General features: G+C 35.0%; 8 protein-coding genes across 11 annotated transcripts; 4 read left to right on the forward strand and 4 right to left on the reverse strand.

Moving 5' to 3' along the window:
• The first annotated feature begins 2,624 nt into the window (after positions 1-2,624).
• Positions 2,625-5,325, forward strand: LOC117338109. The gene is made up of 4 exons (XM_033899309.1): positions 2,625-2,858; positions 3,568-3,705; positions 4,217-4,379; positions 5,194-5,325. The coding sequence occupies exons 1-3, from the start codon at positions 2,726-2,728 to the stop codon at positions 4,375-4,377; spliced, it is 432 nt and encodes a 143-aa protein (XP_033755200.1). The 5' UTR covers positions 2,625-2,725; the 3' UTR covers positions 4,378-4,379; positions 5,194-5,325.
• Positions 5,326-9,698: 4,373 nt separating this feature from the next.
• On the forward strand, positions 9,699-13,566 carry LOC117338108. Its single transcript, XM_033899307.1, has 4 exons — positions 9,699-9,948; positions 10,526-10,663; positions 11,190-11,361; positions 12,672-13,566. Exons 1-3 carry the CDS (start codon positions 9,816-9,818, stop codon positions 11,357-11,359), a joined length of 441 nt encoding a protein of 146 aa, XP_033755198.1. The 5' UTR covers positions 9,699-9,815; the 3' UTR covers positions 11,360-11,361; positions 12,672-13,566.
• A 3,434-nt stretch (positions 13,567-17,000) lies between these two features.
• LOC117338111 lies at positions 17,001-20,219 on the reverse strand. Its single transcript, XM_033899311.1, has 4 exons — positions 20,123-20,219; positions 19,262-19,399; positions 18,554-18,725; positions 17,001-17,132 (listed from the first exon to the last, which is right to left on the reverse strand). The coding sequence occupies exons 1-3, from the start codon at positions 20,160-20,162 to the stop codon at positions 18,556-18,558; spliced, it is 348 nt and encodes a 115-aa protein (XP_033755202.1). The 5' UTR covers positions 20,163-20,219; the 3' UTR covers positions 17,001-17,132; positions 18,554-18,555.
• A 1,391-nt stretch (positions 20,220-21,610) lies between these two features.
• LOC117338107 lies at positions 21,611-24,835 on the forward strand. The gene is made up of 4 exons (XM_033899306.1): positions 21,611-21,787; positions 22,489-22,626; positions 23,099-23,270; positions 24,709-24,835. The coding sequence occupies exons 1-3, from the start codon at positions 21,655-21,657 to the stop codon at positions 23,266-23,268; spliced, it is 441 nt and encodes a 146-aa protein (XP_033755197.1). The 5' UTR covers positions 21,611-21,654; the 3' UTR covers positions 23,269-23,270; positions 24,709-24,835.
• A 182-nt stretch (positions 24,836-25,017) lies between these two features.
• Positions 25,018-38,563, reverse strand: LOC117338103 (RNA pseudouridylate synthase domain-containing protein 2-like). Of its 2 annotated transcripts, none has more exons than XM_033899302.1 (11): positions 38,085-38,563; positions 36,293-36,416; positions 35,182-35,309; positions 33,987-34,087; positions 32,973-33,139; positions 31,863-32,004; positions 28,168-28,304; positions 27,693-27,746; positions 27,279-27,370; positions 26,165-26,713; positions 25,018-25,422 (listed from the first exon to the last, which is right to left on the reverse strand). In XM_033899302.1, the coding sequence occupies exons 1-11, from the start codon at positions 38,403-38,405 to the stop codon at positions 25,354-25,356; spliced, it is 1,884 nt and encodes a 627-aa protein (XP_033755193.1). In that variant the 5' UTR covers positions 38,406-38,563; the 3' UTR covers positions 25,018-25,353. The 2 variants fall into 2 exon arrangements, with proteins under 2 accessions (XP_033755193.1, XP_033755194.1); XM_033899303.1 differs by having other exon boundaries at positions 38,078-38,563.
• Positions 38,564-38,578: 15 nt separating this feature from the next.
• LOC117338104 (cleft lip and palate transmembrane protein 1-like protein) lies at positions 38,579-50,552 on the forward strand. Its single transcript, XM_033899304.1, has 18 exons — positions 38,579-38,689; positions 38,954-39,215; positions 39,531-39,631; positions 40,656-40,839; positions 41,207-41,331; positions 41,888-41,960; positions 42,448-42,565; positions 43,214-43,308; positions 43,840-43,924; positions 44,692-44,795; positions 45,486-45,551; positions 46,738-46,788; positions 47,274-47,356; positions 47,756-47,790; positions 48,408-48,463; positions 49,000-49,044; positions 49,408-49,523; positions 49,836-50,552. The coding sequence occupies exons 2-18, from the start codon at positions 39,057-39,059 to the stop codon at positions 49,912-49,914; spliced, it is 1,575 nt and encodes a 524-aa protein (XP_033755195.1). The 5' UTR covers positions 38,579-38,689; positions 38,954-39,056; the 3' UTR covers positions 49,915-50,552.
• A 1,199-nt stretch (positions 50,553-51,751) lies between these two features.
• Positions 51,752-79,273, reverse strand: LOC117338112. 2 transcript variants are annotated; one of them, XR_004534962.1, is made up of 23 exons: positions 79,179-79,273; positions 71,834-71,945; positions 69,493-69,624; positions 67,758-67,871; positions 67,329-67,445; positions 66,773-66,889; positions 65,855-66,142; positions 64,755-64,973; positions 64,082-64,225; positions 63,606-63,722; positions 62,907-63,047; positions 62,231-62,350; positions 61,365-61,481; positions 60,955-61,083; positions 60,532-60,651; positions 59,476-59,610; positions 58,991-59,119; positions 57,722-57,844; positions 56,720-56,857; positions 55,751-55,879; positions 55,022-55,156; positions 53,255-54,235; positions 51,752-53,065 (listed from the first exon to the last, which is right to left on the reverse strand). XR_004534962.1 is itself a non-coding variant. In XM_033899312.1 (22 exons), the coding sequence occupies exons 2-22, from the start codon at positions 71,913-71,915 to the stop codon at positions 54,096-54,098; spliced, it is 2,886 nt and encodes a 961-aa protein (XP_033755203.1). In that variant the 5' UTR covers positions 71,916-71,945; positions 79,179-79,273; the 3' UTR covers positions 51,752-54,095. The 2 variants fall into 2 exon arrangements, 1 of the variants encoding a protein (XP_033755203.1); XM_033899312.1 differs by having other exon boundaries at positions 51,752-54,235.
• A 4,677-nt stretch (positions 79,274-83,950) lies between these two features.
• Positions 83,951-135,599, reverse strand: LOC117337596 (short transient receptor potential channel 3-like). 2 transcript variants are annotated; one of them, XM_033898643.1, is made up of 17 exons: positions 135,317-135,599; positions 119,606-119,718; positions 113,800-113,958; positions 112,173-112,664; positions 111,747-111,923; positions 110,876-111,040; positions 110,204-110,459; positions 100,539-100,678; positions 99,044-99,143; positions 98,554-98,705; positions 97,896-98,059; positions 96,534-96,732; positions 95,609-95,851; positions 91,936-91,959; positions 90,255-90,410; positions 89,643-89,709; positions 83,951-88,228 (listed from the first exon to the last, which is right to left on the reverse strand). In XM_033898643.1, the coding sequence occupies exons 2-17, from the start codon at positions 119,687-119,689 to the stop codon at positions 87,747-87,749; spliced, it is 3,060 nt and encodes a 1,019-aa protein (XP_033754534.1). In that variant the 5' UTR covers positions 119,690-119,718; positions 135,317-135,599; the 3' UTR covers positions 83,951-87,746. The 2 variants fall into 2 exon arrangements, with proteins under 2 accessions (XP_033754534.1, XP_033754535.1); XM_033898644.1 differs by lacking the exon at positions 91,936-91,959.
• Between the last annotated feature and the right edge of the window lie 8,580 nt (positions 135,600-144,179).

Here is a 144,179-nt window from a genome sequence, read left to right on the forward strand (position 1 = left end):
GTGATAAACTTTTGGCGAACCAGATTTCTGTATGTACACACACTGGGGTAGGTCAAAATGCAACTATATATGTACTAACAATTTCTCCTTGTTGTCAAGCCCCAGACTTCTCCGTTTTTTTCAGGCAATGATGTTGATCTGTAGTCGTGAGATCGAAGGAATGACCATCACAACACCGGCAATTCAGACAGGTACAGACCTTAATGATATTTATTTGATCGAGAGAGAATAGCACTGTATTTCATGGTCGTTACGAAAATAAACAGCACGAGATTGACGGATTTATCTTATTCTTCAATACAAATGTAATTGCCTAGACGTAAGAAATGTTATCCATTGACATTCAACGAGTGTGTTTACTTTACTTTAACACAACATCCCCAGAGCATTGAAGAGTATGTATAGAAATTCAAAAGGTACAATTGTTAAACGTAGAAATTGATGCAATTGTTTAGATTTTCGTACCATTCGAAATAACAAGATTTTAAGTATAAAATCCATGGAGATTAAACTAAAATTCTTTAAATGTAACCGTTCGAGCAGAGAAGTCCTATAGCTATTTGTGTCATTGTTTGCGGAACTCTCACACAATGCTTCTTAAGTCTCTGTATGACATCTATTGTCGGCCCCGGTGTGTTATAGCTTGAGGGCTAAACACCCTAGAAAGTTTATATCGTCGTTTGGCTTGATGAATTTGAAGATGCTACATCACCTGTGCCCAATTTTAAAATAGGATATGTTGGCTGAGTTGGAAGACACCCAGCGGTTTCACACTGCTTCTATAATGGCGCCCATTGTATAGAAATATACCGAATTATCACCAACAATGGAAACGGATTCTAATATAAGCCAGTAAGTATTTGATCGTCGCTTCGTCAGCTGAAAGGCCGTAAGGCCGGAATAGCGGACGTAAAACCCATAAATAAATAAATAAATGATCGTCGCTTATTACGTAAAAGATATAGAGGCGGCGTGCGGTAGAATATATTCGAGATAAGTTATTTATCCACTTTAAATTTGAAAAATAGAATTAGAAGCAGAAACTTTTTGAAGATGGTGATAGTGTTAAGTATGTAAACTTTATTTATTTTACAACTCAGAACAAGAAATATCTTTAAAAAAGATAAACGGCATATTTTAAATGCTGGTGTTTGAAAAAAGAATATTATACGGCTATGCCGAATAACGAACTAATGCGTTTTAGCACGGATAACAAAATGTTATCAGTTTGAATCATTTTTGGTGATAATTAGACTGCATTTGACTCAGGAATATAATTTTATTAATGTGTCATTGAAACAGATACATTCACTTATTAAGCTTGCATTCAATTTTAACTTTGTTTCGTTTTTAACTGCATGTCTGCATTTTGCATTTAGCGCTACATTGACCAATCACATACTTCATCGTGACCAGTAACGCCACCTGTCGCGTCATATCCGGGGCCAAAAGAATAGTATACGGCTATGCCGAAAAAAACATACTAACTTATATTAATCACACTTGTTGGCCCGGATGGAAGCGTGCAAGGGAGGAAACCGGATTACATGGAGAATCCACGTGGCCAAGCAGGTGACACCCATATCTTTCACGTCAACGATAAATCTACTGCTGCGTGCACGTTAATGTACACATGGTATACGGGGTACGGTATGGTCAGGAAAAAACAAACGGATTTGTTGAATTGACCATCCCGTGTTCTAGCTTCCCGAGAAACACAAACAGCCAAGGGAAGGGGGTTTCAAGCCACGCACCTAGGATTCACTACAGGAAGATAGTAGTACGCAGTAGTAACCTATGGGCGCAAAAGACCCTCCCCTATCCGGCCCCTCTTAAAACCGCTGAATAAATTTTCACGTCATCCAAAACCGCGCGCAAGTATTTACCACCACCCCATCAACAAAACCGCAGGGAAATATTTACCACCACACCATCAACAAAACCGCGGGAAATATTTACCACCACCCTATCAACAAAACCGCGGGAAAGTATTTACCACCACCCCATCAACAAAACCGCGGGAAATATTTACCACTACCCCATCAACAAAACCGCGGGAAATATTTACCACTACCCCATCAACAAAATCGCGGGAAATATTTACCACCACCCCACCACCATCCAAAAACGAGGAAGCCTTTCGTGGTATGAACTCTCTTCCATTTGAAACCCCTCGGACGACTTTGGTTGGTCAATTTTCAATTCTGACATCACGCAATGAACACACTAAGTAAACAATAATGTTTCTAAACGAGCTCATCTCCACGAATAATCCTGATTTTATACATATGTTGTCATTACGATGTCATGTGCATTACTAAATTATAAATTTATAATCCCCACCCCCAATACAATTTGTTAAAATGACGAAAAAAAACTGACATAAGTTTTAAATGGAAGTTAGTCTGGAGAAAAAGATAAGAACGGTAACAGAATAATATTTGTACATTGGCTTGGTCAACTAAAGTAAATAAAAGTTGTTAAAATAACAAAAGAAAACAAAAACTGAAAATAGTTTTAAATGGAAGCTAGTCTGCAGAAAAGGATATCAAAAGTATATAAAGAAAGGGAACAGAATAATATTTGTACACTTGTTTGGTCAACTTGTGAATTATTTTGAAACTGATTCGAGGTATAACACTCGATAAGGTAATAGCGGTCACGCAATTGTCTTAACGTGACAATCAGCCACGATCAAAGACAGCGTCCATGATTAACTATCGTGATGATATTGAGTAATTTCGGTCAGCAGACTGGTATATATACGACCATAGGTCAGTCGTACTGTACACCAGATCTTACAGACCTCGGACAGACAATGAACTCCACCTTCGCTTTAGTTCTTGTAGGCCTCTTGGGTAAGTTTAAATTATTTCGAATTATCATTTAATTAATGATTATTGTTTAGCTCTGCTGTACCTAACTCTCAGCTTCTACTAAAGGTGCTAATATATTGTGCATAATCATGTGTGATTGCAGGTGGTAGACTGCTTGACATATCCTAATTGATTTCACCTGCCATTCATTTAAAATTCAGTATTAAAACAAAACATTTTGGCTTTAATCTATCTAACGATCAGATTCTACTGAGAGATGTTAATATCTGGTGTCTTTTTGGCAATTCTTACAGCTCGGAACTTTCAAGATACCAATATAATGTTTAATATATCACTTTGTTGCTCAATCCTTGGTCAAAGTATATTGCCAACAAAGGCTACGGAAGATGCCAAAGAATTGATAATTCATTCGTCTTCTTACTTGATACAATACGGATTCTTGAACCTAAAAAGCGTTGTCTTAACATATGTAGTCAGAATTCTACCATGTACATTATCTTAAGCGTCATTGTCTTAAATATTTAAAGTAGATATTTTGTTTTTTGCTTTGTTTTACTGAGATCCAGCATGACAAACTCATTGAAAAGACCTTTCCTAAATATTCGACTTGAAATCGCATGTCTTGAATCGTGTCTTAAACTCTTAGGGCCTAAAGATTTTAATGGATTCAATAAATGCTTTGTAATTATGAAGATATTTCTTAAATCGCCTTATTTGCACCTGTTTCTAGCGGCTGTTGTGTACGGCGAGATTTGCAAGAGCAAGAATGATTGCGCAGACACTACTTGTCATAGCGGTATGATCGAATGTGTTGCGATCTCTGGTAACCACTTGTGCACGTGCATTCACGGCGATATGGACAATATTAGTAAGTATATACTGTATTCTGCAAAATAAGTAAAAGTCACAAAACAGTTGTACACGGTTTAAAAATAAGAAACACTAAGCAAATACATTTATACTTTCAAAACATTCATTTAATTTCCATTTCTGCTTCGTATAACGTTTAAGTACGAATAAGTCCTAAGTTGAAAAAAAATACTATCACGAATACATTAAGAGTTTCCATTCTGTTATCATATTCCTTGGAATATACACAGCACAGATGCTACAACCTCATATTATACCATAGATTGTATATATTCCTTTTAAATATCAACAAAATTGTTAATATTTTATATCCTTTGTTGCATAACATGTCATAAATCGATATTCTGTTACCACGATTGGCTGTGAAATTAATAAGGTTAGAAATGGTGGACTCCTCATTAGGCATCTTTCTTGACCAATGATTTTCTGTTTATATCCTGTGTACTTTGACAATAACCAGGGTAGAGGAATGCTTGTTTATCTTAAAATGTTTCCATTATTTCCTGCAGATTGTACTGCCAGGGCTGACTGTCAGATGGACTCTGTTTCCATGGACTGTGATAACAGTCTAAGACACTGTTACGACGAGACCTGTCGCTGTGAGGGCCATGGACACCAACACACACACCCACCTCATCCAACCCACCCTCCCCATGGCGGAGCTCATTAGAGGTAAAAGGTCCCAGATATCTTTATCGCTCTTCTTCTAAACGCTTTCCATTCCGGAACATCTTATCTTATTCTCCTTGGACATTGTCAAAGGTTTCATGCAAATCTATATTTTCTAACTGTATCGATCTTGAGATAGAATTGTCTTAAAGTGGATATTTTCTATGTTTTTGAAAAGAGTAACTAACAAAGTTTACAAACTCGTAATCAAAAATGTATTTAATTCCCGGCATTGTCAGAGTCTGTGGCACGCCTTCTTTATGCCATTTTTGTTGAATGAACCTTTTGTCATGTCTACAGACTGATGGTTATATTTCTCCACTAATATTATAGTTACATAATAACATATTATTGTCAACCGCTAACTTATTTGCATAACAAAAATTTAACTGTTCCTCTGCTGGTCTTTAACTGGTTGTCAGTTGACCATCAACTGATGAGTAATCAATTCGGATCTGTATATATATAATATTGGTATTGGACACTGTATCCATCCCTAGACCTCTCTTAAAAAGTAACCATTTAAACATGCTAGCTTGTTTTTGCATTGGAAATCAAAACATGATTTTGCATGGTACGGTTTCTATATAATTTTTAAAAGCTTATATGTTAAAAGTGCCGATAAAATTCGGGCACAGAAAAGTTAATTCAATGTATGTATCCGATCAATTTGCACGGCATTGATTGATTTAGAGAATTAGATGAACCATCTGTTTCACAGAGTTAACTTTGATTAACTGTCGTACTATCATTTCACCAGACAGAATGTAACAATCGTTGTTGTATACAAGCACTGATTTGTTTTCTATAATTTCAGGACAAATACTCGCCTGGTGATTCTTTGAATTGTTACCTGTCAATCCAGCACAATTCTGAAGCTATAGCCGAATTATTTCCCCTGTTACACTGTTATGAATTGAAATTAAAATGTATTTATTTATAAACTGTTGATCTACTTGTTGCTTAACATGAATCCAATAATCATCCGACACCGACTGACAGTACTAGTACTAAATGTACTGATTTGTAAGATCCCCGTACAGGAGGTTGAGACATGTGATGACTGGTTTATAAAAGGTCCTTAACCACGTATAACTTATATATAAACAACCTCAATTTCTCTTCTAGTTTGTTTTAGTATAATCGACGAAAATAGTTGGGACAATGAATCAGTGAGGGGTCAGAATTAGTAGGACAATTCATGGATCAGTGAAGAGGGTGACTCCGAATGATCAGTAATTGATGCCTTGATGAACCAGATTTTAATATATAATAACACGTTGTTAAAAATAGTCGCACTTTCGGTTGATTGATTGCCAGTGAAGACATGCGAGATAGTCATTAACGACGGTTTTGTTTTGTTTTGTTTTGTTTTTGTTTAACGTCCTATTAACAGCCAGGGTCATTTAAGGACGTGCCAGGTTTGGAGGTGGAGGAAAGCCGGAGTACCCGATCTGTGAAGAAAAGATCACCAGGGTGACTCCGAATGATCAGTAATTGATGCCTTGATGAACCGGATTTTAATATATAATTAACACGTTGTTAAAAATAGTAGCACTTTTGGTTGATTGATCGCCAGTGAAGACATGAGAGAGAGTCATTAACGACGGAGGTTGTAACTTGAACAAAACGGATTTAACATTGAGATCTCAGGAAATGTTATCTACAGATATAATTCAACATACAGTATGCATGCTGCTTAAATGTCCTTAGGATAGGGTTTGAAAAGAAAAGTGATCGAAATGACGTGTGTCCTTAAGTGTAATGTACATACAGTGTTATAAAATCACATATACAGATAATAATAAAATAATAATAATAATAATACATTCCATTCGCGGCCAACCATCTGCCTCTGTTCATACCAAAATGAGCATGTATATGATTTATAGTTTTATTTGCAGCAATCTGTTCCTGAATTTCCTAGTTATGAAATAATTGTGTGTAAAGTCGGGTTCTAAAAGCATTTAATTCTGGTGCTGTATATATAATGTTTGCGAGGTGGTCTCTAATTCGTTGACTATGAGGCAGCTAGTTCTTTTTATCAACGTTGACGTGCCACTTTTCTACGTTAAGCATGTAATTCACTGACAAAGTGAAACGAAGGGAGATAACTACATGTATGTTAGATCAGAATGGTGTACGAGTACGAAGCTATATATTCCATCATCAAAATACCGAAAATAGTTTAGACTTTTGTGTTTCCCAATTAATTGTATCCTGTAGGTAGATCTCTGCTTTGTATACATTGAAGCAGAAAATAATCAAATTAAGATAATATTATCTAAGGAAAGCCACCATATCAGGTTTAGTCACGTGTCGTCTTTCCGCGTTCGTCATGCTCGAGAGCGCACATCACCAAATACAAGCAAAATACTTCATATTTCCTCAATTGTTTGCGCAAAAGGAGGGGAATAACATCATCCACATGGAACCTCTCATACGGCCGCATGGGAATCATTCAGGCATTTATGATAGACTTCAAGTTTCACTTAACACAAAAAAGAAACATGGAATAAACAATAGATAATACATAACGTCTTTATGTTATAAATGTGAATTTTTACATCATTTATTGACATTCCCAGAATGTATACCATTTTAATTGGTATACGTGTATACGTTTTGACATGTCGTTCACGACTTGATCATTTGTTGTCGGTACTCACATGATCTGTCTTCGAAAAGGCCCAGTTAATAAAATGAGTGAAATGTAGAGAAGTGCTGTCATTTGTTTCACAATTTACGAGTGCGGTGAGGAATATTTAGTAACTACGTAAACGTCCGAGTATCCCATAAGAATTTCCATGTTGGATTCGGACCCTAACATTTTGTCCGATTTCAAATGGAGTTGCTTCCCTTGTGCATTGTCGAGATACTGTGTTTTGAAGGATATTTCACTTTCAAGAGTTCCCTTTACTTTTAGAGCTAGTTTTGGTTTCAATAACTTCTCGGTCGTTGGTAACTTGGTTCTTGTTCTGCGACCAATGAGTCATTGCGCAGGTAACCTAAGTTAGCGTCAAGTCTCGCTGTGCATTGCTGAAAACCAATATTGCAAGGTATAGATTACGTCCATTTTATTATTGTTTTCATTGCCTTCTCGGCCATTGGATTTTAGAAACATGGGACTGGAGGGTCTGTGTTCGATATCAAACTCTTTTATGATTTTTCGAAATTCGTGACAAAGTGTGGACCTTTGTTAATCATAGTGGATCTGGTATTCCACGGCTTGCAGACTGTTATTTGCAGTTGATTTATGGAGTCTCACTCCCGGTATCCATTAACATGGACACTTCAAAGAATTCTACCAACACTAAATAATGATCACCATCTTGCTAACACAAATCACCACCTACTATAAACCATTGCCTTGATGGAACCTCATGTGGTATTAGTTGTTCTTACGACTGGCTGATCTTGTTTGTACAATTGACACTTAATCAAAGACCTCTTACATCTGGCTATTTGTCTGCAATGTTCTACTCCCAAATGAGATTCCTGATTTTTTTCCTAACACAACTCACCTCAATACAAATGAAGTAGCACGCCTTTCATATGTTAGATCGTACCACATCATACACTATAAGCTTGTCCCGAAAATTGCATTAAGCTAATGCTGATGACAGAACATCACACCTGTCGTTTGGCCTTGCATAGAGAATAAATTGTTAGAGAAACTCTCAATGTCGGGGCTTGTTTTGTTTCCTGCTTGACTGCTGACACATCAAAAAATACGTACAATGTAGTCATCCTCCATGTTTGTCGTGTCTCGACATTCAGGCAAGTACATTAGTACTTAAAGCATCGGCGACATGGAACTCTTTTTCAAGTACTAAGTGTATATCAAAATCATAGGCTTGTATCGTCAGTAGCAGTTGTAGTCCGCTAAGTATAGTGGTTTCTTCACTATAAGGTTTGCGATCGGATTGAAACTAGACTTTCTTTCGGTAGTTGTACTGATATTAGATGTTTGTTGCTAGTAGTGAATACTACCACAAGCATCTTCTCAATATGTACATAAGTTTTTTGTGCAATGTATTGTACCGTGCCCATGAACCTAATCAATGCTGTACTCTTGTTTAGATATTTCCTTAATTACTTTCACTTTCACGGCACACGGTTTTAAACCCTGCGTGCTGAATGTATGGTCAATGAAGTTAACTGTTATCTGACTCCTTGAGGTTAACACGTTAGCATTTCTAGTTCTATCGAAGATTTAACGTAGTGTAGTACCGTGTTAATTGCCAGTCTCGCCCGCTATGAGAAAATCATCCGTGATGGTTCGACATCCTAAAGGTCCTTGAAAATGTCTGTTATAGCCCTCCAAAAACCTAAATTACAAATAAGTACGCCGAAAACGTATAACGTCCAAGCGGGTGTTAAATGTGCATAAATTGCAGCTTAGCTAATCCAGCTACATCTGCAAGAACCTTGACACTGCGTTAATTTTTGAAAAAAGTATTTGCCTCCATCTACTTTGATATTTGAGGTTGATACAGATGCGGAGTTTTATTGTTCGCCACCACCGTAGAGTTAATGACCGGTATCACTGTTAGGTCGATTTCAATGTGATGTTTATAGAATTTAGGATCCCTTCATTTCATTCGTTTAGAATATATTGCCTTGTGCTGTTTCTGATTAGACTACACCAACTCTCTTTACCACTCTCTATCAGTTTTAACTTTTGTCTTGATGCAAATCCGATAACAGGCAACGACATGACAATCTAGCATGCTACCACTAACCTACCAACAGTTTACATTCTCCTGACTGCAAGGACGTAAAAAAATGTTGACATTTTCCATTTTTTATTTTCGTTTGCACCCGTGGCTCTGTCAGATTTTATACTGTGCCCCATTGTCTATCTTAAATTTAATTGCTTTGATTTTCAGCTTCACAAACCATTCGTCATCCTTTCCTGGAGTGGTCGCTCCCACTTTGTCTGTATGACCAGTTCCGATAAAGAATGACTCGTAATATCCAATCTATGTATGTGTCAATCAGCTGTACGTTTCCCCTTTTTGGTTTAACCTTTAGGAGGGTTGCATCACTAATTACCTTGACCTCGTCCTACCGGCTTGTTTTGTTCAGTTCTATAATTTATACCTCTATCATCTCAATTTAAACTTTATTTCAGAATTGCGGAATAAGTTAAATGAATTTTTTTTCTTTGTCAATAAAAGTTAAAATAAACAAAAAAAAAACAAAAAACAAACAAACCCTGAAAATAGTTTTAAATGGAAGCTCGTCTGCAGAAAAGGATATCAAAGGTATATAAAGAAAGGGAACAGAATAATATTTGTACATTGGTATGGTCAACTTGTGAATTATTTTGAAACTAATTTGAGGTATAACACTCGATAATGTAATTCGTCACGTGATTGTCTTAACGTGACAATCGGCCACGATCAAAGACAGCGTCCATGGTAGACTATCGTGATGATATTGAGTAATTTCGGTCAGCAGACAGGTATATATGCGACCATAGATCAGTCGTACTGTACACCAGATCTTACAGACCTCGGACAGACAATGAACTCCACCTTCGCTTTGGTTTTTGTAGGCCTCTTGGGTAAGTGTAAAATTATTTCAAATCATTATTTAATTAATGATTATTATTTTTTAGCTCTGCTGTGCCTAACCCTCAACTTCTACTGAAGGGTGTTAATATCTTGTGTTTACTATGTCCTGCTTGAAACATTCTAATTCATTTCACCTGCGTCCATTTAAAACTCAGTATGGAAACAAAACATTTTGGCTCTAATCCATCTTAACGATCCAATTCTACCGAGAGATGTTAATATTATGTTTTTTCTTTGGACAATTACTACAGCTCGAAACTTTCAAGAAACCAACATAATGCTTAATATAACACTTTGTTGCTTAATCCTTGCTTAAAGTATATTCCAATCAACCAGTGACAATAGTGACTTCTTGATCCTAAAAAGATTGTCTTAACAAATAAAATCAGAAGTCTACCATGTAAACCATTTTATACGTCATTGTCTTAAATATATAAAATGAATATATATATATTTTTGTTTTTATGAAATTTACGACGAGATCAGGCATGGCAAACTCAAATGCTCAAATGTATGCCATTATGAAGGTACAATTACTAAAATCGCCTAATTTTCACCTGTTTCAAGCGGCTGTTGTGTACAGCGAGATTTGCAAGAGCAAGACTGATTGTGCAGACACTACTTGTCAAAGCGGTATGATCGAATGTGTCGCGATCTCTGGTAACCACTTGTGCACGTGCATTCACGGCGATATGGACAAAATTAGTAAGTATACGTATAAGTTTGTACTCAGCAAAAGAAATAAAACGGTTAACAAAGAAAAAATACATGTTAAGCGTCATAACATTAATTTAATTTCCATTTCTGCTTCGTATAATGTTTAAGCACAAATAAGTCATCAGTTTGAAAAAATACTATCACGAATACATTCAAAGTTTCCTTTCTGTTATTATCATCCTTGAAATATACACAGCTACAAGTGCTACAACCTCAGATTATACCATAGCTTGTATATATTTCTGTATGTTCTCTTTGATATCTTGAACAATATCAACACAATTGTTAATGTTTTGTATCTTTTGTAACAGAACATGTCATATATGGATATTCCATGACCACTATTGGCTGTATTATATATACCGTTCATATTGTTAGACTTCTCCTTATTTTTAAGATATTTTTCATGATCAAAGTGATTTTTTTTAATGTTTATATCCTGTACACTTTGATTATAGCCATTCAGTGTAGGGGAATGCTTGCTGATCTTGAAATGTTTCTATTATTTCTGCAGATTGTACTGCCAGGGCTGATTGTCAGATGGACTCTGTTTCCATGGACTGTGATCAAAGTCTAAGACACTGTTACGACGAGACCTGTCGCTGTGAGGGCCATGGACACAACCATGGAATGTTTACCCATCCACCTCATCCTACCCATCCTCCCCATGGCGGAGCTCATTAGAGGTAAAAAGTCTCAGATATCTTTATCGCTCTTCTCAACTCTCAACGCTTTCCATTCCGGAACCTCTCATCTTATTCTCCGTGGACATTGTCAAAGGTCCAATGTAAATCTATATTTTCTTATTGTAATATTTTTTGGTATATTGCTTTAGTTTTATCGATATTGAGATAGAATTGCAGTTTCGTCTTAAAGTGGATATTATCTCCATCTTTTAAAGTAGTAGCTAACAAAGTTTACTAGCTCTGGATACTTTTCCTGGCAATGAGGCGTTTGTCTTAATAAATAAACAGCTATATAGACAATATGGGAAATCCTGTACACATGCATAGTTTAGCTTTTTTTCGCACTGAAGACATTCCTCTAACATAGAACTGCGCTAATAATACTCACTTTCTTTATATTGCTTTCTACAAGCATGTGGCGGGTGCATTCATTATCGCGTTAATCTTTTCATTTTCGACTAAGCGCGAAAATGTGTGTGCACCAACAAATTTTGGTTTACAATATACATGTATATAAGAGACAATTATCTTGGATGATCAACATATACGTGCTTCCCTTACTCTATGTTAAAACCCGTCAGAAATACCGTTTGAGCAGATGAAGTTTGCCGTTAAGGAACAGGTTTTTGCATATACCTTGATACGCCAATCACATTGTATGTAATCATAGATTAGCGATTATTTTCTAATAAAATGATTTAATTTTTAAACAAACAATAATGTAAATATGAAAAATAATGTCATGTTCATCTTTGGTAATCAAACATTTATTCAATTCCTGGCATTGTCAGATCCTTTGGAACACCTTTATCAATCTTGTTTGACCCTGTGTCATGGCTAACGATTGATGACTATATTGTTGCCACGCGCTAACTTATTTGCATGGCAAAACTTTGACCGTTCCATAGCTGATCTTCGCCTGGTTATCAGTTGACCGTCAACTGAGTAATCAAGTTGAATCTGTAAAGATAATGTTGTTATGGGAACTGGTATCTATCACTGTACCTGTCTTAAAAGTAACCATTTCAACATGATCGCTTGTTTTTACAAAACTAAAACATGAGTGGCCTTAGTACGGTTTCGACATACTTTTTAAAAGCTTACATGTAAATACATGTACATAAGATTTGGGCACAAAATGTCAATTCAAATTAGGTATCCAGTCAGTTTGCACGGCATTGATTAATTTAGAGAATTAGACGAACCATTTGTTTCACAAAGTTAACATTTGATAGACTGCCATACTATTATTTTACCTTACAGAATATTATAATCGTTGATGTATATTGATTTCTTTTCTATAATTTCAGGACAAATACTCGCTTGATGATCCTTTGACTTGTTACCTGCCTATTAAGCGCAGTTCGGTACCAATTGCCACATTATTTTCCCTGTTACACTGTTATGAATTGAAATTAAAATGTATTCATTCATAAATTGTCGTTTATCTACCTTTATACTTAACATGAGTCATATAATCCTCCCACACCGAAAAGCAGTACTAGTTCTAATTGTACTGATTTGAAAGCCTCCTCTACAAGGTGAGACAGGTGATGGCTTATTCATAAAAGGCCCTTAACCATGGATAATAACTTAAGTTCTCTTTTGAGTTGGCAAGATATCAACAACCACAATTTCTCTTCTATTATTTTAGTGTTATCGTCGAAAATAGTTGGATTAATGAATCAGTGAGGGGTCAGAATTAGTAGGACAATTCATTGACCAGTGAAGAAAAGATCACCAGGGCGACACCAACTAATCAGTAATTAATGGTTTGATGAACTAGTTTGTTTTTAGAATAATCGGCGAAAATAGTTGGAACAATGAAGAATGAATCAGTGAATAAAGTTTAAAATGGTGATAGAGCTGTTAATCATAGAACTGAACAAAACAAACTGGTAGAACGAGGTCAAGGTCAACAGAGGTATATCCCTCCTAAAGGTTATGTCAAAAAGGGAAAAAGTACATGTGATTGACACATACATAGATTGAATATTAAAAGTGGTCATACAGACATGGTGGACGCGAGCAGTTCAGGAAAGAATGACGAATGGTTAGTGAAACTGAAAATCAAAGTAGTTAGATTTAAGATAGACAATGGGGCATAGTATACAATCTTGCATAGCCACAGATGCAAATGAAAATGGAAAATGTCAAAAAAGGAAATACAAGATGTTGGTAGGTTAGTGGTACAGCGTAAATATAGGAATAAATACGACATACTAGATTGCCATTTGCAGTTGCCTGTTATCGGACTTGCATCAAGTCGAGTTAAATCTGATAAAGAGCGGTTAAGAGAGTTGATGTACTAATCAGAAACAACACCAGACACTTATAGATAATTATATTCTAAACGAATAAAAAATATTTAATTCCAGAAGCATCACATTAAAATCGACCAAACAGTGAAACCGGTCTTTATCAATGGTGGAGGAAAATCGAACAATAAACTCCAGATCAATATCAACCTCAAATATCAAAGTTACTGGTGGTAAATACCTTTTCAGACTTTGACGCAGAGTAAGGGCTCTAGCTGATTTAGCTAGATGAGCTAAGCAGCAAATTGTGCACATTAAACACCTTTTGACAGTCTCTCAGCGTACCATTTCGTATTTTAAGTTTTTTCGAGGGCTATAACAGACATTTTAAAAGACCCTTTGAGGATGTCGAAACCATCGTGTATGATACTCTCATATGGGGCGCACCTGGAGAGCAAACGTACTAGGCTACGTCAAATCTTCTATAGAACTGAAAAAGCTAACGGAAACCTTAACGAGTTCGGTAACAGTTAACATTATTGGCAATACACTCAGCACTCAGGGTTTGAACCCGGATGACGAGAAAGTGAAAGTCATTCAAGAAATATCTGCATTAACCAGAGTACAAGTCAGCATTGAATAGACTCTTGGGTAGGGTACAATAGATTGTACAAAACATTATGCAGATACTGAATAGAAGATGGTGGTAATATTCGGAACTAGCATTAGTAAAACTACAATCCGATCGCAAACCTTATAGTGAGGAAACCACTATACTTAGCACCTAGCCGACTAAAAATGCTGCTGACGATACAAGCTTATGATTTTGATATACACTAAGTGCCAGGAATAAAGAACTTCGTGTAGCCGATGCTTTAAGTACTAATGTTCTTGCCTGAAACACGACAAACCTGGAAGAGGACTACATTGTACGTAAGTTTTGGTGTGTCAGAAAGTCCAGCAGTAAACAAAACTACCGCTGACATTGAGCGTTTCGCTAATAAATGGTTCTCTTTAGATTGCCAACCGAGAGGTGTGATGTTCTGCCATCAGCATTAGATTCATAGTATTTTCGGGACAAGCTTATTGTATGATGTAGTAGGATTTAAAACTTGAAAGGCCTGTTACTCCATTCGCATTAAGATGTTTTTGCTTAGGAAAAAAAACATGAATTTCATCTAGGAGTAAAAGAAGTGCAGACAAATGGTAGATGCAAGATATCTTTAATTTAGTGTTCATTGTGCAAAAAGGATGAGCCAGCCGTAAGAGCAACTAACACGGCATGAGCTCGAGGTTCCAACAAGACAATGTTGTACAGTAGGTGGTGATTTGTGTTAGCAAGATGGTGATCATTACTTAGTGTTGGTAGAATTATTTAAAGTGTCTATGTTTATGGATAACAGGAGGAAGACTCCAAAAATCAACTGCAAATCAGTCTGGACGTTATATACATGGGATACAAGATCTATGATTGCAAACGGTCCTCAGTTTGTCACTAATTTTGGAAATTTATAAAGGAGTTTGTGATCGAACACAGACTATTCAGTGAGTCCTATTGTTCCAAAACCCAAAGGCCGAGACAGCAGTGAAAAAAATATTAAATGGACGTAATGCATAACTGTCAATATTGATCCTCAGCAATGCACCGTTAGACTTGGAGCTAGCTAAGATTACCTGTGCAATGAATCATGGGTCGCAGAACAAGAACCCAGTTACCAACAATTGAAACCAAACCTAGCTCTACAAGTAAAACAAGTAAAGGGAAATCTTGACAGTAAAAGGCCGTCGAAAAACAATATCTCGACAATACGCAAGGGAAACAACTCCATTTGAAATCTGACAAAATGATAGGGTCCGAATCCAACTTGGAAATTCTCACTTGGTACCCGGACGCGTACGTAGTTTCTAAGGATTCCTCATCGTGCTCATACATTGTGAAATCAAATGACAGCACTTCTCTACATTATATATACATGTAAGCCTATTCAGAGACAAATTACGTGGGTATACAGTATATCGTGGACGACATGTCAAAACATATATACCAATTAAAATGGTAAACATTCTGGGAATTATATGAATTATGTGAACATTCACATGTATAACATAAAAGCGTTATGTAATATCTATTGTTTATTCCATATTTCTTTTCGTGTTAAGTGAAAGTTCAAGTCTATCATAAATGCCTGAATGATCCCCATGCGGTCGTTTGCGAGGTTCCATAATAATGAATGATGTTGTTCTCTTCCTTTAGCGGAAACAATTTTAAAAATGTATTTATTTGGTTATGTGTGCCCTCGAGCACGACGAACCCGGCAAGACGACAATTGACTATACATGATATGAGGACTTTCCTTAGATAACATTATCTTAATGAAATTATTTTCTGCTTCAATGTATACAAAGCATAGATCTACCTACAGGATATAATTCACTGAGAAACACAAAAGTCTCAACTATTTCTGTATTTTGTTGATAGAATATATAGCTTCCTGCTCGTATATCATTCTGATCTAAGAGCTACTTCCCTTCCTGTCACTCTGTAAGTTCATTACATGCTTAACTTGACACGCCAACGTTGATAAAAATAATTGTGTCTCAAAGTCAATGAATTATAGACCACCTCACAAAAATGATATATTCAGCACCAGCAGTATATGCTATTAGAACACGATTTAACACACAGTCAATTTATAACAAGGAAGATCAAGAACTACATGAACAGAGGCACATTGTGGTCCGCGATGGAAATGTATTACATTTTGTGTTATGTATTATCATTTAACCATTATTCGTATACGTGATGGTATAACACTATACATTACACTGTAGGACACACAGGTCATTTCGATCACAATTCTTTTCAAAGTATATCTTTTAGACTTTTTTTTGACATTTAACAGCATGCATACTGTATGTTAAATTAGATCTGTAGATAACATTTCCTTATATCTCAATGTTAAATTAAGTTAATTTCAGTTCTCTTCTGTTACAACCTCCATGATCAAAGTATATCTCGCATATCTTCACTGGTGATCAATCAGTCAAAAACTTAACTGTTTTGAACAATGTGTCGTTATATATTAAAATTCAGTTCTTCAAACCATTAAATACAGATTAGTTGGAGTCATCTTGATGATCTTTTCTTCACTGATTAATGAATGGTCCTACTAATTCCGACCCCTCACTGATTCATTGTTACAACTATTTTGCCTATTATACTAAAAAAGTAGAGAAATTGAGTTTGTTGATACATTGCCGCCTCAAAACAGTACCCAAATTAGTATCCATGGTTAAGTGCCTCTTATAAACCAGCCATCACCCTTCTCACCTTCCTGTAGAGGGGGCTTTCAAATCAGTACAATAAGAACTAGTACTGCCTTTCAGTGTCGGAGGATTATATTTTAATTTCAATTCATAACAGTGTAACAGGGAAAATAATTCGGCTTTAGCTTCAGAATTACGCTTGATAGGCAGGTAACACGTCAAAGGATCAACGGTTGAGTATCTGTCCTGAAATTATAGAAAATAAATTAATACTTGTATATATCAACTATTGTCATATTCTGGGAGGTGAACGGATAGTACGACAGTTTATCAAAAGTTTGGTTTGTGAAACAAATGGTTTACCTTATTCTCTTCATTAATCAAAGCCGTGCAAACTGAGCGGATATCTAAATTGTATTGACCTTTTTGTGCCCTAATTTTATCGTTACTTTAAACATATCAGCTTTTTGTGTATGTAGAAACCGTACAAAGTACACTCATGTTTTAGTTTCCAATGCAAAAAAAAAAAAAACAAAAAACAACAAAACAAAAAACAAGCTAGAATGTTTCAATGGTTACTTTCTAAGAGAGGTATAGTGATAGATACAATGTCCCATAAAAAAATTATCTATACAGATTAAACTTGTTTACTCAGCTGACGGCCAACTGACAACCAGCCGAGGAACAGCTAATAATTGCCATAAAATAAGTTAATGCTTGACAACAATAACCTGTTATTATGTAAATATAATATTAGTGGAGAAATATAACCATCAGATGGCAAAATGAAGGCGTGCCACAGAATCTGACAATGCCAGGAATTAAATGATTTGTTGACTACCAAGATGAAATCGACATAATTTTACATAGTTGCATTATTGATGACTTAACAATTGAATTATCTTATTAGAAATTAAACACTAATCTTATTGATAACATACAATCCTATAGACGTCTCATGTTTTCAAAATAGAATCAAAAGAGCACTTTGACAAATTCTATGCATAAAGCTCCTTAAAGTTCCTTAACTGTACACTTCATCTGCTCAAACGATATTTCTGACGCATTTTGACAGAGAGTAAAGGAAGTTACGTATATTTTGATCTTCCAAGATATAATTTGTTTCATATATATGAATACTGTAAATCTACATTTCTTGGTGCACACAAATTTTCGCGCTGAGTCATCAATGAAAAGATTAGTGCGTTAAGGATTCAATCCACAACATGCTTGTCGTGGAAAGTAATATAAAGCAAGTAAGTATTATTTGCCCTATACTAGGTAAGAAGAATATTTTCAGCGGAAGACGCTAAAATAAGGTTACCGCTAAAATATGGACGCGTACAGGATTTCAACGCCTTATTCCCATATTGTCTATACAGTCGTGTAATTCGTTAAGACAAACGCCTCATTACCAGGAAAAGTATCCTTGAGAAATTGATACAGTTGGTTTAACTTTGTTAGCTACTCTTCAAAAAACATAGAAAATAACCACTTTAAAACGAAACTGCAAAAACTAGAAAACTAAGGCCAAAATGCCAAAAATACAATAACAAAATATAGATTTGCATGAGACATTTGACAATGTCCAAGGAGAATAAGATGAGAGGTTCCGGAATGAAAAGCGTTGAGAAGAAGAGCGATAAAGATATCAGAGACTGTTTTACCTCTAATGAGCTCCGCCATGGGGAGGATGGGTAGGATGAGGTGGATGGGTAAACATTCCATGGTTGTGTCCATGGCCCTCACAGCGACAGGTCTCGTCGTAACAGTGTCTTAGACTGTTATCACAGTCCATGGAAACAGAGTCCATCTGACAATCAGCTCTGGCAGTACAATCTGCAATAATAATGGAAACATTTCAAGATCAGCAAGCATTCCCCTACACTGAATGGCTATAATCAAAGTGTACAGGATATAAACATTTAAAAAAAAATCATTTGGTCATGAAAATTGCCTTAATGATTAGGAGAAGTACAGCAATATTAACGGTACTTATTATACAGCCAATCGTGGTCATGGAATATCGATATATGACATGTTATGTCACAAAAGATACAAAACATTAATAATTTTGTTGATATCTGTCAAAGTATCAAAAAGAACATATAGAAATATTTATAAGCTATCGCATAATCTGAGGCTGCAACACTTGTGCTGCGTATATTCCAAGGATGATAATTACAGAAAGGAAACTCTTAATGTATTCGTGATAGTCATTTTTTGCACCTTTTGATTATTTAAACGTGATACGAATATGAAGCAGAAATTCGGAATTAAATGAATGTTTAAAAGTTTACATATATCTGTTTGTTAGCTTTTTTGACATTAACATAAAAAGGAGACTTACTGAGATACATACAAAGTATACTTACTAATTTTGTCCATATCGCCGTGAATGCACGTGCACAAGTGGTTACCAGAGATCGCGACACATTCGATCATACCGCTTTGACAAGTAGTGTCTGCACAATCAGTCTTGCTCTTGCAAATCTCGCCGTACACAACAGCCGCTAGAAACAGGTGAAAATAGTAATTAGTAATGCCGTCATAATGACAAACAATAACCAATTCCTCTACTTTTGGCCCTAAGAGTTTAAGATATGTTAATAGTAATGCGATTTCAAGTCAAATGTTAAGGACAATTCCTTACAATGAATCATTTGAGTTTGCCATGCTGGATCTCGTCGCAAATCTTGGTAAAACAAAACAAAAAATAGTTCAAATATTTAAGACAATGACGAGTACAATAATGTACATGCTAGAAGTCTAACTATATATGTTAAGACACCGATTTTATGTTGAAGAAGTCGAATGAATAACGTAATTCTTCCGTAGTCTTGGTTGATTGGCAATATCTATACTTTGGGCAACGATTAAGCACCAAAGTGATATATTAAACATTATGTCGGTTTCCCGCTGTAGGAATTGCCCAATAGACACACGAGGTATGAACATCTCACAGTAGAAGTTGATCGTTAGATGGATTAAAACCAAAATGTTTTGTTTCAATACTGAGTTTTAAATGAACGGCATGTGAAATGAATTAGAATGTGTCAAGCTGGTTATGGTAATCGTCGGTGACTAAAGTCTACCAGCTGTGTCTACCAACTGCAATCCCAGAAAGGTGTATCCAAGATATCAGCACTCTTCAGTAGAAGTTGAGAGTTAGGTACAGTAAAGCGAAAAATAATAATAATTAATTAAATGATAATTGGAAACAATTTTACACTTACCCAAGAGGCCTACAAAAACTAAAGCGAAGGTGGAGTTCATTGTCTGTCCGAGGTCTGTAAGATCTGGTGTATAGTACGACTGACCTATGGTCGTATATATACCAGTCTGCTGACCTGAAGTTACTCAATATCATCACGATAGTCTACCATGGACGCTGTCTTTGATCGTGGCTGATTGTCACGTTAAGAAAATCACGTGACGTATAACCTTATCGAGTGTTATACTTCAAATCTGCAAATGTTTTATACAATTTATTGTACCCTGCCCAAGAGCCTAATCAATGCTGTCTTGTACTCGTACTTGTACTGAGTGCTGAGTGAATTGCCAATGTAGATAACTGTTATCGAACTCGTTGAGATTTACGTTAGCTTCTTTTCAGTTCTATAGAAGATTTAACGTAGATTAGTACAGGTTTGCTCTTATGAGAGTATCATATGTCTTTTAAAATATCTGTTATAGTCCTTCAAAAAACCTGAAATAAGAAATGGTACGCTGAGAAACTTATAACATCCAAACGGTCGTTAAATGTTCACAAATTGCTGCTTACTTCATCTAGCTGAATCTGTCAGAGCCCCGAGTCTGTGTCAATTTCTGAAAAGGTATCTAAAACCAATAACTTTGATATTTGGGGTTGATACAGATCTGGAGTTGAGTTTATTGTTAAACCAGTTTTACTGTTAGGTCGATCCAACGTGAAGTTTATAGAATTAACTATCTCGTTATTTCATTCGTTTAGAATATAAGTGTGTTGCGTTGTTTCTGATTAGACTACAGCAACTCTCTTTACCGCTGTTTACTAGATTTAACTCTTGACTTGATGCAAGTCCGATATCAGGCAACGACAAATGACAATCTAGTATATCGTACTTATTGCTGTATTCACTAACCTTTCAACAGTTTGTATTGACTTTGGTGACATTTTCCATTATTTATTTTCATTTGCACCTGTGGCTATGTAAGATCTCATACCTTGCCCCACTGTCTATCTTCAATCTAACTACTTTGATTATTGGGTTCACAAACCATTTGTAATCCTTTCCTGAAGTGCTCGCGTCCACTTTGTCTATATGACCAGTTCCGATAAAGAATTACTTTTAATATTCAAACTATGTATGTGTCGATCAACCGTACTCTTTACCTTTTTGGCTTAGCATTTAGGAGGGTTGTACCTTTGTTGACCTTGACCTCGTCCTACCAGTTTGTTTTGTTCAGTTCTATGATTTATACATCTATCATCAATTTAAACTTTATTTTAGAATTGCAGAATAAGTTAATAGTATTTTTTTCATTCTGTGAATAAAAATTGTGATAATAATAAAAAAAAAAAAAAAACTGAAAATAGTTTGAAATGGAAGCTCGTCTGCATAAAAAGGATATCAAAAGTATAGAAAGAAAGGGGACAGTTAAATATTTGTAAATTGGTATGGTCAACAATACAGGTAAAACACTCGATAAGGTAATACGTCACGTAAATTTACTTAACGTGACCATTAGCCACGATCAAAGACAGCGTCCATGGTAGACTATCGTGATGATATTGAGTAATTTCGGTCAGCAGACTGGTATATATACGACCATAGGTCAGTCGTACTGTACACCAGATCTTACAGACCTCGGACAGACAATGAATTCCACCTTCGCTTTAGTTCTTGTAGGCCTCTTGGGTAAGTTTAAATTATTTCCAATTATCATTTAATTTCTGATTATTATTTTCAGCTCTGCTGTACCTAACTCTCAACTTCTACTGAAGTGTGCTATTATATTGTTTTTACTATGTCCTGCTTGAATATTCAACTCATTTCAACTGTCGTACATTTAAAACAAGAAAACATTTTGGCTCTAATCCATCTTAACGATCCAATTCTACTGAGAGATGTTAATATCTTGTTTGTCTTTTGGACAATTACTACAGCTCTGAAGTTTCAAGAAACTAACATATTGTTTAATATAACACTTTGTTGCTTAGTCATTGCTCAAAGAATATTGCCAATCAGTCAAGACTACGGAAGATGTCAAAGAATCACAATATTGATTCGACTTCTTAATTACTTGATACAATACAGACTTCTTGAACCTAATAACGTTGTCATTAGCTTATACAGTCAGAATTCTATCATGTAAATTATTTCATTCGTCATTGTCTTAAATATTTGGACTATTTTTTTTTTTTTTTATCGAGATTTGCGACGAGATCCAGCATGACAAACTCAAATGATTCATTGTAAAGAATTGTTCCTAGCATTTGACTTGAAATCGCATTACTATTAACATATCTTAAACTCTTAGGGCCAAAAGTAGAGGAATTGATTATTGTTTGTCATTATGACGGCATTACTAAAATCGCCTTATTTTCACCTATTTCTAGCGGCTGTTGTGTACGGCGAGATTTGCAAGAGCAAGACTGATTGTGCAGACACTACTTGTCAAAGCGGTATGATCGAATGTGTCGCGATCTCTGGTAACCACTTGTGCACGTGCATTCACGGCGATATGGACAAAATTAGTAAGTATACGTATAAGTTTGTACTCTACAAAAGAAGTAAAACGGTTTAAAAAGAAAAAAATACATGTTTAGCGTCATAACATTCATTTAATTTTCATAGCACGAATACATTAAGAGTTTCCTTTCTGTTATTATCATCCTTGAAATATACACAGCACACGTGCTACAACCTCAGATTATACAATAGCTTGTATATATTTCTATATGTTCTGTCTGATATCTTGAAAAATATCAACAAAATTGTTAATGTTTTGTATCTTTTGTAACAGAACATGTCATATATGGATATTCCATGACCACTATTGGCTGTATTATATCTACCGTTCATATTGTTAGACTTCTCCTTATTTTTAAGATATTTTTCATGATCAAATGATTTTTTAAAGTGTTTATATCCTGTACACTTTGATTATAGCCATTTAATATAGGGGAATGCTTGCTGATCTTGAAATGTTTCCAATATTTCCTGCAGATTGTACTGCCAGAGCTGACTGTCAGATGGACTCTGTTTCCATGGACTGTGATAAAAGTCTTAGACACTGTTATGACGAGACATGTCGCTGTGAGGGTCATGGACACAACCATGGAATGTTTACCCATCCACCTCATCCAACCCACCCTCCCCATGGCGGAGCGCATTAGAGGTAAAAAGTCCCAGATATCTTTATCACTCTTCTTCTCAACGCTTTCAATTCCGGAACCTCTCATCTTATTCTCCATGGACATTGTCAAAGGTCCAATGTAAATCTATATATTCTTATTGTATTTTTGGTATTTTGCTCTAGTTTTATATATCTTGAGATAGAATTGCTGTTTCGTCTTAAAGTGGATATTATCTATGTCTTTTAAAAGAGTAGCTAACAAAGTTTACCACTGTTGCAATTTCTCAATGATACTTTTCCTGACAATGAGGCGCTTGTCTTAACGAATTACACGACTGCATAGACAGTATGGGAAGAAGGCGTTGAAATCCTGTACACGTGCATAGTTTAGCGGTATCTTTCTTAAGCGTTTTTTCACACTGAAGACATTCCTCTAACCCAGGATTGGGCCTAATAATACTCACTGTCTTTATATTACTTTCCACGACAAGCATGTGGCGGGTGTATTCATTATCGCGTTAATCTTTTTTTATTTTCGACTAAGCGCGAAAATTTGTGTCTACCAACAAATGTAGGTTTACAGTATTCATGTATATGACACAAATTTTATCTTGGAGGATCAAGATAAACGTTACTTTCCTTGCTCTCTGTCAGAACGCGTCAGAAATACAGTTTGAGCAGATGAAGTTTACCGTTAAGGAACCGGTTTGTGCATAGACCTTGTCAATGCATTCTTTTAATACTATTTTGAAAACGTGAGACACCTATCACATTGTTTGTAATCATAATTATATTAGCGTTTAATTTCTAATGAAATAATTTAATTTCTAAATGATCGATAATGTAGATATGAAAAACAATGTCGTGTTCGTCATTGGTAATCAACTGTTTTTTTCAATTCCTTGCGTTGTCAGATTCTGTGACACACATTTATAAATCTTTGTTGGACCCTGTGTCATGTTAACAGATTGATGGTTATATTTCTCCACTAATATCATGGTTACAACAATTACATAATAACGTTATTATTGTCGAACGCTACCTTATTTGTATGGCAAAAATTTAATATTCCTCAGCTGGTCTTCAGCTGGTTGTCAGTTGACCGTCAACTGAGTAATCAAGTCGATTCAGTATTGGACACTGTATTCATCACTTTATCTCTCTTAAAAAGTAACCATTTAAACATGCTTGCATGTTTTTACATTGGAAATCAAAACATGATTGTGCTAAGTACGGTTTCTACATACTTTTTAAAAAGCTTATGTGATAAAAGTGCCGATAACATCAGGGCACAAACAAGCCAATTCAATGTATATATCCGATCAGTTTGCACGGCATTTATTAATTTACAAAAATTAGACGAATCATTTGTTTCACAAAGTTAACTTTTGATATACAGTCATACTATCATCTCACCTGACAGAATATTATAATCGTTGATGTATTATAACGAGTACTTCTTTGTTTTTTATAATTTCAGGACAAATACTTGCCTGTTGATCCGCTGAATTTTTATCCGCCAATCCAATGCAATTTTGAAGCTATAGCCAAATTATTTTCCCTGTTATGAATTGAAATTAAAATGTATTTATTTATAACTTTTTATCTTTTTTTCATTTAACACGAGTTCTATAATTCTCCGACACCGAATGGTAGTACCAGTACTAGTTGTATTTGTTTGTAAATATAAGTCCCCAATACAGGAAATTGAAAAAAGTGATGGCTGAATTATAAAAGGCCCTCAACCACGTATAATAACTTTGAGATGACAATACATTAACATACTAAATTATAAATATTATTTTATTATCTCATATATTATACAGAACTATCGAAAATACTTTGAACACAGAATCAGAGAACGGTCGAAATTAGTAAGACAATTCGTGGATTAGTGATGAGAAATAAATTCATAATGTGACCAAGATTCAAAATCAATTCATGTTTATTAAATTGCACCTGTCACTTGTTATCTTAAAACATGTAATTTTTTCTGGGAAACTCTGCCACCAATAAACATGTCCACGTGTTCATCCGAATTCCTCTTCCAGACGAGGTAGCAGTGGATCAAATCAATTTCCTGTATCAAACTAATTTAAATAGTAGCTAGGTCATTATTTTTCCTTCATACTGTTTCTGTCCAATCTTCCCTTGCCCAGTCAGGCAATGGTGTCTCATACTCCCACTTTGGCCCCTGTAACCAGAAGTAAAACACAAAAGTTTTATTAATATACATAACAAATGTAGATCAATATTACTTCATAGATTATGGAGGAAATGTTCAACAGAAACCACATAAGTTGTAGGGGTGAGATTCTCAAAAACCTGACTTTCCAGAAAATTTGTATTAATCAGTTGGATATACAATGTAAATAGTGAAAAAAATAATTATGTAAAATCTATCAAAATCATAAGCATCTGGGTAGCACATGACATACCTGTAGAATATAATTAGCCAGATGAATTACTGTAATTAAGGAAATGAATAAGTCTTTAAACATATGGAACAAAATGCACTCAACAAATTACAGGACATAATGGCTACTTCAGCAATTGCTATGATTGTTCATCAATAATGATTATATTATGACACTGCCCCTCTCCCCCAATACTGACAAACACCAAGCTTTGGTCATGTGACCATATGACCACTATTGAGATGCCACAGATAGTCACAGATTTTGCTCTTTCAAGAATTTCTCAACAGACTCCAGAAAATGTGAAATATTTCAATATATATAACTCATCTACGATATTAGTGATTATCATTGACATAAAATTTAATTCACATTTTCAAAAAAAAAAAAAAAAAGTTTGAAAGTCTTAAAAACTTGATATTTTCTAACAAATTAAAACTATAATGATTGAAATAATTAAAAGGTGTTTAAAATAATTATTAAACAATGTTAGTTAATGTGTCCCATATAGGTAGTCACCTTGTATTTAAGAGCGTGAAGGTACATGATCATATCAGCTGGCTCTGGATCTCTGAAACTCTTCTTACAGTAGAAGCATTTTTCATCAGGTACCCATTTCTGTGGGTCAAATTTTGGTTTTTCAGCTGTCACTACAGGAGAAGCCTGTCCACACTTGTCAGAGCTCAATCCTTCGGTTGGTGTATCATTATCAAAGTCACTGTTAACAAGTTTACATCGTTTAGCTTTAGGTTCTTCCTCAGGTAAGTATGTCCTAGTAAGTACAGATGAATTTGAAGCTTCTTCCTCACACAGATTTTCATCAGAAGTTTTTCCCTCACACTGATTGGAACTTGAAGCCTCACTTTGATTTAACCTACAATCACTTTCCTGAGAAGAATTAGATTGATAAGCTTTATTGTGAAAATGAGAAGAATCTGCCTCTCCTTGATGTTTGACATTTGTGTGATCAGCCTGTGCTTTCATCTCCTCCAGTCTTTTCTTAAATAATAGGTTATCTCCTTCAACCCATAAACCAGTGTTGTGATTTTCTCTAAAAGATTTCACAATCTGTAATATGGAAAAACAACATTTTTTTAACTATTCAAGTATTAAATTAAGTATCTACATGTATGTCTAAAACAAATTAATTGTGCAATACATGACAGTTTAATGAATTACTCTAGATCTCCTCTACCGAATGTTTTACGTTGATGTAGGTCAACCTACATTCTATATACGACAACCATAACCCATGTATGAAATTCAAGTGAAATTTTGGCGTGTTTAATTTTGGCTCATTCACCCCAGGCGGCAAATAAACCAAAATATAACCACATCCAAAATATCCCAAAGTATGGTATAGTGTAGGAGATAGAGCTCAAACAAGATCAAGTATGGGAGGTTAGGACAGACAGAAGGATGGACGGACAAAATGCAAAACTTCAGTCCTCCACCTATCCCCTCCCCTGTCCCGTTTTTGTTGGGGGACTAATTAAACCATTTCTAAGAAAAGATAAGTGTTTCAGGCATTCTAGACAAAGCATATTCCATATTTGTGGCCAATTAAAGTATTATTGCCAGCAATATATTCAGAAATTTTATAGCTTCAAACTGAACATTCATAAACTTTTACCTCTGTCAAAGATTTTTCCAGAATGCCACCTTTACCGTTGTTTGGACCAAAGCAGCCTTCGTTATACATGGGGTCATTTTTTATTGGAAAGCCTTCAATCAAAGAACAACATATTAATAATTTACATCCTATCTCTATCAAGCATGGCTCAATTAGAGATGAAGTGACAATCTCTCACAGTATATACATTTCAGTTGAAGTTAATGTCTGGGAACAATTAGAAAGTCTTTAATAGAAAGTCTAGAAACAATAGAAAGTCTAGGAACAATAGAAAGTCTGTGAACAATAGAAAGTCTGGAAACAATAGAAAGTCTGGGAACAATAAAAGTCTGGGAATAATAAAAAGTCTGGGAACAATAGATGGATATACAGTACCTACTAATGATATACAAAATCTGTGTATTGGTTACCTACCAAGGTACTGCAGGTGAAGTCGGATCTGGTGAGTTCTGCCGGACTGTGGCAAGCCTTAAATAAATACATTCATGCAAAATGAGGAAAATAATAAATGTTACCATGCAACAACAGATACACTATACCTCCTTCTACTTAATAAACCAAACATTTATGGAATTATATCACTGATTTAATTTATTTGACAGGTAATGTCATCAGTACAAGCATTGTCTTGCTCGTTCAAAACAGATAAATATTTTTGAAGTATGTACTTTGTCAAAAAAAAAGGAACAAAGGGATGGAACATCAGATACAGCTGAAAAAGGACTATTTTAGAATTGATGATTCTGAAAAAAATGAAGAAGGGACTTTATTATGAGGGCAGAGGCTTGTGGATAAGGGCTTTATTATGAGGGCAGAGGCTTGTAGATAGGGGCTTATTTGAGGACAGGGCTTATTTGTGGGTAAATATCTTAATAAGCCAAAAACTTACACCTGATCAAACTGGACGTTCCATTGTAGCTGATGAATTCAAACACAGTTTTGCTGGCCTTACCGCCTGGTACCACACCATACAAACTGTCTTTGGAAGACAGGACACCTAATGGTTGATCGCACTCTATGACACCTCTGAAAACAAAGATATGGTATTACTATTATTAGCTAATTTATTACTACAACTGATTTTAAAGTCTGAAAACACAGGTATTACTTAAAGGGGCTTGAGTAAAGTCTAGGTTGTCAAAATTAAACTTACCGGAAAATAGGTATTCTTTCCAAATAGTAAAAGTTTTAATCTTTAGATTAATAATTTAAAAGCAGTGATACTCTCAAGATAAACCAAAGTTCTTCGAGTATTAAGTCCTGAAAATTCTTAATTCGACTCGAAGTAACACAAATCACAGCAAAAAAAAACAAGAGGCCCATGGGGCCTGTATCGCTCACCTGGTTGGATTAGACCAAATGTTGAAATAATATTCATATTCAAATTGTTTTATTTGTAAAACTCTAACAATGCTATATATGGTTATAGTGTGGGAATCCGAACTGCTTTAAAGATTAATGAAGTCCAGACTCTCTTAGGTCTGAAAGACCTCAAGAATTGTTTATAGAACATGCATTCATCACTTTATGACTAGTAGCGATTTAAAGGAATTACCTCTATTTCACCTATTGGGCCCGCCCCTTTGGCCATTCGGGGGTCAGAGTCACCATTTATGCAAAATCTGTTCCCCTGTTTCTCACCAAATTGGGTTCAAATCCATTCATAACTTGATGACTAGTAGCGATTCAAAGGAATTACCTCTATTTCCCCCACTGGGCCCCTCCCTTTTGACTCCTTTAGGGTCAGAGCCACCATTTATGCAAAATCTGTTCCCCTTCCCCCAAGGATGTTTCTGACCAAATTGGGTTCAAATCCCTTCATAACTTTATGACTAGTAGAGATTTAGAGGAATTACCTCTATTTCCCATATTTGGCCCCGCCCCTTTGGCCCCTCGGGGGTCAGAATCACCATTTACGCAAAATCTGTTCCCCTTTCCCCAAGGATGTTTCTGACCAAATTGGGTTCAAATCCATTCATAACTTTATGACTAGTAGTGATTTAAAGAAATTGCCTCTATTACCCCTATTGGGCCCGCCCCTTTGGCCCCTCGGGGGTCAGAGCCACCATTTATGCAAAATCTTTTCCCCTTCCCCCAAGAATGTTTCTGACCAAGTTGGGTTCAAATCCATTCATAACTTTATGACTAGTAGAGATTTAGAGGAATTACCTCTATTTCCCATATTTGGCCCCGCCCCTTTGGCCCCTCGGGGGTCAGAATCACCATTTATGCAAAATCTGTTCCCCTTTCCCCAAGGATGTTTCTGACCAAATTGGGTTCAAATCCATTCATAACTTTATGACTAGTAGTGATTTAAAGAAATTACCTCTATTACCCCTATTGGGCCCCGCCCCTTTGGCCCCTCGGGGGTCAGAGCCACCATTTATGCAAAATCTTTTCCCCTTCCCCCAAGGATGTTTCTGACCAAGTTGGGTTCAAATCCATTCATAACTTTATGACTAGTAGCGATTTAGAGGAATTACCTCTATTTCCCATATTTGGCCCCGCCCCTTTAGCCCCTGTGGGGTCAGAGCCACCATTTATGCAAAATCTGTTCCCCTTCCCCCAAGGATGTTTCTGACCAAATTGGGTTCAAATCCATTCATAACTTGATGACTAGTAGTGATTTAAAGGAATTACCTCTATTACCCATATTTGGCCCCGCCCCTTTGGCCCCTCGGGGGTCAGAGCCACCATTTATGCAAAATCTCTTCCCCTTCCCCCCAAGGATGTTTCTGACCAAATTGGGTTCAAATCCATTCATAACTTTATGACTAGTAGTGATTTAAAGGAATTACCTCTATTTCCCCTATTGGGCCCCGCCCCTTTGGCCCCTTGGGGGTCAGAGCCACCATTTATGCAAAATCTCTTCCTCTTCCCCCAAGGATGTTTCTGACCAAATTGGGTTCAAATCCATTCTTAACTTTATGACTAGTAGCGATTTAAAGGAATTACCTCTATTTCCCCTATTGGGCCCCACCCCTTTGGCCCCTCGGGGGTCAGAATCACCATTTATGCAAAATCTGTTCCCCTTCCCCCAAGGATGTTTCTGACCAAATTGGGTTCAAATCCATTCATAACTTTATGACGAGTAGCGATTTAAAGGAATTACCTCTATTTCCCCTATTGGGCCCCGCCCCTTTGGCCCCTCAGGGGTCAGAGTCAACATTTATGCAAAATCTGTTCCCATTCTGCCAAGAATGTTTCTGACCAAATTTGGTCAAAATCCAATAAGAACTTTATGACTAGTAGAGATTTGAAGCAAATGTTGACGGACGGACGACGGACGGACGACGGACGTTGCGCCATGGCATAAGCTCACCGGACCTTCGGTCCAGGTGAGCTAAAAACATACAGTATTTGTATACAATACACTTTTTTCCTGTACATTTCGGTGTTAATTTCATTACTTATAGGCACAAACACTTGTATAATCATCATTCTGATATAGATTTCGTCAATAGATATTATGCATGCTTCTGATATGCAAACGAAGGAATGCCCCGTTAATACAACTTACAATCTGAAAGCATACTAGGTATTACTTATAATGACCACTTATAATCTGTTGTAAAGTCAAGAAACAGATTCCTATGTCTTGAGGAATAATTCTTCCCATGAGAATATGTATATATATGACACAGTTTGGTGAGGATCGCATCAGCATATTCCAGAATTATGTGTGGGAGGCTCCAGTATCAAAATTTGATGGGTGGTGAGGAAAAAGCCCCATTTGTCTAGATATATAATTTACTAAATATGTTTTAATATTTGATGGGTGGTGAGGAAAAAAAGTCCTATTTTTCTAGATTTATAATTTTACTAAAATATGTTTTAATATTTGATTGGTTGTGGGTCTCTGAAAATATTTCCCCACCCCTTCCACATGGATAATTTTGGAACATCCCTAATGAAAACTGCTACAATAATATGGTTTAAAACTGGAAATATTTTACTGCTGATTTTGGTGTTTTTTTTAACTGATTACAGATCTCAATCCTATTCACAGTTGAATGTACAAAGTTAACATGAAATGAAGTTTTATAAGTCGGTTGAAAATCTTGGGTATTATATTTTTCTATAACCTGAAAATTTCTATGAATATATCTAGTATGTAAAATATCCAATTTTTAAAGCAGTCATGATTTACTCTCAGAGATGGTTTTTGATAAATTACAATTGAAAGTGGAAAATGCATGAAAGGAATGTTATACAGTAGAAAGTCTCTGGCAAATAGAAAAACTAGAAAATGTCTGTAAGACACAAATGATTAGCTAGTAACATTGCATTTGCATCAGGATGGGAGGGACATGGATAACACTATATGCCCCCCCCCCCCCCCAACCATTTCATGGCGGGGGCATAACAAGATTAGCCATTGATTCTTTTCAATACCACACACAGGGAATCCCAACACTAAACAGCATATAGAACATCATACTTTTTTTCAAATTGAATTGCCAAAGTCTGCATATATAGTAAGATAATTGTTATGTCACAAACTTTTATGAAAGTGTTTTGATATGAAAGCTCATGACTTTCCACTGATTGCCATCATTAATCTAACACTGTTCTAAGACTTACTCGGGGAATTTCCCTTTAACTCTTGCTAGATATTCCTTCTGAACCCTCCTTTGAAGAATATCATCCTCCATCTCACGAGTTTTTTCTGCAGACTTGGCCATGATAAGGAGTCCTGAAGTAAGCCGGTCCAGACGGTATATTGCTGCAGACATAGCAAATAACTGTAATCTTTTCATATAATTCAATTATTAACGATTTTTAAAATGGATCTAAATAATGAATTGGCTAAAGACATAAAGAAATCTTTTCAAAAATTATTATTTTACAAAACTTTATAATAGTTAAACATTCTCATCCTTGCCTTTCTACATCCTCCATGTATTATGACATGATACATACCAGTATTTGTTTTCATTTGAATTTTAATTAATAGAAAAAAAAATGTCACAAATTAAAAGATAAGATTAAATGCAAATCATAAATATTTCTGTTGAACATATTTAAACAAGTTTTTATAAGATCATGAATATTCATTTGTATTAACAAAATCAATGTTCAACTTCTTTGAATTTAGATTTAAAATTTATCTTCAATTTGTGAAAGATAAAAATTCTTGGAAAACATGTCCACATTTTTGCCAATATATTCAAGGGTATATATAATGTACATAATTACATGTATTTACTTTGGTTGTAAACAGGAACAAAAGGCCCAATTGAACTGTATTGCTCACCTGTTCTGTAGCTATGATGATTTGTATTAACATTAAATTTAAAGTTACTTTAAATTGTGTCATTGATGCAGATCCTTTAATCAAAATTTTGTTTTTTAATGAACAAATTTGATATCCCTTCATCTCAGTATACTACAAACCCAATACCAGGAACATGGGTCTCTTCATGGTTATTGAGAAATATTTTTTTTACACATTTTAAACATGTGACTTTAAAAGGTCAAGATCATACTATATGATTAACCTTTTAGCTCATAAACCCAGCATGTTACGGGCCCAATATTTTAACCCTTGTGCCTCTTCGTTTTTTTTAATTTGGAAAAAAAAAAAAAAAAAAAATTGCAAAAAAATGAAAAAAAGAAAAAAAGCATTGAAAATTTCCAATACTTTATCAAGCATTGTTCAAAATATTGATATGGAGTTTCTGTAAGACCTACTTCGCAGATTAGTGTATCCCAGATCTTTGCCGAGGATGAAGGGGATGGAGTTGAAGCGGTATCTTCCACAGGGGTGGACGGGGATAGAGGACGGTTTGTTTATCACAATAACATTTTCATCATCTGTCACAATCTCCAAAGGAGTCCCGATCACTGGGTTCTCATGTCTGTCAAAATAATCAAGATAACGATGTACAAAATTGTCTTCATACAAATACCAATACATGTACTAAATTGTTTCAATTTTTTTGTTGAAGTTTATTTCTATTACCTGTTTATTATTTACCTGTGTGTTTCTGGTTACTTATATACCAGGTAATCATGTCTACCTGAATGTGTATTTGAATGAATTGATAGGCTGTATATTTTGGTTACCTTTGTATTTCAATTACCCTTGTGTTTCGATTACCTGCGTATTTTGATTACCTGTATATTTTGATTACCTGTGTATTATTTTGATTACCTGTATATTTTGATTACCTGGGTATTTTGACTACCTGTATATTTTGATTATCTGTATATTTTGATTACCTGTGTATTTTGATAACCTGTATATTATTTTGATTACCTGTATATTTTGATTACCTGTGTATTTTGATTACCTGTATAATTAATTTGATTACCTGTGTATTTTGATTACCTGCATGATTTGATTACCTGTATAATTTGAATACCTGTGTATTTTGATTACCTGTGTATTTTGATTACTGTGTATTTTGATTACCTGTATAATTTGATTACCTGTGTATTTTGATTACCTGTATGATTTGATTACCTGACAGTTTATTTTGATTACCTGTGTATTTCAATTACCTGTATATTTTGCAATTGATTACCTGTATATTTTGATTACCTGTATAATTTGATTACCTGTGTATTTTGATTACCTGTATGATTTAATTACCTGACAGTGTATTTCAATTACCTGTGTATTTTGATTACCTGTATATTTTGATTACCTGTGTATTTTGATTACCTGTATGATTTAATTACCTGACAGTGTATTTTGATTACCTGTGTATTCGATGTGATAAAAAATCATTATCCTTCAATATTTTGTCTGTAGTGACCACTTCACCATTTAATGAAATGTCTCCATCTTGAAGAATTTCTTCCTAGAAAATCATAAAATACATTTTCCAATTAGACAAACGATCAAGACTAGTATCAAATAAAATGGTACATAATCTGTTACAACATTAATGTAAACACTCAATACAAGGAAAAAATGGCACCTCAAATCATTGCCATGAAAAACAAACAATGCAAACAATAACCAAAAAACCGAAACTATGAGTATGTATCCTCACTTTTGGGCTGCAATTTTTATGAAACTTTTACTATCATAGGAAATAGGACTTAAATCTCTTATAAAGCAAACTCTAGCCAAGGTATATGTATATGTTTGTGTCTGTATTAAGAGTTTGAGTTTCAAGCTGAAAGCATTTTACTCACAAATAAAACATAAGTTTGTCTTATATTTCTGTTGATTCTCAAGCTGCAGTAGAAAAACGGGTCTCACTCTTTCTTCCTCAACCCCAACCCTCCTCCCCTCTCACTTTTTCCTGACACACACTCTCTCTCTCTGATTCCTAAATGAGATACATGTGAACCATCACATGCACTGTCATCAACTACTTTATTGGACATAAGGGGTCTTTTCCATGCAAGGTGGACAGTTCTCACGCAGGACACCGATTTAAGTCCAATCTAAATGTTATATTGAAAAGGAATGCTGGTTGCCGACATGTTTCGGCCTAAGGTAGGCCGTCCTCAGGGCACAGTTTACATAGTACAGTGTTACATGATGTACAGGTAGTGGTAAGTGGAGACAATGGAGGTCATGTGATAATAACAAGACATTATGACGTCATCAATAAGTTGCCTTGGCAAATTATTGATGACAACATTTAGATACCTGGATTCAGGAGTTGGCACTTTTCTTTTTATTTTGTTATTTACCTGGATTGTTTAAGAGGCCTCTGTATCTACTATGGATCCTCCTGGAACCAAGCGATGAAACAAAGCATCTTTTTGAACTCTGCAGGATGTTGGTTCTTAGAGAATTTCTCCTTAGGGAGAATTTTTTTCTCTTCTGATTTTAATTCCAATCTGACAGACTGAATGTTACAAGTTTATTGGTTAGAATTGTGCCAGTGCATTAACTTTTATTTTTGATCTAAATATCAATAAAATGCATAATACATACCATGCTCTTAGTTTTGTCCTCACCGTCCACTTGAAATTCTTTTAAAACCTTGACGAGAGAGTGACCTACCCAACGTCTCTTGACATGGGACTCAAACTTAAAGTAGTAGGGGTACACTTTCCTTAAACCTACAAAAACCAAAACCGCAAACAAGATTTCAAAGTTAATACATGCATTGTCAATAGATATTGCATACACCTGTCCAGAACTTTTTAGATTATACACAAAATATGTTCTCTTACATAACATACATGTATTATGTCATTCATGGGCAAAGTTGTACTGCAGGAAAATTAAATTATTGACAAGTGATACCTGGCCTGCTTGATGAGGATGGCCTTGTTGATGAGGATTTGATGTGCAAAAATGACCTTGAACTGATGGGCAATGACAAGAAACTCAAAACTTGCTAACTTTCTCACTTGTGATTTTTTTTTTTTTTTTTTTTTTAATTTAGTTAATTTCATGCAATATTTCTAGATTGTATATCAATCCTATGTTTTCAGGAAAACTTGATGTACAGAAGGATGCCATGACATGATGTAATTTGTATTGATTAAATCAAATGATTATTATAAGCTCTGAACCTAAATGTTTTCACCTTGGAACAAGTGATCTAAAAATTTAGAGATACTCGTGGGATACTGGTGCCCGCATCAAATGATCTGTATTCTGCTTCCTCTCTTCAGCCATACTCACAGGGGCTTGGCATGATTTTCCAAATGATGGTCCATATATATCCTTAGACACTATAATACATACATATATATATGGACCGTCATTTGGAAAATCGTGTCAAGCCCCTGTGGCCATACTAATAAGGAGTCATTTGGTAATGCACCACGTTGTTTTGGTTTAAAGTGTCCTTTCAAACTGAGTACTTATTGATAAGGCAGATCTCAATGTTTAGAAAGAATTTGATATTCTAATAATTCATTTCCCGCTGAGAAATCTTGAAATATCTATCAAGACATTTTCCAGAATGACTGCCTAGCTATTGTCCTAAAAAAATGTGATTGTTTGTCAGAAGGCTTCATAAACCAAGATTATACACTTAACTGGTATGTTTGATTCATGAATTAGTCTAGATACATATAATATGTGGACTAACCGTTCTCGTAATAATAGTCTGTCAATCCAAAGTAGTCTGTAGAAAATCCAGGATTACTATTCTTTGTCAGAGATTGGACTCTTGCTGCTTTCCTTTTTGCCTTATTGATCTCGTTTCTTTTCATCTGGAAGAACATATAATTACACATATACACCAGGTAAATGTAGAAAGCAATTAAATATATACTAGATGAACATAATTGATAAAACCTATATTTGTTTGTTTGCTGGGTTTATCGCCTTGTTAACAGCAATGGTCATTTTGAGGCAAGGTGTTCTTGTAGTAGTTGGTGGCTACCTCACTGAACAACATACGGAAGGCCCATCGAATGCCATCCAGAGCAATTAGGGTAAAGTGCCTTGCCCAAGGACACAACCACAACAGCATGCAGACCGACCTCTTTCTCAGTTTCCCGAAAAAGACTAACATACACTGAAAGGGACCTGATGTTTTACATGGCCGGTGCTCTAACCGACTGAGCTATATAGTAACATATATCATTTGTAATTAGTTTAACTCATCATTAAGAACTTATTTATCAACATTTTTAAACAATATCTTATGTACATACAAACGAACCGAGAAAAAAAAAAGCCCACAGAAATATGATACAGGATTGCCCAAAGAGATTAAAGTAGTTTTGGCCAATAAATCTATTCTGGCAATACTAATTATGACTATACTTATTGATGGAAATGAAATCAATGTTATTTGAAACCATCAGACAATGCATGTGCAATATAAACGAAAATAATTCTGTCGATGAAAATGTCTGCCTTGAGTTATAACTAGACCGAATGATTCTACGCATCATCCACTATATGATATCCGGAGTATATTTTATTAATCAGAGTAGATAGAGAACATCAGAACCATTTGGCTCTAACATGCAACCTCTCACCAGTTAACGTTACAGATATCAATATCCTTGTACCTGCCTGTGATCAGCTGGTAAGCTAATTTAGGTGACGTACATATGCATGTATATATATACTCTACTTTCACACATGAACAGAACAACATTAAAATATACATTAGTACAAAGTGGTATTTATGTAACAGGAGAAGAAAAATGAGGTAGATGTGTTTCTGTTCTGCAATAAATATATGATTAGCCTGAGTTTCCTAACCCTTGAACCATGTCTGGTAGGGCAAGATAGGAAAACGTGGAATCCGACACCATTTGATGTCGCTAAGATTTTGGTGCAAACACAATAAAATCTGGTGTGACATAGCACCTTCAATTCCTTACATATCTGGATGAATGAGATATTTATTTTATCCAAAAACATCTGTTTAGTCCCATAATGGTTTTCTATTTCATTTGTATATAGAGTATAGACCACGTTTACAGACATGGTGTCAAGGCCAGAGGAAACTCGGGCCAATATATACTGTATGCATATTGTCAAATTGGTTCTGATGACAGCATATGCTAGCTGCGATAACCCTAGCTCTGTACGACGGACAGACAATTTCTGACAGAGGGTCGTCGTCAGAGAGCAATGTAGACAGGGTATGAATATTCGTTCTAAGCATATGTCTCACTGTCAAAACTAGTCAACATTTGAATTAAAGCCGAGAAACATAGCCCTGTACATGTAGTCTACACCAGACTGAGACATGGTGTCTGGGCCAGAGGAAACTCGGGTTATAATGAGAAACTATGCTAGACATTATGGTCATCTTTCTTCTAATATTGTCGAATAGTGTGTGCCCTAGGGCTGTTTGTGATCCTCATTAAATAAATAAAAAAATAGAACAATAGTGTGTGATATAATTGACCTATTACCCTCTTCAGTGCTCGCTTGGAGAGTCCCATAGGATTTGCAACTATATCCTTCGTCTTATCGTTTACTTTTTTCGTATCATTAGGACTGTTCAACTTGTCAGCGAGTTCAAACTCATCGTTTTTATCTGTATCAGTTAGTGTGGCTGGGACAGATGTTACTGTCGATTCATCTTCCATCTTTTGGTCGACCACATCTTTTTGAGAACTAGCCATTATATTTCTTGGTTGAATATCAGTTTTTGAGATTTTTTTACGACACCAATTTCTAATCGGAAACTTGTTTGTGAAATATTTCACATAGTTCAAAAGCACTAGTCTCATGTAAAATGGTGGACATGTATTTCAATCAAAGTAATGCAAACGAACTACATGTCGTTAAATTACACAGAATTAAAACGATTAATCCGTAAAATCCAATGTATCAAGAGGCTAATTCGCCTATCATCGATAACGTGCATCTTTCATGGGCGCAGACATCTTGAAAAGTAAACTTCCGGCTACTTTCATTCTTGATTCTAGCGTACTTCCGGTAGGACACATGCAGAGCTGTCCTCTCACAAACATTCAAGCAGGAAGGTCGGGAAATGGTATTTAAATGATTTAAGGTAGGCTCAAAGTTTGTTTTACATGGAATTCTTTCAAATGCGTTAATTGATATGAATGCTTCGATTCTTAGTCAGTCCAATTGTATGCAACTTTGACAGATTTTGCCGTGCACATCTCTACAGTAGACATGATTTGCATTGATCATAGGTCAAACAATACTATTCAGTTTAGCAGTTTAAAATGATTCATTGTGTCTCAAACATGTGTTGTATATGTACATATATAGCGTATTAAGTCCTCACAGCAGGTATTTTCTTTTAAAGGTTCGTCGATCGGTTCACATCTCCTGCAGTTGAAGATGACAAGATATATGTAGTACTGTACATTATAAGCTCTAATTAGACGAAGACTACGTTCTGTAACAGGATGAAGCTGTCCTTTAGTTTGGTTGTATCTGCCCTTTTTCTTGGCTACATTGGTCACTCTATGTGGGTTATCTATGGGATTTTCTTCCCCACTCCATGTGCTAAAGGCAAGAGATGTATTTATCCATATATTGGACAGAAACCAACGCCAGAACTAGAGGTTTGTTTTCATAATTTTCTAGGACATGTACGTGTTTATTTTGTTAATCAAATTACTTTATTTTGTTACATTTTTGTAAAATTTTCATTATTTGATTAAAATATATAAAACTATTTAAATCTTGATTACATACAATGTAGATCTGTAATTAATATACAATTGTATAGCTTTATTGGCAGCTTATTAAGGTTGATTGTTATCTCCTTAAGTAATTTTTGCTCAGCTTAACTTCAACAAGGGATGTATTACTCAAAACTACTTAAACGTGCAATATGCACAAATACAGTTGATGTATATGATAACAATCTTTTTCAGATGCAAATCTTTACCTCTACAAAGCAGAAAGGTGTCAGTGAAAGTGATCTGAAGCTGATCTGGAGGAATGACAGTTTGGATATTCATCAGACATATGTAAAGTAAGAGTCAACAATGTAAAGTAAGAGCCAACAATGTAAAGTAAGAGTCAACAATGTAAAGTAAGAGTCAACATGTAAAGTAGGGTGAACAATGTAAAGTAGGGTGAACAATGTAAAGTAGGGTGAACAATGTAAAGTAAGAGTCAACAATGTAAAGTAAGAGTCAACAATGTAAAGTAAGAGTCAATAATGTAAAGTAAGAGTCAACAATGTAAAGTAAGAGTCAATAATACATGTAAAGTAAGAGTCAACATTGTAAAGTAAAGTAAGAGTCAACAATGTAAAGTAAGAGTCAATAATGTAAAGTAAGAGCCAACAATGTAAAGTCAGAGTCAACAATGTAAAGTAGGGTGAACAATGTAAAGTAAGAGTCAATAATACATGTAAAGTAAGAGTCAACATTGTAAAGTAAAGTAAGAGTCATCAATGTAAAGTAAGAGTCAACAATGAGTTTTGTCTCTTTTATTTGAAATACTGTGAAATTACTCTGTATACTGCATTGGCATTTCAAATAATTTGCGGCCAATATAACTCAACTGGCTAGAGCACTGACCACATAATTTAACCTCTGGTGTCTGGTGAGTTCCGAGGTACATGATTCAACGCTTCCTATCCGTGTTGGTTCATGTTTCTCGAGAAGCTGAGAAATGGGCCTGTCTGGTGCTGTTATGGTTATGTCCTCGGGCAAGACATTTTACCCTAATTGATCTGAATGGCATGTAACATTAACAGGCATGTAACATTAACAGGCATACCTTTGTTGTTCAGTGAGGTAGTCACCAACTACTACAAGGAGACCCCACCTCAAAATGATCCTGTCTGTCATGGGGAAATAAACCCCACAAACAAACAAACATATAGCATAAGTTTGTTATGTAATATGTGTTAGCTACCATTAAGCAACTTGTATGAAATAGATGGGTATACATGAAATGTTAAAAGAATCTGAAAATACAAAATATTATTAAGATTACTTTCAACTATGTACAGAGACAAGCTAGAATTTGAGATCATTCTTTTACAGAGATGTAAATGTTTCCATGCCGCTAAAGACAAGAAGGAATGGAACACTGTACATCCATGTGTTCGTCCATCCAAAGGGACATGATCCATTCGACAGCACCTATAGCGTACACACCTTGGTAACCATGACAACATACTCTCTGCCGCAAGCAGAGTTCTTCAGTCTGCTTGGGGACAGAAATGAGGTACAGTTAAAACATGTCAATGCTAATTACTAGCTGTTTCCCCAAAGTAGAGAAAAGCATATTGAAGGTCAGGGCTTTTTCTAAGGTTTTTTTAATAGACCCCATTCTCAATTGAAATAATTTCATATTAAATCAAACTTCCAAAATTTTACTCCCAAAAAAATCTGTACCGATTCACCAACTCTCTTCCCAAAATGAGACAAAAAAAGCCCCATACTAAACTAGTGAGAAAAAGCCCTGATGGTTATTCTAAAAAGTAAAAATAGGTTAATTAAGATGATATGTGATCTTCAAATATGTGAGGTTATCATATATTCATTACAATTAGATTTGATTGTAACTGTCACTTTTCGTTTATTTTGTTAAGAGTGAGACTCTGGACAGAAACATCCCAATCAGCCACTGGAGGAAGAAATTGTTTGTGACATTGGTGACCGACCCCTTGGCTATAGACATGCATGCAATTCCAGCCGATTTGTATAAGTTCATCAGGTAACACTCTGAAGAAATGCTATACATAATATTTAAAATCATTGGCATTGGTTAAACTCTCGGTCAATTTTGAATTTTAGTACATATTCATAAAAAAAAATATGTAAACTAATCCTATACATAATGGTAGTACTAAATAAGTAACTCAATCTCGCAATTATATATCGGGCTGGTCTCGGCCACAATTGGAAGCGAAATATCAAAGTCAGATGTTTGTTTTACTTTAATTCAAAGTACTTAATAGGTTTAATTTTTTTTTTTTTTTTTTATTTAACGTCCTATTAACAGCCAGGGTCATTTAAGGATGTGCCAGGTTTTGGAAGTGGAGGAAAGCCGGAGTATCCGGTAAAAAACCACCGGCCTACAGTCAGTACCTGGCAACTGCCCCACGTAGGTTTCAAACTCGCAACCCAGTGGTGGAGGGCTAGTGATAAAGTGTCGGTACACCTTAACCACTCGGCCACCAAGGCCCCGTACTTAATAGGTGGGAAAATCAGCTTCTTTGTTTATGTTTTCAGTACAATTAGTTAAGAATGTGTTATGGTTTCTGTTTCAGTCCTGCCCCAAATGGACGCTACTTGCCAATCGTATACATAGACCATATCAGTTTCAGAGTGAGGGATCTCCTGGTAAGGAATACAGTTGTAGCAGTTGTGGAACTTGATGGTTCAATAAATTATTCTATTAAATTATAAGAACAAAAATAAAAGCGACCTCACGTTTGTATGAATAATTGATGTTTGCAAATCTATTTGTAATGGTAGCAGCTTTGATCTCTGATTTGAGGGGGTTTTGTAATTTGGTAATTGTCAAAATAAAGAAAAGGCCTTTACATATTTTAGTTACATAATATGTCTAGTGCTCTGTTTGAGACATTTTCCAGTGCCATGTTCTCCAGGTGACTGTTTGTTTATACTGGTATATATTCTCAAAAGGTGAGGCCTCGTGGAAATATCACCTTTCCCAGGTTAACAATTTCTAGTATTAACCTAAACACAGTCAATAATTGTATAATATTAATCACTACAACATGTTATGTTGTTTGACTGTGTTATGGGTATGTTCCTCTATTTCAGAAGTATTTGATTATTGTGATTCATAATTTTTCTATTTCAGCCAATCAACAAGAGCTCAAGCACCATGCCTCTGAGTATAACATACTCGCCCATCTCGGTTGGCAAATTACGATTCTGGAACAACATGTTGGAGTCCATGAAGATGCTACATGGATTCGGTAATCTATAATTTTTCATTTCAAAATATTTCATTCAATCAAATATTTGAATTAATATAATATTTCATGATAAAGATAGAATCTAGATATAAAAAATGGATTCGACAATAGCCTAAGCCTATACAGGTCCTTTCCGCAAATTTACAATCAATTACATATAAATTTACAATTGGTGATCAATGAAAATGAGCTGTTCTGAATGTGGCAAGTTTGTGATCAAAAATTAAATCTTTTTATTCTCTATGTTGGTGAATTAAAGAAAAATGAATTTCAGTAATGATCATTGTAGAGTTATCTCCCCCTTACAGTTATTTTAGAAATGAATGCACAGTAAAGAAGCTAGTGGGTTTTTGATAAATGGGCAGGGCCTGGGTTGTGGTAGCAGGAAATCTCTGTTATTGTCACCACGACTTGCTTTTGATATTTGTCAAATGACCCATACCAACAGATAAAGTATATTGTTTCTGTAGAACCTTTTCAGCCTTTCCTTTATAGTCACATGTGAAATAAAAAAAGACATTGTTATACACTCAAAATAATTTAAAAAATAATTGTCTTAATGATAAGATTTTTTTTAGAAAACTCATAGCTTCTCAAACCATTGAAAGTAGAGTTAGAATGATTGACACTTAGGTTTCACTTCTTCAGGTTTCTCTGATAAAGATACAGATGAGGTGAAAGGAATCTTCGCTGATACAAATTTTACCTTCCTGATGCTAACGTTTGCTGTAGCTGCATTCCATGTAAGTATTGTCTCCATCATAATGATTGTATTTCTCACCTCCAAAAGTGATTGCATTTTGTTTTAATATTTAAATGTACATTACATGTCATGTACTTTCTTGTTGAATATGTATCATTTGTATCAATTTTTTCCTCAAGGTGAAGTAAATAATTTCAATTATCTCTCATACTCATTAAATACATGATATTCTACAAAAAGGTATTAAATTTTTTATTTAGTTAATTTAACAATCATATGATAAATATGAAAATGCTCTGTCAAAAATGTCTCTTACTTTATGATTAATATTATTATAAGTCTTAGAGTAAGTATATTTAATAATTTATATATAAGATAAAATATCGTCTATAAGTAATAGAGATCTTCGAATCGAATACACAGATCTTAGACAACCTTAAATGTATATAAAAGGATATCTTACATTCAACTTCACATATATCTAGAGAAAATAATATAGAGATGCTCATTTAAAGTTGACTAACAGATTGAATGAGTTTGCGATCTTCCATGATTCTTCTTTCCCTTCCAGTTACTCTTCGACTTCCTCGCTTTTAAGAATGATATAAGTTATTGGAAGGGACGTAGGTCAATGGTGGGCCTTTCTTCCAGAGCAGGTAAGATTAATGAAATATATAACTCCTGTATGATGTAGAAAGAGATATCTCAATTAACCCTGGCGATGTTTAGCTATACGAAAATCCTCTTGCATTCCAAACTTTTTTTTTTTGAAAATTTAAATCCTTCATACACAGCACCAATGAGTGGCCATGGCACTTTGTATTGGGAACTTATTGCATTGAGACATCACTAAAGATGTAATGAAATACACAACTATATGTAACAGAGCGCAGGAATTATATAAATTTAAATCACTGCCTCCGCAAGGGATCGAACCCGGGACCTCTGGCTTACTAGTCTTACGCTCAACCGATCGATCTAAAGAGAAGATCTCTCTAGCCGAGCGGTATATTGGGGCTAGTATTTACCAGGGTTACATATATTGATGATGCTATCCAACCATGGTATTGCTTTTTTAATTTGTAAGGGGATTTATTGTGAGTGGTTTGAAATGTTTTAAAATAAGGGTGTTTTCGAGCTGTGTCTACTTGAAGTGGGAGACAGGACCATCTTTTCATAGGGAATTCCTGGTTTCACAGTTATAGTTGTGGGACAAAATTTTATGTAATTAGGATGCATTTGTGTGATGCTCAATTTTCTGGTCATTGGAAATACGAAAATAACTATCCTACCACATATCAGTTGGATAATTCTGTATTTAAGTAGAAACGTAGGTATAACTGTCGCTATAATTTCTATAATTCAAGTTTTGTGTTGATGTGTAGGAGGTACCATCTAAACGCTATTGTGTTTTATGTTTCAGTTCTGTGGAGGTGTGTTTCAACAATAATCATCTTTTTCTACCTGATGGACCAGGAGACTAGTTTACTGGTACTGGTGCCTGCTGGAATAGGAGCTATTATAGAGGTCAGTCTACATATCATTTTTACTGGGGCTCGGTGGTCTTTGAAATGATAGAAACGATGCATATTAAAAATTCTTTTTAGTTTGCTTTTGGACCCATTGGAATAAATATTTCATTGGATGTTATTATTTGATACATTGTATGTTTCTGTCAGCAATGTATGAATGGGCAGTGATAGCTCAGTCAGCTTAGAGTGCCAGCTATGTTATCTCAGGTGACGATCCGAGGTGCACGTGTGGTTCAATGCTCACTACCCTTGTTTTTCAGTAAGGTAGTCACCAACTACTACAATGAGACCCCGCCTCAAAATGACCCTAGCTGTTAACGGGCAATAAACCCAGCAAGCAAACTAACAAACTTCCTTTGCTTCATACAAGCAGTGCACAATAATTCAATACAGTAGATAAATGTCTTTCAATTACAAATTAAGATCTTTAGAAAGATGTCTACACCCCCGTGTATACAATCTCATTTATTTTAATTTGAAATTTAAAGTTCTTTGTCTTTACTCAATGTATGTCTAGTCAGCTGACCATTAAAGTTCTTGTGAATATTTTCATTATCTTAGATCCAAGGTTAGAGCCAACTCCGTTGCTTTAATGAAGGTTCCGTCGGTTCATGATATCCCTTGTCTGGGTACCAATTTACTTATCCTGAACTTGTTGTGATTGACTGCTCTTCTTTCTTTGTAGGTTTGGAAAGTAAAGAAAGCTTTAAAATTAACAATACACTGGAAAGGAATAAAACCTACTTTTGAAGTAAGTTATGGTGTTTTTGCTCCTGCGAAACTTGATTCAACCTGCTGTAAATTTATACGTTTGTAGATCTCAGATTTTGCAACTATTATTATACCCGAAAATAATTATGAAACCTAAATAATTAAATCTTGGGTATTCGGACATCCTCTCTAATCAATCAATTCTGACATCTTGAATTAATGAATCCCCTGGAATATTCATGTTTATTTTAAGCCAGAGTTTGCATATCATTACCATATTCATCCAGCAAAAGTCCATTCTTGGATGTAAGCCTATCCTGTGTATTTTGCATTTCACAACTAGCAGAAATTGTTACAGTCTGTCATTCAAGTTAAATGATGTAAATATGTATTTACATGTGAATGACATATACACTTTGATTAATATAACTTTATGGTGGAGCTACAATAGCTCAGTTGGTTAGAGTCCTGGTTATAGGTAGTTACCTCAAGTGAATATCCAAAAAAAAACAAAAAAGGTGCTTGATTCGACACTCCCTACCCATGCCGGTTTATATTTCTCGGGAAGTGGAGAAATGAGACGGTTTGTGTTGTCATGGTTGTTTCCTTGGGCAAGACATTTTACCCTTATTGCTCTGGACGGCACACGAAGAGCCTCTCATATTTTGTTCAATGAGGTAGCCACCAACTACTACAAGGAGATTGTGCCTCAAAATGACTCTGGCTGTTCATGGGACAATAAACCCAGCAAACAATCATGGAATGTTACTTGTTAGGATCAATGCCATAAAGAGGAGAAATATGGATTCAGCAAAATGAAATGGAGTTATAAATATGTACAAGTGTTTGATGAAAAAGAGTTTGATGAAAAAAACTGATGAAAAAAATATGAAACAAATACACAGATTTTATTCTGACTGTAGGACTTAATTCTGCTGCTGTCAGCACAATAGATTTTGAGTAAATTCTGATGACAGCTTGGACATAATTTTACAGGAATAGCACGCAACTAGTAAAACGTAATTTTAAAGGGATAGCAGCTCTAGGGTTAATCATTGAGTTGAGGTGAAAATTCTGGTTTTAATTGATAAGTGTGGAATTTGATTTAATGTAAGTGATTTGATGTTTTAGCACTGAAGCATTGCACTTTCTTGTGTTATTTTAAGAATTGTTACTACCACTTTAATTAATATGTGATACATTTTATATATATTCTTTACAAAAAGGTTGGCAAGACTTCTGACCAGGAGAAAGAAACTGCAGCCTTTGATTCTGAGGTATGTAACAGAATGCTGATTAGACATTGTATCTCTATTATTAGTCATATATCAGTGAAACTGGGAGTACTATAGGTTTCCTCCTTGTTTGTCTGTCTGTCTGTCCATCTTTCTGTCCGTCAGTCTGTCCACTCAGTTTTCCTCTCTTTTCTCAGCCATGCTTAAAGGTATGTTGATGAAAGTACATGTAGTTACAGATCAAGTTTGAGTTTCATATTTTTTGGGTCAAAGTCAATGTCATTATTACTATTTTTAGCGAGGGCCGGTAGGGGACATGTATGACTTTAGCAATACCCAGCATGCTTGTTATAATTACCAATGAAAAACCATTGTTAACTGTTAACCCTTTCAACCCTAAGAAACTTTAGTGGACTCTACCATTCTTTCATAAGTTGAAGTCCAATATGGTCAGTAGGGGTGAAAGGGTTAAGTGTTTATTGTATGTCGCCGTACTGTTTCACTAATTATGTATTAAATCGTTACAGGCTATGAAATATTTGTCCTACCTACTGCTACCTCTGTGTTTGGGTGGAGCTGTGTATTCCCTGTTCTATACACCACATAAAAGGTAACATGCACCTGTATTTCTCGTTATCTGTGTCATATCTAAAAATGCGATAATACAACACTGATGTTTTGTCTGTAATGCTATGTGGCTGAGTTAAATGCCATATTAAAATAAATTTAATCTACTGATGTTAGTTAAATTTGATATCAAATGAAGCTATGACAATATATGAAACAGGCAATGCCTTGAAAGAGCTCAGCTACCTTATCTAGCAGTATAATTTTGCTCTAAATCTACCAATTGCTAAAATGTATAGTGTGGTCACAGGAGTTTGTATCTGGCAATAAGTATTTATAAAAGATAATGAGCTTAATACAGACAAGTCTTTTGGGTTTTTACCAACTAGATCAACTACGTTCAGTACCCATAACTCACACCAAACTTTTGGTGTTATTTCAGTTGGTATTCCTGGTGTATTCAGAGCCTCGTAAATGGTAAGTTTGTATTAAATCCTCCTTATTGACAAACATTTTTCTTCCTGCTTTTCTGTGTACATGAGGTTTCTGATATTTTTTTATTGCTGGAAACAAATTTCAAGCTGAAAAATTTATATATTATGATATAATATAATTATGTCCAAAATTTAACAATTGTCATATTATTCTATAGACTAGTACATTTACTAAGGGCTATTCGAGTAAAATATCTACCACACCCCAGGACTCCAGGTTTTGTTAAGGGGTACCACCCAAAGAATTTATTTAGTAAATTACATAGAAGTAATAGGACGGAGATATAAATATAACCATGAAAGAAGTGATTTATTTTGGAGTCCTGGGGTAAGGTAGATATTTTAATGGAATAGCCCTGATCAATTTGGTCGTAGAGATTCTTTTTACTAAAAGCAAAACCTGAAACTTTTATCCATAGGGACATCTCATTCTGCCGTGATTGCTGTCCTGAAGTGATTCTGTTTCAGGTTCAAAGTGTACTAAATACATAAAAAAACTTAAGATAAATAACAGTGCTGTTGTGTTAGACATCTTCCTTCCTTGTTTGAAACTTAATGTTATATTTTGGAATTTTAATATTTTATATCATTCTGTTTCAGGAGTGTATGCATTTGGGTTCCTTTTTATGCTACCTCAACTGTTTGTGAATTATAAGGTAAGGCTTCACTCTCCTCTCTGATGACTATATCTTGGTCTCCCTAAGATCGTAGTTCTTTCTTGCTTTTCAATTTGTTGTATACTTTTCCAATACGGGAACTGAAAACTGGCAACTTTCGAATCGACTGCAAGTTAATTAGTTAATTAAAATTTATACTGACAGTAGTAAGTAACTGTTTTCTAGATATAATTACTGATGCTCATAGAGCAGAGAATACCATATCCTCAATACTCTAAGGGTTACTGTGTCACTTTGATCAGGATCCATGGAATATGTTCATCCATGATACTCCAGAGGTTATGTTTACTTTTGCTCACGGAGCCCCTGGAATCCCGGGGATATGTACAGCTGCAATATTTATATGATTTACTCTCGACTAGCACCTCTGGGATATGTTCATCCTCGATGCAAAGAGAAAAGTGAACATGGTCTCTTAAGTATCATGGATGAGGTAATTAATATCAAAATGATTTAATATTAAATAAATAATTTTAATAATTTTTAACAATTTAAAAAATAATCATTTGTTTCAGATGAAGTCTGTAGCACATCTACCATGGAGGGCTTTCACCTATAAGGTATGTAATTAACCACACATAGGAGTGCTGCTGTAATTATGAAAGGGCCTGCATTGTTGTTTGACAGGCTTTGTTTAGTTTTAACAACTTATTGACAATTACGCTTCATAAATGAATACACTTATTCAATGAGGGTTTCCCTGTTTCCCTGGGAACTTTGTTTTGGTGTCATTACTTAGGATATGATGAGATCCTTATTCCACATGATGTAAGGAATGCATTAAAGCATTAAATATGTCAGACTGAATCAAGAAAAAAAAAAAGCATAAATTTTGTCTTCATGTTAAAATCTCTTGTTATATTTCCATGCCATTGTCTTGTTAAAATACTATTGTCTATAATTTTTGTTTTCATTTTTTTCAGGCATTCAACACTTTTATAGATGATATATTTGCTTTCATTATCACCATGCCAACCGCTCACCGACTAGCCTGTTTCCGTGACGATGTAGTTTTTGTTGTTTATCTGTATCAGAGATGGTGAGTCCCTTATAATTATATTATCTGAGGTTAAAAGTTTGTCATCTTGAATTTAATAACTTCAAGATTTTATAATTATCTTGTAATGCTTAAACTAATTTTTTACTTATATTTTTATCAGCGAATTATTGACTTTGTGATATACAAAAAACAATTTGAAGTTGTTTATGAGCTGCTAGCAGTAGTTTGATAAATATTTTTTGAGAGACCCTCTGAATATAAGAAATCATTTAGTAAATATGTTATTTTTATTAAATAAGTATTTTGCAACACTGAATGTTTTGTGATCATCATGATTATTTTCTTTATCAGGCTCTATCCAGTTGATAAAAAGAGAGTGAATGAATTTGGAAGGTCATATGAAGATGAAGATGAGAAAAAGAAGAATTAGTGGGCCAGTTGCTAAAAATTCTACAAAAGGACCAATTTTCAAGCCAAAAGGATGTATATATTTCTTAAGATTAATAAGTTGAGATTTCAGTTCACAGGGAAGTTTAGAAACAAGGAATTGTTTCTACTGCACAACTATCTTTCAATTCTTAAAGTTATTAATAAAAATTTGATTTTCCCAAAATCGAAATTGCCATATTTATATATGTGAAGGTGTAAAGTACTGTATCATCATGTATATATATATATATTTGATTGTGTAACATTGATCTACACAGAATCAAAAATATTGCAGAGACTATCCTAAATTAAAATATATTTACAAATTAACTATAAAAGCAAATTCTTTCAGTATTAAAATTTGCTGATAAAGTTCCTGTTGTGAAAGTTGAGATTAACAGAAATCCATGACTTAAGATCTGCAAATGATTAACTTTATTTACAGTTTCTGACCCAGTGAAGAACCCTTTTCAAAAATAAACAGGATTCTAGTTTATTTTATTTCTAGAAACTTCAATCCTGAGATAACTTTTTAGAGTTTCTTTTAAAATCCATGTTTTTATTGTGATTGTTTAAGTTTTCATAGAATGTGTTTGATATTGTTGGTGCTTTAAATAGTATGTTGTATGACGACGTTGTTTTCGTTATGTCCGCTATTGAAGTTTGAATCTAAATAATGAAATTTTTAATTGAAAATATTCTACTTTATGAAAATAAATATTTATTTTATTTTATAGTACATGTAGTATACAGTAAATGTATTCATATAACCAAATTTAATCAGATAATAGCACAAATATGAATTGTGTGATGTAATTATTATTGGGGTATCCAAGTTGTTTACTATTTAAATTGTATATGTTAAAAAGTTATTGTTGCAATTATAATTTAGCACAATGCTGTTATCCCTGAAATACATACATGCATGTTTGTTGTATTACCTTGCCCTTTTGAAGATTACAGAGCCTACCGGTGATCCGAGGTGATGTTGTTTTCTCAATATAAATCTGAACAGAAGAGATTTTATTACATTTTTACCAGTGAAATATCAAAAATTATTCAATCTATAAAAAATATCACTTTTGCTGATTTGACCAATCAGATTAATGATTAGAAAATACCAAAATAATTAACCAATCAGAAAGCCCGACATATATGTCAGCACCTGGACAGGGGGGACTACATTTTTTAGGGAACTGTAGGCCTAGTTATCATACGGGGTAGGTTTTTCATTGATAAAAAATGTAATAAACAGAATATCTAACAGTGTCTTCAGTAATACCAAATATATTTCACTTGTGTGGCTAATATTTTGATATTTTTCACTCGTGCTGCACACTCGAGAAATATATTTGGTATTACTGAAGACACTGTTAGATATCCTCTATTGCTTTGTTCTGATGGCTAGTCATTGATTCAATATGTTTGATCTCAAATATAAATAGTATTTGATTTTTGAATTACTCATTACCAAGCTTATAAGGTATACCTTTTTAGGTAAGCTACATTTGTATAATGGAATGGAACCTTACATACAGTTCAGCTACATTTATATTTTGGATTGAAACACAAACAAGATTTTTTAATGTTGCAACACTTCTGACAACCCAGCAAATGCCTCTTGACTTCAAGTAAAACAAATTTTGTGTTTTGGCAATTGTCCTCTGAATGTCTATTGTGGTAATATTTTTGTTTGTGTTTTGGTAATTGTCTTTGGAATGTCTATTGTGGTGTTATTTTTTGTGTGTGTTTTTTGGTAATTTTCTTTGGAATGTCTATTGTGGGGATGTATTTTTTGTGTTTTGGTAATTGTCTTCGGAATGTCTATTGTGGTGATATTTTTTTTTTTTTTTTGTGTGTTTTGGTAATTGTCTTCGGAATGTCTAATGTGGTATAATATATGGAAATTTTTAAGATTCTGTCACTCAAGAACAACCTAAAGTGAAGATATATAGATCATTGGTGTTGGTTACTGAGAAAGACCAAGCATGGTTGGTGGAGGGACTAAAATGATTATTGTTAATATTTATATAATAATCATGGTAAGCAATTAATTATATATAGATGGGGTTCGCAAATACTTTCATCTATTTTCTTGGATATTATCAGCAATTATTAACAGTGTACCATTTTATAAAGTTTATTCATTTCAACCCAAAGAAACTTGAGTGGACTCGGCCATTCATTCATCATCGGAAGTCCAATATGTTCCGTAGGGGTGAAAGGGTAAGGTATTTTGATATCAGGTTTGATGCTGATTGACTTGGTGTTTTTCTGACGGTGTAAAGTTCTTTGTATCTTTTAAAGTCGCAGAAACTATTTTGTTACCTTTTCAGAAGTGGCAATGTTGGTGTAAACATTTCATTTTATAGTTTTATATCTAGATCCTTTGCCCAAACAATATGTTAGTGAAACTTAATCAAATTTGATATGTTGATAGTTAGTTCACATTAAGAACCTATCAACACGTTTGCTGAGTACTATCCAGATGTAATGGTCCAGGGAAGTTTCGTGTCTAGCCCAGTTTCTCAGGAAGGTACCTGTGGTTTTCCACCAACTCTTAAGATATTGTGGTTTGGACATCTCAACCCACTACACTATAGATTCCTTTTATGTGTGTTTTGGGGTTAAAAACCTTGATAGTAATGCAACGCTTCAATATGTAAACGTGTATTGATTATACATAAGGTGCTTACTAATTGCTTAAATAAGTTCAAATTACTCGGAAGTTTTTTCAGTAGTTTTTGTGAAAATGTGCATAAATCTGAAGTAAAATATGGTGTTTGTTTAAAATCTTGTCAAACATTCATGTAAGACTCTAAAGTTAATGATCAACTACCTTTTTAGTAATTCAAAAGCTTTTCATAGTGTATCTTAATATTTTCCTTTATATAGACTGAGGTGTTTGTTGAAAGGACACATCTTCACTAGTGCCACTTCATTTGTGACGTGTATTGTTTTAATCAATTGGTAATATAAATTTGCCAACGGCTTCTGTTGCCTACAAAAAGAAATGAAACATACAAATGTATAAAATTATTTGATCACTTAATTAATACCTTGTATGATATTATTTGATCATTTAATACCTTGTTTGATATTATTTGATCATTTAATACCTTGTATGATGATATCATTTGATCATTTAATACCTGGTATGATATCATTTGATCATTGAATACCATGTATAATGTCTTTTGATAATGATTTGATACCTTGTATGATATTATTTGATTATGAATTTTTACCTTGCATGATAACATTTGATCATTTAATACCTGGTATGATATCATTTGATCATTTAATACCTTGTATGATGATATCATTTGATCATTGAATACCATGTACAGTATAATGTCTTTTGATAATGATTTAATACCTTGTCTGATATCATTTGATTATGATTTTTTACCTTGCATGATAACATTTGATCATTTAATACCTTGTATGATAACATTTGATCATTTAATACCTGGTATGATATCATTTGATCATTTAATACCTTGTATCATGAAATGTTCTTGCACGTGTCAAGACTACAAAATGTTTATGTATTGTTTGTCTTCGGTAGAAATTACAATTCGTGACGTTTTTGCGCTGAAATCAATCTTTATCTAGAGTGAAATCCAGATGAAATGTGTTTTGTATGTTAACTGTTTACATATACTGTTGACTTGTTTATTTACTGATGTGCATGCTTGTTTACAAACCAATTGTTCTGTACCCAAATGCCAATGACCGTGGGTTGAAAACCGAAAGTTCTATTGAAACATAGTACATATTCGAAGTATTCTTCAATCTAGATTATTGTTAGATTCTAATAAAACTGGTCACATTTTTATTATGAGTATGATGTTATTACTATTTTTTTAAGAATTAAGTGGGTGTGGTTTGTGTTTCCCTGCTTAAGTCATATGCTGGTTTCGTGTTGTTTTATTGTATTCCTTCAAGTATTTTGAACTTCTTTATTTAGACATATATTAAAACACCAATACTTGAAATTACAATTTGTCTGTGTAAAGTAATTCTTAATGCACACATATTTGTGTAGTTTGTACATTGTAAAACAGTGCATTAGATGAAATTTTATGTGAAGCGGGACCGTAATAGGCTTCACACGTTTGTCTTAATAACACTAAAAAGAACTCGTTTTCAGCAAGAAGAAACCATAATATGTTTATTTTATTTTTTCCCGCCACAAGAAACTCTAGCATGTATGCCACTGGCTTTACATTGACATCCGTTGTAATATTTGTTTCTGTACTTGACTGTGAAACCTTTTTCATCGATTTGTCGGCATCGCCCATTCACATCCTTACATACTGAAAATAGAAAAGCGCTATATGCATCTAATTGGGGATAAGTAATATGAATATAATTCGAATGACTCAATGCGCATGACATAACTTGATACATGTATCATCGACCTTGTAAATATACTGGTAATATGAAAATGGAATTAAGTCCTGCTTGAAACAACCATTCTTATTGGCTAAAATGTGTTATGCATGCACAATAACTAAAAATGAGACTGATAGTTGAAACGTTGTCTTTTATTGGCTTGGAGAATTGCAATTTTCCGTTGAAAAAAAATGTTGTCATATCAAATAATTACATTTAGTTCATTTCAAGAATTCATAATGACAACAGCAAGGGCATATTGATAGAAAGAAATTGTTGAGGAATAAAATGTGGTTTGTTTTATAGTTCAAGTTACGACTTCGTGTAATCAATTATAAGAATAGTGTTATATCTGCATGAAGAAAATCCCAAAATTGACGCATTCGTTCAATGTATGTCTTTTGTAAATAGATATGGACAACCTGTCTCCTGATAATCTGTCATTGCACCAAAATTGATGTAAACTTTTACTCATTTTACAAAAATTGCGAACTAAGTTAAATTATCTTTTAAATATTGAATATAGGATGTCTTATTGTTAGATATAATGGAGAACCTACGTAGTAGGGCAGGTGACCCCATACCTATTCATATCGGGTCAGGGAATCGAAACCCTGTCGCCTGTGTAAAATGTTATTGTGTTACCATTGTGTCCCCGACCCCTCATCTATGTGATCTGATACATTAGTATAAGTATATAAACTTACAATATCGAGCGACACTTGGTTTATAGCCGCCCCTTTCACAGGTGACACACACAAGCATGGCACATCCATTTCTGAAGACATGTTCCCATTCCTCGCCAGGCTTCCTACATTCACCTGTACGTGGGTCCTTGCAACCTGGGAAAACATGAGAAAATGTTAGCTGACAAATACTATCACTGTAATTGATCTAGGAGATACAAAAAGAAATCAAAATGGAATCATTAGTAATATATATATAGAACATGTCATAACATATATATGCTGAATAAAACAGCTGTTTAATCATTGTGGGGACTTGTCCCCCCAAAAAAAAGAAAAAAAGAGGGCAAAACACTATTATATGACCCAACGTTTTCTTGCCATCATTTTTTTTTGCGTTTTTTATCGGGTGCGAAACTTTCATAATTAATTTCAAATTTCCATGAGGATTCAGACTTAACAGGTATGGAATATGTGTTGTTTACACTTTAATACAAGGTGAGATGACATCTATTGTTTAAATATGGCTACACAATCGGTAAATTAAGACTCGATGGTCTTACTTCCAACTCTTAATCCCACGTATTTCGGTAAAACAAGTTTTTTCTCTCTCAAAAACTGATTTACTACTGTCTATTGGCTCATCATAAGTTATTGGAATGAATTCGGCACTAAAGCTGCTGAACTATGTACGTTTTCAATGTACGTATTCTTTTTGTTTGATTATTTCTAATTCATTGCCTGTGTTACCTGCTGGTTTTGTCCGTATAGACCTACTATAACGGCCATTTGACGTAGAAACCAGACATGTCCTAGTTAGACAGTTTCCTGCCGACCATTCCTCGTTTGCCTTCCTACATTTTCCCTGGTACATGCATCCTTTAAATGGAAAACCACAATATTAACACATTTAATTAAAATGAATACATATTGATTGTCCGGCTAGCCATTCAGTTCATTTTCCTATCACGTACATGTATGGCACTAGCTTTGATGTTCAGAGTCGAAGTCAAGGTATTGACTGCATGACATTATTTTAAACTCATGTGAAGGTAGTTTTGCTTTCCATTTTGTAACCAACAAAATAAAATAAAAATCTCCAGAATCAACCAGGTTTATGGCAGTAAGTGGAGGTTCTGGAAATAAATCGTTCAATCATTGACTGTAGGGAGAAAATATTATAATGTTCGCTTTGTCACCATTCAATTTTTTCATTAAGATAACATTTAATGAAAGAGTATGCAAGAGCTGTTATGGATTTCAAGTACAAATAATTTGCTTACATAGGGCTGGGGGCTTGAGAACGAGAATAAGATGGAGGTGCTAAGTATTTAGAGTAAAAACAAGTATCTACTATATAGACATCGAGGCAGACTGCTACTTAGGAAAACGTAAATTAACTGACAAAATAATGGACGTGCTAAGATAACCTATGTATAAGGCGATAACCAAATGTCTTCTACAATGTGAGTTTTTTTCTCTTCGTGTCTCGTTGGTTACATTAGCACAACATTAGGACAGAATAATGTGGGGTTCATGATGAACAATGAACGTGTCCCCTGGATTTTACTTTAGCAAATCTTCATATGTATGTATTTACTCCAAAGTAAGTAAACGCCTTTCACCCCAATGTGCACATGAAATATAAATGCTGACATGGTTTTAATTTGTTTGATTGTTTGTTTGGCAACAATTGATGACCATTGCTTTTGCACTTACCCATTGAAGATGCCACGATCCGTGGAGTGGTTTTTCCGCTAGGCAATTTGTAAGAAATGCATTTTGACGTCATGCATCTCGAATCATCGTTCCATTCCGATTCAATAGACCTGCACACTCCATCGTTACTTTTGCATTCTATCATGAAAACGATAGCAAAAGTACAATGTTAGGCATGGCAATAGCAAATAGCGATATCTGCGCTTTACCTGCAGTATTAATCATGTATCATTATATACTAGAACTACAACTAGAATTATATGTGGAATCTTGCTGTCTGTAGCAATATTGAGCAAGAAACGACGGAAGAAGTTGATAGTGTTATCCGCATGTTTTTCCAGAAGAAAATCAGTTCTTAGTGTTAGAATTCCAAATATAATGTCAAACTCTGATCGATAACACAATCCATCACCAAACTTCCATAAAATGTTAAGTAAATGAAAATATCAATAAAATATTTGGCAACATAGGAAGAAAAAAAAGAGAAATAGAGAAACTACCAATACGGGTACGAATTGGTAAATACATAATATGCTTTTTTTCTCACATTTTGAAACCAATTAGAAATCTCCAACTTTAATGTAGCTGTTCAAACTAGTTAAAATTATTACTCTTAAGAACTATTCTGAATTTGAAATGCATCAGACGTACCAGGTAACAACAGATAATGGGATCTGATCTTGACGACAGAGCTCCCAATAAAGTAGAAATGCGGATAATCCAATTAAAGTTGCTTTATCAATGATATTGGAAAGTTGCTCATCGAGAGTTCAGGATGACAGGTTTAGTTTGATACCACAGGCAATTGGATAGACTGGCCCATTGTCTCTAGAATATTTTGATTATAAGTAAAATTCAGCTTCATGATTTTGGTCTCTAGGGTATGTCTGCTTCCAAGTTTCAAAGTAGGGAGGGGCAGATAATCTAGTATTATAATTTAGCAGAACAATTCTTAATATAAACTGGCTGGTAGCAAGTCTAGCAATTGGAGTTAAGTCATACTTTGTGACCTAAACTTCAGTAAAGGTGTACGGGTAGGGTTGTTGTCGTCACAAGTGTATGTGGTACAGCTTTCTTCGATCGATTCCCCCACGGCTATACAATTTCCTTTGAAGTCCCTACATGCTGAAAGACAAAAACAACGCAACAGTTTGAGTTGACAATAAACGCAACAGAATATATGTAATATTTCTTCGTATGGCTTACCCTGTCGGAACACATGGTCTTATTCTCTTTGTATTTTGTAAATATATATCGGACTTCTACCCTGTTGTATTTTGTCCTTGTTTTATTGATTTTGATTTAGACTAACGGTTTTCTTATTATATCAGTATTCTGTGTTGTTTTCTAATGCTCTTTAATGGCGTTTAAATCATCGCAATAGATCATATTGGTATCCATTGTCTTTATTTAATTTCATGGCTCAGTAAACGAAAACATCAACTTTAGGTGACCTGTTTTAATTCATACCGACGAACTTGAAGTAAAGAATACAATTCTTACACATGAAAGCGAATCCCTAACTTCAAATCGCGGAAAGGAGGTAAAAGGACTGTCGACATATTAACGAAACCATAACCACATCCCCCCCCCCCCCCTCCTTATAATACAATCAGTGCGTCTCTTTGTCGAAAACGACGAATCGATACTACATTGTACGTTCTCAGTGTTAGAATTAAGGTTGTGACAATGTCGGGATAGAGGTTGTGACAATGTAAGAATTGCGATTGTGACAATGTAAGAACTAAGGTTGTGACAATGTAAGAACTAAGGTTGTGACAATGTTAGAACTGAGGTTGTGACAATGTAAGAATCGAGGTTGTGACATTGTAAGGATCGAGGTTGTGACAATGTAAGAACTAAGGTTGTGACAATGTCGGAATAGAGGTTGTGACAATGTAAGAATTGCGATTGTGACAATGTAAGAACTAAGGTTGTGACAATGTAAGAACTAAGGTTGTGACAATGTTAGAACTGAGGTTGTGACAATGTAAGAATCGAGGTTGTGACAATGTTAGAACTTAGGTTGTGACAATGTTAGAACTTAGATTGTGACAATGTAAGAACTAAGGTTGTGACGATGTAAGAACTGAGGTTGTGACAATGTAAGAATAAAGGTTGTGACAATGTAAGAACTAAAGTTGTGACAATGTTAGAACTGAAGTTGTGACACAAAATGTATATCTGGATATGTATATATCATTGAAACAAATTAATGAATAAGTAGATTTTTTTAGGGTTTTGATTGCATTCATAAATTGATAGACTTACCACGTTTGTATGGATCCATTCGGGCACTATATCCGTTGTCAGGAGTCCTCTTTACACTACATACATACTCAGAACATGACATATTGTGAAAACTTCCTTCATCAACACAGCTTCCACGGAACATACAACCTGCATAAAAGAACAGATATTTACAACTGTCATGTTGTATTGAAACTGGGAATCGACACTTCTCACGACTGCTTATATTCGATTTCGAACCTAACAATAATTTTATACCATATAGTAGTTTTATAGAGTTTTCATGTTATCACTTACATATTCAACAGTCATGTCATATTTATTGGTATGGTAAACTTCACTTTGGGAAATGTTAGAAAAAACAATTGTAAATATTACAAATTACATTATGTATAAACCTGTGACGTTCATATCTACTATATAGTAATGATATACATATGTACTTTCTTTCTCTCAAGTAATAGGTATGTTGTGATTAAGGCAATTAATATGTTTTTTATTCGTACCCATTTTTTGAATTTTCTTAGAAAACGTGTAGCTTGAACCTCGCTGTTCTTGTTCGCAGTAATATGTAGCACAATGTCGTCTGTCCTGGTAGGTGCCTCCCACATTCAAACAAGTGCCATCAGACATTGTACAAGCTAGTTACAACAAAGACGAAGAATGCCACATTTTTATTATATTATAAATATATATTTCAAGTCTTTACAACAGTACAGTGTCTACCCAGGTTATCCTCTATTCGTACAAGCATGATATGCACGCATCCCCTTTGTCGTTCATTCAGAAATCCAATGGACATGTTTCACCATTTTGTCCAGTATTAGGTATTATAAGAATCAGGTCAGAAACGCATCCATGGATAATTATAATTATTAGCTCATGATATTCATAATTAACATAACTTACCAGGAGTATATACCCTTCTTATATAAAAATCTATAAACATCAAATGGTTCCTGAACAAAAAGGGTTCAAGTTTTTATTTTGTGAGGTACCTTATTTGGGTAAAAGCATGCTTGAGTAGTTATTACAATTGCAATAGGTTGAATTATTCCTATTTCAGACCTTGATCTTATAATTACCGATCTTTTAGATGCTCCAAAATCAAATTGCAAAATATAAGACTGACTTGTTCAAAATGTGTTTTGTTGATAATAAAGAAATATTCGAACTCTATATTACTATGAACAGCTCTAGTTTTGGCATTCAGTAATTTTTTGATACATTCCAATGTACCAGTTTTCAGCATTATATGTTCAAAAAGGTCTAACTAACGAATATAATAGTCTACATTTATCACATACTGGAAAGTTGGCATCAACGAGGTTACGGAGCCCGACATTTTCATTTTGGATCCTACAGAAACAATCGTATTATCAAAATCGCTACGAATGTTCTAACACTATTTGCAATCAATTTCCAAGGCTATATCAACCAATTTACCAATTTTAAGCTAAATAGGTGACTGCTTTTGCATTAGACAATGATGTTCGTTTCCAGTGATTTGATTTTGTTTTCCTGCTCTGGTATGATTATATGTTAATATACATGTAACATACCTCCTGTATCGAGGCCCATGTGACAGGCGTATCCATTAGTACCCGACATACATCTCCGTAAAAAGCAGCCATCTTGAACTGTCTGGTCTATTTTATAGCATTTGTTCTTAAAACGACACACTAAAACAATAGAGATTTAAAAAAATATTACAACATATTATTATTCTTTTATCATTTTAGAATAACTTTGAACAAATGTCTAATATGTAAATCGATCATCGGCCGCCTAAGTGAAATAGCAAATATGTTACCATTGTGTCAGCCGACCAACCAAATCGATTTTTCTATGAAAAAGTGATAGTGTAAAGATGCGAATATCATTGCACATATGCATTCTTAATTGTCTACCTGAATTACTGTAAATCAACATGCTTTTTAATAGCGGGTATCTCATATCAGAGGTCGTAACATTATCTAACTTACTAGAAACTAAATTCTTTATAAACAATCTGATTGATGTCCCATTCTTTTCCATAACACACTGCAGTATGTCACAGCCATGTCCCTTGAAGGCAGTGAAAGCTTCTTTGCATTCCCCATAGTAATTGCAAGCTATGAATATAAAACGTTATTAAATCAGACGAGATTTAGATCATTATTGCAAAACTGAAATTCATCTGCGTATGTTTAGCAAATCAAACTATCCTGCTAAGAACGAAGATTTTAATCAAAAAATGTATTTCGTGTCTTTTTGGAGGTACAGAAGCATATATAATATTTATGAATTATGTGTATACAAAGTCTCGTATTGAATAAAAATTGTTGAAATCAAACATTAATCATTGATATTAGAATTGCATTTTATCGAAAAGTATTTGACAAGAATGGATTACCTCCCTTTACAAACTCATTGCCACATCTAGTAGGCTGTCTGCGACACCTGTACGTGATGCAGTTCGTAGTGTAGGTTGTTCCTAGTGGAATACATCCTCCTTTTCCATCACTGCAGCCTGATACACAAAACAGAGAAATTATATACAGGAGCGATCTATTCCACATTTTTGTAAAAAAAAAATCTCAACCAATCAGAAAGCCGCATTCTGCGTACAAAAATGGAGAATTAATTATTGAATTGATTAACTACGTTTTCCGTTTTTTACAGATTCCATCTGATGGTATTATCTTATTATTTGGTAAACTTGCTCTCTTTTCATAAAAAATGCACGTGACGTAAGTATGGTATTGTTAATGACGCACATATATCACAGGGATAAGATTTCGCGGTTGTCCAGACAAAACTGGGTTTCAGGTATTTAATTCAGGCCATTGCCGCCCTATGTATTCTGCAGTAAACACTCTTGTGTTTATAATGAATATTCGATGGGTATTGATGCGCGAAAATAAATATCCCGCGAATATTCAGTATAAAAGTGTTAATGTTTATATATGTGTTGCCTTGCTTGATTTTCTTGATGCGTTATTTTATTATTTAATTCATAAATTTGTCGTTTTTTTGCGTTTTGTTAAATTGAAATTCGACACTAAAAAAACAAAACAGAAAAAAGCCCAAAAACTTCCAAAACAAAATAAACACGAATAAGTTAATATACCAATTAAATAACGAGGACACCCAGCTAAGGAATGGCAACCTTTCATATTGGCCTTAATGGAAATCAGACAATATGTCAACATTTTTGCATTGCTCAAGACAACAAATGAATCATAGTTTTGTCATATTGTTTGAAAAAGAAAGGCTTACCTGATTTCTTCAAATAAAAATATGGCATGTACGTTGTAGGATGCAATCGGCATTCAGTGATGTAACAACCGCGTGTCTTTGCGTAACCGATATCTCGACATATGCTTCCATCCTGGCAACCTGTTCAATTTCGAATAAAGACATGTGTTTTGTTTAATGAATAATTACTTCGAAGTCATTTCAAATACAACGCATACATCAAAATAAATAATAGAAAAAAAAATCACTGTGCTCTCCTATTTGAGATCTGGGATTTAGATAAGCATACCTCAATTTTCTTTTGAAAACGATTATATTAATTGTACCATAAAAACTGAAAACAGTTTAAACTTTAACCTTCTATTAGAAATAGCTGGATTTTAAAAAATACAATGCCTCCCATGTCATTCGTTTTTTCACTTACACTTAATTTTCTCGTTTCAAACCAAAATTTGATAAAAAAATAGCAATGACTGAATCAACATTCCACATCTTAAAATCAAATATTTATTTTGCATATAGTAACGGGAAACATGATTCCTACAATGCAATTTTTGTTTTAAATTTAGGGTGAGTTTTGATGTCTTATGCCCCAAGAAGCATTCTTTATATATTGCATATTACAAAGCTGGCTTCTCTATTAATTTCCTCAAAGATACCATTAGTACAACAATGTAATATGGCTTAGTTTAATTACCTCTTTTGACTGATGTCACCACAAAGATTGTTTGTCCTCTTTCGTCTATATCCCTCTGACATATCTTCTCATCACATGTCTCCCCCTGAGTATCTATCCAGGTTTCGTTTTCCTTCCTACAAATGTCTCCGACACTGCATCCTACGTTTTTGAGACAATGTAAGTATGTGCACATGTATCATCATAACAGTAACGGTAGCTATCAGTTAACAACATTAATTTCTCCTTTTAGTCTATACTGTACACGTGCATGTTTTAGCGGTGATTCTAGATTTGATTTAGCTAATTGTAGGCTCTGTACATCATTTACATTGTGGTAGAGCAAATTTGTGGCGGTGCCTAAACGTTTTTAATGAGGATTTGCGCCAAAATAAGTACGCTGTCAGTATTATAAAAATATCCAGAATTCTATCATGACATTATACTACTATTGCTTATATTGCACCATTCATAAAATAAAACTATAATTGAATTCTCCATTTCTCTGAAGAAAACTTGATAACCTATCGTTATGATTATAAAACATTGTCGTGCTTTTGAACACTTTTTGACAGCTCCTTTACTTCATTTGTACAAAATCGAACAAATAAGGTAAGAAACCTATACACATCAAATGTGTTTAGGAAATCTAAAATCAGGTGTCAGTAAGTTTGACGTAGTTTCCCTTTAAACATCTACATCTCTACGCTATCAACTTACCGCCTTCAAAAACCTCTAGGTATTCGATACTCTGTTCCTCCTTGCATTCGTATGTCACACAACCTGTTGTTAATTTCTCCCCAGCCTTGATAAAGTTTCCATCGTTATCTTGGCAACCTGAAAAAAATATCATACCCTTAATGGAGCCCGCAACTCTTATTGCAATATCATTAACTATAAGAATTCCTCGTGCATATTATTGAGGCTTGTTTAATCGCTTGGTCATATTTTTTCAAAGCTTAGCCAAATGTTGAGAGTATGATTTAATTATCTCATAGAAAATTACAACCTTTACAAAAAAAAAATATCAACGGGAACTAGAAGTGTCATTCAAGGTAAAAGAAGATGCAAAAGGTATTTTTTCTTTTCTATAATATCAACAATTGAATTTGAGTTATGACCTAAACACTTGTTTTCTGGTAGTTAGTACTTTGATTAGGGAAAAGTGTTTCTCGCGGATTAAAGGCAATATTTACCACAGTCCAACGGCGTGTAGAAGCAGAAATACAACATTGTATTGTTATCACAGTCTTTGATCTCGGGTATAGCGCCCTTCTTCTTTAAATGGACGCCGACATTCTCGTCATCAAACACAAAGTATTCCTTTTGGTATGTCATCCCTGAGAGGAAATAGAACAAGCAACATGCTCACTGATTTACATCGAGTCATAGTATCCTGCATGTCGGCTAACCCGTTCGCGGCTTCAAATTTTTAGCGAAAAACCGACTTAAAACAGATAAGAATTGCGTTGAATATGAGCTATCACGATGCTTGCCCTTTCAAATCGTGTACAAAAACTACGACTGCTTAAACAATGGGCTAATGCACCTTGAACTTAGTCATCTGCATCAATCATCAATCAAACTTTGTAGACACATGTACAACTGTATATGTTATATCAAACTATTGTGTCTTAGCCTTAGCTAGAGGTAAACAAATTAGTTGACGTTGCTAACACATCAGATATAAGTCTGTTAAACACTATATCTAAAAATTAAGAAGAAAGAAATTATGTTGTGTGTTTATATTACTCTAACTAGGACTGAACACAAGTACTGGTACTAAGCTAAAATGATGTTTAACTTAACGACAAGGTATAGGTATACATTTTCTTTAGATATTACACAATGCCAACACCAGCCTCTAACCTCTGACGGTCTGACAGTCATCAGCGTTAGAAGCCATATACAAAGCGAAAGGCATTTCCTTTGGTAGTATAATAGGCACATCTATATCGCCGTCGGCACGACAACAAAAGTAAAACCCAGTGTTCTTCTGGTATTCGCCATCCGGAACGGTTCCTTTGACGTAATTGATCGATTCATATCCATTCAAATCATCCATCTCAATGTATCCTTGTTTAAAACCTGCAATGTTGGATGAAAACGTGCGTTCAGGAAAATCATTAAGAATTAGTCATTGCATAAGCATGGCAAAACTGTAGGAGTGAATCTTCGTCCTTAAGGTCCCAACATATCAAATACAAGTCACGATGTGTTTCTCAAATATATTAACATAATGCTAGTAAGAGCATCAATGCGCTTACCTTACTTACCTATACATATGGCAACTGTGTTGACTACTTACATAGTATTATACTAATCATTTTATTTCGCACCTACGTTTTAGCTATACGTATTTGTGTGATTTATTGCTCTCAGCAAAGCGAATGAAGATTTATTGCATTCGTTCATGCTTCTAGAAGTGAAATCCACAATATCCTTATACAGTCTAAATTCGAAAATAGTACTGCCGCCGTGGGTATGGAATGGTAACAGAAACATTATGTTAATAAAGAAAATATCTTTTGTTAAAATTCAAGAAGGGTTGTTATTTTTATATATATTCATATCAGTGCACGATTGAAAGATATGCAAATTGTTCAACCAATTGAAAAAGTACTGTTATCTATGAATATAAAGGCATCAGGAATGGGTATGACGTTGTTTTTCCATAAATATATAGTTTAAAAAGGATAGTTAAACTATCGTAAAAATGAGTTATGTAACTAAATCATGTTCTTTCATTGTTCGGCTTACTGTGAAAACTGAAAAAAGATAAAGAAATAAAAGCAAATTGTCATTGCCATATTCCGCACTAAGATATTTTAATTAATAGTGTAAGAAAATTTTTTTTTTCAAATTATGTGATTACCAGCAATAATCTAAATTGTTTGCTTTGTTTTCAAGAAACGCAACATTAGTTATTTGCGCATTATCGAAGATAACAAATATCCACATATACTTACCGTTAGGGCATTCCCCGTTTAACTGCATAATACAATAACGACCAGGGTCCCAGTACGTCTGATATCGGGGAATGAGTGTGTCATCAATCATTCCAACGTGGGAACAAAATCTGTGCTCGAAATACTTTTTTGTGTAGTTTCCATGAAGATGAAAGGGCATTGACACATAATTTTGACCGTCTCCCATGTGGAATCTGGATCCGGTTTTCCATTCCTCCTTTACATCTATCGGACACCCTCCTACCGTCTCCAGTAAGCTATAGTTCCCGGTTGGCCAGTACATTAACTCTGGCAAGTAAATAAAAAAAAAAATAATCAAAATCGCCAACAAACTTCTTGACAAAATAAATCGATGTTAAAACATTACTACGGTTTAAGCTTATCAGGACACATGTTCGGGATGTGGTCTCAGGTCGTCTCGTAACACAAGTAAAAAAATAATGCAACGTTTAGCTATATTTATCTATGTACACGTTCAGATTAAACTTAGCAGAATATAATAGATTTTTTTAGAAAATTGTTACGTTACATTAAGTAATATAATTTGAGGTCATAACTTTCCAAATTATATACTGATAATTCCATCCTGCTTGAAATAAAGATGTTCTATTTGCGTTAAGTTATCCAGTAAAAGTTACTCTTTCTTATGTTGCTTTTGATTGTTTGTAGAGCTGAAGAATGATTTAAAAGAAAAAAAAGAGTCCGTAAAGAGGATTGTTAATTATAATAGTATGCTTTAAGCTAAATTGAAGTATGAGGATTAGCTTGAATGAGATGTTTAAACTATGGGATATGACATAAACAAATTGAGCGTACTCTCTGATTGAAAAAAGATCATTAATCATAATCCTTAAAATATTGTGTAATGTCGTTTGATTGTTTTAGTTTTGTTGTTTTGTTTGTTTATTGTTTATTTACCATCAGTCATCAGGTAGAAATTGGGTGGTTCTTCGTCTTTCTCCACACATTGATACATAGAACAGCCATCATGCCAAAATGAGTTTAGTTTCTTGCATTCGCCCTGTGCGCGACAACCTGTAATGATAGAATAAAACGGAAAGAAGTGATTAGATTATGTATTGTATTAAGCAAGAATTATCAATATACATTTTGTGTATTTCGCTGGTTTGCTTTGATCTTGTATCTACAAAAATTACAATGTTAAAGGATGGCTAATTTACGAATATATTTATTAAAAAAAAACATCATTATTAATTAATAGCATGAAATAATATTTTTTTTCTTATACATTTACAATGATTACATATCAAAATGAACGTATGAAATGTAGTAAGAATGTATGGAAGCCGGTGGTCCGAACCTCATACAGTGAAGTATCTAAAAGCAATTATAAGGAGCAAGAATAAAGTTGCTCTGACCTCTATATAGCGTATACCGACAACTTGTAAAATAACCAGGACTTAGACAGCACAGCCAAACCAAAAGGAATGCAAATTACCAAACTTGAACTTACCTTTACTGATTGGCATGAATCGATAGCACGTGATATGAATCTGGCACTCCATTACGTTACAGTCGAGATATACACGGTCTCCAACCTTATGGCAAATTCCCTCCCGGTCCTCACATCCTAGAGTCCGTTATATAATCGATTCTTTATGTCACATTTGTCACATTAGTTTCCGTTAATCAGTAAGTTTAACATATGGATAAATAATATGCATATAATATTTCATTAATTAACTCCATATGCACATACACGTGAAAGCTTTTATACAAATATGTTGTTACTAGTATTCAATTGCATTGCCATTGACTAATAAATGAAGACATTATTGAAACAATATCATATTATATGAAGACTTTGATATTCGTCACAATTATAATTATGATTAAAATTTTACTACTTAGCTATTTAAACTTTAAGAAATGAGCGCCTCACCTCCCTCTAACAATGTATATTCGTTGTAGTTTTCAAAGTTAGAGCACCTGTATGTCATACACTTCTCCGTCCAGGTAGAGTTGGCATCTTTACATTGATCTTTGTATTCACAACCTTGTGAAAACATTGTTAAATTGTAAAACAGGCATAACGGGACAAATGAGTGGGTTTTTGTTTATTTATTTATATATCTATTTATTTATTTATTTTGGTGATTGTATACATTGAATTTGTATTAAGGACACATGTTTTCATCATTGTACGAATCATATCAGTATACATTGTATTAGTCGCTATGACACACACATAATATATATAATATGTGTGTGTATATAGACATAATTATCGTTTGTATGGAAACGAAGGACATTAAAATGGTCTATTGAAACAGCCTCCAAATGAATCAATAATGATACATAGTGTCTATGACTACATATATTAAGTTTCAATATTTGATACACTGTATATCCCGAATTTTTCGGCAAATAAAGTATTAAGTTTTTAAATGAGTTCAATAAATTCCATGTAAGATTATAGGATATATTAGATTGATGCTGTCGTCATAAAGCATATTTATAAGAAAAAAATTCCTCAGACTAATTTCTCTATATGCAATATCCATTTCGACGACTCAGAAAATGCATTTTGTCACAACCATATGCAATTATATTACTTGTGCGTCATTCACATTGAATGGAAAACAGATCAGTCTGGTAAAAATAATTTGTCTTTTGTAACAACGTGTATACTTAATACCTATTATAAATCAAATATCTGGCTCTTTCTGGAATCATCTTTGGGCCAGGTAAATGTTAAACATGAATGTCTTGTATCAACGAAAAAAAATCATGACAAAATAAAAAAGACAATTGTCACGACTAGAATAATAGACTGTTTGGAGATAAAAGCTTTTCAATTTCCTAATTGTTTCTTAAACTTCATTTTCAAATTTTGTCATGACATGTAAATCTGTCTAAATCTATATTGTCCGTAACCCATATACACTGTATATAGAGACAATCAGTTCACGCCAGCATAGTGAATACTAATCTTAATCTTTCGAAATGTCTACCATGTTTTTGTGTGCATGGAATGTATTCCAACAAAGACACATGCCATGCCTATCTACGTTTTCCGGATGTTACATTTCAGCTGATGACGTCTATCATAAGTTTAAAAATCTGATGAGATGGTTGATTTTGTGTCATTCAAAAACTGATCTGGTAAAAAATGCAGTTAACACAGTGCGATTGACAGCTGTTTATACTAGGTCTTTAAACATGTAAATCTGTTATTATGGAAACATCTGTAAGAGGTTTTTTGTTTGTTTTTTGTTTTTATAATCCCAGTTTTTACATAAAGGATTAACGGTGTGCGATGATTACAATCTCATTGTTACATTTAACATGTTATAGATTGCACGTAAACGCATAGCGGGTAAGATGTTCGTTTATCGATTCCTATATTTGTCTTTAATAGGTTAAATATTACATTGGACATTCTATCATCTTACATTCTAAGAATGGTTATGAAATGTATTCATTAAACTTATATAACAGAATATACATCTGGTAATTTGCTTTCGTATACTATCATTGTATACAATGTTGTAAAAAAGCATAGAAATGCAATACCGCTAACTCTTTTATCACCTAACATTTCAATAATATTTACGAAATAGACGCAAAACTATCAAATAACATGATATATTGTCGTATGAGAAATATAATCTTACCTTGGTAAATTGGCTGGTAAAATCCATTATCACATTTGTATCTTATGCACGGCTTTCCCTTCTGTGTCCACTCGTCCCCATGGTCATAGTAGATATCGTCCATTATGCACGGACATATTGGTTTACAGTGATCTATTGCGAAACACATTCACTATTAATTTACTTTAGTGTGCCACAAGAATTCCGAAATCATGTCAAGTTGTAAATAAAAAGTGATGACGTGATATACTATAGATACATTTGAATCATCAACGAGGTTTTTGTACATCTTATCTATATTAATGATGCTATATCGCCGACAGAGAGTACGTATGGTGACTGAAATCAGGAATAGTCTATTGTATACAGCACAAAAAGGTACATACCTAACACTATTAACACCTATCAAACGTTTCTGCATCTCCTTTGATCTTTTAAATCTAGAGTGAATAATTAATTAGCATCATCCCGAATAAGATACGTCGTACTCAACCTCTATATTTTGTAGGTAACTTTCGGTCTTGTAAGGATTTTTTAGGACGCTATTATCATTTCTGTCAATTGTATGATTTATTATACAAAGAGGTCATTATTTACGTTTTCGTGTCTAACAGTACTACTAGTGTATACGCTGTCGGGACTGTACCATATGAAGAGTTTTAGATATTTGATAGCATACACAATAGATATTGTTAATAACAAAGTTTCCAAAATTATGGTGAGCTACCTATTAAAAGAATGTTAAGTTTGATATGGTGCGATATATGAAAAATAAAATCAATGAAAATTTCATCATTTTTTCATTCATACATTTTGGAATAATCTTTTCGCTCTTGTTCTCTTGCCTATTCAAATTCTTGCACAAAATGGTTAAAATTTAATGTCAATTTAAAGATGAAATATCTCTTCCGGATACACAAAGTGTGAATACATTATCTAAACACAAGTAAGAAAACATTAGTACTTTAAGACACCAGTTTGCTTAATTATTTCTAAAGTATTCATGGATTGCATTTGATTCTTAAAGTCACATTTCATCGTCAAAAAGTGGTACAAGTTGACTGAACATTAACTACGGTATTATTCGACAGCATTTAAGACTTTTCAAAATTCTAAAATTATGTCCATTTTGATTCGCCGAAAAAAAAATTATTCTGTTTTTTCTCAAAATATCACACAAAACCATAAATGAGAAATGGTATGTTATGTGTTTCTATTTGTTTAATGGTATGTAACTCGTTTGTTAAAAATTTCCTGGCAATACACGAAGTATTGAAACTAAATTTTTCATTGTTTTTTTTTAAATGAAAAACATTTGCCAAATAATTTTACAATGCAGTATCTTATTGATTTTGCGTTGAAACGTCCACTGTCATTTAACAGTGATAATTGTAGTACACAATGTAAATAATAAAAAAGATATCTATACAGCATAAAAATCAAACGATGAATTTATTACGAAGATTTGTTAAGAGTCACGCAGTAATACGTCATTAAATTACGAAAACATAGTGTATACACATTGTATATCGTTATTTTATTGATAATATTTATTTTTTGGATTCAAAATTTATCCACACGACTTTGACAAATTATTATTGAAATTAGCTACAAAACGTTAACACACTATGTCTGTTACAAAATGTATATATCATATTTAACTGACAGTACTATTATTATTGTTTCACCAAAAACTATGGCTAATAATAAACAATATAAGATATACATTGACACAGATCCAAACGCGGTTAGGGTCTTATGTTTAATACGCTATATAAATAGCAGACTAATATTGCGGAAACCAAACTATTCACTGTTTTATACTTTCAGAGCAATATAATTAATTTTTCTTTGTTTTCATGGTAAATACCCAAATGTTATTGGTCGAAAAATTCTTTTCATTCTTCTATGAAAGAAATTCCGAGAATGGCGCGAAAAATGTGACGTCACAATACGACAATTTACGTTGCGTATTGATTTGAGAAAAAGAATCCCATTTAAAAACCAGTAAAATTGTACATAAAACATGTTTTAAATTGGAAAATCATTTTCAAATATTAATTATAAGCGTTGATGTCAATTTTTTTAAGTTTCATACGCGGATTCATACAGTTTGCAAACACAAGTTTGTGTCATACCCCGATGAAACTAAAAAAAATGACATCAATGCTTAAATGAATATATATATTTATGATTCGTATTTTTGAATTAGAGAAAACGATAAAAAGACGAATTTGTGAGAAAGTTATGAAACAGAGTGTTACTATAACATTTTATATTATCACTGGAGCTAGCAAATAAAACAACTTAACCTTGATATGAATATTGCTATAACAAAATAAGTCTTTTTCGTTAAAGATACCTGGTTTATCGAAGTATGACGATACTGCCGATTCGACGTGGGTGGTAGAAAGCGCCGTCAATAGGCAGACGACAGCTAACATGCTGTGACGTCGCCTTTCCACAATCTGTAACTGAAATACAATACTTTGAAACAGATGCATCATTAATGTTAAACAATTGTACAACTTACATTGTACACGCAATATATTAACATTTTTCGATACAACTTTGGAGTGAGATAGAGTAGAGCAAAACAGTGCTTTTAGCTATATCAGTATGCGGTTTAGTCTCAATCTGGCTTGAAACTGTTGCGGACTTGAAAGATTGAATTATCACTTTTACAAATCGTAGGTTTATGTAAGTGAAAAACATGTTATGACAAAAACAAAGGTCTGAAAATTTTATATGGGTATATTAGTTTAAACGTTTATAGAATGATAAGGAGCTGAACGAAAGATAACAACGTCACAGCCCAACGAGAACCATTCATTTAAACATGAAAGTTCAAATACAAAATAAATCATCAGAGAAATAAGCAAAATATCAAAAGATAAGGGAAGAGAAGTATTGCATTCCAAAAACAGGGGAGAGCTGGTATGTTACTATCAAATAAAAGAAAGTAGACTATGTCGTTACGAAAGTGCTATGACCATGGCAGAGATAAACGTCCTGATGATATGCTAAGCATTTTTCGCCTTGGAAACATGTGTTTATACTAATACGTGGCGAGGAATATCTAGGACACGCTAAATATATATGTTCAATATGAATCGGATCATATATAGATGTTGTATTCTTACTAATCTATTTATAGAATCTTACCCTGTGCAGGCTGTCACTGTCGTGAAAAAGTGAGCTATTAACATACCTGTATGTACATGTGAAATGGCTCGTAAGTAGAGAAATAACCTCACATATATCCTTTAATGTAGGTAAGGGATATCGGTGTCACAATGATGATTATTGATCATACAAAATATTTACTATACAAAGAACCTTATTTTACCGCTTGCCTATACTGTTAAGTTGGTAATATTCGCGGATACACTCAGTGTTTACTGCAGAATGTTAAAAAGGCTTGGTGCCATAATTTTAATATCCGACCGGACCAACCGATTAATATTAGCCCGTGTAATTTATCAACTGATTCTGATTGTTATTTGAACTCTTCGGATTTATATGATATGCTTTAATTTCTATCTAATTATTTATCCCCTCTATTTGCTACCGGATATGCTTCATCATTTATAATAGCAAGAGTTATCATCGGCGTCCTACTTCAACAGGGGTGATCTTAATAATCATAATGCATTAAATGCAGCTTGAAAGTTTGTAGGCACAAATTATGTATTTTTAATAAATATTTTAACACTTAAGATTCTTTTTAAATATTTTCGTTCCCTCGATCTCATCTTCAGAACGTGCTATTACAACTGTGGCTGACCAAGATTAACATGGCAGTTCTCAATTAAGTAGATTTCGCGTTACCTTCCGGAAGATATGGTTCCATGCCCATTGCATTTTTCCTGTTCCGAGTCATCGCTGTAAATCTATCGCTGGTCCGTGATTTGCATTGGTTTAGTTTATTTCAAGGAATTTCTTACGTTTGGACATTTGGTATTTTCTTTCCGTTTATCTTAATCTTATTTCATATAAATCACTTTTTATTTATTGTGGATGAGCGTCATTTGGAAATCACTCAGAAAATATACCATTCCCTTCAAAATATTACTTAAATGTTGTATCGTATATAATAGTGTCAATTTCAGTATCTAAAACGTTCGCAAACTGTAAAAACACCTGACCGCAATACAAAGAAGAAAGTATCTATTATTGATAAGTATATAGATAAAAGATTTACCTACAGCAAATACTCATTGTTTATTCGATATAGCGATTGCTTTGACAACACAGGATTCTCTTCTATTGATCCCAGCGCATCTGTTGCCATCTGATAACATGGACTTTCACAGTTTATACACATGCACAAATAGTGTTAATATGAAGGGCAAATATCGCTCAATTATATAACTAATACATTTCAGTACGACATGCTGTACCTCAAACGTGTCCTATTGATATCAGTGTGAAATACTGTACGTAAAATAGATTTGTGTCATCAGCTCTCCCGATCGATTATACAACATACTTTCTTTGTGAAATATTCACTTGTACTGTGCTGGCATGTGTTAGTCCAAGATGAGTCAAGTATATGCTAAAAAATGTAACAAAAAATAAACATATTTATGTATAAACTGATACAAGCTCATATTTGTAGATGATAAGACTGGTACATATTTGTAGATGATAAGACAGGTACATATTTGTAGACGATAAGACAGGTACATATTTGTAGATAATAAGAAAGGTACATATTTGTAGATAATAAGAAAGGTACATATTTGTAGATGATAAGAAAGGTACATATTTGTAGATAACAAGAAAGGTACATATTTATAGATGATAAGACTGTACATATTTGTAGATGATAAGACAGGTACATATTTATAGATGATAGGACAGATACATATTTTAAGATAATGAGACATGTACATATTTGTAGAGGATAAGACAGGTATGTATGTATAGATGATAATACAGGTACATATTTGTAGATAATAAGAAAGGTACATATTTGTAGATGATAAGACAGGTACATATTTATAGATGATAGGACAGGTATGTATGTGTAGATGATAAGGCAGGTACATATTTGTTGATGATAAAAAAGGTACATATTTGTAGATGAGAAGACAAATACATATTTGTAGATAATGAGACAGGTACATAATTGTAGATAATACGACAGGTACATATTTGTAGATGATAAGACAGGTACATATTTATAGATGACAGGTACATTTAGTTAGTTATTTCTCATTATTTCCTCATTTCGTACTAACATATATACTCTACTTAAATTATAATAAAATCTTCATGCTTTCAAAAGAAATAAACGAACATTATCTGAAAGTAGTGATAGCTGGCATTTTGGTTCAAAATTGTCAATCGAAAATGCATTAGATAATTACTCTTAATTTTGAGATGCTTTTAATGTTTTGACTGATCTTCAAAATCAAAAATTAAAAATTATTAAAATCTCATATTGAAAATTGTAAAATGCATTGAATTATCGGTCTTTTGCACTTAAAAAATTAGGCCTTTCATTTCGATCGAGGTCGATTGTTTTGGTCGCCTCCTATTATCAAGACGTCAAGCAAATAAATACTTCAAGATTGACGAAATAGTTTGATGGTGCAGCTTAATTTATTTTGGATGTTCTGTATCTAACTCAGTTGGTTTTGAAAGGTGCTAAATAATTTGTTTTTACGACATATAATAGAGATATTTATGTATGTTTGTAAATAACCGTTTAATGTTAAATTATCTTGATTTCGAATATTATGTTTGTATGCACATATTATAGGTTATGGTAAAAAATACTAAAAAAATGTATCATACAATTGTTTCATCATGCAAGGAAATTTTTCGGATTGAAATTCACAAACTTGTGCAAAAACGGAAATGCTCTTTCCCTCTATATAAGCTCGCGTACATTTATCCGAGATTCTTGATTTCTGATTTTTCATAGTTTGGTTTGTTTCTTATATATATATCAAGAATGGCATTTGGGACAGTTGCAGCATATTTGTAAAGGAAATGCTTATAGAAAATGTCCTTTTCTAGGTCTGCATATATCTTGAATACGTCCCTTAAAACAGAAAGAAAATACATGTGTTGATAGCTTATGTAATACAATAGATTTTTATTCTCATTAATATTCATAGTCATGATTTCATTTTACGTTAATACTTGACTGTATACGAATATTTCCTGAAGTGTCAATGATGTTTCCCAGACATGCATTGATTGAGACAGTGAATCTAAAACAATGACGACAACCGTACACGTAGCTGCATACGAGGCAAATTTCTAAAAATATTTCTACTGCTGAAATATTTCATAATAGTTCAGGCTAAATGCATTTTATAAATTTTCAGCTTGTTACATGTGTTTTATTTAGCGCCACGTAAACAATCAGGGCCATTTTGAGTAATATTCAACACTTTTCTCATTTCTACACCTATAATTAGGTTTCGTCTCATCAACTACGTGTTAGTTTAGGCTTTATTGAATACTGGTTGAACATCTTCATGACTCTGCCTATTACTAGGTTTTAGTCTTACCGACCAGAATAGTGTTCTGCAGTGTTTAATTAGTTACTGTGTTACTACCTACCCTGAATCCGCCTATAACTAGGTTTTTCCCCACCGAATATAGTAGTAATCTAGAGGCTATAGATATTTAATTGTTTACCGTCTAGTATTTAGCATACAGGTTTGGCTTATCTTCAAGGAAACAACCACAATATGACAAGTATGTTTTTCCTGAGAAACACAAAGTGCCTCGTAAGCATCAAACCACGGCCCTTGGATCTTCACCGTAGGTTGCAATCGCCAAATGCTTTGTCGGACTGTTTTATTGTGTCTTTCTTAAGATTGATATATAAATGCTGAAGGTCATATGAATTTAATCTGCTCAGAGGGTTTAGGTGACAGGCGTTCAACTTTATCATCTTCTTGTTCAATAAGTCTGACATATACTATTTAATACGTTGTGTTTCTCCAGTCAGCATAACGAAGACATGTTATAATGTATTACATTATACCTGTATAAAGTCCGACAGCACAAAGGCGTGACTGAATATTAACTTTATGAAAAGATTTGTTTTAGTATAATGGAATAAGTATTTGGTACTGCATAATTGATAATATTCGAGGGACTTTTATTTCGCTATACTCATTAAATATTGCACAAAAAAAAACAAAAAAAAAAACCCCGACTGAATAATTTTACTATTATATACATATATATATATATATATTACATAACAAAATATTATTGTTATATCTAATATAAAACAACAAATGTTCATAAGTGTTTACTGGGGATTTTTACATGGTGTTGTTTAACAGGAGGGAAGTTTTATGTCCGACCATGACAACCATGCAATATTATTCCCGTTGAATTGAAAAGGTGGTACATGTATGTTCTATAACCGACGGTGACAACCATGACATATTTCCGTGTAATTTCAAAGGAGGGAAGTTTGATATCTGACCGTGATCACCATGGGATATTATTCCCGTTGAATTTAATAGTCGTGAAGTTCCATGTCCGACCGGGACAACCGTGGAATATTATTCCCAGGAAATATAATAGATAGTTAGTTCTATATCCGACCGTGACAACAATGAAATATTATTCTCGTGAAATTTGACAGGTGCGAAGTTCTATGTCCGACCGTGCCAGCCATGAAATGTCATTCCCGTTGATTTTAAAAGGTGATATGTTCTATAACCGACTGTGACAACCATGAAATATGATATCCGTGAAATTGCAAAGGAGGGAAGTTTGATATCTGACCGTGATCACCATGTGATATTATTCCCTTTGAATTCAATAGTCGCGAAGTTCTATGTCCGACCGTGACAACCATGAAATATTATTCCCGTAGAATATAACTTTACATTATGCGGTATATACATTGTACTAGATCTCTGATTAGTAAATTTACTTTTCATTTACGTATTGTTTGGTACTATTCCTCTAGTGCACTACTAATGAGTCAATTTTCCACGAAGCAGATGTATTATACCAGTTTTTCATTATTATGTATCCTTACATATGTATCTATTTTAATTATTTAAGTTATATCTAAAGAAATTCTTTCTTTCTTTTTCTATTTTACAATTATCTTAGAGATATATAACTCTAGCTAGTAAAATATATTGTGCATGTTTATAATTGATCAGAGATGTATAATATATTTAGGACTAGTCCGTGGTAATAACAGTAATTAATACAATAATTTTGCTTTTATTTCAGGACAACATTAAGTTTAAATATTAAATACTGTAAGCGAACTTATTTTGGCGCATCATTTTAGCGCAAAACCAAATAAAAACAGATTATGAATCAGCACACCGTAGCAGACAACATAAACAGGCGTATTTAGCGTTATTAACACAATAATAAATAAGTAAATGCCTTAAACGCGAAACACGCTAAATTAAGATTACCTCTAAAATGGTACTTTTACATTATACGGAGTATATTTCAGTGACATAGAAACTAAACTCCTCTGAACTCGACTAAACGATACTGTCGATAATAATTAGGAAGTTCCCTTCTCCTTTTTACTGTTTTTTTCTGCAGAAAGAAGTATGTGACACTTGTAGATTTTAAAATAAAATGTATCAACTGAGTATTAATATAGGAATACCAAACAAAATTGTCTTATACCGTTCTTGTAGTTGAGAGGTCCATATATGTCTATCCACCAGGGGATATGAATTGAGATATCAATTAGGATATATATATATATATAAACGTATGAATGGATATGAATGAAAAGTTGTATGTCGAATAAATCCCCTCCTGCTCGAGGACACCAATTATGTACCTTCATATTTCTGATCAATAAAAATTAGTTTGAACCTTAAAATATTTAATTTTCCAGGCAATTTGTCCCTTTATCAAGACACAGGTAAATCACATACGATCACATATAGACATAGAACATGGAACAGTTACACAAATATAGTAGGTATTAACAACAATAAATATCGTAATGTTGTAAAAACGATCCCCCTTGGGATATATATATATATATAGGAATACCCTTAGTGACCTATATTCGTTTACTTGGTGTCGTCGAAGAAGCAGAAGACGCTAACCCTTGCTGAACACTTGTTTATAAATTCATTTGACATATACTTCGGTATCTAATTATTATTTTGCTCTCGTGTAATATATTTTGAGTTTTCACGCTGTATCAATTTACTATTTTTATATTTTCCGCGGCGTTTCGTCTTTGCTGTGAATTATTTAAAATTATATTCTTTAAAATGGTTTAGTAGTCGTTTTTGAATCTATGGGTATCATTTCTCTCATCGAAATCCAGGAACCATCATTACGGCATCATTGGTCCCCGAGAACATGTACTAGACCAGTATGCCAGAAAAAAACAGTTTGATCAAATGGTAAAGCGTACTAAAATTATTGCAAATAGATTTATTGATAGAAACACGTAAATATAATTTTAACCGTTTGTAGGCAAAAACATCAGGAAAACATTAAAAATAGCAGATCAAATTTTCAGAATATTGACCTAAATCAGAAACAAGAAATTCAAATATCGTAAGAAATTTATGCAGATTTTGATTACAAAACATTTCACATACACTTTTGTGTAAGAACGGTAATAATGTCCCGTAAATGATATTTACCAGCGATGACCTTGGAAAAAACAATGAAATCATAATAACATCAATTAAAAAAAAATATATGATATTACTTACCTGGGTTGTCTTGCTACAAGCCGTTAATAAGATATCATATTAAATGACTATCCCTGTATCCCAGTATCGCTAATACATGTTCTACCGAATGTTACATATATACTGTGGGCTAAAGGAGAGGTTCGTTTTTTAACTGTATAAATATCCCTCAAAGCTAACGTATTGATCTCTTCAGGTACACATTTTTCTAATCTAAAGTGTTGGCAAATCGGTAACAGATGGCCACTCCTGAAATACGACATACAATATAATGATCTGAATGAGGCCGTAATGAGCTTATATATATACTGAATTCACTATCTTTGATGTCTACGGTGCTTTTTAATAGAACTGTTGATGTGAATAATGGTCTTAATTAAAAATAGAAATCTATATGTTTAAGTTATCTATGAACATTATAAGTATTATATCAACCGGACAGAACACTAGTCAAGAAGGATATCTGTTTTGATATGTTTGTTTCGAACTTTCATGTGAAAGTATAGAGTAAAAAGTTCTTTGATTTCTGTTGTTGACCTGGGAGTTAACGACATTTGTAAACTGTTATAACCGCAGTGATATATAAACTCTGGTATAAAATATACCAAAAGAAAAGGGAATATTATCCTAATAACATAGCCATAATTCTAACTCAAAATAGGTAAAATATAAACACAAATATCGAATCATATCCCTTAAAGCGAAAAATGAGATTAAGACAAAGTGTTCCTAAATGATAAGCGTCTTCTGCTTTATCGACAACATAAAACCTCCAGGTTATATCCAGGATTAAGTCACATTTTAAATTAAAACTAGGACGGTGGCAAAGGAACCAGTAGGTAGATCAACTCGCAACAATCGCGTGTGACTTAATGACGTACGAGGAAATAGAATATTTTCAAATGAGATCCTGATGTTGACCATAGAATGTTCCTATATAGACAATTCCCATAACGTCTTTGATTAGAGGTGGATGTATCATTCAATACACAGTTAAATGTTATAATGATTTTAAGCAAATATTATGAGTTGTGTTATGTATAAATGCAGCAAAAATAGGTTAATAATCCAACGTTCTGTTAAACTGATTAATTACAGAAGTGATGTGCCATGGTATTGTTGGCGTTACGTCATTGTGGTGTTGGCAACATGTTCTATATATGTACCTGTCATACGCTAGGGATTGACATATAGGGAACAACTAACCAATTGAAAAAATATATTTTTGAAACAGCCCCTGTGTATAGAAAGTTGAGCTAAGGACAAAATGTCTGGCAGCCACTGATTGGCCAGTATGTTATGAAGTGAGAAAATATATATGTAGCCTGATAGGTTACTATCAATAAGAAATGTTGATATAAATTTCGTAAGTCCAATTGATTTTTTCCCCCAAAAGTTCAGGTAATAATAATAAACAGGTAAACATTTAAGATTTTTGAGAATTTTTACTGCGAAATTCACCTATTTTCAAAATGGCTACCCTGGAGAAAATATGAGCTGAAGGACCCAACTTTTTGTTTTGATAAGGTGTTATGTCAGACCCTAAACTTTTGTTATAAACCATAATTGTCATATTGAATTCAAGAATTTGAATGAAATACTCCAAAACGTTAACACTAAAGTATATGGGAAAACAATTGGTTGGTTGGTCTCTATAACACCTAGAGATGACAGAGACATTTAGAACACGTAAAACTGAATACAAATATTCCCTGTCTTTTGGATATGAAAGAGGAATCTCCAACTCCCTTGGTGATACTCTTGATTATCTAACTCTCGGCAGATCCAAAGGTTATGGGACCAAGAATATTCCCTCAAGGGTAGAAGATTCATCTGGCAAACCCTCAAGGTAGAGCAGATTCTATTAGTCAAACTCACTTAGAAAAACTATTTTCTTAAATTACAGATACAAATTGACCGGAATATGTGTCAATTATGTCTATATTAACAAGTATTATGTTCGGTAGTCATCAAACGAACGCAATATTCATATTCAACATTTGGTTTTGAGGACGTGATGTTACCTGCTGTTTAAGACGTTGGATTTGAGTACGTGATGTTACCTGCTGTTTAAGACGTTGGTTTTCAGGACGTGATGTTACCTGTTGTTTAAGACGTTTGTTTTGAGGACGTGATATTACCTGCTGTTTAAGACGTTCGTTTGGGTAATGTGATGTTACTTGCTGTTTAAGACGTTGGTTTTGAGGACGTGATATTACCTGCTGTTTAAGACGTTGGTTTTAAGGACGTGATGTTACCTGCTGTTTAAGACGTTCGTTTGGGTAATGTGATGTTACTTGCTGTTTAAGACGTTGGTTTGGGTAATGTGATGTTACTTGCTGTTTAAGACGTTGGTTTGGGTAATGTGATGTTACTTGCTGTTTAAGACGTTGGTTTTGAGGACGTGATATTACCTGCTGTTTAAGACGTTGGTTTTGAGGACGTGATGTTACCTGCTGTTTAAGACGTTGGTTTTGAGGACGTGATGTTACCTGCTGTTTAAGACGTTGGTTTTCAGGACGTTATTTCATCTGCTGTTTTAGCTTATCTAACAACAACTCGGTATACAACCTTCATTTGTCTCTGTAAAGTGTAAACGAATGATAGTTTACAAACTATTCTTAAGCATTGATGTCATTTTTTTTAGTTTCATCGGGGTATGAAACAAATTTTGTTTGCATACGCGGATTCTTACAGAAGTTTGCAAACAAAATTTGTTTCATACCCCGATGAAACTAAAAAATAATTTACGTCAACGCTTATAATTAATTTTTGAAAATGATTTTCTAATTTAAAACATGTTTTATGTACAATTTTACCGGTTTTAAATGGGATTATTTTTCTCAAATCAATACGCAACGTCAATTGTCGTATTGTGACGTCACATTTTTCGCGCCATTCTCGGAATTTCTTTCATAGAAGAATGAAAAGAATTTTTCGACCAATCACATTTGAGTATTTACCATGAAAACAAAGAAAAATTAATTATAGAAAAATAAATAAATAACTATCATTTTTTTCCTATTGTTTGAGGATACAATACACTTTCCAATTTCTCTATCTATAAACAAGGGTCCTTAAAAACCTAACCATATTGTTAGCATAATGAGTACACTATTTTCTGGTTTCATACTATTCTAATTACTTTTCCATTGTTTGTATTCTGAATGCAGCTTTCTGATTGGGTGAGTTTTTTCTGTTCATGGCCCTATGAAAACAAAAACGTTAATGGCGCGAAAAACGCGACGTCACAATACCACCATTGGCATTGTGTACTGATTTGTTCAAAAGAATCCCTTATTGAAGAAGTAAAATTGTACATAACACGCGTTTCAGAAATTAATTTTAAGAATTGCTTTCAATATTTAGTATATGGCGTTATGCATGATTAGGGTATTTGTGCCTGTTGCCATTGGGTATATTGAATAATTGTAATGACGTCATTAAGCTTTGGTATGTCAATGCCAGAGATACCGTCTAGTCCTTTGAAAATATTCGCCAAGGCCCTGCTGGTACAGTTGTAATAGTTTATGAAAATCTGACACTGTTATATTTGTTTTCATTTCAATCAGAGAAATCTCTCTTTATGCATTAAAATAGTAGATTTTCCCCCTTACATATGAAGACATCAAAGGAACGCAAGCTCTTTGAAAGCAATAGAACATTCTGGAAATAAGAATAATATGCTGACAGATTTTTTGACGATACTTTAATCGAGTTTTGGGTCTCTTCCTTAGATTAACTCTTTAGGCACTTAGCTTCATTGGCATATCCTAGAAGGACGAGGCAGCTATATGATGTAGTTTAATTCATTTTGGCAATGATGTATCAAATGCGCAATTTGTTTTGACAGGTGTTAATATCTTGTTTGTCTTTTCAACAATCCCAGTTATATATTAAATATAATTTTTGGAATTTTGTGTTATATTGCTGACGTCATGACTAGGGTTTTGTAATATGAAATAGATCGGTCAAATATGTTGTCCATGGTGGTGTTAACCTAGTAGGATACAAGTAAGAAGTCATGTGATTAACAATCCCAGTTATATATTAAATGTAATGTTTGGCATTTTTGTGTTATATTGCTGACGTCATGACTAGGGTGTTGTAATATGGAATAGATCGGTCAAATATGTTGTCCATGGTGGTGTTAACCTAGTAGGATACAAGTAAGAAGTTATGTGATTAAAACCTTTAAATATAAAAATAGAGTATAAACAGATAAACAGATAAGTAAATACCTAATCACCAATATAGAATTGCACAAAACAACTCTACGTCTCGGCAGTGAAGTAAAGGCCAAAAACATTAGTACTGAAATACAGAAGAGAAGTTTGAAAAATCAACATGCTCGAATATGGAATTGAAGATACATTATTTTTCTAATTCAACCATATTACAAAAAAAACATGAGTTTTTTTTCTGTACGATTCTCATTTGATTTATTAGGATAATTTTCCATTGGCGGTTGGTCTGTGTTGGATCCTTAGATATTTCTGAACTGAAGGATCCAAGTGTTAGTTACTGTTTATTTGGTCATTCTTGTATTAACGGTTCAACAAATCCTCTAAAAATCATAAAATCTATCGATTCGTTACAGGAAAAATAATGTGGAAACGTACCAGTACTTAATTTGTGTAAGGGACTTTTTCAATAAAAGGTGCTTGAAAGAATCTTTTGTTATTGTTGTGATATATTTACCGAACCAAACAAAGAACTTCCTAATTAATCAAACAGATCAGTAACCCTTGATTTGACGTAGAAGTCTATTAAAAACAACGCCAACAGTCTTGTATTACAGAGAAAGTTTTAATTTGCACTTTTGATCATTCATTAACATAAAAATGACATAAAAGTATCTGTACAGTTGAATATGACCAGTGTGATGAAATTGTCTTAAATAAAACACGGAGATGACATTCAATATTTCAATACAGCTTATCCACTTGGCCATCTTAAGACGATCGGATAAAGGGGGGAACTCTTTGAAACAGCACGCACCGTGCTCTTTAATTGAAAATTAAAATGCCAGATTAATCTTTCAACGCCTTTCAAATGGGATAAATTCTTATGAGAAATACGGGTATCAACAACATGCAGAAAATCTATATTTTGTGATGAGCTATTATATTCATATATCAATACATCTAGATTGTCAATTTTTTGCAGTAAGAACGATATAGTTATTAAGAATCTTAATCGATAGCTTCTTCAGTTTATATTTTTCCCTCTTATGTTTGTTTCACATCTGTCAATACTTCGTTTACATTAAGTTTCAGTTAGGTTTTTTTTTTAGTTTACAGACGAACTCTTTTGAAAAGGAGATATATTTAGTGAAGGATACGGTAACTCCTTAATATTATAGATGCATTGGATGATATAAAAAGCAACAAATAGCAAAATCAGATATCTAATTATATATGAAATCTAAACATTCGGCACGCTGGACCAGACATCAAGGGAAAAGACGTTACGTCACAATTTAAACAACAAATGGTCTTTTTCTATAAACATTTGAAATAATTTGAATAATTCCCAAGTCTTACAGATATCAATAGAATGCTGGAATGTTTAAGCTTTACAAAACAAATATTTGTCTCAGTTTGAAATGACACTAAAAACAAGTTGGTAATTAAATGACTGTGGAAAAAAAATTACATTTATCTTAATGTATTTTTATTAAGTATATTGTGTTGTCATGTATCAAATAAGTACACCGCTTTCATCACTTTATACACATTGGTAACCCATTTCTTAATTCCTTTTCGTCGCAGATCTGTATGCAATCAAACGCTGAAGCATCTTTGGCATTCAAAAGAATAATAACACATTTTGAGTCATATCTGTTACCGAAGAGAAAATGATTAAACTATTCATAACATCTTACCCGTTTTCAACTTCGTGACACTGTTGTGGCATGAAGGATATCATTATCTTCAATTCAATTTTATAGATAAGGTCACGGTAAAGTATGAATTTGAAAGTATCGGACTTGTGTTCGTGTCGTGACATTATATAACGATATCAACTATCACTATTCCGATGTTAAAGAGAATCATTTAATTGATTTAACATATTTAGGCAAGCAAGCTATACCTCGATTTGATGTGCGATATATTCATAGCATCATGTGGATGCAATATGTCAATCTTGATATATTTTACTCTATGATTTGTAACTGACATAAATCTGATTTAATTGCGCTAAGCTCTTTATCACACTTTGTTCTAGCCTCTTTAACACAAATTGCTCTAAGCTCTTTATCACACTTTGCTCTAGCCTCTTTAACACAAATTGCTATAAGCTCTTTATCACACTTTGCTCTAGCCTCTTTAACACAAATTGCTCTAAGCTCTTTATCACACTTTGTTCTAGCCTCTTTATAACACATTGCTCTAAGCTCTTTATCACATTTTATTCTAGCCTCTTTATCACACATTGCTCTAAGCTCTTTATCACAATTTGTTCTAGACTCTTTAACATACATTGCTCCAACCTCTTTATCACACATTGCTCTAAGCTCTTTATCACAATTTGTTCTAAGCTCTATATCACAAATTGCTCTAACCTCTTTATCACAATTTGTTCTAACCTTTTTATCACACTTTTTTCTAACCTCTTTATCACACTTTTCTTTAGTAAACCTTTGGCCATGTGATGAATGTAGTAAGATAATGACTCACAATGCCTTATGGGAATTATTAATATGAAATAATTTAACAAGTTGAATTGATTTAAAATGACAAAGCAATCAGAGCAAGACTATGTTCATCACATAGTTTATTTTATAAGTGAAAACTTTATTTATTAATTTCTATATAATGCAGGCAAATGTGACGTTATGCTTTATGTCTACAGAGACAATCAAAAGATGTCAATTGTTTATTGTCACGGCCTACGTTATTATGATAGCACACTAGTGTTAATACGAAAGTCGTTTACAGTATTAATAACACTTCCGTATACCACAGGAAAGGTATGTGATACAATGTTATAAAACCTGATTAATTAATCATTTAACGATAATGTTAGTACTGAAAGTATGTTGCATTATATGCGAATTATTCAAAACAAATTAATTTCACTAGCAATCTAATCTTCAGATTAACGCAGGTCAATTAAAAACGTAATAAAATGTAGTCAAAACATGCAAACAAATATTAAAAAGGTTTTAACAATAACCACTTTTGTTAAACAATATCAAATATCCAACAATAACGAGTATCTACAACAAAGGTAAAGGTAATTAAACATCTGGTGTTGTCGTAACAACTTTCGGGGAGAATTTTGTTAAAAGGAAAAATGATTTAAAAGCAACAGCAAAAACAAAACTACAAACGATTTTAATCATAACAACTATATACGAATTAGGATATAACTAGTATGCTATCATATTTTTTTGTTAAATATTGAGTTGCTTTCGAAGAATACTGGATCTGTATACCACTTTACCAATAAATTTGTTTCAGTTAAAACAAATATTACCAAATTAATATATAACGTCATTTTCGCGTCATTTACGCAGTCATATATGCAAAATGATTAGAACAGGAAAAAAGAATAATAATAGTAAAAAAGAAAATGAAAAACGGATTTTAATCTCATATTACGCTTAGTATATGGGAAATGCACGCTAGATAAGTTGATTGAATTGAACAACACTATTTAATGGCATTGTGAATTAGGACAAAGAAGACACTAATAATCCTGATTTAATCAATGGTAAATATGGGACCACACCCATAGTTTTATTTCACAGATGTCAAAAATAGAAACAAACACAATGTTTATCACGATACGAAATTGAATTGCAAATGCATGTGCATAAAACTTTATATTATGAAATATGATAGGTATACTGATTTTGTTGAGATATATTTTTTTCTGTCGTAACATCGCTGGAAAGTCAGAGGAAGCCTGACAGAATTGTAACATAATGGCAACCTACAGCAAAATGGCTTATTATCGTTAAGTTTTCATTTCAAAGCCATGACGTTTCTGAGATTGGGCACGGCCATTGGAAATTTGTACTTTCTGGCTATTGTTTACAGACGATTTCTGTAATTTTACGTGCAGATTACCGACAACAACAAAAATAAGTTATTCTATCTATTGTTTTAGATATTTTCATGTAAATTTATGCTGTGTCAGAATATCGCTATAGAGATTTCTTTATTTTTTTGAACCATATTTGAAGACGGGGTTAATTGTGTACAAACTAGATGAAGCCGAATGGTGTTCCCTTCAGGTAATCATAATCATACATCTTCATTTATAAATACGTATGCAAGAACACGACCCTGACGTATTTATATGGGTATGTAATTAAATCCAAGCAACAAAATGCATATATTTTCCTCGTATTGTACGAATAATCCTTTCGAAAATGAAGAACTCGTGTTGAAAGTATGACGAGCGTAACTTCCATACGTCAACAAGAGGTCAACAAATGTATCCAGCTGTATACGAAAATATTAGCACGAAGGAAATGCCAGAAAACGGTCTGCATCCAACTCTAGATTGTAATGAGGTAAAATGGAGGATATCAGGCACTTTCGGTTCGGCAATTACATATTGCCATTATAAAATTTATAAACGTTCGTCTACAATATCACAATTATTTTTGCCATCTATAGCCACCTCCACCGTAATATCCTCCGTGTTACGCTCCTCCCTATCACAGTCTGCTCGTTGTCTTTGTAACTTATGCTCAGTTGCAACTGCTGTTTTTTCTTCCTCTGGAATATCATGCAACACTCCGATATTTGACTTCCGGTCACTTTCTCCTAAATCCTCAGCTGCCTCTTCATTACAATCGTATATAGCACTTTCCTGTGAGACTGTGGCGGCCTTTGAAATACCTTTTGGGTCCATAGTAAATTTGAAATCGGAATCACTTTTAGACATAGCTTTTAACCACAGTGTTTGTTGTTGTATCAGTGTGTCGAGTTTGTATTCTAAGTTATCAACTCGTTCATAAGTGTCCTTTGCTTCACGCTGGCGTTGTGATAAATGGTTCAACATTTCATAGCGGAAACTGGATATATCTTGTTTGATTTCATCGAAGTCACCTGAAAATATTACAGTAATTAACATAAACGGTTGTATGACTACAAAATATGCAAATTGTATTAATAACAATTTATTTTTACTGAGATGTAAAAACGGTTGTATGACTACAAAATATGCAAATTGTATTAATAACAATTTATTTTTACTGAGATGTTTCCATAGTTAAATGTTTAAAGTAGTTAAACTGTTATTTCAAGCCTTTGACCGATGGTACGTAAAACGAATCAGGTAATAACGTATTTAATGACGCATTTGTTTCAAGACAATTAACTTTTGAAAGCAATAAACATGGAATTGTTGTTCTTATATTAAAATAATTCTTATCTAGAAGCGAGTAAGTGTGATTCGAGTTAAAGTATATGCTAATATTTATATACAACTTTGATAAGATATTTTACCAATGACTTCTTATTTTAAATGGAAGATATGAGCATGTATAAAGTCAAGGATGTAAATGTCAACACGGTGTTGAGAAGAAGTCAGAACGAGTAGAGACAACACATGGACACAACACAAAATGACGAAAGAAGAGAAACACGTTGATACATGTACATGATCAATATTCTGATTTCAAAAATGCTAAATAATACCATCTTTTTCTCATACTAACAGCAGAGATTTCGGCATTCAATAGAGAATGATGTCAAGTGTCTGATTTTGGCCGTTCAAATACAACTGTTACTTTTTTGTAAAATATTGTTTTGAGGTACCCCGGATTTAACGCAGAAATATAGAACTCATTTTCCAAGGGATTTTAGTTCAAACCATCAAAAACCCATAATAGCAGTTGTATTGTGTTGTCGGCGCTTAGAATATAACAGTTCTTAGGAGAGACGTGTACGCATACATATGTGTATTCATTCATCCAACATGATGTTTACAAACAAACAGAAAAGAAACATGGACAATACAAATTGATTAATACCGTAATTAACATCAGGGAAAAATAGTTATAGATTACTTCAATGATACATATATGTTTTTATTAAAGAATTTTGCGAGAAAAAAAATCACTATTTTTCTTTTGCGAATGAATTTCATCCCATCCCTCAGCTATCTAGGTTTTCTTTAGCTAAAAATGAGAAGTGCATTAAATATTGTATAAGCATTATCTCGAAGCTTACCGTACCAACTAGGGATCATATTTACAGTGAATATACAGAAAAAAATATGTTTGTATACGAAAATCAAAACATCTATTTATTTATTTTTTACATTATAATGTTGTATAATATTTTTGAAATAAATTTACTTTGGGCAATTTTATATAGAATATATTTAACGAATCCCGGCCAACAACATACTCTCTAGCTTTTTAACGAACGTTTTTACGCTTTTCCCAATGCATATATCAGTTAAAAACCTGTATACATGTATTGGTATATAAAAACTATGAAAGCAAGTGCTACGTACATTCTCCAGAGTCATCTTCACGCTGAACGTCAAAGATGTAACGCTTTACAATCCTCTTCATCACTCTCTGCAATCAAAATAGATAATCAAATATTTAAAAAAAATATCAGAATTTTTCACTATTTATCAAAATAATTTCCGTACGATTGATATCGCATTCATTTCATTGCATCAATTATTAAGTGTATACGAGTTGATACAATGATAACTTCGGCGGGTTGAGATATTTTGATTAGGTTGATAAAACATTACAGTGTACCAGAAAACATGAACATTTATATATATATATATAATTCGACAATTTACCTGTCTGCACTGTCGTTATTACTACTTGACAGTTATATATATATATTCTTTTTTTATGGTACAAATATTTTATCCCCCCCCCCCCCCATCAGGAAAAACTTTAAATGTGTGTTTACAATTATGCCAAAGCAATAACTGTATACACACATAGGTAATTGGTATGAGTTGCCAGGGTTGGGGAGTCCTTGATTCATCTCCCGAACAATAGTGTTGTCCTTATTTTTGAAGCTGAAAATTTATCATAAATAACTACATATGTTTTATTGTATTTTTTCTTTCCTTTTTAACAACATTGTGAAATCTTACTTTGTAAGTTAACTTCTCTGCGAACAGACTTGGATCGGAATCGTTGCGGACAAAACCATTGGTGGTGTGTATTCGGTCTTGGAATACCTTGATACCCTTTGTTTGGTTTCCAGCACGACTATTTTGTGACCAAGCCGCACCGCGTCTCTCTGGTGGCTAAAACACAATAAAACATACAACATTTCTATAAATATTGACGCAAAACCAAATTTCAAAATCAAACATTTTCTTCAATACTGAAAACATACAAAGTCATTTAAGCGTTTTATGTACAAATTGATTCTGTTTATTCTTTTGTTTTTTTTCTTGCTTTGTTTTGTTTTGTTTTTTATAATTATTCGTTAAGTTATTTTTAGACTTGATGTATTTTGGTACATCAATTCGGCATCGTATTAGTATCTTAGAATTACACATCATGCTATAATTTTAGGTCGATAAAATAAGTACAGGTACGTTTCGTGGAAAAATTCACCTTATGCAATATAAGTACATTGTACGAGCGAATTAAATAAATAATTTAAGACACCTAAAATATCGCACCGATAATCCTTCAACTATAACGATATAATCGAAGCGAAATTATCTTTGTTCCTGACATTACAACATTAATAAAGAATAACATTTACACAACATAGAGCGGGAACAATGAAATGTATCGGTGATAGCATGTATGTCTCCTGTATTCGGTAAGTTACGAAAAAGCACGAAACATCTAGACCCGTAATTATGAAACCATTTTCGTTTCCTTTAAACTTGCTTAAATATTAAATAGCTGTCCAGAAAGAAAACGTAATTATGGAATATGATATCGCTCTTGAAGACTTTCCGAAATTAATTCAAATTATTCAAAAAGTATTAATTCTAATTTCAGATTTATCATCAAAAATAATTTGAGCCTAAGCGCAAAAAGAGCATTTGATTACGAGTATGGTTTCATAAATACGGGCTCTGGTGTGTTTAAAATTAGAACAAATCTGTTTAAAATGCCACATTAGAAATGTATTATAGGAATGTGATGCCTTTATCTGTCATGGTAAGTTCTAAAAATATCATTCATCAGCTGCTTGTCTCAATATTCATGACACAAACACGTCTGTAATTTATTGACTTGACGTGATAAATTTAAGATAAGTTAACATGTTGCTACAGACAAAATATGTTCGTAATTGAAGATAGATTTGTTTCGCTATCAAACTGTCTTAACCATTTCAAGTAATTGCTTTTTGTATATTCCATATAAAAATAGATTACGTTAGTTTTACCATTGTAACCAAAAGGTGACTCGATTTTAAGTCATAATAAAATGCGATCTAAGACGACTCGGACATGTGGAATAAAGAAACTGCATTTATTTGCAGTTACTGAAGAATTGCAGAATGAGTTGGGTAATTTAACCTCGAGATACAGGGATGCATATTATTAAGCTTTAGAATGATCAAAAATGTAAGAAATAAAGAAATAAAAAGCTATAATGACGCTTTATATTTAAGAAAACATTCACAACAGTGTAGAAAATCGATGATGTCATTAAAAGGAAGAGAGAATAGAAATGTTTAATATTTCTTTATCCGAGCGAATCATGAACATGAAAAAATTATTCATATATTGGATTCGTAATAAAAAGAGGAACAATACATCAATGGATTAAGGTAAGAAAAAATAACATAAGTAGGCCTGTTACCTTCGGTTCTGGGGCAGGCTGTGACTATAATGAGTAAAATAATAAAATAATATTATGAAAATAATATCAAAATAATGAATATTTTATTGATGTAAATAAAAAAGTAGTCTGCGAGGTAGAACATTTCAGACACAAACTTAATGTCTTTATTTCTAGCTTCTCATGTAATTCATTAATCAAGTTCGATATATGTACACCTCCATAAAGGTACAGATCTACCTTCCGAACCGGTATAGCTACACATCCAAACATGTATAGATACACATCCAAACAGGCATAGCTACACATTCAAACATGTATAGATACACCTCCAAACATGTATAGATACACCTCCAAACATGTATAGATACACTTCCAAACATGTATAGATACACCTCCAAACATGTATAGATACAACTCCAAACATGTATAAATACACCTCCAAACATGTATAGATACCCTCCAAACATGTATAGATACAACTCCAAACATGTATAGATACACTTCCAAACATGTATAGATACCCTCCAAACATGTATAGATACACTTCCAAACATGTATAGATACAACTCCAAACATGTATAGATACACTTCCAAACATGTATAGATACACCTCTAAACATGTATAGATACAACTCCAAACATGTATAGATACCCTCCAAACATGTATAGATACCCTCCAAACATGTATAGATACACCTCCAAACATGTATAGATACCCTCCAAACATGTATAGATACAACTCCAAACATGTATAGATACACCTCAAAACATGTACAGATACACCTCCAAACATGTATAGATACAACTTCAAACATGTATAGATACACCTCCAAACATGTATAGATACAACTCCAAAAATGTATAGATACAACTCCAAACATGTATAGATACACCTCAAAACATGTACAGATACACCTCCAAACATGTATAGATACACCTCCAAACATGTATAGATACACCTCCAAACATGTATAGATACACTTCCAAACATGTATAGATACCCTCCAAACATGTATAGATACACTTCCAAACATGTATATTTACATTTGGATGGCAAAGCCATGATATAAACAAACTAAACAAATTTGCAGTCTATGAGAGTATAACTGACACCCAAAGCGTGACACCATTCTATGCATAACTGACACCCAAATCGTGCATTCGGGTGTTATTCATACGCGACCGGGATCCCCCGGAACTACTTGCAACCAATGTAAACAAATGGCATCTTATCATTGCTCATCATGCTATCGGATAGAGTACGAGACCAGAAAACAAATTCTTAAAATGTAAAACGAAAATAAAGGTAAGAATGGTTAACAATCACGAAAATAGAAATAAAACAAGATTTAATAAACACATATGTTGACAGATATTTGTTCCGGGGCCAGAGTGGAAAATCATTACACACCACATTGTTTGCGCGCCACCGCCATCCAGTGTTTGAATGACAAAAAAATTGAAACCCGCCACATCATGTTTATGTCAAATCATAAGAACGAGGCTTCTCTCCGGTCGTACAATAGAACAGTTTCTTCTTCACAAAAGAAAGCATCAAGTGGTGCATTACCGTGTCTAACGCATCCTAAATTTGAAACAGCCATGGTACCCGTCACAAGCAACGTTGTCGCTGAAGCTCATCTAACTCCCTCGGCCACTGTCACTTCTCTCATTGGTCGTATCCCTGACACCGGTGCTGTTGTAGCTACTATAAACTGTAATCAGGTCTCCATGCAATCAAAGAACATGTTTACATCTGGTTTTTTGGCGAATTCCACTTTCTCCCACTGCACATTCAACTTTCATAGCTAAACTCTGTCAATGCTGTCAGCCGTTGCGTGCGCGTGGTGACGGGTGAAATTTCCATCCGCATAATTGTTCCGGATGGTAAATTTAAAAAAAAAAATCCGAAATCGTTAACAAACTGAATAATTCATCCGTATATTCTGAAATACTGACTACCAATATTATTGATATTGTTATTAAAATATCTGATGATGTTTTCAGTATTTTTTTAATGATTTCCACGCACTATTTTTTTTATTTTTTTTTGCCAATCAGCACGTGAATCACAATAGGCTGTTCAATTTGTTGACCTCTGACAGTGGAAACGTCGGTAAAAGTCAGATTTCAAATTAAAATGAAAATTAAAGTTGAAATCGAAAAGAAACTAATATAGAAAACGTAAATATAAGCATTAAACTGTCTTTTTATGGATTATATGGTCTATATAGATGCCAGAGCTTTGCAGACAATCATTTCATAATGCGCTAGCGCGCATTATGAAGATTGTCTGCAAAGCTCTGGCATCTATATAGACCATATAATCCATAAAAAGACAGTTTAATGCTTAAATAGATACAACTCCAAACATGTATAGATACAACTCCAAACATGTATAGATACACCTCCAAACATGTATAGATACCCTCCAAACATGTATAGATACACCTCAAAACATGTATAGATACACCTCCAAACATGTATAGATACAACTCCAAACATGTATAGATACAACTCCAAACATGTATAGATACACCTCCAAACATGTATAGATACACCTCCAAACATGTATAGATACACCTCCAAACATGTATAGATACACCTCCAAACATGTATAGATACACCTCCAAACATGTATAGATACACTTCCAAACATGTATAGATACAACTCCAAACATGTATAGATACCCTCCAAACATGTATAGATACCCTCCAAACATGTATAGATACACCTCCAAACATGTATAGATACACCTCCAAACATGTATAGATACCCTCCAAACATGTATAGATACCCTCCAAACATGGATACCCTCCAAACATGTATAGATACCCTCCAAACATGTATAGATACACCTCCAAACATGTATATATACACCTCCAAACATGTATAGATACCCTCCAAACATGTATAGATACAACTCCAAACATGTATAGATACAACTCCAAACATGTATAGATACTCCTCCAAACATGTATAGATACTCCTCCAAACATGTATACATACACCTCCAAACATGTATAGATAAACCTCCTAGCATGTATAGATACACCTCCAAACATGTATAGATACAACTCCAAACATGTATACATACACCTCCAAAAATGTATAGATACAACTCCAAACATGTATAGATACACCTCCAAACATGTATACATACACCTCCAAACATGTATAGATACAACTCCAAACATGTATAAATACACCTCCAAACATGTATACATACACCTCCAAACATGTATAGATACAACTCCAAACATGTATAGATACACCTCCAAACATGTATAGATACATCTCTCCTGATATGCACAAAACTTTACCGAATAAAGATTCGTTTTGACTGATTGATGACCGATTGTTAAAAATGTCACTTAAAAGAAATCGAACCATTTTAGAATAGGCACCAAGTACATTCGTTATTGTAGTCCCATTATGATAACCTTGAAACATATTCTGGTCTGACAAAATGCTAATTCCACCATAGATAAATAATTATTAATGGTTAATGTTTAAAATCAATATGATTCTTAAACGTGTAAGTCAGCTCCGCAGAAAAACTCTATCAATAATGTGGATTTATGGATATACCGAATGATTTCCTCATTAGTTTGTATGCTATATCTGTGGTACACCCGTCTGTCAAACATATAAATGCCCCATGTTTGTTGCCCCGACGTTATACCGTACCGAGTTAGTGGCTCCAGGACTCATATTAAACATCTCGATATCCTTTACACGGCCTGGGTGTATTGGATGGGGCTCGTCCTGGTCATCCTTCTTCGCAAATGTCCTCCAACAATATGAAGCCGTATTGTAGAAAAACTTGGGTGTTGGTACGATGTTAAATGGTATAGGCAGCGTAGCGTCATCCTTAATGTATTCCATATATAACTTACTACGAGCAAACTTCCACTCCGTGTCTGCTTCACCCTGGATATAATGAGATGGACACTTAAGTACAATGACAAAACGTTCATTTTACATCATGATGAAAAAAAAAAAAAAAAAAAAAAAGAATTTTTTTTTACAATTTACATAATAATGAAAACGACACTCACTATATCAAACTACATTTAATCAAAGTTATGACACGTTTTCAAAATGAGAGCCGTAATTTCGATAAGGAACCACCCGTTACATAAACGAAACCACCTGACATTTCCATATTGGTATGGTACAACTATACCTAACAAACTTCGCCAATAAATCTCCTTAAACTGCTTACAATTTATTGTAAAGAGTATAGCTATCGAAAAAATAAACAATGAATTTTAAAACAAATACCTAGAAAATTTAGGCCGAAAGAAATGCAAATATATTTGGTCTGGCGTTAAGTCATTAGGGCATAAAGATAACAATTTTGAATATGATGATGGATCGATTTATGAATGCGATTTACGAATCGACCATGATCATCATTATTAAACTAATGTGATGCAAAAGTGTCGTAAAACTGATTTATTTCTTATCATTTATTTATTTTCATTTTGCAAAACGCTAATTCATGATTAAAAAAAACCTTCTACAGCTTTATATGATATATATATCATATTTATTAATTTTGTGAAATCAAATAAGTTTAACTACAAAATTGAAACGAGTATGGCCATACCTGTATTATTTCGAACGATCTTGACATCATGGCAATCAGCATATTGAGGAGCACTGTTACTGTAGCGATGTTGTAAGCCCCGAAGATCCAATAACCAACGGTCTGGGTGAAAATGTGTCCAAACTCTCCAAGCTCTACTGCGGTTGTCTCCCCTCGACCAAATAATGACCAGAATACCGTTCGGAATGTAATGTGTGGACTAAAGTGAATAAGATGAAAATGACGTCATTCATGCGTTTGTGACAAACATTGTAGCGATAAATGTCAAAGAAGTAATCATATGCCAAGCTAGTCACCCGATGTTTCTATCGATTAAGAATGAAAGGCCATACACAGATCCAATATATTGCGATTGAGAAGAGTAATTTACAACCTATACAATATACTACAAAACAGGTAGCTAATGTCAAGCAATAAATTTACAAGTTCCATCGAACATGTTGCTGTTAGACGAGTCCATGCCGTATGTTCCAAATGAATATGTAGACTATAACCAGTTTTATCATGATACGAATGTATATATTTCCTTTTCATACAAAGCAAGAACACTGCCAGTAACTACACTGTAGACAACTAGTATTTTTGTACTATGTTCGACAGATATATTTTTTTCACTTGGGCTATTACGTTGACAACATACATACATAAGACCTCATAAGGACGATTTAATATTATAACATGTATTGTCTGCACGTTATACATTTGTTTAAACATGCCCAACTAGTGTGTAAGATAGTTATTATTATCGCTTTATATAATCCGTCTGTATTCAAAGAGATAACGTTATTTTGTACAATTTGTATATATTTATTAAGTTTTCTATACATTTTTAACTGTATTGAAACTGTCTTTCTTCGGTTACGTTGCAGTGGAATGAATTTTTTGACCTCGGTTAATGTTTTTTTTCTTAGGTTAATAATGCATGTTTCAACATTATGATTGCGTAGCTTATTTAAAATATATGATGACACCTAAGTTTGGATATACGACCAAAATCAAAATCCAATGCAAAATACAAAATTATTATGTATATATTATGTAATAGCGGCAGTTATAAATACCATATCCTATTGAGAAGAATGTGATACAGACGAACACCGACATAATCACAAAATATGATTCCAACTCAAAATCGATGAAACAAGAGCAACATATCAACGAATATATAGATTTGTTTAGAGACCCATCAAAAAGTTCACGTAGAACAAACAAGGTGCTCCCGAAAACGTTAACGTCTAAATTTTCAACCTACACAATATTTGGGATAAAGTGTATGCAGAAGTCTATTTCTGAATGTTTTTCTTTACTTAAAAAGATCCACCGTACCGATAGGCTCTAGTAGTATACTGTATTCTTACTTACATGCCGAAGTATTGCCCAGCAAGCGTATCCTTGCTGTTGACGCTATTTTTCATAAAGACCACGTGTTTTCTCATCTCCTCTGGGTAGTACCAGTAGAGGTTGTGTAAACCAACCATGAACGCCAAGAACACTACCATAAATATCACTCCAAATTTGAGAATATCCTAAAATGATTCAGAGAATACAATGTTACATTCTGTGTAAAAAAAATCGTGCCATTCCTAAAGAACACAACAAAGCGTTTGTACAGAGAATTGAACACAAACATGAATTTATAAAATCATCTTCTGGGTTATTTAGGCTATAACGAGGTAAATATAATATATATATATATATATATAGTCAACCTTGGGATTCAATTAATGTATTTCAAATGATCAATTCAGATATATACATCAATCTAGTAGAGGCACTTTTTGTTTCCAAAGTTTATTACTAAAATACATGTTCATTCTGCAAATCACATCCTCTGATGGGTACGATGACTTTACCGCATTAATTTCCCTACCTCACGCAATTTATCATTGAAAATTATTTTAGATTAAGCCTTCATGCATTACCTATAACCAAAATATCATAACGTAGTCTTCATATACATTACTAAACATTATCCACAAAATAGTTAATTATTCTTATGTATTTTCTAAGGCATACGTACAGAAATCATCTTGGCTAGTGAAATCTGCATTGGTCCAAATAGCTCGTTGGCAGGAAGGACGTAAGACACCCTTGTGAAACTGATCACGTTCGCGAGAGCAAATAGTCCCTCTGCGACATTATGTGGATCCCATGCACTCCAATACGACCGATCTGAAATAAAAAAAAAAAATAATAAATTTTGATATTTCATACATCAATATTAAGAACAGTAGATAGGCTGAATACCGGAAATGAGCAGTAGTGTAAGAGTGTTCATAGCTCTATGCTTTGGGTATTTTGTTACGGCTGCAGTATGTTACTTAATATATTTTGTGAATATATGCAATTGAAAATAATGATTCAACAAAGACGAAAAAGCAAGGAAAATTGAAATTACATGTACCGTTATATGGCATCATATTTTTCTCAACAACGATAACATACAGAGTTTTTTTTCTATGGCCACCCTGTCTAATCACAATATATTATTGGCTTGCGCGAATGTATACCTGCAATGAGCCAATACATTTGTGATTTCGCCACATGTTCTCCTTTAGCCAGGGCTAACCACGATGACGATCTACTGAAGAACACTAAAGCCATATTAACCTGTAATATATAAAAACAAACAAGTACTGATCTAGTTCATACTAAGTAATAATGGTACGCATACTTTGGTGAAGCTTACATGACATATCAATGCACGACATTAATAGGCGTTGAATAGGTACAATACAATTAGTGTGAATCTCATAAACAAATGTATGTACGAACTAATCTAAGTCACTTAACACATAATGGGACAATATACATGTAGTACCAATTAGAAAATACTTTTAAAATCAGGACATTTTTTTTATGATAATCATGACGTAAATCGGATTCTTGAAAGCTAGATTTGTATAGCGGATGTCTCCTTAGAAACAGAAGACGCTTACTATTGCGGTGAACTAGGTCGTCCTCATCTTATACTTTTTCAAACGGCACCATTTTTTCTCTTCAAGTTTTGCCCTCGTTCTATCAATTTGGAGTTATAATTATGATCATTTTCATTGTGTCGGTGTTTACATGGCCTCACATTAAATGCGTAACTGTGCGTAATGATCATTTTAGTACGATTGAGAACATTATCAAGAAATTATTTAGAATCATTGTCTTGCAATTATTACTTAGAGTGTTATTTATTGAATGAAATTGTGTGCCGATTATATCTATGATGAAAAGAAAGTTGCAAACGTAGTTAAATTGATGACGTCATATAATATTAAACTTAATATTTGTCTTATGAAACTCCATAAAAAGATCATTGTTGTGGATATTGAAAGCATATCAACATTCCTCTGAATAACTCTATTAAAATTTATATTATTTAATAATTAATTTTTCTTTGTTTTCATGGTAAATACTCAAATGTGATTGGTCGAAAAATTCTTTTCATTCTTCTATAATTAATTTTTCTTTGTTTTCATGGTAAATACTCAAATATGATTGGTCGAAAAATTCTGTTCATTCTTCTATGAAAGAAATTCCGAGAATGGCGCGAAAAATGTGACGTCACAATACGACAATTGACGTTGCGTATTGATTTGAGAAAAAGAATCCCATTTAAGACCAGTAAAATTGTACATAAAACATGTTTAAAATCAAAAATCATTTTCAAAAATTAATTATAAGCGTTGATGTCAATTTTTTTTTAGTTTCATCGGGGTATGAAACAAATTTTGTTTGCAAACTGTATGAATCCGCTAAGCGGCTACGCGGATTCATACAGTTTGCAAACAAAATTTGTTTCATACCCCGATGAAACTAAAAAAAAATATGACATCAATGCTTAAATGAAAGAAATTCCAGGAATGGCGCGAAAAATGTGACGTCACAATACGACAATTGACGTTGCGTATTGATTTGAGAACGCGGATTCATACAGTTTGCAAAAAAAGTTCTTTTCATACCCCGATGAAAATAAAAAAAAAATCAACCTCAATGCTTAAATAGAAGACTCACCTTCATGATGGTTATGTAGCGAAGTGTAAATGACGTAATGTATAGTGTTAGTACCGCCACATCCAGATAGTTGTAGAGGGAGTCAAAATAGTCAAATATACCGGCACTGTACACCTGTTTCACCTCCTGCCATAGCATGCCTGCCAAACATATCCAACAATTTGTATTTACATTACTGTATGCATACATCTTTTAGCGGTAATTTATTTTGGCGCATTTCGCTCTGAAAACATTCCGCTAAACTATAAGTACGCTAAAAACGTTTTGTATAGCATGCTGTTTTCTATTGCAAAGCTTAAGTATCACTAGATCTAGCCCTGTGAAGTTGGTTCGACATTTGACAAACGACATTCAAATTTTGAATGTCATATGCCGAACGTGCTAAACACGGAAGCCTAGGTGATAGGCACATAAGTGTTACCCGGTCGCCTGACCACCCGACCATTTGTTTGTTTGCTTGTTTATGTTTTACGGCCCATCGACAACTAGGGTTATTTAGACCAACCGGTTTACTATTATTTTTTATGTATGAAAATTTCATGAAATGGTAAGGAACAAAATGGAAAGCAAATAGTTGAGTATAATAATTTTAAAAGTACATTTTCACCTCGACAGTGTTATTGGTAATCTCTTTAAGTCGTTTCCAAAAATAGAATCACATCCCAATAGTGAAACATGCTATCATCCCTGCAATCCAAACAAAAAATCTAAAGCTAATAAGGACAGCATTAATCCACCTCCAAAGAATAGGCGAATGAACCACGCTAACTTCGTTCAATGAACAAAATCATTGCGATTGGCAATCCTTCGGACATAGTGCAATTAATTTTCTTTCCTCTGTTTCGTGTCAAGTCGCTTTATCTTACGCCAAAGCCTCGACTAGCTTTGGCCTGGAGCAACTCTTGGTAATTAGAAAGACCGAAGGTATAAAGCTACACTATCCGATTGGTAAACCGTGTTTAGGCTTTAGATATCAGATTGCTATCAAGTCCGATTTGTGTCAGAGATTGAAAAGGCGAATTTATAGGAAAAACAAAAAAGATTAAGAAATGTACGAATTGCGTTTTTGAAGTGGCATAATGATATATCTGAAGAAACAGTTTGTGTCACTGGTGTATATAGTATGTCTGTAGCCGAAACACCTAAGTGCTACTCCAACACCTGGTGAGAGGATAGAACTACATGTAGACTGTGAAAATCTGAAGATTGCTCTCGTCTTTTTGTGTTTATATCATTTTTTAGAATTTCATTTCCATTCCATGCAAACTTAAGCGTGCTTTGATGAAGAAAATCCCCACCAATATACCTCGCTACAGCTTAATAAAACATATTTTAACACCAAAATACAGTAAGATTTAATTTCAGAAGACTTTAGTATGTCTTTATATCCATTTTAAACTTATTGTCTGCACATGTACATGCTTTAACAGAGATGTATGACGCGTAATCTTAAAATCTGTCTTGATTGCTACACCATGAAACAAGACTGATTTCTACCGAAGGATTTATCATTTGAGGGGTTTAATGTCGTTTCGGTTCCCGCAGCCTGGAACAGAATGGATTCTACATAAGATTTAATGTATCTTAATCTTAATATCTATTTTTCCTTTATCAAAGAACAAAAAAAATGAACATACAATTTCTGCTTACAGTCCATAATACGTAAACCAGCACTTTCATACACGTATAGGTATCGATTATATTATAGTGCAATATCTCTGCAACCATCAAGCACGCAACAGCATGCAACACTTTACTTTAATTATTATCTCAAAATCGTCCTGAAATTAATCATGATGGTTTTATCAATCCCCGTCGTCCTTAGAACGGTCAGGTCCTTATAACTCCCCTGTCGTCCTGAGATCAGTCATGTCCCTATAACTCCCCTGTCGTCCTGAGATCAGTCATGTCCCTATAACTCCATTGTCGTCCTGAGATCAGTCATGTCCCTATAACTCCCCTGTCGTCCTGAGAATAGTCATGTCCCTATAACTCCCCTGTCGTCCTGAGATCAGTCATGTCCCTATAACTCCCCTGTCGTCCTGAGATCAGTCATGTCCCTATAACTCCCCTGTCGTCCTGAGATCAGTCATGTCCCTATAACTCCCCTGTCGTCCTGAGATCAGTCATGTCCCTATATCACCCCTGTCGTCCTGAGATCAGTCATGTCCCTATATCTCCCCTGTCGTCCTGAGATCAGTCATGTCCCTATAACTCCCCCGTCGTCCTGAGATCAGTCATGTCCCTATAACTCCCCTGTCGTCCTGAGATCAGTCATGTCCCTATAACTCCCCTGTCGTCCCGAGATCAGTCATGTCCCTATAACTCCCCTGTCGTCCTGAGATCAGTCCTGTCCCTATAACTCCCCTGTCGTCCTGAGATCAGTCATGTCCCTATAACTCCCCTGTCGTCCTGAGATCAGTCATGTCCCTATAACTCCCCTGTCGTCCTGAGATCAGTCATGTCCCTATAACTCCCCTGTCGTCCTGAGATCAGTCATGTCCCTATAACTCCATTGTCGTCCTGAGATCAGTCATGTCCCTATAACTCCCCTGTCGTCCTGAGATCAGTCATGTCCCTATAACTCCCCTGTCGTCCTGAGATCAGTCATGTCCCTATAACTCCTCTGTCGTCCTGAGATCAGTCATGTCCCTATAACTCCCCTGTCGTCCTGAGATCAGTCATGTCCCTATAACTCCCCTGTCGTCCTGAGATCAGTCATGTCCCTATATCACCCCTGTCGTCCTGAGATCAGTCATGTCCCTATATCTCCCCTGTCGTCCTGAGATCAGTCATGTCCCTATAACTCCCCCGTCGTCCTGAGATCAGTCATGTCCCTATAACTCCCCTGTCGTCCTGAGATCAGTCATGTCCCTATAACTCCCCTGTCGTCCCGAGATCAGTCATGTCCCTATAACTCCCCTGTCGTCCTGAGATCAGTCCTGTCCCTATAACTCCCCTGTCGTCCTGAGATCAGTCATGTCCCTATAACTCCCCTGCCGTCCTGAGATCAGTCATGTCCCTATAACTCCCCTGTCGTCCTGAGATCAGTCATGTCCCTATAACTCCCCTGTCGTCCTGAGATCAGCCATGTCCCTATAACTCCCCTGTCGTCCTGAGATCAGTCATGTCCCTATAACTTCATTGTTGTCCTGAGATCAGTCATGTCCCTATAACTCCCCTGTCGTCCTGAGATCAGTCATGTCCCTATAACTCCCCTGTCGTCCTGAGATCAGTCATGTCCCTATAACTCCCCTGTCGTCCTGAGATCAGTCATGTCCCTATAACTCCCCTGTCGTCCTGAGATAAGTCATGTCCCTATAACTCCCCTGTCGTCCTGAGATAAGTCATGTCCCTATAACTCCATTGTCGTCCTGAGATCAATCATGTCCCTATAACTCCCCTGTCGTCCTGAGATCAGTCATGTCCCTATAACTCCCCTGTCGTCCTGAGATCAGTCATGTCCCTATAACTCCCCTGTCGTCATGAGATCAGTCATGTCCCTATAACTCCCCTGTCGTCCTGAGATCAGTCATGTCCCTATAGCACTTCTGTCGTCCTGAGATCAGTCATGTCCCTATAACTCCTCTGTCGTCCTGAGATCAGTCATGTCCCTATAACTCCTCTGTCGTCATGAGATCAGTCATGTCCCTATAACTCCCCTGTCGTCCTGAGATCAGTCATGTCCCTATAACTCCCCTGTCGTCATGAGATCAGTCATGTCCCTATAACTCCCCTGTCGTCCTGAGATCAGTCATGTCCCTATAGCACTTCTGTCGTCCTGAGATCAGTCATGTCCCTATAACTCCTCTGTCGTCCTGAGATCAGTCATGTCCCTATAACTCCCCTGTCGTCCTGAGATCAGTCATGTCCCTATAACTCCCCTGTCGTCATGAGATCAGTCATGTCCCTATAACTCCCCTGTCGTCCTGAGATCAGTCATGTCCCTATAGCACTTCTGTCGTCCTGAGATCAGTCATGTCCCTATAACTCCCCTGTCGTCCTGAGATCAGTCATGTCCCTATAACTCCCCTGTCGTCCTGAGATAAGTCATGTCCCTATAACTCCCCTGTCGTCCTGAGATAAGTCATGTCCCTATAACTCCATTGTCGTCCTGAGATCAATCATGTCCCTATAACTCCCCTGTCGTCATGAGATAAGTCATGTCCCTATAACTCCCCTGTCGTCCTGAGATCAGTCATGTCCCTATAACTCCCCTGTCGTCATGAGATCAGTCATGTCCCTATAACTCCCCTGTCGTCCTGAGATCAGTCATGTCCCTATAGCACTTCTGTCGTCCTGAGATCAGTCATGTCCCTATAACTCCTCTGTCGTCCTGAGATCAGTCATGTCCCTATAACTCCCCTGTCGTCCTGAGATCAGTCATGTCCCTATAACTCCATTGTTGTCCTGAGATCAGTCATGTCCCTATAACTCCCCTGTCGTCCTGAGATCAGTCATGTCCCTATAAGTCCCCTGTCGCCCTGAGATCAGTCATGTCCCTATATCACCCCTGTCGTCCTGAGATCAGTCATGTCCCTATAAGTCCATTGTCGTCCTGAGATCAGTCATGTCCCTATAACTCCCCTGTCGTCTTGAGATCAGTCATGTCCCTATAACTCCCCTGTCGTCCTGTGATCAGTCATGTCCCTATAACTCCATTGTCGTCCTGAGATCAGTCATGTCCCTATAACTCCCCTGTCGTTCTGAGATCAGTCTTGTCCCTATAATTCCCCTATCGTCCTGAGATCAGTCATGTCCCTATAACTCCCCTGTCGTCCTGAGATCAGTCATGTCCCTATAACTCCCCTGTCGTCCTGAGATCAGTCATGTCCCTATAACTCCCATGTCGTTCTGACATCAGTCATGTCCCTTTAACTCCCCTGTCGTCCTGAGATCAGTCATGCCCCTATAACTCCATTGTCGTCCTGAGATCAGTCATGTCCCTCTAACTCCCCTGTCGTCCTGAGATCAGTCATGTCCCTATAACTACATTGTCGTCCTGAGATCAGTCATGTCCCTATAACTCCCCTGTCGTCCTGAGATCAGTCATGTCCCTATAACTCCCCTGTCGTCCTGACATCAGTCATGTCCCTATAACTCCCCTGTCGTCCTGAGATCAGTCATGTCCCTATAACTCCCCTGTCGTCCTGAGATCAGTCATGTCCCTATAACTCCCCTGTCGTCTTGAGATCAGTCATGTCCCTATAACTCCCCTGTCGTCCTGAGATCAGTCATGTCCCTATAACACCCCTGTCGTCCTGAGATCAGTCATGTCCCTATAACTCCCTTGTCGTCCTGAGATCAGTCATGTCCCTATAACTCCCCTGTCGTCCTGAGATCAGTCATGTCCCTATATCACCCCTGTCGTCCTGAGATCAGTCATGTCCCTATATCTCCCCTGTCGTCCTGAGATCAGTCATGTCCCTATAACTCCCCCGTCGTCCTGAGATCAGTCATGTCCCTATAACTCCCCTGTCGTCCTGAGATCAGTCATGTCCCTATAACTCCCCTGTCGTCCCGAGATCAGTCATGTCCCTATAACTCCCCTGTCGTCCTGAGATCAGTCCTGTCCCTATAACTCCCCTGTCGTCCTGAGATCAGTCATGTCCCTATAACTCCCCTGCCGTCCTGAGATCAGTCATGTCCCTATAACTCCCCTGTCGTCCTGAGATCAGTCATGTCCCTATAACTCCCCTGTCGTCCTGAGATCAGTCATGTCCCTATAACTCCATTGTTGTCCTGAGATCAGTCATGTCCCTATAACTCCCCTGTCGTCCTGAGATCAGTCAGGTCCCTATAACTCCCCTGTCGTCCTGAGATCAGTCATGTCCCTATAACTCCCCTGTCGTCCTGAGATCAGTCATGTCCCTATAACTTCATTGTTGTCCTGAGATCAGTCATGTCCCTATAACTCCTCTGTCGTCCTGAGATCAGTCATGTCCCTATAACTCCCCTGTCGTCCTGAGATCAGTCATGTCCCTATAACTCCCCTGTCGTCCTGAGATCAGTCATGTCCCTATAACTCCCCTGTCGTCCTGAGATCAGTCATGTCCCTATAACTCCCCTGTCGTCCTGAGATAAGTCATGTCCCTATAACTCCCCTGTCGTCCTGAGATAAGTCATGTCCCTATAACTCCATTGTCGTCCTGAGATCAATCATGTCCCTATAACTCCCCTGTCGTCATGAGATCAGTCATGTCCCTATAACTCCCCTGTCGTCCTGAGATCAGTCATGTCCCTATAACTCCCCTGTCGTCATGAGATCAGTCATGTCCCTATAACTCCCCTGTCGTCCTGAGATCAGTCATGTCCCTATAGCACTTCTGTCGTCCTGAGATCAGTCATGTCCCTATAACTCCTCTGTCGTCCTGAGATCAGTCATGTCCCTATAACTCCTCTGTCGTCATGAGATCAGTCATGTCCCTATAACTCCCCTGTCGTCCTGAGATCAGTCATGTCCCTATAACTCCCCTGTCGTCATGAGATCAGTCATGTCCCTATAACTCCCCTGTCGTCCTGAGATCAGTCATGTCCCTATAGCACTTCTGTCGTCCTGAGATCAGTCATGTCCCTATAACTCCTCTGTCGTCCTGAGATCAGTCATGTCCCTATAACTCCCCTGTCGTCCTGAGATCAGTCATGTCCCTATAACTCCCCTGTCGTCATGAGATCAGTCATGTCCCTATAACTCCCCTGTCGTCCTGAGATCAGTCATGTCCCTATAGCACTTCTGTCGTCCTGAGATCAGTCATGTCCCTATAACTCCCCTGTCGTCCTGAGATCAGTCATGTCCCTATAACTCCCCTGTCGTCCTGAGATAAGTCATGTCCCTATAACTCCCCTGTCGTCCTGAGATAAGTCATGTCCCTATAACTCCATTGTCGTGCTGAGATCAATCATGTCCCTATAACTCCCCTGTCGTCATGAGATAAGTCATGTCCCTATAACTCCCCTGTCGTCCTGAGATCAGTCATGTCCCTATAACTCCCCTGTCGTCATGAGATCAGTCATGTCCCTATAACTCCCCTGTCGTCCTGAGATCAGTCATGTCCCTATAGCACTTCTGTCGTCCTGAGATCAGTCATGTCCCTATAACTCCCCTGTCGTCCTGAGATCAGTCATGTCCCTATAAGTCCCCTGTCGCCCTGAGATCAGTCATGTCCCTATATCACCCCTGTCGTCCTGAGATCAGTCATGTCCCTATAACTCCATTGTCGTCCTGAGATCAGTCATGTCCCTATAACTCCCCTGTCGTCTTGAGATCAGTCATGTCCCTATAACTCCCCTGTCGTCCTGTGATCAGTCATGTCCCTATAACTCCATTGTCGTCCTGAGATCAGTCATGTCCCTATAACTCCCCTGTCGTTCTGAGATCAGTCTTGTCCCTATAATTCCCCTATCGTCCTGAGATCAGTCATGTCCCTATAACTCCCCTGTCGTCCTGAGATCAGTCATGTCCCTATAACTCCCCTGTCGTCCTGAGATCAGTCATGTCCCTATAACTCCCATGTCGTTCTGACATCAGTCATGTCCCTTTAACTCCCCTGTCGTCCTGAGATCAGTCATGCCCCTATAACTCCATTGTCGTCCTGAGATCAGTCATGTCCCTCTAACTCCCCTGTCGTCCTGAGATCAGTCATGTCCCTATAACTACATTGTCGTCCTGAGATCAGTCATGTCCCTATAACTCCCCTGTCGTCCTGAGATCAGTCATGTCCCTATAACTCCCCTGCCGTCCTGACATCAGTCATGTCCCTATAACTCCCCTGTCGTCCTGAGATCAGTCATGTCCCTATAACTCCCCTGTCGTCCTGAGATCAGTCATGTCCCTATAACTCCCCTGTCGTCTTGAGATCAGTCATGTCCCTATAACTCCCCTGTCGTCCTGAGATCAGTCATGTCCCTATAACACCCCTGTCGTCCTGAGATCAGTCATGTCCCTATAACTCCCTTGTCGTCCTGAGATCAGTCATGTCCCTATAACTCCCCTGTCGTCCTGAGATCAGTCATGTCCCTATATCACCCCTGTCGTCCTGAGATCAGTCATGTCCCTATAACTCCCTTGTCGTCCTGAGATCAGTCATGTCCCTATAACTCCCCTGTCGTCTTGAGATCAGTCATGTCCCTATAACTACATTGTCGTCCTGAGATCAGTCATGTCCCTATAACTCCCCTGTCGTCCTGAGATCAGTCATGTCCCTATAACTCCATTGTCGTCCTGAGATCAGTCATGTCCCTATAACTCCCCTGTCGTCCTGAGATCAGTCATGTCCCTGTAAGTCCCCTGTCGTTCTGAGATCAGTCATGTCCCTATAACTCCCCTGTCGTCCTGTGATCATCCATGTCCCTATACCATCCCTGTCGTCCTGAGATCAGTCATGTCCCTATAACTCCCCTGTCGTCCTGAGAGCAGTCATGTCCCTATAACTCCCCTGTCGTCCTGAGATCAGTCATGTCCCTATAACTCCCCTGTCGTCTTGAGATCAGTCATGTCCCTATAACCCCCTGTCGTCCTGAGATCAGTCATGTCCCTATAACTCCCCTGTCGTCCTGAGATCAGTCATGTCCCTATAACTCCCCTGTCGTCCTGAGATCAGTCATGTCCCTATAACTACATTGTCGTCCTGAGATCAGTCATGTCCCTATAACTCCCCTGTCGTCCTGAGATCAGTCATGTCCCTATAACTCCCCTGTCGTCCTGAGATCAGTCATGTCCCTATAACTCCATTGTCGTCCTGAGATCAGTCATGTCCCTATAACTCCATTCTCGTACTGAGATCAGTCATGTCCCTATAACTCCCCTGTCGTCCTGAGATCAGTCATGTCCCTATAACTCCCCTGTCGTCCTGTGATCAATCATGTCCCTACAACTCCCCTGTCGTCCTGTGATCAACCATGTCCCTATATAATCCCTGTCGTCCTGAGAGCAGTCATGTCTGTGTTGTAAGGTCGATAAGTCGGTTAATGATATTGTCTTTAAAAGTAGGAGCTAAATTTTGGAAGATTCATAAAAAAATATATCTGCACCTTCCCGGATCTTACACCATGTAAAGAGCTTACTGTAACTCCATGTAATGATGAGTTTTATTACTGTGCTTATTTTTTTTGATAAAAATGACACCATTGTACCATTTGGTATTTTAATAGCAAAGGGGGCAAAAAAGGGAGAAAAAATTTAACTAACAATTATTATAATAATGTTAAAATGACACAATACTGTGTAGATGTTAAAATTCCACGATGGTTGTCCAAGTCGGACTTCATTTGCGGTAATGAAATTTCGCTATCACGCCTTGTTAGAATTCTGAAGTGAACACTGTACACAGGCAATATTCCTTCACGTAAAATTCACATGAAACCGAATTTTACGTAAAAAGGGCAAAAAAGTGAAATTCACATGAAATTCATATGACAAAAATCATGTGAATTTCACATGAAAAAATTCACGTGAATTTCACGTGAAGGAATATTGCCTGTGTACATGCATATGTAAGTATAAATATCTATTTTGCTCTATATACAAGGTATTTAATTACAAGTATATAGCTTTTTTAACTCCCCTTCAGAAATTATCAAATATAACATAATTATATTACAATGAAATTCTTAAACACTATTTTTTCTAACAAATTGAAGAAATGCTGTTAAAAAACATAACTTACCTATGATCCACAGCGATAACATCAGATGTATAATCTCTGGTTTAGATATGCGCACGACGAAGTCGGGTGGATATTCGCTGGATTTGTTCACTTGGAAAGACTCGTAGTTCTCGCAAATATCGTCAAAAGCTCGAATCTTATGTTGTGTGGCAGGCTGGGCGGTGATACTGGATATCAGTATCATTACCAGGAAAGTGATGAAAGACATCGTATGACCGATGAACTTAACACACGGATAACGCATTAGTTGGCCGAACTGTGGAATACAAAATGATTATTATATTTGGTTATCGCAAAATGTCTTCATATTCTGGTTGGCGAATTTTGCAAACTCATAATATCATTTTACCATATCAATGTTGAGAACGATGTCTTTATCAAATCTGTACACGTGCAGTTTCGATACAAAAATGTTTCGGAAATTTATTAGCTTGAAAGTTGGTTCTACTGTGCAAAATGCAGTAATCGATATCTTACCCTTCACCTGCCAGTGTACCTTTATGGTATTACTATACTCTAACTAATGACCCTTAATTTTTCGTGGATACTTAATGATATCTCCGTAATACACCTATATCATATATATTTTTATTTCATCGTCGTTACCTAATACTAAAAAAAAAACAAAAAAAAACTCCGCTCGTTAACAAAATCAGTATTTATTTTACTAACCTTTGACTTCGGAATAAACCAGTAGAGAATGGCTAAGATTGGGTAGCATAGAGTAATACTTATGACCATCATGCTACGGAAAAACCAGTTTGACCTCTCCAGAGATCGAAGGTCATCGTACCATATGCTGACCAGCTTTTGTTGGCAGCTAGGATGGGCAACGAACTGAAAATAAGCAGGATAAGTTATCTTACTGGCAAAAATAAAGATACCGATCATTGCAGCAATTTGAAATATATTTTCACTTAAAACATATACATGTACAATTATTTGCTCAGAACCTTTTACTAGTTATTTCAAGCAAGTTTCATCTATACCTGTTGAGAAAATGTTTATGGACGACTGACGGCGCACGACAGACGCCAGAGGATTGATGTCCCATAGCAAAGCAATAATCTTCGGCTCATAATGTAATTTGTCTCGGTTTCATAAACGATTTATGATACGCTTCCAAAATGATGACTCTAGTTTTCTGATTCCAATATAAGATGAAAGCTCATATTGGCATTTATATGTGAATTGTATATGGAGTAGCGATATTTATTTACCCAGACAAACTATAAAAGTTTAGCAATTGCTGATACCGTTATGCTTCCATTATTGCATTGTTGACAAATTATCCAGTAGCGTCCGTTTTTGCTGTTTACGTCATAATATTTAATTACGATATAATGTTCACAATCAGCATAAAATATTTTTAATTGGTAATATTCCAATTTTGTTCACGGGAAAAGATTAAAGCGTTCTATATATGTCACTAACCTTTTCCCCATTATAATGAATGGCTGGTTTGAGACTGGATAGCAGTTCATAAGTGTCGAAGTGTTTGGAGGGAATGGATTAAAGCGTTCTACATATATTTGTCACTAACCTTTTTCTCATTGTAATGAATGGCTAGTTTGAGCCTGGATAGTAGTTCATACGTGTCGTCCTCACAGTCTGGGCCTTTCTTGTTAAGAAGCTTTTCTAGCTCATCATGACCTCTGACCTTGTCCAGTAGCTTAACTACATATATACTGAGCTGGTCCGCCAAACCAAGGTACTCATTCTAATAAAGATTAACATGAAACACATTAAGTTTGATTTGATGAATATTAAGCTGACAATATAATTATATACATTTTATCTGAATTCATAAACAGGCTATGAACAATTATATGATACAGATTATAACAAATAACGAATGCTCTTTTTTCTAAAACAATATCAGCATATGATGAACTGGTGAAATGTTTGTATAGGAATTGAGAATCTGGAAAATTATGAGATGGATAGATTATTAAAACTAAATTCGTACTTTGTAATACTTTTCCACTTTTGCAACCCCACGGAGTTCCCTTGCCAATTCAAACGCTGTCAGAATAGGGTCTTTGCTGGAAAGTGAGATATAGGCACTGCTTGCTAGACCACGGTAGGCATTGAGCCTCGTTTTCGCAAGACGCCATTGATCAAATTGAATTTTATTACTACACTCCTGACAATTGCAGTAATAATGGTGCGGTTTATTAATGTTCTCGCCGCGAAGTAAAAGTAACTGTATGATTTCGAACTGATTTCTTTCCGCTGCCAATATCAATGGCGTTATGTCAGCAGAAAACGGTGAATCCTCATTCGTGGTATTAAAAAAGTAATCTGTTTCACCAAAACGCTTGTTATCCCTTTTAACGTCTCTGTATTTTGGATGCTTTAGAATGGTCTCTGCGATCTGTTCGTGGCCGGCACTGATGGCCTGGAGAAGTGCCTCGTGGATGTTAGCCAGATTTGACCGGTCCAAAAGTAGCTCGACGACCTTGGACAGAAATCAAACAACATTATAATTTGGTTGGCATGATATTTATTTACTCATATCTGCTTCACCGCAGCGTACTGTAAACAGATAAGAACTCAATCGATGTCAGACATATTAGATTACTATGAGGAAATCACGTTGTTGTCATTCAGAAAGATGGTAAAATACCAAATCACAATACGACTAAACGAATACAGCAACGATAAACTAGATCCACTTGGATAGGCATACTGTAGATGTTGTGTTCCCGGGCTTATCCTATTTCTAATGACATTTTTGGATGCATATGAAGCCATCAAGTTAGTGAATGAAAAAAAAAAATTTAAATTCCAGGAAGAAAGGACATGCCCTTTGCCATCTTACGAAATATAATTCAAAAGTCATAACCAAAATATTATCTATTAGATAATATGAATATCTGGGTCGCAATGTATATACAAACATGGATGTGAATTGTACCATATTACATCCAGATATTTATGCCATCTAATCGACAGTTTGTCATAATGAGCATGCCAGAGTATCGGGTCATTCTTTATTTAAGAACGTGGATGCGGTGTATTGGTATAAGCTGCAGGTATTTCTGGCTAGGCGATAAGGTGGTGAAGATCGTGTGTTCAAGGCCCTGAAAGGGCGCGAGTCATAAAATTGTCTTCATTCGTCATTTTTGTTTTTATATCAAATACTCGGATTTTCAATATTACTGATTCAACCAATAACGATTAATCAATAAAAACGGTATTATATAGCTTTTTCGTCTTTCTAGAACTAGTTAGGGACCCAAAGGGCAAAAATCCAGTAGGGAAGGTAAAAAGACCCTAAAGAGATGTTTAGATACGGGAGGGGATAATGTTCTTTTTCAATCAAATCGATTAATTTTCGATAAAAGGATATTTGAAAAAAAATGAAAATACGTATGGGAATTCTAAATTTTTAAGCTATTCATTAGAATTTGGAACTATTCATGCATAATTAAAATACGACGCTGCATACGATTTCATTGTAAGTCAATTTCTAATATAACATCTACACATTCTAAACTGGTATCACTATTCATGAGAAATTGAACAATTTATTTGGAATTGAAATTCTCTCCACATAATTTGATCATGAAACAGTTTCTTATTTAACATACCTCCAGATGTTCATTGCCTACTGCAAGACGAAGTGGAGTCCTGCCGATGATATCACTGTAGTCCACATTAAACGTTAGATTATCGTCCAGGATCCTTTTGACAGATGGAATGTCTCCAAACTCGGCAGCATAAATAAACTCCTCTTCAACCGATGATAACTGTCGATAACGAAATCAAACAAAACTTCAATAATCTCCTCAATTATACAACCGACTGTTCAATAGGGATTTTTGCCTCGTCTCATTGCGTACTATGGTAATATTAAAAACAAATAATCAGTCATATGTAATCCTGGCCGGCGCTCTTTATCTTCCTTGTAAATATATATTTACAGCGTATATTAGTTTGCCATTTAGTGAGATAGTATGTTTATAACTAATTAGACACTGACAAAGATTTTAATAGAATTTGAATTTAATATCTTGCTAGTTAAGGACATTGTTTTATTATTCTTTAAAGAAATATAGATATCAAAATCAATTCAATAACTGTCCGAAAAAAATCATACATAAACATAAGGATACAACATGTAAGCGAAATCATAATCTGTAATTCGAAAATCGATTAAATGAAGCAAGAAATCTTGCAGTTTTTCGATGGATATAAACTATAATGTACAAATATACAATTCACGGAGCTCATGTTATGTTAATGTGAACATCGGACATGCAATGTCGACTTTTTGTTTTATAAAGATCGAATATAGAAGATTTTTTTTTCTAATACATAAATATCAAATTTATCAAAACCGTATTATTTTATTATCATTAAATTTGATGATAGGGCACTATTACAGAATTAAATCTGCAGAGATAAGTTTAGCTCTTGCGACATTGAACACAAAACCTTGCCCTTTTATCACCGTGTTTCCATTTCTGGAACGTGACGTCACCTATATTTATACCTGACCGAACACAAGACGCTTAACCTTCAGGAATGCCTTGTCCTAATTGTGTTTATATTTTGTTCTCTATTTTAACTGCTTTTCATTAGAACTAAGATTTCGTTAATACATGTACATACATGTTGGTATATCGTTTGACGTAATATAACTGTATCTATTATGATAATCTGTTGTGGAACAGTCGATAAGAAAAGGCGGTGTGACATTGTTGCACCACACAAATTTATTGATGTGTCTCGATCGGAATTCCTTAATACGAAAACCTAGCAGCAAGCGTTTACGGATTAACTACAAAGGCCTGATTGAGTTTCCGATACCAATATAGAAGAGGAGAGCCTCTTGGCCTTCATGTAATGTAATATTGAACGTAATCTAGATTGAAGATGGTGAAACAGAAAGACAACCGGTAAAAATGTCAAGACCGCAATTGTATGATGTAAATTATGGCAAGACGGCTGTTAGGAGACATTTATGTTTGAAACATATAATAAAAAAGGCCAATTTTATTAAATATTAATTAATGATAATTCGAAATAAACAGCATGCTAATGATGTCAAGATAATTATCACGCTGTTGAAAACAGTTAACAGGAACGACGTAATCTCGTTGAAGGACAGATGGGCATTGAAGCATACATCTTACAACTGTCGATGAAATTGAAACATACATGTTATAAGTGCCGATGACATTAAAGCACAACTGTCGATAATATTGAAGCATACATGTCACAACTGTCGATGGCATTGAAGCATACATGTCACAACTGTCGATGGCATTGAAGCGTACATGTCACAACTGTCGATGGCATTGAAGCACAACTGTCGATAAAATTGAAGCGTACATGTCACAACTGTCGATGGCATTGAAGCATACATGTCACAACTGTCGATGGCATTGAAGCTTACATGTCACAACTGTCGATGGCATTGAAGCGTACATGTCACAACTGTCGATGGCATTGAAGCATACATGTCACAACTATCGATGGCATTGAAGCATACATGTCACAACTATCGATGGCATTGAAGCAAATATGTCACAACTATCGATAGCATTAAAGCATACATGCTATGAGTGTCGATGACATTGACGCATACATGTCACAACTGCCGATGGCATTGAAGCATACATGTCACAACTATCGATGGCATTGAAGCGTACATGTCACAACTGTCGATATGCTTATAAAACATGTGTTCTGCCACAAACAATATAAACATTACCAGGATATATAACTTTCAGTTCAGTATGAAATCAAAACAGCTTTCCTTTTGATGTTGCACAAGTTAATCCGAACAATGCTCCTTCGTTTCTAACAAAAGACTTCTAATCCCGCTGTCTAGAATGTGGATGGAATATCTGAACCTATTTTTAGTACAGAGAGAAAGTAACGAGTTTTCTTAAACTGTACAAGATGGATGCTACATTATAAGATAATATTATATGTTGGATAAGTCTTTGTAGTTTCCTTCCATTGTGTTTTATTGCTGTACTTAGCCGCGAACGTTGACCCAATATTTATCACTTTAATTAAAAAAAAACACACACACATATTATCTCATCACCTGTCAAAATTAATATTTTACTGGGTAGACCAATATCTTATTTATTAGGGAATATTTCTTAACTTAACAAATAATGGAAAGAAACCTCAGCTCACTTTGTCTGTTGGTCAGATGACCCACTATACAGCCGAATTAACAGCTGTAGTGGTTCCAGCGAGCAACATTTGAAAAATGTGAGCCCTTGTCGTAACCATACAAAGTGTCTGCACGATTGCGACTGGCTCAAAATGCATAGGCTCATGTGAAACTCCTCGTGTTATTATAACAATCCTTATGTTTTACACATTACATTACACTACGTTACAGTATTTAGCAATAACTATTAAATTTAAAGTGATAAAACATATTGTTAACATACAATTATTATAGTTTTCAGTGAAAAAAAACCCCAACATTAATTGAAGTTAGAATGCCATTCACTCTTTCTTAAAATGTAAAACTAATCTGTTGGTGCACGTGTCTTTTCGTTACGTCAGAATCTATATTTTTCTGTTTTGTTACACTCGTGATATGTAGTTATTCCGAGACTTTTTATTTATCATTTTAAACGTAATAGAATAATAATCGAATAAAAGAGGAAAAGAAAAGTAAAATATTTATTTATTCATAAACTCGTATGTGCACAGGAAAAAAATACAGATTTTTAATAAGAAAGGCAAGAATGGTTTTGAACACTTTTTTGGAATTTTCTTTTCAGACAGAACAACAGAAAGCGGAATGTTTTTTTTTTTTTATTAAAACGTAGGGGTTGCTGTGTATTATATTTGAATTTTTCGCCGGAAAACAAATTCTCAACATCAAGTTACCAACTGATATATCAATATTATCGGGTTAATAAAGCATTAAAATGAGACTCCCTGTCCGGATACAGTATTCCAAGTTTGTTATATTTGAAAATAATTCTTGCAAGAATTGGATGAAAGTTATCAAATACTCTTAGATTTAAATAGAAGCTCCCTATCCAGACGAAACAATCGTGACAGTGTTAGGAAATGAATCACAACGTCAACTGTGACGTCAAACGAAATGTAGGCCATAGGAAAACAAATCACACAACGTTATTTTCAGCGTTTCACTTTAACATATATTCACAATTCTAGGTAGAAAATTGTATGAAAACGCCAAATTTCTTAACATTTATTTAGGACTAAAATATCATACTGATGAATATATCCTGCTGGCGTTCAACCTGATCATGAACACATCTTTAAACAATGCATGGCGATATGAAGGTTGAAATCTCGCTTTAGTTTAATATTTATTTGTATCAAGATTTCGAGACACACAAGTTTAGCGATTCACTCAGACACACGGTAACATGAACACAACAGGATGTAGAATGTTTTATAATGAAACATTCGTACTTAGATGCTCTGGAATACAAAGCATTCTTCCGCCTTGGTCTATTATTAGCAACCATCGCAGTTCGAAGAGTGCTTGGTGCCGGCATCCCTCTAACGCCACATGGTTGCTTTAATGTAGCTATTGTCGATCAATACTGCCAAACAACTGAAAACCTAGTTCGTTGAGTATAATCTTGTTTTGATTGCCCGTCTAAAATTGCCTACAGTGATCTGCACGATTTTCAAATATTTCAATAACCTGTAGACAAATATAGTGCAACAATATAATTTTAACGCATCTCTTGACACGCCATGTACCAATTACAACCACGAACCAAGGTAAAATAACAATTATATAATTGATACTCTATTAAAATTATCTAGAACATTTCAGCTATTTCAAATTCCCCTGCAATGAAAATTATCCAAATAATACGTTTGCACTCCTATTGTGAAGTAATGATTTGGAAACAGAATTGATTACATAAATGCTAAAATTATATTTTAATTTATATTTTTATTAAGCTGTTGATCAGTATTGTAGTATTTTTGGCATTTGAACATAACTGAAGCTTAATCATATTAACACGGAATTTGTTTCTGTTGTTTCTTATCTGAGGTTTCGGGGGAAAAATCCTTACACATGACAAGACAGAAACCTCGATTTGAAAATGAGAAATGAGCTATACCTAGCCAAAACGTGCCTAGTTAACACTGGTACAGCCATGTTTGCTTGTTTTTGTTTAACGTCCTATTAACAGCCATGGTCATTTAAGGACGTGCCTGGTTTTGGAGATGGAGGAAAGCCGAAGTACGCGGAGAAAAACGACCGGCCTACGGTCAGTACCTGGCAAATGTCCCACGTAGGTTTCGAACTCGCAATCCAGAGATGAAGGGCTAATGATAAAGTGTCGGGACACCTTAACCACTCCGCTTCCGCGGCCACTACTTGCCATGTGATGCCGTTTAATCTTTATAAAAGGATGTGGCACATACAGAACCTCCGTTTTTATGGCATATTATAAGGTGTCTAGATGATGGATTAATCAGGAGCAGAACCCTTGTATGTCAAAGATATACAATTTGGAATGCGTATACATGTAATACTATTGAAATAAAACGAACGCGAATTATATACATTGATAATTGAGGACATGATATTGATTAATATACAATTATAGCCCTTTGATAAGGTTGATATGTGGTTTCATTAACATGAAAAAATATTAACCGAGGACGAGGACAAGGTTTTATTGCATATTAGATTGGAAAAAATGAGGTGTATATTTAAGGGACAATGTTTTATTGCATATTAAATTGCGGGAAATGAAATGTATATTTAAGTGGCGTGTGAATTGAACGGATAAAAACCCCTTCGGATAAAATAAAGGAGAAACCAGTGTAAGCCTAGTGTTTAATAAAATGACATACGATCAAAAATACATCATGGCCGCCTTGCTATTGTTATCGACGTATTGTTATCAACATGTTGTGCTGACCATGTTCTGTTGGAAACCAAATCCGACGTACATGTAAACATTCTGATAACCTATCCTTATGGAATGATACGGTTGTCTGTCAATCGAAATGAGCTTTTAATTGCCCTTTACCATTCGAATTTGATTATGTTTTGTGTTATACTAAAACCAGAACTCGAATACATTTGTTAAATGGGTTTAATATCACGTCGACTGCTAATGTCATTTTGAGGCAGGGTCTTACGCAGTAGCTTGTGGCTACTACACTGAAAAGCATACAGGAGCCCGTTGTATGCTAGCTAGATAACTGAACGTAGTGTCTTCCGCTTGAGCACGGCAACGACAGCAAGTAAAACCGACTGTAACATCAGCTGTGCCTGATTAGCGTGAACTCTACGGAGAGGGATCGAACACCACGCTTAGGATCTTCCACAAAGGTTGTAGTAGTCCTGAGCTACCACCATAACCCTAACTCAGATGTGAAAATAAGAATTGTCAGAATTGTATATCTTACCGATCTGTGTATACCATTGGCTTTGTCCCCTGCGAGGTTTAACCTGGACAGATTGCGTTTGTCTCGGGTAGTCCTGTAAGGCATGTTGGAGTCCAGCTGGTCATTTTGTCGTGCTGTTAATACAAGTAAGAAAAATTGATTATATCAAAACGAAACAATTCCGATCAGCATACGTCAAACTGTCCAGACGGCGCAGCATGTCATCGAATGAATTCACCTGGTACGTAATACATCATGGCTGACAAGGAGGGTCAAGACAACTGGACAACATCAGAACGTAATAAATACCCCTCCCCCTAAATATCAACAAAGCAACATCAAGTTAGCTTTCCTTGGTTAATTAATTATATGGATTAAGCAGCATGGTCTATAACATCGCTTAGAACGTGCAGCATTTTCACTAAAGCTACATTCAGTGTCAGTTCGTCGCGTAAACTGATTGGATAGACTTCCGTCTTTTTAGACAGCACTAAGGCAAAACCGTCACGAACCTAAAATTATAATGCTTGTTTTGGAATTTTCAAGGACGGACTTTTAAAGTCAATATTCGTTTTCTTTACAACCCTAGTAAAAGTAAAAACATCAATTACTGAAAATATTTCCAGGTCAATATATCCTGTTTTTCTGAAATGATAGTGGAAGCATTTCTTTTCTATTAGTCGTGAATTTCAATGACGTCAAATGCCAAAATAAATATAATTTGTCGTTTATTTACTATATCACATCCCTAGCCTTGATGCTCGTGTGACACTTATCGCTAGTCAAAACTAGAAAAGCAACTCTCTAGGTCATGTGCCGATGGAGAAATGTCACATTTAACGGGTATTTTCAAAAGGAAAAGGCTTTTCAACTATTATCGAAATAGTTAAATATATTTTGCGTAATTAACGCTTGTATTGGCATCGAAAACATAGACAAGGTTTTGGGTTTGGTTTTAAATTAGTGGTATAGTTTATAGTTATGATTCAGAGCACAATATCCTTTTAATGTCCGGAGTTATTCTAAATAATAAAAATATATAAATATACTGGTTTTTCATCCAAAATAATATAAATCCCGAAGAGGCGACCGCTGTATGTTTGCGTCAACAGACCGTTACTATCAAACAGCTATTTGTTTATACTCAACATGATAGATTGTAGTAGTTCTGGACTTGTTTCTGGCTATTGACCGTAATCCTTTTAAATGAGTGTCCAGTCCCTTAACGAGCGTAATGTTGTTTCTGACCGCGAAGTTACTCAGCGATAATTGAGCCCTAATGACCATTGTTTACTGTAGTTCGAGAGTCAATATGTGTCGTCCTATACTTAAAGAGGGGTTGGTATTGATTTTCACATAAGGGAGGCTAGTAGTGTTATCAGTCTGTATGAATAGAACAAGTCTACTTAGATTGCGATGACAGTGTGATATCCAATTAAATTATTTGACACATTGACACAGGAGTCAAAGCAAATCACATTTCAAAAACTCGAATTTTCGACTATCTTGAAATTTCTCAATATTGGTGTAATTTACACGTAACACTTGTCGCGTATTAGAATGTACAAATACACACAATTGATGCTTGATTGATAAATATCATTTGTTGTTGCTTTAGTATGCTGAAAGCCAATAGGCTGTTGGTGCAAACGCAAACCCTATTGGATAATGTTATCATTATATTCTGTAAAATATGCCCTGCCAAAAATAAGCCCCGTTCTTTATTTTCGCTGAATCATCAATTTTGAATAGTATAGGCTAAAATGGTTCATAAAAAACCCTCCCTAAACTCTAGTACTTAACTTGAGGATAACTACAGGTATCATATTAATTATTTACAGTTCTAATTAAGGCATATATAATGTACCATCCATATTGATTTGTATGCTATTAAAGTGACCACTGGTCAGTCAGCTATAATATTAACATAAAGTTAGAGCGTTTCGATGACGTCAACAATATCCCCTGTAGATGATGGAGTTGTCCCCTGTAGATGATGGAGTTGTGATTTTCATATTTCCGCGAGCAAGGCAACAATATGACGTCAGCAATTGTTATATTGAGCACACGTAAATATATACTACATGTATATTAAAATCATAGTTATCGATCTGACCTTAAAATACCTTGTAGATTGATTCAACTTATTGATGGGTGATAGATTTACATAAGTGTTTGAGACACTTGTTTCTATTTCCTATTCTGTACATTCAATCTTGTAACTATACATGTTTTGAAATGCCTGAATAAACAAAAGTTTAAACCAACTTATTGAGGCAAAATGTCAGGTGCCGATTCCATTACTTTCTGGAAACATCAACATCATTGTATCCACAAAATTGTAGAGGTTATAAAATCACAATACATACTGAACCTGATCTATTTTTAAAACATGCACTTGTAAAACGCTGGACTTTAATATCAATTTACTAAGCTATGATTGAGACCCTTAAGCTGCAAAGTAATACATACCGTGATGTACAGCTACAACAATTAATGTTGTCAGATTCACAATCTATATGATCATCATAACATCAATCCTTATACAGAAACTCACGATGTCATAGACGAAAATATTGATGGTTAACAAAGACTGAAAATCACGTGACTATCAAGAATAAGTTTTTACTAGTCTAAGTATCAGGTCGCATCTATCGTAAAAAATTGCTTAAATAAGAAATCTGATAAATGATTTCAAGTCTGTTCCGTTGAAATTTCGATTCTTTTCTCTTCCGATATAATATTGAGAGATATAATTAAAAAAAATCAATCGGCAAGGGTATCGGTTTTTCATCGCCGAATACCCATGGCTGATTGAATTACTCACTCAAGTGTAACGTACTGTAATGCAATCAACCATGATAATCCGACGATTCGCTTTTCAGCTATCGTGAAACCTTCTATCGTTAAAGACGGAACTTGAATAAATATGAAAGGAACCCTGCTGTTTCGTTTGCATCTTTTTTCTTTTTACATTTCTCCTATAAGTAATATCCGCGCAAGTGAATGTAAAACCATTGTACACCAGGCTAGAATCTTTCCACTAGACTAAGAAAATGCATTCGTGTATAGTTACTTTGATAGAATAGCCAGCTGCCTGCGGAATACCAAAGATTAGCTTGTTACCTAACTCAACACAGATCGAGAGAACGTATCTTATCCGCATCCCTTATTACTTGACTGGGTTGCATGCAAGGTTCAGATCACAGAATATCAGATATATTTATAAGTCTTTGTTGATGATGTGTGTACTACCACCCTCCAACCCTACCGACATCACGGTCACTGGGTTCGGAGTCAGAAACTATGCCGTTTGGCTCAGAGTATCATGCTGCTACATGCGTGAACAGGTGTTGTGGTGTTGTAACTCCAACACAGGGGGCCGCGATAGCTCAGTCGGTTAGAGCACCACCCACCAAACCTCATGTGGATGTTCGACGCTCACCACCCACACAGTTTGTGTTTCTCGGGAATCAGAGAAAGAGCCGGTATCTGCTATCGTGTTTGTGTCCTTTGGTAAGACACTTTACGAAAATTGCCCTGAATGGCATGCGACGGGCCTCCCGTATGTTGTTAAGTGATGTAGTCACCAACTACTACATGAAAAACCATAACTTAAAAATTACCCTGGTTGTTTACTGGGCGATAAATCCAGCAAACAAACAAACTGACCATCACTTGGAGAAAATATAATAACTACGTATATGTAAAAGAAAAAAGGGGGGCGTAATGCATCCCCTCCCATAAATTTGTATTAATTTCAATGCAGTTTTTTTTGTCTTTGACCCCGTCAATAATCCAAACTGCAAACGTTGAATGTTATATAGAAATACATCTGTATGACTAATTCATGAGCAAGGCATTTCGCTATACGCACTGTAAGGCGTTTTAAGAGTAATTTTAGATTGTCATATAAATGTCAACAAGGCTTTGTCTGAATTAATCAATAGTGTTAAACGTTTTCACACGTTTTACACAAAAAATCAATCTAGATAACGTATACTAGAGAAAGTGCTCTGTGTATTTATCTAATGGAATATGAACGCAATTTTAGGTTATGTTACTTAATAGTTCTTTACCCCCGGGCATACATAGAACTGATATTGCAAGTAAATTATCCGATTTGCAGTATACGTTTTACAAAGTGACTGTCATCAATTTCAACAAATTAGCTAATAGCTTTGCTTTTCATTTCATAATTGGATAATTGATAGATACAACCGTGCTCCTATGTTTAAAAAATCTCTTTGCTTAAAATCTCTTTTTTTCAGAGTGTAGTTGATTGTCCTGCTGTTGATCACGTGACGGACAAAGAATAAAAGATGATATCATGCTTTGAATTTGATTAAACTAAACGAATGCATTTAATCCCTAAAATTGTATATCTACATAATCAATAGACTAAAACCTAGCTCTAATAAAATATTCTACATGTTCGGAAAAGATTAATTATCAAAGACTGAAAAAAAAAAGAAAAATAAAGAAAGAAAAACAAAAAAATATCATATTCATCTGTCACTGTTTCAAGTCAAATGTGACGTAAACACAGGCTGAATATACTAAACAATACGAACATTCACATGAAACAAGAGGATAAATTCGAATAAACCACTGATATTTGCACGAAGACTTATGAAAAAGTACAATGAGAATAAAACGAATTGTTTTTGTTGTTTAAACATTCATTCACAAATTAAACCCAAGTTTTGTAACCATATGACATGTTTTCAGTTCTCACAGAGGATAGGTAAAGAAACTGTAACAGTTCAAACGTGAATTTATCCCATTTAAACATTATTCATGAAATACTTTACACACGGCTGATGCAAAATGATTCCACACACTTACAGTGTACAAAATTCATTCGAAAGAAATATATTTCAAACAGATGATCAGTAATTGTTTTGGCAGATATTTATGGGAAATACATTAAAAAATATATTATTATTCACCGTAAAATACAAGGATATAATTTACTCTAATTACTTACATCGTATTGTCATACCGGAAGGCTGCATCTAATAAACCAGCTCTGACGTAATATACACTGTCAACGTCGATGAAGACGACGACGACAACAACAAGACAATGACGACGAAGAGAGTCGAGGTGGTATGAAAAACCATACACAATTATCACCGGTACGTACAGATCCCAGAAATTCGTCGTTATTAGCACAACACACCGGTGTAAAATGGCGATCTTATAGTACGCTCAAGGAAATCAATACTGATATCAAAATAACTTATTAACCCTGGAAAATAATGAAGAAAGGACAAAAAACAACTCTTTGAAATTCTCTGAGACCCCTCACTACGACATTCCATCACGTTATGTGGAGGACTATCTGGTTTCTTCTCCAATAGTTCACGTGAAGGCTCAGCAAATTAATCAGGCGTCTTAATCAATAGACACAAAGGTCTGACCGTTCCGAAGGGTTCACTTTCTGTCAGTTGATATATATACAAGGATCAAGGAATCAGTTAAGGTACCGTACTGAACAGCCAACAAAATCACACGTTTGTCACTCTCCGTATAAATACCGTTATATACAGCTCAGCCGAACTCATACTATTTATCAAGCAACGTTCATTACAAGCTCCTCCTGAAAACCCAATGAAGCCTTTGATTTACTTCCGAGAATCGGTAATTCATACGCAAGAATATACGTACTACGCGAAACCGTATAATTATATGATTGCCGTCTTACAGCTAATGCAAGCAATACCAAGATTAATTTGATTTACAGAAGGAAATACGTTTCCCAATATTTGATTATGTACCAAAGTCTCACACCGTTTTCATCAGCACATGTTACTCTCTATACACTTGGTAAGTGAGTTTTTGATATCAAAAGCGGTATGATTAATGAGCCAGATCATTACGAGTCGGCCGTGGCTTACAAACAGCTGAAAACAGCCATATATCCTCAATCCAATGCTTCATGAGAATATGGCCTATTTACCGACTTGAAATCCTTTTATTTTGATATGGGCAATGGAATAGCTATGATTTGCGATTACACAAATATGACAGGGCTATCACAGCAGGGTCTTTGAGTGGCAAGATGAGGTCAATTACTTCTGTTAAACTGGAGCCCGGGCCTACCATTGACTGACAAGGGATGAATCAAAATAAAAACTGCGGGTTAGATTATGAACCACAGACCATCTCGTAAGCTTGAGCTAATAATAGCTGGGTTAGAGAACTCTTCAGTCATTCGCACTTGACCATTTCCCTCAGTCATAGAACTGTAGAATTCTGATTAATCCAAAAAAGTGTTGACCGTTAATCCGATATGCCAAAATGGCGTTGCTCAACGGAACAATGATATTAGATTAAAGAGATAGCAAAACAGATGGTCACTTTCTGTCCGCCGTTATCAAAACACTTCCAGTATTGCATTTCATTAGGATCCCTGAATTTGATATAGATTATTTTCTTAGTGATACGGTGCTATTTCACTCCAGTTGCCTGTATATAAATGGATATCATCAACTTATAATACCGTGTTATGATAAACAGTCACGAAAAGGCATACAAATAAAACTGGTAAAATCCCCTATACAAGATGGATATGTTTCGATTACGCTTTTGCAACCGACACGAAAATCCTCATCAGTTAATTTTTCTTCTTTACAGCTCAAAACATTGAGCGCTTCTCATCATTAAAATGACGACTTCATATTTCCTATGTTCTGTATATGAAGTATCCAAATCACAAAGTCAGGCACCCCTGCTTCCAAATTCTTAACGTTTTGGTCGGGATCCAGTTGCGATGAGTATTACTTGAACACCATGGCGTCCTCTTATTTTGTGCACTGATCGCTAAAGGATATATCCTCGTGGTTTAAGTATAGAGGTGATGTACCGTATCCATAATCCAACACAAGGTTTCTATTGGCTCTTCTGCCGCTAGTTGTATGTCGACATCGTCTGACGCGTCGTAAACCAAGGGGATACACGCCGTTATAACATACGCCTATAATCTTACTTTATCATTGGAGATAACGATTTTAAACAGGAAAGCAGATGCGCTTTTTTCATGAGAATTTCGCCAGTTTGTAGAATTGTTCTTTCGCGGCAGATAAACATTTTTGAATAATTTTGAAGGATTTAGATGGGGAGAGTTATAGCTAGATATGGGTGGTATATGTTCCATTGGCCAGTATTATATTGTAGAAGGGGTGGGGGTCACTTAAATTTACATTTAATGCAGGGTTATTGCATCATCAATAAAAAGATAGTTAACTTTTTTTATACTTTACAAATATCACTACTGTACATTATAAAATGTATAATTCTCGGCGGTGGCCGATCGGTTAAGGTGTCCCGACACTTTAACACTAGCCCTCCACCTCTGGGTTGCGAGTTCGAAACCTACGTGGGGCAGTTGCCAGGTACTGACCGTAGGCCGGTGGTTTTTCTCCGGGTACTCCGGCTTTCCTCCACCTCCAAAACCTGACACGTCCTTAAATGACCCTGGCTGTTAATAGGGCGTTAAACAAAAACAAACAAACAAAAACAAACATTATAAAACTCTGTACAGGTGAGGTTAACGCGACTTAATATTGACATTCTGTCAGTCGCTTAAATGTAAGTTAGACTGACCACCAGCCCCTTATGTTTTTGTTAAGGATTGCTCAGATACTTTCTAATACTACTTGATCTCCTCCTCGTTTGTATCTTAGGTTAGAATCAGACATATTCTAGAGACCAAGAGGCATAAAGGTCAATTTTATTTATGATTTTAATATTCTAAAGAAAGGGGGCTAGTCTTAAATGTAAGTATACAGGTAATATTTCATGATATTTCTGGATTGTAGTAAGCTTAAACATAAGTGTTTCTGTACACATAATATGCATAATAACAATTAGATTAGTTATTTACATTACGTGTGCACGTGGTTATCTAAATAGGTCAGATCATCTGATTACATTTGCAATAAATTTCTTTATTATTCATAACTGGTAATGATTACTGATTAACATTGAAATCTTAATGAAGGTGGATGTAGATAAGATATACAAGATATTTTAATGGAATTCAAATTTTAACTTACTCTTTTTTAATATGACCGCCAAAATGTTTAACACCTGATGAGAGGACTCTTATCTTCATTACGTCACTGATATTCATAGATTTTTTTTCGCATTGGGGTGTGTTAAATAAATTACATGGCGAATTCAGTTTCGGTAAAGCACTGTTTAGAAGTTTTAAAATCTTAAATATCATAGTAATTATCTCCCCTTCCGTGACAGCGTAACGTCACCTCCTAACCAGTATATCTGACCTTTTGACCCGTATAGTGACACCTAACCTCTATTCTTGACATTCCGACCAGTATACGTGACCTTCTAGTCCCTATTCGTGACCCGCTGACCCGTATATGTGACCGTCTAATCCGTACACGTGACCTCTTGACCCGTATACGTGACTTCCTAAACCATATACGCGACTTCCTGACCCGTATATACGTGACCTCCTAACCCTATATACGTGACCTCCTAACCCCTATACGTGACCTCCTAACCCCTATACGTGACCTTATAACCCCTATACGTGACCTCTTCGCCCCTATACGCGATTTCCTGACCCGTATGTCCTCCTAACCCTTATACGTGACCTCATAACCCCTATATGTGACCTCCTAACCCATATACTTGACCTCCTAACCCCTATACGTGACCTCCTAACCCCTATACGTGACCTCTTAACCCCTATACATGACCTCCTAACCCCTATACGTGACCTCCTAACCCCTATACGTGACCTCCTAACCCCTATACGTGACCTTATAACCCCTATACGTGACCTCTTAGCCCCTATACGCGATTTCCTGACCCGTATGTTCTCCTTACCCTATATACGTGACCTCCTAACCCCTATACGTGACCTCCCAACCCCTATACGTGACCTCCTAACCACTATACGTGACCTCCTAACCCCTATACGTGACTTCCTAACCCCTATACGTGACCTCCTAACCCCTATACGTAATATCCTAGCCCGTATACGTGACCCCTGACCCGTAAACGTGACCTCCTGATCCGTATATGTGGTCTGACCCGTATATTTGATATGTTGTCCGTATACGTGATCTGACCCGTATATGTGTCCTCCTAACCGGGACACGTGACCTTTGGACCTCTACACCGCCGTCGTTTGGATGAAGGGTATTATGCAATGAAGTGCATTGAATATGTCACCAACGCCTGACACTGAACGAGACAGATCCAACAATTTAATAAAGGAAGCGGAAATGGTGTATTTGGAAAGAAACAAAGAGTGTTCTTAGAACGGCAATGTATTTGAATTCCATGACGGCTCCAGGCCAGTTTCAAACACAAAGCCGACGAGATTAAACTGCGTCTGGATGAATAAACAACGTCGTCGTAGAGCTTACAGTGCATCTGTCCACACGATCACACTTTGTCGATACATAACACATGTTACCACGCCTGCCTTAAAATCGCTTTAAATATGTCACTAAGACATATCAACTATTGAAAGGTGCAATGACCTATTTCAACAGGTTTTCGTGATTTCACTTTAACAACTTAATGATATTTCTGCCCGTTTAATCAATTTGTGATTGGGCACTCCTTCCGAGGTGTGTGTCGTTCGGTGTCATAACATGGATTTTATTTGTCCGCTGAGGGCGATGGCGGAAATCGATACAAGTTTAGCCATAGATCAGTGTTAAATTTCTCTGAATTACGTCTTGCAACACTTGCAAAACGACATGTTACAATCAATATCGAAGACAAAATATACCATCAGAATTACTTATGGCAACCAACTTCATTGCAATTCTTTATTATATTATATATTTTATATTATATTGTATATTGTTGAAGTCCATGGGAACATTTTCTATGCGACATCATGATAGTATATGGAGGATATTGAATGGTTTACATCCAAAAATTAATAGTGTCAAAAACTGCGGGAATCAGTAATGACGTCATCTCTTATTGACTTTACTCCACGTCAACTTGACGGCGCCATTTTGAAAGGACTGATCAGCGCAATTTAAGCGTTTTCTGCTGTTATCGGATAAGCTGTGCTTGAATAACTAACGTCAAGTGAGTATTTTGTAAAAACTAGTCAGAATATTTCAGAAATACAGCAAAATAACCAATTTATCAATAAGTTTCAATGAGGTGAATACAAAGGTTAGCTCTGATTGGTCAAAAACGGAAAACTTCTCTTTTCACTGCAAAACTTATATTATCACTGAAAAAAATGTCAATTTTACTGCAAAATCTTATATTTTCACTGGTCATGGCTGCAATGAAAATATAAGTTTTATTAATTTGATAAATGTCTATGTTTCCCTGGCAAAAATTCAATTGAGTTTATTGCCCCTTGCGATACGAAGTAAGACTAATTCGATGATATCTGATATGCATAGTGGTTCCTTTTTCACCACCCATTTTCTCACTTTGAGAGCGTGACATTATCCGGATTTAACCTAGATCTGTATATAACGAGCGTCGTCGATAAAGCAAAAGACGCTTAACCTCCAGGTACACCTGTACTTCTCTCTTTGTACATTTTTTTCAAAGATTACCATTAACATCTTTTTTTCTTTCTTTTTTTCGATATTCTCTGTTGATTTTAAGAACAGATTATTTCGGTAATGAAATAAAACTAGATGCTTTATTATATATCCAATGTCACGTAAACCACGCTTAATCAGAAGGTAGGACAATGGTTATAACACATCATATGATATATAATATGCATGTGCATAATGGCTACTGTAGCTCTCATGAAAAATGTCGATTTCTATTATAATCTGGATATATATGTATTTCCACTGGAAACAGTTCAATACCCTCTATATATTACAACTGCTGTAAATGATCGTGTAACTACTTGTAAACGCAAAAAAAAAAAATGGCACATCTAAGTATGAATTCAGCGAAACATATATTTTCAATACCGAATAGCGAAGATGAAATAGCACTCTACAGCTGTATAAATCTAGTCCTTCTAGGACCCATCAATGATGCTAGGAACATCATACAGCTGTTTAGTAACTCTAGGAATCATTAATATTGCTAGGGACATCACACAGCTGTTTGTGGTCCTTCTAAGACTCATCAACGATGCTAGGGACATCACACAGCGGTTTGGTCCTTCTAAGATTCATCAATGATGCTAGGGACACCATACAGCTGTTTGGTCCTTCTAAGATTCATCAATGATGCTAGGGACATCGTACAGCTGTTTGGTCCTTCTAAGATTCATCAATGATGCTAGGGACATCGTACAGCTGTTTGGACCTTCTAAGACTCATCTATGATGCTAGGGACATCTTACAGCTGTTTGGACCTTCTAAGACTCATAATTTATGCTAGGGACATTATGCAGCTGATTGGTGCTTCTAAGATTCATTAATAATGCTAGGGACATCACAGCTGTTTGGTCCTTCTAAGACTCATTAATATTTCTAGGGACATCACACAGCTGATTGCTAATTGGTCCTTCTAGGACTCATTAACGATGATAGGGCACCATACAGCTGTTTCGTCCCTCTAGTTTTCATCAATGACGAGAGGGGCATCACAAAGCTGTTGTTTGGTCCTTCTAGTACTTATCAATAGCATAGTTGATATTGTTCACTTACTCTCTATGTAAAGGTAAATTAAATATTTTCGACCTTTTTTTAAGGAAATAGCTTCAAAATAATAAACAGATGTTCGGTGACCGATGTCATTGACAATATAATATGCACAATGTATGTTAGGTTTTCACGTTTTTAATTTTGCTATATTCGTGGTTATCTAAATTAGTGCGAAACACTGTAAATCATTGTAAAATGAACCTAAATACTTGTGAATGAATGCTATAACTGAGTATAGACCAGGCGTTGCTGCGAGAAAATTTATTATCTGAATTAAATTATAGATTGAACAAAAACACAAAAAAAAAAAAATAAAAATCGACTTTATTTATGACATTCAAGTATCTGTTTGATATCTTTATAATTCTTTTTGAAACCTAAACCTGTAAATTTAGCAGAATTACGCATATCAATCATGCGGTTTCAATTGATATCCTTAAAATCGAAATTTCACAGTATGTCGGGCTGATTTTTATTGTAATTATTTAAGACGAAGTAGAAACATATTAAGTCAACATGCTTAAGCATATTTTGATGTTATGTGATTATTAGATATATCGTCGCAGCTTAATATCATAAAAGAGACGCTGATACAATGAATCACAGCCAGTTTTAATGTCATTTAAATTAAAACCTCATATTAGGAAAATAAACTACCATCATATCTCAAGAATATCAATACATAGTCGTCAGTAAGTAAATTAAATTGATTAAAGATACGCTGTTGCGAAACAGTGTTGGTTGAGATTTGTCATTACAGTATTGCATAATCACGCGTTCTACTGACAAGCGAAGCTATAAACATGAGAGATTGGCTATTGAAAACATTTCAATCATAACTGGTTAAAGTTATTATTTGTAATAACATGTACGTATATGCTTGGACTGTGTACATCGTTCAATAACCTAATTTGGAGCTAATAAACATGACTGAAATAAAAAAAAAAAAAACCAATCCTGCTAATGTTGTTTTGCACACCATCCCTCCAAAATAAGCTCAATAAAATACTACCAATGTATACACATTGTGTATTTGGTTTACGTATAGGTGTCCAAATGGGAAAAAAGGTACATTCCAACTCGCGATATATAGGCTAGCTGTTTGACAAGTTACCGGGGAATATGATTCACTTGATATTAAATTTGATTTCAACAGAAAAATAAGAAGGGGAAAAAGAAAACCCCCAAAAAAACCAGATGTGTAAGTAGAATCCATTTGGAGGCTATTGACAACATTTTCAGAACCCATATGAAATCTTTTAATTTTTCGTTTTTTTTTTTAAATTTTCACTCAATCGAAAAAGTGAAGTAGAACATTTACTTTATCTTTAAACCCCAAACTCAAAATACACGTAATACCATGGAATAGCCATCAGATATGAAACCCAATACTGATTTTTTTTCCCATTGATATCAATTCAAGTGCTTAAAGCTGACAGTGCAAGTTAAAAAGCATCCAATTGAGATTTAAAAAAAAAACAACACATGTACAGATTTCCGAAAATCGTTTTCGAGACATCCCCCAGTTATGGTAGTGTCGTATCTAAGGACGGGCAGACATTTTTCTTTTTCGTTATGCATGGATACGAACCGCTATAAAGGCGCGTGCGTTCATTGAGACAAGTATCAGTCTATCGATACATGCGCAAAGCGACACATCTCTCCATTATTATATAGTATACGTTCTCAATACACACGCCAACGGGTTTTTGTTTTCATTGTACGCAATTGTAGAACTTGGATATGGAATTTGAAGAGGTAATTATATATATAAATATATATTTTATTTTACAATAAAAGAAACAAAAGAAAATTTTGACAATACAATAAATTTGGGCCTCAACAAAAACATGTACCTAATAAAATTATAAACAGAACTCCTACCTGCGTCTTCACAACTGTTACAGTATTATATCCATAGTTTCCATCGATATATTTTCCGTGTCTTCGTATCATTTGTGCACGTGTCATAACGCAATTAAAGCGTGATAAAACTGCACTACTGCACTACAACAGTCCTAGTGTAGTGTAGTGTAGTGTAGTGTAGACAATATGAATACATCCGAGGAGTTCCGAGTGCTAGTGTAGACGCGAGTAAAAATTGGAACTCCTCGGACTGTTTACTTGTTATCGAAATGGCTGCACCCATGAAAAACACGTGAGAAAATGGATAGAGTATTTCGGATTAATTCGTTATGCATTTTCAGAATTTATTTGGAGATTTTATTTTGAACAAGATTTGAAAGATAAACTGAGAGACACTGACCATCTTTCTGCTCAGGTTACAGGTAAGTGCTTCGTCTGTTTGGTGTCGTTCGCGAATACAGTTGTAGGTCACGTGATGTACAGATGTAGTGTAGGTGATGCAGGTGTGCCACCGTGAACACCTGAGGTTAGAGTGAATGCGAGTGTGACGAAGCACGTTCTTTTTATAGCAGCGGCGGTTTGGTTGTTTCCACGCATAACAAAAAAGAAAAATGTCTGCCCGTCCTTAGATACGACACTACCATAACTGGGGAATGTCTCGGAAACGATTTTTGGAAATCTGTACATGTATTATTTTTTTTAAATCTCAATTAGATGCTTTTTAACTTGCACTGTCAGCTTTAACAGCAGAAACATGACTAAATAAAAAGTTACGCCCATTTTCAAACCATAACATTTACACTGTCATTTTAGTGTCTAGCTCCGTATTCTAAACTAGACGGGCAAGTCTTCTTTTTAACATTCTCTACATCTATGATCTGGCAACAACCATTAAAGGACAAAGGACGTGGTCTCGTGCTTGAGATGTGTGACAAAATTGCTGTATAGTGTCAAATTGATCACTCACGTAGTTTCGTCGAGAAGATGTCAATATTACTCACGACCACGCAAAATATGATTACGTCATCATTTTATGCATTATAACTATATCACTATAATAATTATGCAGTAACGCACGTCATCAATTATTGTATATATTTTATGTACCATCGATGAATCCGATACATTGTTTGGCTTACTATGAAAACGTGGGGTATTTAAAAACAGGAAAAAACATAAAAAATAATCCATTCGTAATCAGGTACATGTATTTAGATTTAGCACTAGAAATATTTGTGCTAATTAAAGATACGTCATTTCCCAGGCTTTTATATATCCCTGACGACATCACACAGAGGAATTTGTTTTGTTTGTTTTTGTTTAACGTCCTATTAACAGCCAGGGTCATTTATGGACGTGCCAGGTTTGGAGGTGGAGGAAAGCCGGAGTGCCCGGAGAAAAACCACCGGCCTACGGTCAGTACCTGGCAACTGCCCCACGTAGGTTTCGAACTCGCAACCTAGAGGTGGAGGGCTAGTGATAAAGTATCGGGACACCTTAACCACTCGGCCACCGCGGCCCCTCACACAGAGGAAAGAGATTATTACAAATGTATATCTTTATATAATACTACCAGTGATGTCACACCAGTACAAAACAGCCAACGCCCTATATTCTCGGTTACATCATCTTGTTGTATAAACAAACTGAGTGTTCTGTTCAAACTAACGAATGTAAAAACAAAATTATTAAAATGGATTTTACTTATTTTCATGCATTTATATACTAAATTGTCAAGAGAAAAGCAGAAGATTATTTATTACCCTTAACCAAATAACACAATTTCACAAGAAAAAAAATTAAAGCGATACAATTGATTCTGGAATGTTTCTTTAACAACCCTCGCGGTATATGCAATCTATAAGATCGACGTTGGATACTGTAAATTAGTCTAATCAATCACTAACATGGAACTGAGATTATCATGGCGACCTTGGATATTAATCTAATTTTCAAATGAGGTCTGAGGTAATGTCAATGTTTTTGAGGATGAAATCAGTCTTAACGTACATTTAATGAACTTCTACACTGTACAAGGGTCACGCAAAAGGTTTCATATCAGTTGGAATCACAATAAATATATAAATAAATAAATTATAAAGAACGCGTTAAATGCGAAATAAAAGCAAGATTTATGAGATGTATACCCAGTCCAATGTAGAAACAAAACGTTCACAAAAGTTTAAATTGAACATAATGATTTCATAAGGTAAAAACTATTAAAACTTACCTTCTAGCAGTTTGTAATTCTGACCATAACATCACAATATCCATTGTTAACACTTGTTTAGCTCACGGACAAAAACTATGACCATATTTGTCTGCAAAATAGCACTGATGAATGTCCAAGATACTAACAACACTGAAACCAAAGTGAATCTCTAAAATTGACACACCTAGGTATTGTCCGAGGTCTCCATGACAACCGTGACCTATGCTATCAGTAGCTAGTTACGGTTAGCAGCATAATAGAGCGCCCGTCTGTTGTTTTCACACAGCTCATATTCCTACTTAGTCTGTAGGGTTTAGGATAGGCGATAATCTCCATTATGGACACACTTTGTCAGTAAATGTTGCGAGCCTTAAAGGAAGTCCAATGCAATTGCGGATTTTGTTCTAGAATAAATGTATGGAACTTCATAACCACGTGCTCTGTCCGATCGGAACATTAAGGGACAATGAGAGATTATAAATTAATGGTACAGTTTAATGTCTATTTAGATGGATCATGTTTACACAGTGGACATAAAACAAGCTTGACAGATATCGATCAAGAGTAAATAGTAGGTTGACAACTCCAATGAGATTTGATTTAATGCAATATGATACTTCATAATCGGTCCATCAACACAAGTTCAAACAAAAGCCAAATGATATAGAACCTAAAATAGCAAAGGGAATCTTGTAAATTTGTACCAGTCATTTATTGGCGAAGTATCCATTGTTCATATTTGAAATTATGCAATTTATTTCATGATGGGGCTACTATATATCTCCCTACCAGATTTTGACATTTTCCCTCGCCTACTAAGAAAAACCTCCGTCGCCCTCTAGGTATTAACACTTTGGTCCTTAGGATCACTGACAAGTCTAAGAAGAAACATGCTACCTAACACTTGATTTGCATTGAAAAAAAAAAACAGCAAGTTAGCGCATCGATGATTTGACGCTCCAATGCTAAATGCAAATAAATCAATTTTATGATTTGCATGGTTTGAATTTCACACAGAAACTTTTCAATAAGTATCTATCTTTTTTTTTCTATTTTGGTCAAATTAATCCTGGTGTGAAATTTAAGTGCAGTAAATTGATGAATTCTCAGAGTATTAGAATTAGTTGAAAAAAATACAGTCTCTGTAAGATTTAAGTGCTTTATGATTAATGATAAATTCCTCAATTATACTGTTCGAAAAAAATGTGTGTAAAAATACAGAGCAAAAAAAAGTCTAAATGGAAAACTTTACAAAATCTGCTTAAGGGCTTAAGTGATCAGACACCAACTTCAAATGACGTCATAATTAAGCAATCTAACCACAAGCCATGAAGCTAATAGTACTTCTTATTTACTGAAATATATAAACGTCTGATAGGGATGGTGTACATGTTTATTATTATAAATGTTTGTGATCGTCAAAATACTGCAATTGTACACATTTTAGCGTTAATTTTATTTCCGCGTTTATTATTTTTGCGGAAATTGCATAATCTATATCCTTTTTTCTATGGTATGTAATATTAGCAAACTATTTCATCGTTGCATTCCCCTGTTAGAATTTGGTGGTAAGCGTAACTGTTAATGCGCCAGATTTACCGCATTTACAGTAATAATCAAATTTCGGATGATTTGACAAGCGAGAACTGTGCATTCCATTAAACATACACGAGTATATGACCTACATAAGGTAGCCTTCATTTCCCGGAGAAAACAATAATACATTGTAAAAGGACCTAGACAAGAGGGGTATGTAAAACAAACCTTATATTGATTTTTCTTTCTTTCAATTTCCATCCATCATTTAAAAATCTTAAAACATTCTACTTTCTGCTTTCGCTCATATGTCCATTTGTATATTTTATGTCATTTAAAACATTTACGCACATCCGCTTGTAGAATTGCAAGAGAAAGACACCTTAATTGTTTGTACTGTATTATCTTAGCCTACATATCCAGAATTTGTATGGATAAATCATTTATGTATTATTCCGTATAAACCTTCAGACACATTCTAGACTTAATGCGGTCGAAGCACAGAGTGAATGAAAACAGCTTGTAGTTCATTAGCACTATGATATCAGGCACATGATATGAACACAGCTAATCAAATATGGAGAACGACAGTAGTAGTTTATTTCCCCGTTTTCACTGCCGAGCCTAACGTTTATTAAATACCATACATGTACATACATGTATTACATGCATACAAAGTCACTATAGTCATTATGATAACACATCTGCTCACCGACATTAGTTGTTAGGTTGAAAGGTCAACACATATTTGTCATGTGATGGACAAATGAAGCGATACAATGGTTCTTTGTCAATGATATTGTTAATTGGATTATTTGATCCCAGGTAAATATTGGACTTATCAGAATGTTTACAATTACATTGATCCACTTTGTGTTAATAAATGCAAACATGATAATTTAATGGTCGAAACTTTTCAGTATTTAGCCAGAATGTTAGGTAGGAAAACGTCTGTAATCACTCAGAATATAGAGTAATACATGCTAGTATACAGTTAGAATTTAGAGTTGGTAAAGGCAAGCATTCAGCCAGAATATAGAGTAAGTAAACGCCAGTATTCAGTAAGAATGCAGAATAGGTAGGGGGCCAATATTCATTCAGATTGTAAGTAGGTTAACGCCAGTATTCAGTCAGGATATAGAGTAGATAAACGCCAGTATTCAGTTAGAATGTAGAGTTAGTAAACGCCAGTATTCAGTCAGAATGTTGAGTAGATAAATCGCCAGTCTTCAGTGAGAATGTTGAGTAGATAAATCGCCAGTCTTCAGTGAGAATGTTGAGTAGATAAAACGTCAGTATTCAGTCAGAATATAGAGTACATTTTGTAGGTAAACGCCAGTATTCAGTCAGAATGTACAGTAGGTAAACGCCAGTATTCAGTCAGGATGTAGAGTAGGTAAACGCCAGTATTCAGTCAGAATGTACAGTAGGTAAACGCCAGTATTCAGTCCGAATGTAAAATAGGTAGGCGGCCAATATTCAGTAAGAATGTAAGTAGGTAAACACCAGTATTCAGTCAGAATGTAGTGTAGGTAAACATCAGTATTCAGTTAGAATGTACAGAAGGTAAACGGACAGTATTCAGTCAGAATGTTGTTTAGATAAATCGCCAGTATTTATCCAGAATGTAGAGTAGGTAAACGCCAGTATTCAGTCAGAATGTAGAGTAGGTAAACGCCAGTATTCAGTCAGAATGTTGTTTAGATAAATCACCAGTATTTATCCAGAATGTAGAGTAGGTAAACGCCAGTATTCAGTCGGAACGTTAGACGGGCATTGCGCAATTGCATTGACTTACTATTTGATCTTTGTGTATTCCCTTTTTAACCACTTGCATGTCTAGAAAATCCAATGTTGTCTCTTTACACATTTAATGAAGTGTCTTCTAAGGCATAAACTACATACAGAATTTGAATTGTACAGCATACATCTATTACATTTGAGTTTGGCATTTTTCAACAGTTATGAAATTGTAGAATCTCTTTTAATCTAGCTTTATCCTTTTCATAAACTGACACCCATCAAAAAACACCCATCTTCATTGAATAGAGACAGAAAGAGGCATAACTTCTGAAAAATAAGATAACGTTTTCCCATTGGTAAAGATGAAAGAGTCATTATGTTTTAACCACGATGCATCTGACAGTAAAAACTGACACCAGCAAGCGGGAAACATAAGATAAAATCAAAGTATGTGTTCTAATAATTTCGGACGTTCCCTAGTTGCACTGTTGTCAGCAGGTATCGACGTTATACAAAAGCCGTGTGACGTCTCCATATTAACACGCTTTGACCGATAGCACTCTAGTGTTCACACGAGCGTACATGGTGTTTTGATAATGACTACACACACAAAAAAACAAAAAGCAAAAAACAACAACAAAAAACAAAGATGTGATATACGCATATACTTATCTTATAAACTTACCTCTGCTGTACAATCATTTATTTATCAAACCAACAACCATTTATTTAACGTTCTCTTAATCATTTTTTTTCAGATATTGACATGGAAGTACAACTCAGTCCCACACAATCAGTTTTCTTATTATCCATACCAATGTGTTGTTGAAATTTTCTGTTCCTCATTTTATTGGCTCATACAAAATTGTATCTACCCTCTACCAAGCAGTTATTGCTTTATATACAGTCAAAGTTGCTACAAAGATTTTCGTTTTTCCTTGGCCCTAAATGACGAAAATGTCGATGAGCCATACAACAATACAATAAAATGTAAAATAATTGTTCTTATTGCTTTGATACCTATGTAAACGCATTGAAAGCGCTGTTCATTTCTTACTGTACCTAAATACCTATATATGAAGGAAAACGGCTAGGAAAACTCAGCATACATAAGGTCTAGATATGGAGGTCAAATATATTACATTATAATCTATGTATACACTGTGGATTAGAATTGTGGTGTACAATGTTGCAACAATAGTGTATGTAGGTGTTATTGTTTCTCTCAAACCAATGCGATTAAAGCGCCTAAGTGATCATACCATGAACGGAAACACACGGTGAGCAAGGCGAATGCGTACTAGTTTAGATAGCCATCATTGACATATGACAGGGTTATGATTTCACAAACGTAAGGTGAGCTGTTAATGGTATTGCCACTTATAATGTCGGCCTTGTTTTGAAATAAATATGGCCGCCGCGCCGGAATGGATTATTACGACAAATACCAAGACACCTGAATTAATGTGAAACATATAGTTAATTGATATGCCATTAGGTTCCGAAAGTTTTGAATAACCAAAGCTATCATAGCTCAATTTTCAAATAATTGTGCAAATCTCAAAAGTTTCAACTTGAAAATATGCATGCCATAAATTTACCGTTTAATTCTGGAATACATTATACCTAAAGCCTGCGAAGAAATACCTCTATACTGTCATGCTGAGGTTTTAAGAGCTAACGCAGGACATGAAAAATGCAGTACTGTCACGTGATTACGCAATGGATATAATTTTTCATTCAGTAAAATGATAGCAGGCTTCCGTGTCTGCCAGTAATAAGAGCAGGATTAATCGTCTTTTATGAATGTAATATGATAATGAGTTAAGTTTTTTGCCTTATTAGGTAGCAAGATGATCCGTGTTACTAATTTCGTTTTGGTAGGATAACGTGATGACTTGTACAAAAGACACACACAATTTAAGCACCTTTCATACACATTTAGAGTTAGATACTCAAGATGGGGAATCACGTGGTCTGAAGATACGAACTCAAAATGGCGGCCACCAGTGCAGAAAGTATGAAATAAGGTAAGAACCCCAACCTGATACAAATTAATGTCGAACTTGTTTATTTCGAAGTCAATGTGGGTCCGGACAAAAACCTTATCCAAAGTACTCGAAGTAACCGGGTATATTCTGTATCGATTCTTTTTATGGACGGGACTGACTTTTTACTTCGAGTATTCATAGTTCGAGAGAACTAATTTGACTGTCATGTATCCCGTTATTAGGGGCCGAGTGGTTAAGGTGTCCCGACACTTTAACACTAGCCCTCCACCTCTGGGTTGCGAGTTCGAAACCTATGTGGGGCAGTTGCCAGGTACTGACTGACGGCCGGTGGTTTTTCTCCGGGTACTCCGGCTTTCCTCCACCTCCAAACCTGGCACGTCCTTAAATGACCCTGGCTGTTAATAGGACGTTAAACAAAAACAAACGAAACCCGTTATCCAAAAAGAGACAATATCGCTCCACTGCAATATTTTGAAAAAACAATGATTTCCCACCTTTTTACGAGATATTTATGCTTGTTCAATTGATAACGAGACATTATATTGCTTTTAAGTTTTGTGACGAGTTGACTTGCTTTGGTAAGATACTTGAACATCGGACAACTCGTCCCAGAGGTAATGTGCTATAGAGGATGACAGCCATCAGTGTAGACTCCACACTGTAGATATTTTAGCGGTTCTATGGTTTTGCACTTTTTCGTTGAAAACTTTCAGATAAATTATGAGTTTCTAAATAACTTCAAATCTACTTTTACCGCAAATATTGTGGGTGTGGCACCTCAATTAATCACTTGACTGATCTTTTAAAATTCTGCTATGCGCTGCAACTTTATAGAATTGCATTAAGTATGTTAAATCATTTTGCATAAAACAGCACAGTTATCCGTATTATTACGGGATATTTAAGAATGATTCACTGCATCATTATGGGAGTTGAAACCATTTTGGTAACGCGGCCATAATAATATATATCAAAATGAGAGCTTTTTTTCATGGAATAGTATCTATTCCACCACTAATAACTATATATCGTTTTAAAGGCACTGCGATGATAATAAATACTCTATATGAAATCACGAAGCATGTTAAACATGCCAGAAACAGAAATATCGCGAGGGACGCTGGTAGCGTGTAATTGCTGTAATTAACACCTAATTGCATATCAAATGGAAGTTGGCCATTCTAGTCGAGCAGGGGGAAAGTAATCAATAAGGCTATATTCACAGTATTTCAGCGAGTACGCTTCCTAATGAAGTAGCAGGAAAATAATCCCTGACGAAAGCAATACAATGCTTAGTGATGTTTAACAAGGAAGAAATGTGGAAAAGTGACATACAATGCGCATGTTACTGTAAACGTACCTTTTTGGCGTGTTCAAATTTTAGCGTCAAAGATTATTAAAACGAATTAGCGGAATGATAAATTAGCCCATCGACAACGCTTTCCATATGAAGCTATGTAGATAAACTACCATTTGCGCAATCGAAATTAAGCGAAATTAAGCGTGAAGTCGTTAAAATAAGATTACCGCTAAAATATGTACGGTTACAGAATGTGATTTTCTGGACATGTGTATACTGACGACATTGATTAACTCGATGCTTACTTTCGATATACAAGCAGTGTTGCCATGAATGGTATATTTTGGATATGTCCCCAGTGATTATTGGGTTTGTCATTGGCGCTGAAACATGATTTTTGATTGATCTATTGAAATAAGTTTTCGATTAAAGCACACTATATATGCATTCACAATGACAATGACAATAACTTTGTGCACGTTCTCTTCAATGTTGCTGAATAACAAGAAATTGATTCTGGATAATGACAATATCCTATATTCCTGAAATTGAATTATTGTCTTTTTCAAGTAAAATTAATTTCCACTTATGATAATTGGATTATAATTACACCATATGTTCGACGTTTCATGAAAATCTCTATCTCTATATTGTATATATACACGTATGTATGGAAAGATACATGGATTTCTAAAAATCGCCAAAAACCAAGACACTCGTTTTGCGACAAATTAACCATACTGTCGCAAATCTCCGACGCAACACAACATACTGATTTCCATTATTTAATTTATTCCGAAGGATTTGTCATGTCTGTTTTTTTCTTTTCAGAAACCATTTATAAGCACAGTCTATGGCAAGGGTTGTGTGGCTGACATGTATGAACGCATTAGAGAAGGGCACAGCAATATATACGGTTAAACAGAAGGGCGCAGACCATTCTATGACTACTGAGTGGACAACGTGTATAGCTGTTGTGACGTCAGAGTATATATCCATAGTTATCAAGAAAATCTGTCCATGTTGATGTATATGAGAACACGATATTCTGTATAACAAGCGGACGACTGGACGAAGTGCTCTCATCCTACCGGCTACATTTAGCGGCGTGCTCTATCAAATCGAGCAAACCCTACAATCATCTCTTACGGCGAGAGTGACATCTACTCTGTCTTCACAGGAAGATGTCATGATTTGAATGTAAAATTGATCAAAGCATGAAGAGCATTTCTTCACGTTATCATATAAATCACGGAAGCCGTTGATCAACATTGTGAAAAAATGTTTTCAGCAAAAGAATCAAATCAATCTTTTTTTTTAAAATGTCTTAAAACTATTTACATGAACAAATATCAATAAGAGTACGAAGAAGTAAAATATTTTTTTACGTTTCCAGCTGACTAAGCTTCCTCTATATATACTTGTACACTAGCCCGGTTGTTCTGTGTTTTACTGTATGTTAACAGATTCAAACGAAGAGGAAATTACACTAGAAATTATTAAAACAAAAAAATATGTTTTTCACGTTTCCTGATTGGCTCAAATATCAGAACTTCGTTCTTGGTTGATATTTTTTCAGGTTAATAAAACCATGCACCGACCTTATCAAGAGTCTATAATTGTATATTATTGAAGCCAGTTAGCAAAATCAGTCACATGACGTGTGTGTATTGGCGTTCCTATCAAAACATACAACCTTCAGGATTCTGACTAGACGTAGCCGTATCGTGCGTGCTTGGCACCACATGGGCAACATAAGACACATGCATAGCAAGGTAGTCTTATCGTTGAAAATATTCGTATAAAAGCAAACACGGTCGTAATTGGCTAATGCAATTATGCTAGTTTTGGCTAATTGAGGTATGGCATATTTACTTTCACGATAAGGACAAAATGACATTCAAAGATTAGAAAGTTTACGAGGCATCCGATCATGACGAGTTTTGTGACGTGTAATTATATGAATCATTATGTTGAACAAGTTGTTGTCTATTCGGATATTAGATGCTTGTTCTAGGGCGAAAGTTCGGTAAAGAATAGCTTAACACATTCAACAATTAAACACTTTTAAGATTGTTTCTGTTTTTTTTTTTTTTTTAATTTGTCAATATCAATACACATTGAGTGACCGACAAAGATGATTAGGCCGCAAAGGATATTTACCTGTCATCCAGATTATATCTATATGACCTTGATTTCAATCTAACAAGCGTTTAATTGTTATATACATATTAACTTATATTTAAAACTACATTTTTAATATAAATATATATATTGTGTTCAAATGCGT

Source organism: Pecten maximus, chromosome 11 (genome assembly GCF_902652985.1).
Source record: "Pecten maximus chromosome 11, xPecMax1.1, whole genome shotgun sequence".
Taxonomy (NCBI): Eukaryota; Metazoa; Mollusca; class Bivalvia; order Pectinida; family Pectinidae; genus Pecten; species Pecten maximus.

What these genes read in the sequence shown, in the direction of transcription:
- LOC117338109 (XM_033899309.1), top strand. Translation starts at nt 2,726, where the DNA reads ATGATATTGAGTAATTTCGGTCAGCAGACTGGTATATATACGACCATA. An exon ending in AGTTCTTGTAGGCCTCTTGG is followed by an intron (nt 2,859 to 3,567) that starts GTAAGTTTAAAT and finishes ACCTGTTTCTAG; the next exon opens with CGGCTGTTGTGTACGGCGAG. An exon ending in CGGCGATATGGACAATATTA is followed by an intron (nt 3,706 to 4,216) that starts GTAAGTATATAC and finishes TATTTCCTGCAG; the next exon opens with ATTGTACTGCCAGGGCTGAC.
- LOC117338112 (XM_033899312.1), bottom strand. Translation starts at nt 71,915, where the DNA reads ATGTTAGCTGTCGTCTGCCTATTGACGGCGCTTTCTACCACCCACGTC. An exon ending in TATAAAGAATTTAGTTTCTA is followed by an intron (nt 60,652 to 60,954) that starts GTAAGTTAGATA and finishes CTATTGTTTTAG; the next exon opens with TGTGTCGTTTTAAGAACAAA. An exon ending in ACCAAGTGTCGCTCGATATT is followed by an intron (nt 54,236 to 55,021) that starts GTAAGTTTATAT and finishes TTCTATTTTCAG; the next exon opens with TATGTAAGGATGTGAATGGG.
- LOC117338108 (XM_033899307.1), top strand. Translation starts at nt 9,816, where the DNA reads ATGATATTGAGTAATTTCGGTCAGCAGACAGGTATATATGCGACCATA. An exon ending in GGTTTTTGTAGGCCTCTTGG is followed by an intron (nt 9,949 to 10,525) that starts GTAAGTGTAAAA and finishes ACCTGTTTCAAG; the next exon opens with CGGCTGTTGTGTACAGCGAG. An exon ending in CGGCGATATGGACAAAATTA is followed by an intron (nt 10,664 to 11,189) that starts GTAAGTATACGT and finishes TTATTTCTGCAG; the next exon opens with ATTGTACTGCCAGGGCTGAT.
- LOC117338107 (XM_033899306.1), top strand. Translation starts at nt 21,655, where the DNA reads ATGATATTGAGTAATTTCGGTCAGCAGACTGGTATATATACGACCATA. An exon ending in AGTTCTTGTAGGCCTCTTGG is followed by an intron (nt 21,788 to 22,488) that starts GTAAGTTTAAAT and finishes ACCTATTTCTAG; the next exon opens with CGGCTGTTGTGTACGGCGAG. An exon ending in CGGCGATATGGACAAAATTA is followed by an intron (nt 22,627 to 23,098) that starts GTAAGTATACGT and finishes TATTTCCTGCAG; the next exon opens with ATTGTACTGCCAGAGCTGAC.
- LOC117338111 (XM_033899311.1), bottom strand. Translation starts at nt 20,162, where the DNA reads ATGAACTCCACCTTCGCTTTAGTTTTTGTAGGCCTCTTGG. An exon ending in AGTTTTTGTAGGCCTCTTGG is followed by an intron (nt 19,400 to 20,122) that starts GTAAGTGTAAAA and finishes ACCTGTTTCTAG; the next exon opens with CGGCTGTTGTGTACGGCGAG. An exon ending in CGGCGATATGGACAAAATTA is followed by an intron (nt 18,726 to 19,261) that starts GTAAGTATACTT and finishes TTATTATTGCAG; the next exon opens with ATTGTACTGCCAGAGCTGAT.
- LOC117338104 (XM_033899304.1), top strand. Translation starts at nt 39,057, where the DNA reads ATGAAGCTGTCCTTTAGTTTGGTTGTATCTGCCCTTTTTCTTGGCTAC. An exon ending in GAATAAAACCTACTTTTGAA is followed by an intron (nt 45,552 to 46,737) that starts GTAAGTTATGGT and finishes CTTTACAAAAAG; the next exon opens with GTTGGCAAGACTTCTGACCA. An exon ending in GGAGGGCTTTCACCTATAAG is followed by an intron (nt 49,045 to 49,407) that starts GTATGTAATTAA and finishes CATTTTTTTCAG; the next exon opens with GCATTCAACACTTTTATAGA.
- LOC117337596 (XM_033898643.1), bottom strand. Translation starts at nt 119,689, where the DNA reads ATGCCTTACAGGACTACCCGAGACAAACGCAATCTGTCCAGGTTAAAC. An exon ending in GCTGGGCAATACTTCGGCAT is followed by an intron (nt 96,733 to 97,895) that starts GTAAGTAAGAAT and finishes TATTCACTTTAG; the next exon opens with TCCACACATTACATTCCGAA. An exon ending in TGAAGATGACTCTGGAGAAT is followed by an intron (nt 88,229 to 89,642) that starts GTACGTAGCACT and finishes TAATATTTTCAG; the next exon opens with GTGACTTCGATGAAATCAAA.
- LOC117338103 (XM_033899302.1), bottom strand. Translation starts at nt 38,405, where the DNA reads ATGAGACTAGTGCTTTTGAACTATGTGAAATATTTCACAAACAAGTTT. An exon ending in AGGACAAAACTAAGAGCATG is followed by an intron (nt 34,088 to 35,181) that starts GTATGTATTATG and finishes ATGATTTTCTAG; the next exon opens with GAAGAAATTCTTCAAGATGG. An exon ending in GGGATACACTAATCTGCGAA is followed by an intron (nt 32,005 to 32,972) that starts GTAGGTCTTACA and finishes CTATGTCTGCAG; the next exon opens with CAATATACCGTCTGGACCGG.